This window comes from Dreissena polymorpha, chromosome 8 (genome assembly GCF_020536995.1).
Source record: "Dreissena polymorpha isolate Duluth1 chromosome 8, UMN_Dpol_1.0, whole genome shotgun sequence".
NCBI lineage: Eukaryota > Metazoa > Mollusca > Bivalvia > Myida > Dreissenidae > Dreissena > Dreissena polymorpha.
This window is the reverse complement of record NC_068362.1, coordinates 87193015-87337193: the sequence shown is the minus strand read 5'-3', so window position 1 is coordinate 87337193 and position 144179 is coordinate 87193015. Positions and strand designations below refer to the sequence as shown.

General features: G+C 36.8%; 3 protein-coding genes, 2 long non-coding RNA genes and 1 pseudogene across 56 annotated transcripts in view; all 6 read right to left on the bottom strand.

The window, feature by feature from the left end:
- The window catches only part of LOC127842449 (uncharacterized), a 3075-nt gene extending 20 nt beyond the window's left edge, over positions 1-3055 (bottom strand). The window contains exons 1-3 of the mRNA XM_052371956.1: positions 2630-3055; positions 1320-2337; positions 1-786 (exon numbers count right to left, since the gene is read on the bottom strand). The exon at positions 1-786 is cut by the window's left edge and continues 20 nt beyond it. Coding sequence (XP_052227916.1) covers positions 434-786; positions 1320-2208 — 1242 coding nt within the window. The 5' untranslated portion in view covers positions 2209-2337; positions 2630-3055 and the 3' untranslated portion in view covers positions 1-433. The remainder of the gene's footprint in view (positions 787-1319; positions 2338-2629) is intronic.
- Positions 3056-6107: 3052 nt separating this feature from the next.
- Positions 6108-17709, bottom strand: LOC127842605 (uncharacterized). The gene is made up of 2 exons (XM_052372195.1): positions 17644-17709; positions 6108-7166 (listed from the first exon to the last, which is right to left on the bottom strand). Exons 1-2 carry the CDS (start codon positions 17651-17653, stop codon positions 6241-6243), a joined length of 936 nt encoding a protein of 311 aa, XP_052228155.1. The 5' UTR covers positions 17654-17709; the 3' UTR covers positions 6108-6240.
- A 19133-nt stretch (positions 17710-36842) lies between these two features.
- Positions 36843-59389, bottom strand: LOC127841550 (uncharacterized). Of its 47 annotated transcripts, XR_008031092.1 has the most exons (13): positions 59337-59389; positions 58491-58552; positions 55917-55978; positions 53817-53878; positions 52090-52140; positions 51245-51306; positions 48672-48733; positions 46813-46994; positions 46098-46159; positions 43996-44057; positions 42269-42319; positions 40070-40608; positions 36843-37493 (listed from the first exon to the last, which is right to left on the bottom strand). It is a non-coding gene; the product is annotated as an uncharacterized LOC127841550 (long non-coding RNA). The 47 variants fall into 47 exon arrangements; XR_008031068.1 differs by lacking the exons at positions 36843-37493; positions 40070-40608 and adding an exon at positions 56753-56814 and having other exon boundaries at positions 41569-42319; XR_008031070.1 differs by lacking the exons at positions 36843-37493; positions 40070-40608 and adding an exon at positions 49519-49569 and having other exon boundaries at positions 41569-42319; positions 52079-52140.
- Positions 59390-71384: 11995 nt separating this feature from the next.
- Positions 71385-129289, bottom strand: LOC127841238 (solute carrier family 23 member 1-like). 6 transcript variants are annotated; one of them, XM_052369899.1, is made up of 13 exons: positions 129152-129289; positions 107934-108119; positions 98519-98676; positions 97906-98030; positions 97519-97631; positions 90861-91042; positions 87764-87884; positions 87214-87370; positions 86727-86980; positions 78103-78244; positions 77042-77173; positions 75355-75450; positions 71385-73615 (listed from the first exon to the last, which is right to left on the bottom strand). In XM_052369899.1, exons 1-13 carry the CDS (start codon positions 129164-129166, stop codon positions 73389-73391), a joined length of 1908 nt encoding a protein of 635 aa, XP_052225859.1. In that variant the 5' UTR covers positions 129167-129289; the 3' UTR covers positions 71385-73388. The 6 variants fall into 6 exon arrangements, with proteins under 6 accessions (XP_052225859.1, XP_052225858.1, XP_052225860.1 ...); XM_052369898.1 differs by lacking the exon at positions 129152-129289 and adding an exon at positions 121706-121843; XM_052369900.1 differs by lacking the exon at positions 129152-129289 and adding an exon at positions 114259-114382.
- Positions 80071-80212, bottom strand: LOC127843312 (5.8S ribosomal RNA; annotated as a pseudogene).
- A 12232-nt stretch (positions 129290-141521) lies between the features above and the next one.
- The window catches only part of LOC127841241 (uncharacterized), a 41381-nt gene continuing 38723 nt past the window's right edge, over positions 141522-144179 (bottom strand). The window contains exons 2-3 of the long non-coding RNA XR_008030809.1: positions 142802-143037; positions 141522-142142 (exon numbers count right to left, since the gene is read on the bottom strand). This is a non-coding gene — a long non-coding RNA (uncharacterized LOC127841241). The remainder of the gene's footprint in view (positions 142143-142801; positions 143038-144179) is intronic.

Genomic DNA, 144179 nt, shown 5'->3' with positions numbered 1-144179 from the left:
AACAACAGTCTCATAGGCATTTCATTTCAAAACATAAACGATAAAAATGAACAATGTACATGTACACATGTTTACATGAACGATCTAGGGCATGACAAAACATTGATTATATACAATTAAAAAGGAAAAATAATTATCCGCAATATATGGTAGTATGTATTAAATTGTATGGCAACACACTATATAATCCTTCAAGAATTCTGCATTGACATATAACACTAAATGCTAGATCCATGCTCTCAAAGTTCATTATAAATGTACCTTTTCAAACATATTCATGATTGACATTAGTAGGCAAGATAATACATCATCCAGGTGAATTACATGATGAAACATAACACTGAATACAAGTTTGGTGTTGCCGATAATTCATGTAAAGTGCACGTTCCAAAATGTTTGTATTGTAACTTGCGAAAAAAAAACACAAACACACCTATTTTACTCTCAACACAAGGATGTTGTTGCCCGACGATTGTCCCACAATGAGGGATGCTGTGCTCTTATTGTAGCAGACTGACATTGGGTTATTAACTCCATCACTCGTTATAGCAAGAGTTGCCAGCTTCTTCTTCCCTTCACTATCGAGCTGTAGGATAGTGTCTGATCCATATCCACATACCAGCACCTGTCCCAGCGCTGTCACATGTATACCACAGGGTTCTTTCAGGGTTGGGTCTGTAAAGCTGTGGAGAACTGTGCCATCTGTGGCCAGGGTGTGGCCCTCGTGATCGGGAAGGTTAGTGACAAATATCTTGTCACCTGAAGGACTCACTGCACACTTAAATACTGTAAAAGAGAGTAGGATTATTGAAGTTAGTTCTTAACAGAATCATACTGTTAGTAAAGACACTCTTACATCTATTCATCCCAGCTATTTGTTGTAATTAATAAAGTAAGTTTTTTCTTACAATGAATCATGTATTCGTGGATGATTATATTATGCTGAAACCCCATGGAATGAACAGCACTAACATACTCTAAATAGGTACATTGACTCACTGATACAGTCAGTGCTTTCTGACATGATTATTATTATTGAATTATATAAAAATACAAAAGTCACGTACAGTAAAGAAAAAGACAAGAAAACACTTTAGCAAAGGAAGGACTTTAATATTGAAGGAAGGACTTTAATATTGAAGAGTTTTCATTTACACATAGTGAAATTAATATGTCAATTATTTGCAAACATGTCTAGAACTGGCAAAGGTAATATACACATGACTTTTTTGTAGATATGTATATATAAAGCGTAATGCTATTTTATAATTTCTTATAATAATTTCAAATGCTACCAAAATATTCCCATCAAATTTTACCTGTGTACCAGCCTGTACCTTCATACACGGTTTTCAGCAGGCCATCACTCATTGAATTCTTGCAAAGTACAGTGCCAAAAGTAAGATACAGGTCTTGCAGATTATAAGCAATACCATTACATCCATGTTCAAGCCGTAAGTTTCTGGTCTTAATCAGCCGCCCACCGTTCACGTGCACGGACCCATACTGGACCTCATGTGTGTCATCCTGATCCACAATTACAGCTACTTCTCTTGGTGTGATTTGACAGATATCCCGTGGAGCAGCACTTAAATCACAATGATCCACCACCTGGTATTGATGATTGAGTAGCTTAAGTCGTTTATTAGAAACATCGGCGATAAGGATCTTATTATCAGATAGAACACAAATTGCATTGATATAGCAGCTCTTTGAATCACTTTGTATGCTCACATCATAGTACTCTGAAATCCCTTGTACAGTGAATACCGTGTCTGGGTCTTCTAGCATTGATAATTTATTGATACTAAGTACAATCCTCCCGAGACCTGACAATTTTGACAAGTTCTGTTGAACATCACTGTCAGCCAGGAATGTCAGTGAACTTTCTACTTGAACTGAATTCTTCTTCAGATAAGTATCAGACAGCTTTATATTTACCAGACATTTATTACTTGCAATAAATGTGAGTTCTGCTTTACCCTTATCAACTATGTTATGTGTTGAGCTACTGAGTCGTTTTAGTTCATTTTTAAGCTTGCTACAATTGTCCGCATCAGTCATGACAGATGTTTTCAGACTGGTCAACTTATCATCTAGCTCTTTCATGGTGTTTTTTTTAATCTTGTATAGAATTGTATTCATTTTATTGCGTGTGTCATGTATTTCATGTAATTGATTGTAGTATGAATCCTGCAAAGACTGCATATTTGTATCCCAATAATTCTTAAGTTTTTCGAGGTCTTCAAGAATAGTTTGGATCTTTCTTGCTAGTAGCTGCACGTCTTGGGGAGGTCCTTTGACTGACTCGGATATTAATGTAATTTTAGCACTTGTCTAAAACGAAAATAATATTAAAATATTTGTATGTGGTTTAAAACTTTAAATTGCTATAATGCATGTCTGCTATATCCAAGTAATAATAGTGTCTTCAATTTAATACTGATTTCTAGTTTGAACAGTTACATTATTATTTTTTGTAATCATAATGCTTTAATACACATTTCATGTTTTTCACATACAAAAATAACTTGAAATTAATTTATCTGAATAATGCTTTAATGAATAGTCTCTTTACGAAAACAAACTTTTTTAACAGCAAATATATGTCTGAATTACAAATATGTACCTGTGATTGAAGAAAGCACAAGTCGTGCAGCAAAGCTGATTGTGGTCAGAACAAAACAATTCCAGACGTTTGTCTTCATGAAGGTCACATTTCTGAAGGAAATCCTCCACTTCCTTAGACAATGGCCACTTACGTGTGTCTCCCCTTCCGTATATCACATGTTTTCCAAACAACGCACCATGCCGATTAATACAGTTTGAACAGTAACGTTTCTGACAGTTTCTGACAGTTTTCGCAGTAAACGTCGGCCCGCTGGTCAATTGTGTGCTCTAAACAAGAGGAACAATAAAAGTCTATAAATGAATCAGAACCACAAGCCATAGTTGACTTAGAATACGTAGCCATCTTGATTACCTTAGTATAAATATTATAGAAATATATATGCCTTAAATTACACCCCTTCAACTGGTGTCGTAAATCAACTAATATATCACTTTGGATTGTACTGTTTACAGATAAAAAGTTGAGCTATCAGTACTTGACTTCATGTAACTCTTGCTCACGAGTGATGTCACCTTTCACTTCTGTGGACTTTAATCGATGGTAAGGCGTATTAATATACATTTAGTGTGTTACCACTAATATTTCCAAAATATAAAGATTATGTAGGTCGACACGACGCGGATGAAAAAAGTGTTATTTGAATAAGCGGAAATATCATAAATTTCTAATAAGTCATGTGAGGGCACATTATGATGTGTTCTCACGTTGTAAAATTCATGTTTACGAACACTATTATGTAGTTTAATATACGTGCACTTCATAACAAACATATAATGCGGTGGGTAAGTGATTATTACATGGAAAAGGAACAAAACAAAACTTAAATCTTTGGTTTTAATTTAATAACTTAAAAAGCGTAAATTTTCTACCTTTATTTTAAAGTAATAATATACGACGAATATCCTTTAAAAAAAGGTATTTCTTCTTTTATCTGACACATCAAAGGAACATTATCTTTTTAACGATCGTGTCATGTTATCCAACATTACATCTTCACTTAAAGCGATATTGGTTGTGTTTTTCTTGTGTTATAACGACCTTACATGAAAAGAAGAAAGAACAACAATTCAAAAGGCGTACATAAATAATGAGGATGGCAATGCGCGTAAAATAGCAGGTGCCCTCTTATAATTCAATTTGACATCCCACCCTCACTTCACCAATCTCAGAGGAGTAATCACGTGATAGTCAAGATGGCGACGTTTTTGTTTAAATGCCGCTCACTTTCCAGTGTCTTTATCAGTAAGACAATTATTAGCATTTATTTTGTTTTATATTCGCTTTATATCTCGACTTTACTGGCTACAGAATTTCTTATTGGGATCACAACATAACAGCTCCCGCTAAGAAAATTCGTAGAGAGTAACGTCGCCATATTGACTATCACGTGGTTACCCCTTCTAAATCTATTGAGTTACTTTATTCTCAGATTCTTTTCTTGTGCTGCAACTATTGGCATGAAAACGGTATACTAGTGATTCTCGTTTTGTATTAAATTTAATCGCAAATATGAACATCGTGTTAAAACCTGTTTTGATAAATATATAAACACTAAAACAGTTAATAAAACAACATAATTATACCATGTCTCTTAATGTCAAAAGGTTAAATTAACACCGAGGCGTTTTTTTTTTTTAATTTTTATAATCATATTTGTGACATTTTTAAAGACATTCTAATCATTTTTTTTTCAATTGTAAAACAGAGTCCTATTTAAACACTAAAAGTGCAAGAGTTTTTAGTTGCATTAGCAATTTGAAATACATGTGGTTGTCTGCTTTTTGACATCGGAAGCGTAATTTTTTGCACATCAGTGTCACCGCAGCATTTCAATAAAATGCAATAAAGTGTAGGTGATACGTAACTGCTGCCTGATGTTAATAAACACGGAACAAGTTTAAATGGAAATTGACTAATTTACAACTGCTGCTTTTATTTTACGCCATATAAAAGTCAAAATCCCCAATTTAAATGTAATTAATGTTTTTTTAATTTTATGTACCGGTACATATTAAAATGGTAAGTATGATCAAAATTTATATGTTTGCATTAAACAATTTATGGCTAGATAACAGTAATACAATGTACTGCAATATATTATTACAATTTTGGTAATGTGTTTTGCATCTTTTATTTCATAGTACATAATCAAATAGTATTATATCTAAGTAAACCACCGTAGATGCACAAACATACTTAGTTACGCAATTGACTCACGTATTATATACTTTTATATGAAACGGGTGTTTATTTTCTCATAATACCATTGTATCGTCAAATCGTACGATCCTTGTTGTGAAAACGATTATATTAGCATAGCCTCGATCTGGGACAACTGAAAATTAATGCATATGCGTTTAATGTCGTACCAGATTATCGCACAGGCTTATCAGGGACGTCACTTCCCGCGATTATGTTTTTTTTGTTTCAAGTAAGTCTCTTTTTAGCGAAAATCCAGTTTAGGCGGAAAGTGTCGTCCCAGATAAGCCTCTGCGGACTACACAGTCTAATCTGGGACGAGGCTTTACGCACATCCAATTAGCACCGTTTTCCCAGAATGAAGCTCAAATATGTAAATATTTATTCCTACACATGTGGAATACACACGGACAACTATTGAACAGACAAAACACTAACTGTGGCTTTCTTTTTGCTCATAAGCCATGCACAAACTCCCCATTATGTTGCATCTACGATGTACATGATTTTGGTTCTTCAACCGGTCACTATTAACAGCAGATAACTCGTAGGCCACATGGTTGTGGGTATGCTTGTGTGGTTATCGCCGGTTTAAACTTAAAATTAATACTAACATTATATTCTTATATTTTAATTTGCGATTTACTATGTTCCAAGTTATTGACAATCAAATTATTAATAAAAGAGTTTGAATTCTTTAAACATCGCACATTTAATTTATTTCTACATTGAATAAACGCTGTATAGGTACCAGTATTCTATATGCAAACTTGTGAAACATGCATATACGTATAATGAGTTCACATCTTATATTTTGTAGTTGACATTGTTCAAAGAGCCAATGCATATATAATGAGCCACGTTTTTGGCTTAATGCCTGTGCGTAAAGTGACGTCCCAGATTAACACGTGTGGAGCGTACAGGCTTTTTTGGAACGGCACATTGAGCACGTGAATTATGCTTTGTTTTCACAGAGCGAAGCTAATAATATTATGATATTCTGATTTTTTTCCTCAATATTTTACATAGCATTTGGTATGCATGACTTTGTTGATTCATAGTTGCAGATATTAACTTAGCGATAATTTTCGTTAATGCATTTTTTTCCTATCGAATTAAGTAAATTTTGATGTGCCCTAACAAAATTGTAATGACCAGGGGACTTAACTTAGGTACACTCCCCTAACTTCAGTTCAGGAGTTATCTCTTGTCTATATCGTCCATTTTACAATATTGCAAAATAAACTCTATTGATTTAAATGTCAAGCATATTCAATACAATGCTTATATATTTATTATCATTATAAGGGTGAACAGTTAATATATGTTTGGATATTGTTTTGTGAAAATAGGCGAATCACCGGCTGCATTGTTTCTCGTCGCCCACGTACATATGTACGTCATAAACGTCAGACATACTGTTTTACGTAATCCGCTGCAAAATATATGGCTACAGAAAGGAACGCCAGACCAACAACAGAACCGATGACGTAGAACGCAGTTGACAACTTCCCATAATTCATAGCGCGAGTGACGTTTCCCTTCTTAAACTGAATGTCTGAACGTTGCATGAAATGCACGGCCGGCAAACAACACAGGAAAAAGAAAAATAGAAAGCACGGGCACTGCAGCGTGCTATGAAATCTCTGATTTATTTTGTTATGCGGGTTCGGTACGATGGCGCACTTTTTGATCGGTGAACCGGATGTTGACGAAAACAGGAAGTGAAAAGGGTAGGGCTCGGTCTGTTTTTCTGACGGGTTAGTAAGGTCCAGCTCAATATCCGGTCCTGGTTCACTGGCGGCGTAACCGGAGTTCCGTCTGTCGGCTTCAACATTTTCGGCGTCTTTCTTTGCGCCCATGAGCGGACTGGGCGGGCAGCTAATCGACTTCGTTGTCCGGATACTCTGAAACTGTTCCCATTCCTCACCCATTTCAAACTTACACTGACGAGTGGAAATATCCTTCGCCCGGATTTCCAATATAGGACGACTCTGGCTTCCGCCGACAGTGTATATAGAGGTGGGGGTGAAGGGAGACGTCGGGGGTGACGCCGCACTATCCTCCTCGTTATGTACATGAATGTTATCGTATTCATTTCTGGAAAGTTTCATTAAACCCACAAGTTTCCGTTTTAACACTATTTCGTTGTTTTCATTTTCATTCTCGTCGACTTCGGACTTTCTGTCTGACGTATGCCCATGCGCCTCCGCTTCTTCCGGAATGTCGACAGTGATGTCATTGTTCGGCAAGCGGATTTCATTATGTCTTGAGACCGTCACTTTCAGAGAGAGTTCACTCGGCTTATCAGCAGAGAGGCGGCTAGGTACCTCACCTAAAACACATATTCTAAAATTACGGAAAATTGCCTTTTGGTCACAGACATTATGTTAACTTGAATCTAACATAATGTCCTCCTAACCCAACTTCACCCGACTGAATTGTAACTGAACAAAATATATTGTTTAGTTTTCCCAACCTAATGTCAACTAAAAACATATCAATGTCTTTCAACAAAAGGCAATGTTGAATTGATTATATACAAAGAACAAGACAAAACCGTGTTACAAGGAACTTGTTCACATATTTGGAAAAGGACAATGTTTAATACAAAAAAAGTTTAGATTCAAAAATATTTATTTCTACCTGTTTTTCATCATGTTATATATAGTTTTATTTTTTTCCAAATGGGTATATTATAGTTATGTGAGGGTGTATATTTCGTTGTGTTATTTTTGTGTTATTTTTTCAATACTAAGCAAACCTATGAACAAGACCTTTGAAAAACCCCATAAACAACTCAATCGTCCTGCAAAACTCAGCCTTAGGGCATATCTAAACAGTCTTTCTCCAGATATGCCCCACCCCCCTGCATCTGTAACATCTGACGAGGAGTCATAATGTAAGCTTATAAATCAACGTATCAGTTTTTCGAAGTACATCCGCGCATGAGGCTTTATTATGAGAGCGCCCAGAGTGCGTTAATAGACTAACGAAAGTTGTACGAATTAGAGCTGCAATTAACAGCCATGAAGTTGTTATTGAAAGATTGCCAATGTTGTTGTGGTCTTGAGCTGTTGGTGTTGGCAATCCGGAATACCGGGAGGTTACTCCTCTTATCCGGTATGGTGACCACAAACAAAACATAGATGCTTTTGGGCACAGGAATTAGCCTCGGGTCGCCTACTAGAGACGCGCGTGTACACAAACCTTACATCCACTAATCAAACCACGACACCTTGTGGGACTTCACCCTTTCAGGGCTGAAACCAAATTGTGAAGGCCTTTGCAAACAGTTTGGATCCAGATGAGACGCCACAGAACGTGGCGTCTCATCAGGATCCAAACTGTTTGCTATTCTAATAGTATTATTTGGAAAAAAAATCAAAGAAAATGCTAATTTGAGAAATTCAGCAGACGACATTTTAGCAGACGACAAATTTCCCAGCATTCAAAGGGTTAATAGCTGACATGGAAGCTCGTGACCAGACTGCGCAATTGCTAAGGCCGATCTGGTGCTTTGCTTGCGGCACATAGGATAATGCCTATTATAGTAATTGTTAAGCAGAAATGTCAAAGTCGCCCTCGTCGTTAAATTATGTACACATAATATATGAAAATAAATATATGTACAATTGTAAATTAAATCTTAATACAAAATAAAAATGTTAAAAGAAAATGGCTTTATGAAATTTCCTTTAGATTTATGAACCTTATTAATCAAATATTAATTATATTATGCATGTATACGCAAACGATGTCTGGTGCTTTTTTATTGGAAATATAAGAAAAAATGTATACAGTCTCATTACGTTTATTTTTGGTTTAAATGATAATCTTATGATATTCTTTATAAAGATGGTATATATATCGATTCCATTATTTTGACGACCACGTTGCTAATAATGCTGATGATAGCGATTGTGATGAAGATACATAGGAGGAAAAGGGGAGGACGGAGGGGGGAGAAGGTAGAGAAAGGGGTTAGCATCAAGACGATGTACAACTCCAATCAAATTGTATGTCATCGCTGACAACAATCATAACACGCATAATTGTGATCAGTATTCAAGTCAGGAGGACACCAAAGTGCTTTCAGAGGGTAACAAACTTTGGTGTTTAAAACCATTGTGCGAAACGCACTTAAGTGGGATTATTACCGAATGATTAATGGGCTTTGTCGGACCGTATTTGGTACAAAAACGAATATGGTACAAGTTTGTACCATATTCGGCCGAATATGGTACAACTGTCTAATTGTACCATATACGTATCTGCAGTTTTGGGGTAAAATGCCTGACCGAATATGGTACAAACTTGTACCATATTCGGATGAAAAATGTACCACATTCGTTCCGAATATGATACACACTCATCATCGTAATCATCATCATCATCATCATCGTTATCTCATCATCATCATCATCATCATCATCATCATCGTTATCTCATCATCATCATCATCATCATCATCATCATCATCATCATCATCATCATCATCATCATCATCATCATCACATCAATTATCAACACCCCAATGATCATCATCGTTGTTATCTTTACCAACACCACCATCATCATCACCATCAAAACCAACATCATCATATCCATTATCATGATCGTAATGGTGATCACAAAAGTTTTTTTTGTGATGATAATGACAGCGATGTTTTCGGTCGATAATGAGGATGTTGTGATGATGATGACGACGATGAGAATATCATCATCATCATCGGCCAATAAACATCGCCATCATCATCATCACAAATATTTTGTTATCATCATCATCATTATCATCATCGTCGGCCGATAAACATCGCCGTCATCATCATCTAAAAACTTATCATCATCATTATAACCATCATCATCGTCCGATAAACATCGCTGTCATCATCATCCCAAAACGTTTGTTATCATCATCATCATCATCATTATCATCATCATCATCATCATCACCACAATCATCAAACCCCAATCATCATAACCACTGTCATCATCATCACCACCACCATCATCATCACAATTTTTTTACCATCATCATCATCACAAATGTTTTGTCATCATCATCATCACATATTCATTTTACATTTTGTATTTTATAATTTGTTTCATTCAAGAGATTCAACAAACTTGTACTTTTTTCATTTATTGGTATACTGACAGGATTTTTCAAAGTAATATTGAAGAACATAGAACAGCATTTAAATTTTAATCCAACTGTAGCATTTTGACAAGACATAATATACATATATACATTCATTTTAGTAGCAGCCAAAATATCCCAAATGTGCTTCGTAAAAAGTTACCAGTAAATGAGCAAATGACAACAAATTTCCGGTAGAAGAACATAATCATCAATCACAAAAATAACATAACAGGTTTCCAAACACCGATATACATGTATATTTCACCTGTAATGTCTGTACATGACATCTATGATATCATACCAACCGATTCCACTAACACGCAAACGCAGCCATGCGTTTGCCCATTTTGGCCCCTTGATGATTTCTTTTATTGCCGAAATAAGACCGCTGTTTCTGCCCGCTCTTGTTAATAGGAAACGAACGCTAACAGGATTTCTGTTACTAGTATCTAGTCCAATATCCGGCCGAATGTAAATTCTAGGTGTTTGCAAACTCATTGACCTTATTAAATCTCTAAAGGGTTTGCCGACCTTCGCCAACACAAACTGGATTGACGGGTTTGATTGTATGCAGAACTTAAAAATTTCAACTTGAATGTGAAGTGGTAACATCAGAAATGGAAAAGTCGTTCGCTTCTGTGCCCTCCTATTGTTTATCATATCTTGAAGCTCTTTCAGGGCTGAACACACAGAGACGTCACCGTTGTCGCCAGAGTCACCGTTGTCGCCGGAGTCACCGTTGTCGCCAGACGCAGCGTTGTCGCCGGAGTCACCGTTGTCGCCGGAGTCACCGTTGTCGCTGGAGTCACCGTTGTCGCCGGAGTCACCGTTGTCGCAAGAGTCACCGTTGTCGCCAGACGCAGCGTTGTCGCCAGATGCAGTGTTGTCGCCAGACGCAGCGTTGTCGCCGGAGTCACCGTTGTCGCCAGACGCAGCGTTGTCGCCGGAGTCACCGTTGTCGCCGGAGTCACCGTTGTCGCTGGAGTCACCGTTGTCGCCGGAGTCACCGTTGTCGCAAGAGTCACCGTTGTCGCCAGACGCAGCGTTGTCGCCAGATGCAGTGTTGTCGCCAGACGCAGCGGTGTCGCCGGAGTCACCGTTGTCGCCAGAGTCACCGTTGTCGCCAGACGCAGCGTTGTCGCCTGACGCAGCGTTGTCGCCAGACGCAGCGCTGTCGCCAGAGTCACCGTTGTCATACGACTGTTCTAAGCGTGATATTATGTCCTTGTACACGCGTTGATTGATACGGATACTAACGTAATGCATGCCAAATCCTTCTGGGAAATACCCCAATGCAATTGTTCCAACATCACCATCGAACTTTCCATCTGCTGACACAATTGATGAGTGTTCTAGTCCTCGGGTAGAAACTACCAGGCACTGCAAATTATATTCTCTCATAAGTGCAATGAGCGTGAGGTTGTCGCCGTATGTCCCATTCTTAGACATATTCTTAACGTATTCATCAAATGTTTCATCATAGACAAAAGTTTCATAGAAATATCTGTTTTCTACAATGTGATGGACTGCTTCCTTACGTAAAGCATCTACGTCTTTGTATATACCAATTTTACCAAGTTGATGCGATATAGCAGCAAATTGACAATTTCCATCCGGATTTGGGTCCATGGCAATATTCACCCCATCCAACAACTGCAGATTTTCATGGTGTGTTAAAACATGATAGTACTTAGTTCTGTGATTTTGTTTCTCTGAGCGGTTCTGTTTTAATGAATGTTTTTTAATTTTTCGTTGTTTCTCTAACGCAACAGTTAGGCTAGTCATGTTTTCGACCCCAACCGATTTGCTTACGAATCCAAGTTCGGGTTTGTTCGGTACTTGAAATGACACGATATAAACACCATTTCGTTTTACTTTTTCTACCTTGCCTTCGATAACATATCTTTTGGTTGGCACCCTGGATTTTCGAAAGGGATAGCGAATTAATACTGTCTCTCCTACTTTGTACTTGCTTGGGGAAGTTGCGTTTTTCAACAGCGACCTGTAAGCCTTTTTATTTGCTCGCCGTATGGTTTTCTTTATTTCACGAGAATTATGACGTTCTTTGGTAAAAACATGACTTCTTCCGTAGTAGGCTTCAAAGGGCGTGAGACCCCCAAGAACTCGTTTGAAACTTGTGTTTATGGCATAGGCTAAATCTTGAAGCCCTTCGACCCAGTTAAATCCACGTTTACTTTTTGTTGCAAATAGAATCTTGGCCTTTATAACACTGTTTGACCTTTCACACTTGCCCTGTGATTGAGGATGATACGGCCTACTATTGATCATTTTGATGTTGTACTTGTTCAACAAAAGTTTCATACTAGGGCCTTTAAATTCCAGTCCGTTGTCACATTGGATGATGTCAGGGGCAAGGTTAACCATCAACACGTCCTCTAATGCCTTTGCAACTTCACGCGAACTCTTCGTTTTCAGGGGTTTTGGCATAACGTACCTAGAATAAACGTCCACGACTTGTAGAATATAACTGTATGTGGACCCCTTGTAGCTAACACTTTGATTTTTCATGTTAATTATGTCAATCTGCCATCTTTTGCCTGGTTCCTCTTCTGTAATTGTCTTTGGCTTTGGCTTGTTTGTAAATCTCGGATACTTCTCATGGTAATACTTGCTATTGTACAGTATTTCAAGGATAGCTTGTTCCGAGAACCCCGTGTAATTTACTTTCAGTTTGTTGTAAATAACCCTTGCTCCACATCCTTTGTTTTCCATGAACATCTTCTCAACAAATCTAGGAAGATCTTCTTTCACAAGGACTTGCTTTCCGCCACACAATAAAGAACCCCGGTCACCAAGCTCGAAGTCCTTACGTTTTCTAATCATGGCCAAACAATTATTCTCTTCAGGTGTCCGTTTCTTCACAGGGACATCGAACGATCCGTTTAAACATCTGACAATAATGTCGTACTTCGACCTGGGCAAGCACCCTAATTGCTTCCTTTTTCTCCTAATTGCTTCCTTCATCTGAAATAATATAATAAGTTATTATACATTTATACTTCATTAGTTAATAGAGCTTGTATTGAACACCGCGTGTCGAAAACGAATGTCTCACGACATGAGCTGAGCTAAAATCACTCGTCTGATAGCTCCGCTAAAATTTACAATCCGAACTTCCGGGCAATATGCGCAATGAAAGTAGCAAGTACTTCATGTAAAGTTTCATTGAAATCCAACCGAATTCAAATTCAGGGGAAAAATAGCGGGCAAACTTATGGCGGTCAACGGACAAACGGTCTGTAGAAACCAATGCTACGTGGATGGAAGGGATATAAAGAAGGGGCCCTGGGGGCCTAGGTCGCTCACCAGAAGTCACGACTAGGCAGGGTTCGAAGGTCAAAGACCTATAAACTCCATAAAATTTAAAATGTTCAAATCTACAGATTACAGGAGCTCGATCTGATTTTGGTGGAAAATACACTTTCGAAAAAATGACTGTAGCTTAAATATTTTAGCAGTTTAGGAGTTACGCACACGGAAGGAATGCCACGGACAATTGGATAGACGGACGGACAACTGCAAATGCACTCTGAGGGGGGGGGGGGCATAAAACATAAAAATCAATGCATGTTAAAACATCAATGCATATTAAGACAACTGAAAATTAAAATTATGTACAGTACTTACTGTCAAGAATTCTTTTGAAGTTTGAAGAAAGTTTGGATTTCAATTCTTTCTAGTCGAAAATCACAACTTTTCTTGCCGACCGCCAAGTCAAATATGGTTACTGACTTCTGAGTAAGACTCGTGTGCAAAATTCCCGCCTTTTTAAAGCGGCACGTTATCAAAGAAAAAATCGGAAACTTCAAAGCTTTGTCGGCTTCTCAGCAATATGACGTCGGAACGACAAATCAACTTTACAAAGTAATGTTTAGGAATACAGTCACACCTGTCTAAAGCAGCCAGTCAAACATCCTTATTTTTGGAGAGATATATTCATTTAAAAGAGCTCAAAATCTCTTAAATCGGATTTTGGTGAAAATACACTTTGGAAAAAAAAAGTTTTAAAAATTTGAAAATTGCTATTAATGATCTCCACGAAAGTATCTGGCCCGCCCGGGAATCGAACCCAGGCCGCTTGCGTGCCAATCTGACGCGCAACCGACTGAGCTAGCCGGCGAAACAGTTATGCAACCAGCAAAATCCATGTAAAGTGTGGTTAGGTTAGCTGTTTCTGTTACTGCTAGTTACGACGACGACGACGACGACGACGACGACGACGATGATGATGATGATGATGATGATGATGATGATACTTTTGTCACTTCCAATATTAGGTTAATACAATGTATTTGAGTTTGAAAAAAAGTTTACACATCGGCAGACTATTTCATTTATTAATGAAATACATAATTTATGTACCATATACGTAGGCCATTTTCATTTTTATGAGTTTTTTTGGTATGTACCAAATACGTTTTGGCGAGCATAGAAAAACTTATTCCAACCGAATATGGTACAATGTTTGTACCATATTCGGTCGAAAATTGTACCATCTTCGGTCCGAGTATGGTACATTTGTACCATATTCGGCCGAATATGGTACAAATGTACCATATTCGTTTTTGTACCAAATACGGTCCGACAGGGCTTTATACGCTAATTAATTGTTGTTGTCTTTATGACAATAAACACTCTAGGAACGTAGTATCGTGGGAACAAGCTGTGACCTACTGATGCTGACTCGGAGCATCAAAACCACATCCTAGATTAACCTATTTATGCCTATTGGACTCTCCCATCCTTCTAAATTGGATCAATTTATTTCCAAAATTAGGGATGTCTAGTATATTTATTTCTATTTTTAGAATATTTCTTGCAGAAATTCCTTTAAGCAAACAGCACAGACCCTGATGAGACGCCGCATGGGTCTACGCTGTTTGCGAAGGCCTTTTTTTCTAGACGCTAAGAATAAATGGGTTAATACCAACATACACCATTATGATTAATTAAAATGATACTCGTGCTGCAAGTATCAGCAATGACGGTAATGAAGATTAGTTTGATGCTATGCAGATAATGATGACAAAGCCGATGACGATGATAATGACAACTATGATGATGATGATGATGATGATGATGACGATGATGATGATGATGATGATGATGATGATGAGAATTTATTATTACTATGTCAATACTAAAGAAAACGATGATGCTGATGCTCTGTGATGGCGGCGAAGATGATTATGGTTATAATATTTATTATTAATAGTAGTATAAATTGGTTAATTATTAAAAAGCGACGATATCAATAGTCAATAATATTTAGCCTTGGATACCGCTCATTGATAACGAATACAAGTGCGAAGGTGAAGGATACGATACTAGTGATGGTATAGATGTATATGAAAGTCCCCAACACGACGGATTATAAATGATAAAGGATAATATATCAATTTAACGCAAAGGGTCACCAAACGTAAATGTTCAACTGTATGTGTCTGCTGAAATCGCAGTAGACCTTTGGATTGACGTTGACCTTTGCAGCAGAAAATATGATTGTACGTCAAAGGAAGCACACATATGTGCACGCTCAAGAACAAATAATAAATCAGCGACAAATAGGAGTAGGATGACATTTAAGTATTTCACGACATGTTAACGATATGATTATTGTTAAATTGGTGCTATTTTATTAACAACGAATGCATACGTCTTTCAAATTAATTACGTTGGCTGCGCTGTCTACCATGACGACGTTAATTTATTAATGATGGAGTGTCCAGACTGTGACGTCAAATCTTTGTCTTGATTTATTATACGACATTTGCGCCGAAGGGTGTACTGTTGAAAATGCGTTATATTTTCATGAGCATCATTGCATTACAATTTCGTTAATAATCTTAACCTCATTAATCATCTCATATTAACACAAACCCTAACATGCAATAACCATTTGAGGTTTAATCAAAATAACGATGCCGGTAAGTACAACATTCCCGATCAGTTACACACCACAAACATCGAGAGACAAAATAACTTTCTTTACAATAATACCAATCATTGGTTTAGTGGTGAGGATACTGACAATAATGATGAGCCTTGTTCTGGGAAAATAGGCTTAAAACATGTGCGTTAAGTGTCTTTCGATCCGGGACGACACTTTCCTCTTTTATGGAATTTTTTGTTTAAAGGAAATATTTCAAACGGGAATCTAAATCAGGCGGAAAGTGTCGTCTCTGCTTAACCTGTGTGAACTGTACAGACTGATCCCGTCGAGACTTTACTAACATTCATTAAGTCCAGTTTTCCTGCGACGAGGCTCATGGTGATACCAGTAATGCTGATGGCGAACGATGAAATATTTATGGTTTGAATGATTACATTTTGATGATGAAATATTGGTATTGGTGATAAAGAAGATGACGATGACGGCAGTAGCGTTTACTTCATCAATCGCTTTGATGATTGTGATGATGTTTTTGGCCGTAATGATTTTTATTAACCTAGTTATGAGGATAGTGAGGACGTTGGTGATCATGACGACGATCATGACGATGATAATAATGATGATGATGGTAGTGATGATGGTTGTGGTGATTAATGTTAGATTAATGATGGTGATATTGAAGATGATGCTGGTGATGGTGATTATGGTTATGATAATAACGATGATATTCACGGTGATGATGGTGGTGGTGATTATGGTTATGATAATAATGATGATATTCACGGTGATGATGGTGGTGGTGATTATGGTTATGATAATAATGATTATATTCACGGTGATGATGGTGGTGGTGATTATGGTTATGATAATAATGATGATATTCACGGTGATGATGGTGGTGGTGATTATGGTTTTGATAATGATGATGATATTGAAGATGATGATGCTGGTGGTGGTGATTATGGTTATGATAATGATGATGGTATTGACGATGATGCTGGTGGTGGTGATTATGGTTATGATAATGATGATGATATTCACGATGATGATGGTGGGGGTGATTATGGTTATGATAATAATGATGATATTGAAGATGATGCTGGTGGTGGTGATTATGGTTATGATAATAATGATGATGGTATTGACGATGATGCTGGTGGTGGTGATTATGGTTATGATAATAATGATGATATTCACGGTGATGATGGTGGTTGTGATTATGGTTATGATAATAATGATGATATTCACGGTGATGATGGTGGTGGTGATTATGGTTATGATAATAATGATGATATTCACGGTGATGATGGTGGTGGTGATTATGGTTTTGATAATGATGATGATATTGAAGAAGATGATGATGGTGGTGGTGATTATGGTTATGATAATGATGATGGTATTGGCGATGGTGCTGGTGGTGGTGATTATGGTTATGATAATGATGATGATATTCACGATGATGATGGTGGTAGTGGTGGTGGTTATGGAAATTATTATGACATTGTCGATGATCATGATAGTTATGCTTGTTTAGATAAAATGACTTTGGTTATCCTGATGATTTATAATAGGATATGTTTAGATACATATGGTATTTGAAACTCCAATCATACCATAATAATTATAAAAAACAAACAAACGAATATACAAATATAATAGTCAACCCCTGTAAACATAATTTTATGGTTAATCACATAAAATTTTGCAATAAGTCTAAATTAAAATTAATAATGAAGAAACAAATAGTCATACCTTGAAACATAATTTCCTTTAAAAGCTAAACCTTCACTGCTGTTCGCGTTAACATGCAGCCACACAACACAATTGGTTGGTGTATTTACCATGCACTATGATAGATTACACACCTACAAACCGTGTCCTCATTCGGTCGGAGGTTTTCCAATTATTTTACGTCAACGTTTAAGGTATGAAACTCGCGTTAGCAATCTTGTTTATTTCGTTTAACCGTTGTTCATCGTTTGAAACTAACGTCACACCTGGCTGGCGTTCTTACCACGTTATTGCGGTGACATAGCGCTGAACGCATTGGGTTCGCCGTAAAAACAGAACATACCATAATAGTTTATTTGGACTTAAGCATAAAGGGCAAATCGCCATTAGCGTACATATGCTTGAACATTAAAACATGGGTTTAAAGTAAACACAAAACAGTCATCGTTTCGAAGAAAGATGAATTAATATAGATGGAGTAAACATGTTTTTGTTCGAATGTCACATGGTGAGGTCAATTCAAAATTACCACAAAATGTCAAGTGTCATTTGCAATAATTATTACATTTTTCAGTTTTTGTTTTCTTTGTGAACAATATTGTTTGTTTTACCGCATATGTATTACATGTATAGCAACTTGAAACATTTTCAACTTAACATGGCTAGTTTTTAACAGTATGTTGTTTGAGGTACATGCATTGGGTGGTTCGTATTAAATTCAACATATTTGAACCTATAACCACAACACATGGTAAAAGCGCCATCCATGTGAGACGATGGATTATGACGAGGTCCAAACGGAATAAACGTCTGGGTCGACGATCTTACAGCCACTACATTAGATATTTAAAAACGGATAGACTCTGTTCTGCGTTCGTACGGGGTCCTGTCTAAGATTGTCACGTGACGAAGAAGCAAAATAGTGCGAACTTCAAGGTCGCAGTTGTGTTGTAGTAGACACGCCAAAAACGTAGTGCTGACGCTTCACGTAACCGCTGTGACCGATTGTGTTGACTTCTAATATATGAGCCTCGCTTTATTAAAAGGGGTTTAATGCATGTCCGTAAAGTGTCCTCGCACAGGCTAATCATGGACGATACTTTCCACCTAAACTAGATTTTTGCTCAGAAGAGACATACTCTAAACGAAAAATATCATAAAAGCGGAAAGCGTCGTCCCTGAATAGCCTGTTCGAACCGCACTGGCTAATTTGGGACGACTTTTTACGCACATGCATTTAATCCCGTTTTCACAGAGCAAGGCCTATATTGTGAGCCCCTCACACCAACGTAACAGCAGACGGGTTTTGGAACATAACAATTCGCAAACAAGAGAGTTCGAATATACCAAAACCCGGAACATTAACATTCAGTAACAATCTCATGAACTATTACACATTTATGCAGAATCTTGAAACAAATATTGAGTGTAGGGTGTACGGCAATCTCGTATATGTTTGGTTCCCTACTGTCCTGGTGATGCTCGACGCAGTGTCGAGGACTGTGTGGTTTTACCTCCAGAACAAAGGTATTTTAGGGCTAAACACATTTTACTCAGTAGCTATGGCACACCTTATTGAGTAGCTAGATACCGTGTTGAACGTCTGAAAAATGACATGTCAATTAACACAAATAATGTCCAGGGGTTAATAAACCTTTTGCTTGATATGGAGAAATGTCAAATTACATTTGCTCATTGTCTAATTGGGTTATATATCTGACCTACATATGTAGCATTACTAACAATAGCACCGTGCGTTTAATCACTTAAAGAATACTCTTCCATTCCTATTCAGAAATCATAACTGTGCACTACTTTGTTTATGACTACATTCATGCAATACATTTATAAATAAACGTGCATAATAAAACAAAAACAAATAACTGCTACATTGTTATTTCATTGTAAGAACATGTTCGAGCTATTTTTTTTTTGGTAAATTTCCATTTCAAATTTTAATCAACGTATGTTTCATTTTTCTTACAAAACGCACTGTTTGCATAGCTTCGTTCAGTCGGGTTGGTGGGGCTATGATCCGTGTTGTTGTCCGCAATTCTATGGCAGAATGTGTTGTATGTTATTCCTGAAATGGATTGTTCAAATATTTGACATAATTTAACCTACTTCTTATTACCAACGTTATCTTTGTAGTGGTCTCAGTTCAAAAGTAGATTACTGTAAGAAGTAAATAAGAATTGCACGCAAGTATGCAGAGCTTTTTATGTCCGTTCCGAATATTATTCCTACCCGACTTTTACACAAATATTGATGCATATTCAGGGATGTCTAACAAAACTTGTCTTTTCATTAAACCATAGTAATTTCCATATGTTGAGGAAAGCGACAAAATGCCAGTGTTTGTAGGCTTACTAAATAATGAGATTTCCTTTCTTTTAAAAGTAAAAAAATTCCCATTATTTAAATTTACTTTTCTCTTTCCGTGTATCATTTTGAGCAATCTGCTTGGACAAATTAAATTGTCGTATATATTTTTGATCGTTAATCATTGTAAGTGAACACATGCTCGTACCGCATGAGCAGACTTTTTAGAACACACGCATCCCCTCAGACGGAACCAACTTCTGGTCCAAATTAATCCGATCAAAATATATTTTGTGTCTATTATTGTGACTAGTTGAACTATTTAAGACACGACATGCGATCCTGTGAAGCCTTTGGGAACTTAGCACCATAATTCAACATACTTGTGTAGCATGTATATCAATAAGATATATGCATTAATCTTTCAACAAAGCAGTTTGTTCAGCTACATAATACTTAAAAACAGATTACGAGACCATTTTGTCACTTACTGGAATGTCAGTGTCACATTATCAAGTGCGCTGATTTTGTGTAAGTAACTAAGGACTGCCGGTGTCAGATGATATAGTGCACTGATTTTTTCTAAGGAACTAAGAAATGCCAGTGTCGCATTATTAAGTGCAATGATTTTTTTTGTAAGAAACTAAATAAAGATCATCGTACATTGATATTGTTGAAAATAAAAAGCAGAGTAGTATGCCTGCTAAATTACTTTCGTGCGTTTGTCGCCTCACAAATTATCCTTAAAAACGGGAAGGCACAACGCTATTGTGTGCTATGCCACAAAAAATGACACCGAGGATGAATATAACTTTGTTCTTAAATGCCCTTATAACCCTGACGGTAAGAATACAATAATTCAGAAGTAGTATAGATCACGTTTCTATATGTACACGTTTATCGAACTTCTAAATAATTCAACTCTCACGAAAACATGTTTATTTTCTTGCCATTTAATTGAATTTTCTGAAAAATGATGTATGTTCTGTATTTACTTCAAACTCATGTTGTAATTGCATTCATGCTGATGTCAAAATAAACTATTCCGTTCAGAATATTTAGCAACCAGGAACACATATTAATTTATTTTATTTTCATTACTATTGACTGTGTTTAAGTTTAACATTTTTATTTTTTTTGACACTGACTTGTATTATATTTTACTTCATGGAGTCGAACTGTAATACTGACAATTATTTTGTACATTTTGATAAGTCATGAGCCAGTAGGGTAAGTTTGGATCAAATCTATGTGTTGAAGGCCAAATAAGATTATTTTATATGAATTATTGGACGTTTTATTTGTTTAATTCACAAATTGTATTTTTAATATACCCAAAAACTTTTTAGTATGTAACGACCATTTGATTTGTTACTAAAATGATAGCAAATATCAATCATTCTAAAATGTATATAAAAATATACGTTATTTTCAACAGTGGTTGCGCTTATTTGCTCGATTTTGTCCATTATGGCACATTTTTGTTATTGTTACTCAAACGTAAACATAGTTGTATTGTTAAAGACCCAATAAAATATACACCACCGGTGACCCTGATTTTTTTAAAATATAGTTATATCAGCTAAAGATGGCTCTCGCAAACTACCTAAAATGACATAATTCCATGTAATGAAAACTGCCATCTCAAATGTTGTTGTGTTAATTAATAATAAAAATGTTACGCTGGAATTGTCTTACAGTGTATGCCTTGTTTTATAATGAAGCGCCTTTTTTTCCAAGGCTGAGTGAAAATTTACATTAAATCGACTGGGATTTAAAGAGCTTAGTTTGGTAATAGACATCAAACAGTGTTTCCCATGTAAACAAATCTGCATTTAAATTAATGATGAAGAAATTCCGGTTTGTGACTCTTACATTTTCTACTGTAAACATTATTTTTACCATTCTTGATCGTTGAGTTCGTTGTTTCAAACCTTTGAAATATATTACGTGGCTTCCTTCATATTCTTAAACACATTCTAAATAACAAGGACTGTGCCTTATTCAATGATGAAAAAGGGACAACTATACTCCCTTGCTGTACATATTAGGTAGCTTTTATAGAGAAGTGGATGAGATATGTCCTAGATCCGGGAGGTCCCGATATGTATTCCTTTGAGACCTTCGATGTTTTGGCTGGGTTGCACTAGTTCTGAAAATAAGACATTCAAATACAAGATTGAAAGTCGAAACCTACCCATTTTATAGCAATTGAATCACATGAACCACTGACCACTGAGTCCTGGAGTAAAACGTCTACCGCCTAGACCACTCGGCCATCCTTCCTGATACAGTGTCAGTGATATTTTATTCTTTATATAAACAATCCTCGTAGTTTCACAAAATTTAACGACAACAACAGAACTCTCCAAATGATTTATTCGTTTCGCGTTGCAACGCTTTATAATTTTCAGGTTTTTAAATCGTAAAAAGATACATATTATGGTTATTTTAGAGCATGGTTAATTTTCTGTATTACTGTTTCCTCACAAATATCGTAACTAAAACGAAAATTTGCGAATCTGAAACAACTTTTTTCAATTTTGTCAATTTACGCAAACGAGAAAAGGCCCCTTTAATATAGAGATCTGGAATTTTGTGACCTTATTAAATATAGAAAACTGGATTGTGCGACCTTCTTTAATATAAAGAACTGTAATTGTGCGACTTTCTTTTATATAAAGAACTGTAAGTGTTTGACTAACTTTAATATAGAGAACTGGAATAGCGTGACATACTTTAATATAGAGTACTGGCATGGTGTGACCTACTTTAATATATAGAACTGGAATCACGTGACCTAATTTCGGTAAAGAAGTGGACGTATAAAACTAATAGAAAAAAACTTACAACGTTGTAGTGGCAATGAAATAAAATGAAATGCTTTGGTTTTAAATGGGAGTATGTTTCGAGGAAAGCCCCACATTTATATCACAACTCACTAAAAAACATAAAATGTTCAAACGTTAACACTATAATTAATAGAGAACGTATAGTCAAAGTGATGTATTTTACTCTTTTTTTTGCAAATCGTAATTCGACGCGCATGTCGACAGCATGTATTCCAATCTGTCTTTTGAGATAGGTGCGTATACTTGTCACCCAGGGCGTTTATGGACTAGAAAAATATGTTTATAGCTGTACGAACAATTCAATGTCAGACACGTGCTGACGGGTCAACGAAACCCGGCGAAAAAAATGGTGAGGTCTTGTGAATTATCATTCATTTCTGAGCCACAAAATTTGACACCAAACTAAAAATCAAAGCGCTAATAGCGAAGAAAGACGATTGGCTACCGGAAAACTAAAAATCAAGGCATTTTGTGATTACTTTTTTCATAATATAAATATAAATACACATGTATTAGGTAACCTGTTTGCAATATGCACTATATTTCGGCAAAAATAAATATAATATGCACACTACAAAAAGTGTGGGATTTAAGCTAATTAAATGCGTAGATCCAGGTAAATATTATTCGTCTGCGTATTAAAACAGATGTAGAATAAATTGAATACATGTATATCATTTTATTAAGTCTTCATGGAGATCTCACATGGATGTGGTTTATACATAGTGACCGCATACTGTCAAATGTAGATAAATAGTTGCGGCAATGATTTGATTGTTCTGTTTTTGTTTTCTTTGTTAATTGTTTTATTTTATTTTACATACATGTGACATTTTCCCTCTTTTCAATCATTTTAAACAAAACATTGTTAGAATTATTAATCCGTGTTTTGTTGGCGGTATGAAGTAGTTCGAGAAAACATATCTGTCACTTTATACAGCACATACATTGAATACTCAATAATCGTTTAAGAAGATGAAACGTGGCTGATTGTGTTAAGGTATCAATCAAGTTGAATACTTGCTCACTCTAGCTAATGTGTTTGTTTAAATAGTTAGCAATTAGATAATTAAATCAATCATCATCATTCCTAAAGTACTGTAAACGTCCTCTTAAACATTTGCCTTACATGTAACAAATTTCACATAAAGTGATTGATGGTTTGAATATAACCCAAAGCGCTACAAAAATCTTAAATGGAGTAGCTTCTCGTATTTTAAAATACAATTACTTTTGAAACTTTATTGTTTTCAATTGTGAAAAATTTGCAATATGAAATGGAATTAAATAGTATGATTTGCCGGGAAAGAAGCCTTAGTTAATTGGAAGCCAAGTATAATACGTACCTGATGGACCATCAGGATTGAGATATGTATGTATGTATGTTTTATTTTAAATATACGTTAGTATATCACGTCCTTTCTTTATTGAAATAAAAGCGTAACAACCGGTTTATGATGGTTTTCATTCCAATTGATGCATATACAAATCGATATTTCTAGTATTTTAATTCATTGTTGTTATTTCGGATGTTTCGATATGACATAAAATTTATTTCAAGAATTTGTCTGAACGTTTATTCTTATTATGGTTATTGACAGGAACTACGGAATACCGTTAGTGCCATCGTGGTTACACATTAAAATCCAGAGGGCGACAATGCGATAGTGCGATAGTACGATGGCGACAATGCGATAGTACGATGGCAACAATGCGATAGTACGATGTCAACAATCCGACAACGCGATAGTACGATGGCGACAGTGCGATAGTACGATGGCGACAATGCGCATTGTCGCCATCATACTATCGCGTTGTCATACTGTCGTTATTGTATAATCGAATTGTCGCCATCGTACTATCGCTCTGTCGCCATCGTATTGTCGCACTGTCGTCATCGTATTATCGCACTATCGCAGTGTCGCATTGTAGCCATCGTACTATCACACTGTCGCCATCGTATTGTCGCACTGTCGTCATCGTATTATCGCATTGTCGCACTGTCACCATCGTATTATCGCATTGTCGCCATCGTTTTATCGCACTGTCGCCATCGTATTGTCGCACTGTCGCCGTCCACTATCGCATTGTCGCCATCGTACTATGGCGTTGTCGCAATCGTACTATCGCATTGCCCCCATCGTACTATCGCGTTGTCGCCATCGTACTATCGCATTGTCGCCATCGTACTATCGCACTATCACATTGTCGCACTCTGGATTTTAATGTGTAACCACGATGGTCCTAACGGTATTCCGTACAGGAACACATGATACTTACTTGTTTTATTTTCGGTTTTGAAATACTGTATGAAACAGGCCGCTATTATACATAGAAGCTAATTGGAAAAATTTTAAACAGTCGTGTATATTAAGGGTGATACTATGTGACTGCTTTTTGGTGTCCTGTATGTTTTCACGTAATCAATATTTTACAACGACAATCTTCAATCTTTGTTGAAGTATAGAACGATGACGTTTTAATAATTCCTTAAATACATAAGTTTGGTCTGTTTTGTCATTAATGTACCAAGTTTTGTTCTGTGTAATATTAGTTTCCTTACACTATTTTGGTTTCCAAATAATGTTGCTGTGAGCAGGTCTGCACTTGACAGTAAATCATCTAACAGCTTATTGCCAGTCGTTATCACTTGACTTTCATTAACCCTGGTTAAAGCACTGGACTTTCGTCATCCATGGTTAATGCACTATACTTTTGATAACCCTGGTTAATTCTTATACTCAGAAATGGCATAAAAGTTGTCAAAATGTCCAAATTATTAGCTATAATGAAATAAAAACTCTCATTTCTTGCATACTCAATAGTTCTTGAAAACACACACGAAGAACACTACTGCGTGAAAAATATACATTTTTAAGCATCCACGAAAAAATGAAATTATGCATTCTTTCACTCTTGATCAGCAGACGATTCATTCAATAAATCAATCTATCTTACGGAGGAGTCCGGAGATAGCCGATGTATCACAAATTGCATTCTTTGTCGGACTGTTAGTAAGGCGCCAATTACGGAATATTATCAACTTTTCATCCGATTTATTTATTGAACAACCTCATTTTCTTGCTTGTTCACATGCATTGCGAGTTTATTAATTTAGCGGGGCTTATAAGCGTTTTGCTTCGCATTTGGTTGTCCTTTTCTTAAAAACGAAACGTCTTCTCCAATCAGGAAAAACGTGAACTCATGATCGTAGTACACAAAGGTCATGAGTCGTTTTAAAATATTGTTTGACAATAGTTGACCACAAAATTCATTAGTGAAACACATGAATGTCTTTTTTTTTCTTTTTCATAGATAATGATGAATCCACATAACTCACATGAATGTTGCTTTATTTTTTGAAATCAAAATGTTAATTAATGTAATAATAATTACCCTTTATTTATATTAATACTTGACTTCTATCAAATAAACATAAAGTAAATCATTAAGTTTTTTTTTCAACTGTCTCCTGTGGTCAGATGCTAAACTGCAAAATAAAACGCAAAACCTTATTGTGTTGAGACAACCGCTGTTAATTCACAAATAATTGCTCTTGCTATTGAAAACCCACCCGAAATCAGATTTCAAAGCGATTTATTGTCATACATTAACAATACTGATATAACAAATTTACTATGGTCAATATTCGATTCAACGTCCATCCTTGTGAATCGTATTGTCGCCTAAACGCTTACTATCGAGATATATACAAATCGTGGTGTATTATTAATTGCCCGAGTCTTTCATTAAAGCGTTTAGGGATACAGTGAATTTTTGAAGAGATATTTCATAGCTTTTGTATTATGTGTAAAGCTTGGATGATTGGTTGACACAATGACATACTCATTGTTGACGATGCTGCGAAGCAGCTCTTCTAAGTTATCATACCATGAAAAAAATCTTCACAATGGCGACCTATGTAAAAGACCGAGCCAGTCCGATTGAGATAGCTCGATTTTTTCTAATCGGCATACCTCGCTGATCATCATTGATAAAGGTATAGGAAGCTCAGCTATAAATAGGACAGCATATTCTGGGGAAAATATTTAAAAATAGTTTGAAAACGTTAATTTTTAATCAGTTATATTTAATACATTATATGTTTATAGATCAATGAAACAACTATGCATTTTCTGTATTGAATTTGACATTTGTCGTGATTCAGTAAATCAATTGCGAATTAAAACGTGTATAATTAACTTTCAACGCGATCATGGGTGTAAAGAAAACGAATTATTTCGAACCTGTCATCTGTAAACGTTTTAGCGACTATGGTATATAAACAGCATAATAGCCAAATGGCATCTGTGAAACTCGCTCTTGTGCGTGCTTCCTCGTTTTGCATATTTAATAAACTTTTCAAACAGAAATTACAGAGCCACATCAGTGCACATACTATATTTGATAATTCATTCGTTTGTTGGATATTGTTTGCTGTTTTAAACACATATAAGGTCATATCGCGGAAATTTAGTTAACCTTACCATGTGTTCATGGCGAACTCACGTATTCAAGTGTTCTTACGACTATGTGCTAATACCTTCTTTCGGGAATCATCATGAAATTATTAAAGTACTTAACGAACAAACATGCCTAAGCTTATTGAATTAGAGAAGAGAACATGGGCATGTGAAATCACGTCCGTTCACATAGCATCATTGACTTCGGAAAGGAAACAACGAAATATAAAGTTTGGTATGATATACATGTGAAATTAAAGAGCATGGTGTAATTAAAGAGCATGTCAAGTTTTGAATTTATATGCTGAAACGTAATGTTATAACCCAAACGTTTAACTGTAACAGAACGTTTTTTTAAGACAAGTGGTACAGAAAATACACGTCGAATATCTTTTTAAAGATATTTCTTGATATATTTGATCGAGAATGTAACCCGCCTCCCAGTTTCGCTGAATGGATCAAGTTCCCCACGGGAACTACTTCCCCGTACCCCTAATTTATTTTTCGTGCCCTACATTTTTCGTACCAAAATTTTTTTCCTACCCAAATTTTTGCTCGTACCCAAAATATGTTTCGTATCCATTTTTTTTCCTGCCCATTTTTTTTTCGTAACCAAATCTTTTTTCGTACCCAATTGTTTTGGCATAATTTTTGTACCCAAAATTTTCGTACCCATTTTTTTTCCTAACCAAAATTTTCGAACCCACATACACAATTGTGGTGATGTAGATAAAGCTATATAGATGCTTTTTTATATCAATCCTCTTAAAAAGCATCGTCACGCCAGTAAAATCCGTACTTTGATTAATAAAAAGCGACAATAAAAGGGTTAATTGTGAACACTAATTTTGTTCTGCTAAGGGGCAATGTCCGCTTTTGACGACTCGTCTTTACTCACTTCACATGGTGTTCGTCAACAACAGCTACTCATCATGAGCGGTGGTCTTCGAGTTTTAATAACACTTTAAAGAGACTTTTTCACAGTTTTTTTTGTCATAAATAATTATTAAAAAAAATCAAAACGTTATGTTTGAAAAACGATATTTAAACTCCTGAATAAGAAACATGTTTTAAATTAATTTCATCATTGTATTCGGTAAAATAATGAAGCGTTTGTAAAGTTTTTCATCGATTATTTGTGAATTACGAATAGCTTTACAAGTGCGTTTGTACTTCGCTGATAAGATATTTAAGCAAGCGTGGAACAGTAGCAGCCCACTATCTTTTGCCTCTCGATGACCCGGGTTAGAAACCCGCAGAAAAAAATAATTTGTTTTCGACTTTGTATTTGCTGTAGTAATAAGCTGAGATACATGTACATATGTAAGTAAACACTATATATACATGTATTTTAGTAAACATATGCCATGACATGTTAAAAAATAATGCAAACTTTGAACAGGTCCTTTAAAAAAGATTTGCTTTGTAATCATCATCAGTCAACATTTGTTGTTAACGCACATTTGTCTCATGATTGTTCACAACGTAGTCTTACTATGCCCTAGTAAATGCATACACAGTTGCGCGCGCAAACTGTAATATCAAAACCGACTTGACGTAGATAAATTGCTAGAAATTTAGCACTGTAACCTTTTTAAGTGACAGTGCAATGTGTGCTTCTATCGTCAAGCATCATCAACAACAGTAACACTTATTTAGCAATAAAGCTTATATAATAAGCTCATAGCCTGCATTATATATGCATTTTATAATGTATAAGAATGATAGACGAGGTTGGACGATATATACTTGCATCTAATATCGCAACTGCACATCTTATATTTACTTATCAAATTACAAGACATACGATTAGAAGAATTTGCAGTTGGGGGAGGAATATATTGATTGTAAGATGATCATTGGTTGTATCGTCATAACCAATGCGAAAGTGTGGATTATGGTTAATTTTACAACTGTATACAGTTAACATCACGATAACTCATTAATAACCGGTCAAAGATAGAAATTACGAATCTAGATGCTTTCTTAAGTTATTTATTCGCTTCGTAAATTCATTTCGCAGCACTTATCATTTCAGTGTTACGTTCGCTGGACATAAATCTTGCAAATTTATTAATTGTAAGCCATCTGCAAAAGTGCGGTTAAAAAAAATTTCGTTGATGTGCATATATTGGCCATACTGGTAGAACATATTATTAATTGCGTTCAGGGTGCAAAATTTACATAATTTACTTTATCTTAGGATCCCGTTAATAACGCCCGGGACCAAGGATTCCGAGAAGGCAGAGTAGGGCCCGCGACTTTTAGGGCCCCATAAGACCGTGACGAAATAAAGTTTGTTTGTTTACTCAGCTTATGCTAATGCCTTGACACAGCAAATTATTGTATATTATCGTTATATTTCGATTAAAAGGGTTTGTCGTTGTCTTACCAAGTGGCAATAATTAAGTATTTGCTAATTGTTGACATCATTAAAACGAACATAAGACGCAACAGCTTCCAGAAAACCTATTTGATTATGCGACCGTAATCGTGTGTATTGACTGCAACGAGTAGCACTACATAAGTGCATATAAGCCACGTCATGCGCAAATGGTTTTTATGTCATATGCGGCCAGTGTGGTCAGCAGCTGCCCTTACCACTTATGCTAACAAGACCTGTCCGCTAGTGAGACTACGAAACATTTCGTGACATATAGTGGACAGGTTGGCTGAAGACTTAGCTGCTCAAATGTGCAGGCTGATGTGTTGCTTCGCTGGCCTGCCCTATAAAGAGGCTCAGATGTAAACTTGGGCAGCTGCATACGTTTATATGTTACTTCGGAATGTGTGACACTCATTGCGATTGTTTGAGTAACGCATATGTTGGCATTCTAAGCATATTAAGTTTTAAGACGATGTATAGTCTTTTACTTTAGCGGTTGTATGACACTCGTTGCATATGGGAGGTATGGAACGCCTCAGCTGTCTCGCCTATATACTTTTATTTTCGTTGTCTGCATGTCTATGGTCGTTACGTGGGATTCGAATATCGTTAGGTACAAGCAACAAGTTGTAGAGTGAAATCTGCATTGTGTTATATATAGTTCATCTATCGTTCTGTACAAACAAAATTCCGTCTTGTAAAGTTCGCATTTTGTTTGGTGCAATTATCATTGTATTATGTTCAGAATTAACTTTGCTCTGTACAAAAAACTTTTTGTTGTGTGCAAATTACACATCGTTATGTGCTTTAGATAATGCGTTATGTATGTATGACGAGTTTTGCTGTGTAATATACAAATCGTTATGTACATATTTCAATTGGTTTTATCCGATTTTATTGTTGTTCTCCACAAAGCGCACTTTGTTCTGTGCAATACACACTCCGTTATGTAGTTACACTGTAGTGTTTAGTACGTTATCAAAACCGCTCTCTATGAAAAACTGTTTGTTCGTTGAAAAGTAAAATTCGTTCTGTAAATTCGGCAATTCGCTTTGTAAATCTTAAAGTTGTTCTGTGTTTACAAATGTTCATTATGTGCTTATGGCATTTCGCTATGAACAAGTGTTTTTCGAGTAAGTGAAAAATTGTTCTGTATATTAGACTGATCGTTTTGTGCATTTTACCGTTGTTCTTTATAGACTATGTTGTTCTATGTGTGCAACTTTGTAACGTATCCTTATCGCATTTCATTGTGTACAATCCTTACCGTTATCTCGAAATGACTACACGTTCTGCGAACACAACCGACTGTTCTGCAAATACTGTAACGTGTTCTGTACATACCCATTATTTACCTGTATTTGTACATAACCTTCAACCAAAATATTAGAAATGGAGGCAATGGAACGTGTTTTAAGAAGCGTTAACTTGGATGCACATTTTTTGAAATTCAGGAGCGAAAAAAATAACCCCTGACATTATTTGTAAACTGACAAGGAAAGACTTTGTTAATCTTGGAATTAATAGCAATGCAGATATGATGAGATTACGTGTTGAATGTATCCCATTTGGAAAAAAGAACAAGGTGTTTAAGTTCGAAATAACAAAGGATATGATTCATACATTGTTGGAATCGGGCTTTACTGTGCAAGATATGGCTAAAATGTTGGATGTATCAGAGAGAACAGTGTTTCGCCGAATGAGTCAGTTCAACATATATGTGCACAGTTTTACTGATATTGACAACCAAACGCTAGACAAGCATGTCAGAGAGCTTATTACCGAGTATCCTCGCTTCGGAGAGAAAATGATAGGACAGATACTTCGTGTGAGAGGAATACTCGTACATTTCTCTTACTTTCATTTACGTTATTTCCAAATATACTTACTATACTTATGTTACCTCTATGCCCCTCTGTGCATGTTGGAAAGCAGTCTATGACCAGGAAGTCTTATATTGATTCCGAGGAAATTATATACGTGTGCAGCTATAATGTAACTGAATAACGGATACCCATCAAGTACCCAAAGCTCTGCCCATACTTTCCAGGCCCATAGGAATAGTGAGTGCACCTAGCCCATAAATGTACTATCATAGATTTTAGAATTGATGTTAATTTGAGTTGATATGTTCATAGATTTATGTTTCTATTTTACCTTTTTGGAACGCGTGAAACATTGTCAGAGCACACCAGAGCCATCTAGGAATAGACATTTTCTTGAGTGACCCACCCCCTAGAAAGACTGTGCCCCTTCAATTACATTGTCCTTCCTACGGGCCTTCTTTCTACTAAAAAGCTATGTCTAGTAAATATGGGCCATTCCATGAGATAATCGGATAAAGTGACATCTGAGTAAAGTGCATTTGTTTGGAATTGTGTTTGATCAGGTCATATACAAAAACATTCTAGTAATAATACGTCGATCACTCTTTCTATTTCCTACATTCACGTACTCTCACCATAGTAGGCCCACTTCACACAATTGTTTTCAAGCTACTGACTGCTTTCCCATATGAAACCTACCCAATGCAGCCCGCGGTATATACTTATTCTAGACACGCATCAATAGCTCAGTCACTTTTGAGTTTCTTTGCATAGGGTTTTACATCGTGTCTCCATTATTTCAGTTATATTGAGCTACCCGGCTCATTAGTGACTAGATTGATAATCTGGATAGAAATATCGAACTTCCGCAAGTCAGCCGGAAGAATTCTTCTCACAAAAATCCGAAATGGTCGCAAGCGGGCATTGCCTTGTGATTTCAAATCAAGTACTTTAATAACTAGTGCACGGAGGCCTCAGGATCAGTCGGTAGTGTCTGAGTCTAAATACATGGGTTGGATGTTCGAAATACGACTTGGCCGGCCAACATTCTCTCTGACGTTTACTGACGGGATTTATTCGTCTAACACCACTAAACTTCTGTATTCACGTGGAAAAAGCAGTCAGTGGCTTGGAAATAATATTTTGCATTACTGGTAATGAAATACAAGGGTCATTGGTAGGGGTAATTGTCGCCGTGATATAACCGATAGAATCTCCACAAAGGCGTAACCCCAAATCCCCTTTCAATATTAATATCCGTGTGTTGCTATTCATGATCCATCATCATTCAGTTTTGCTTGGAAAAATTTGCAAAGACCGTAGTCAATGCACATAGTATTTAGATGATTGCTTGTCGGTATTATCTAGCTGAAAAAATGCATATATACCCTGTGCAAAAAATATTTTCGATTATGGATTCTTGGATATTTCTGCATATAGTTCAGTCATTTTAGAATATGCATAAGCAAACGAAGCATACAATATGTCACCATGTATTAATACTAGATATATAGTGTTATTCCACTATTAATATATAAAGCAGGCGATAAAGGAAAAAATACAGTCCGAAAAGATCCAGTTGCGATCATGACAATTTCAAATTGAACCAGTCATAATTGTCATTGGAAATGCCGACATGCGTGATTGACTTTGGTGAATGTGTTGATGAGGTCAGCAGTATCATATTTCAAATTCGTAAAGTTCATACTGCTTGATCGACTAAGATCCAAAATAGTGAGTTGCCTTCCCTGGAAACAGACTACTGAACCATGTCTCTTATAAAGAGACAATTTAACATCTTTTTTGCAAAAGACAATTTCAAGATAGAGTCGGCTTTCCTATTGTATTGATTTATTTTACAATCATAAGACAGATTATTTATACTGTATTGCCTTGGTGATTAGAAAGCTACCCATTGTTAATGATAGGTGGACAAGAAAATGTTAAAATGTCTCTTACTAACAAGACTATTTTGCACTCCGTACAGGTAAAGAGGTCCCAATTAAGAGAACGACTGCACATTGTCGATAAAGAAGGGATTCAAGAGAGACGCCACAGACGTTTGCACAGAAGAATCTACAACGTGGAGGCCCCAAATTATGTATGGCACATTGATAGTAATCACAAGCTAATTCAATGGAGATTCATTATTTCTGGTGGTGTTGATGGCTTCAGTCGTTTTGTTGTTTTTCTTAAATGTATCGATAACAACAAGTCCAAAACAGTATACGGCTGCTTCAAGGAAGCTGTAGCAAAATATTGGATTCCAAAGAAAGTTCGAACAGATCAAGGAATGGAAAATCTTGATATTGCCAGATATATGCTGGATAACGGATATGGAATGATAACAGGCAAAAGCGTTCATAACCAGCGTGTTGAGAGAATGTGGAGGGATGTGTACGAAGGTGTTCTGTCTTACTTCCATGACCTTTTCTTTTATATGGAAGAGGAAAGTATTCTAGATCCTCTGGATGAGCGCCACATATACGCACTGCATTTTGTTTTCCTTTCGAACATAAACCATAAACTTGACACGTGGAATGAGGCGTGGGCAAACCACAGATTGCGAACTGTTCGTTCTACTCCTAAACGTTTGTTTTTAGCAGGAGCAATAAACGTAAATACAGACCGTCCTTCTCAAACAGCAGACGAAGCAGATACCGTAAATGCTAACCAGCTAATACATGTGTCCAGGCCGATATTTCAGCAATCAACATATATTGTTTCTCAACAGTGTCAGCAGGAGTTGGAACATTTAGATACAGATTTTGAAATTTCTCGATCCGGAGTCCAGATTTTCATTCAAGCTGTACACATTATATTAAGACATGACAGTTTTCCAAACTAATAGTGTAGAAATAAATGTATGACACTGTTCTTTTTCATGATTGTAAAACTCAGAATGGTTATTTCGCCAATTGCATTTGTAAACCGTGTATCAAGCACAATGAGGTGTTAATATAGCTAACCAATAATTCCTCAAAATACTCTTATGGTCCAAACAGATCACTGTGTCACTGTAATACTTCACTAAGTGATTGAAAAGTAAACAGCATTTAACTGAGTGTTGCACTGATCTATTAATATACCATTAGCGAAAGGCAGTCGATGGAATTAAGGCTGATGCCGCCTTTATGGTAAATGATCATTGATTATAAAAGTGTACACACACACATCAATGCCAAATTAAAGCACTGATAATACTATGAGAAGGTGATGTTTGAAGTTATTACGGACTCGGTGATGTTTTTGACAAGACTTGTATAATTTGACGGTTCAGATAAAAAAAAAAACGGAGTATAGGAACATTTTCTCATCATAAGCAAATGCTAATTTCCTATCATTTGCTCGATACTGCAAATAAACATATTTATGGTTCAAACACAGATGCTGTCACATTATAATTATTTAGAAATACAGAGATGGCCCCATGTGATAAAACATACACGATTGCTGATGTATGTTGGCTATGTTTGTTCTTACGCACCCGAACCTTTGGTTCTGGCGGCATATTAAAATCGCACCGTCCGTTAGTTAGTTAGTCCGTCCATCCGGTTTAGTTTCCGCTCAATAAGTCAAGCAATTGACATCAGAATGTGCAAGGCAATAGCATCTAGGTCAAGTTCGATTGTCGGCCAAATTGACCAAGACACTCCAAAGTTACGGCCCTTGAATCATCGTAAAATTTGGTTTTTTCATGTTTCCGCTCAATAACTCGAGCAAATGTCATAGGATCTTCGCCACACTTCATGAAAATGTAAAAGGCAATAACACCTAGTTCAAGTTCGATAATCGGCCAAGTTGACCCAGACACTCCTGAGTTACGGCCCTTAAATCATCGTAAAATTAGGTTTGTTCTCGTTTCCGCTCAATGACTCAAGCAATTATCATCGGATCTTCATCAAATTTTCTTTAAAATGTGTAAGGCAATAAAATCTAGGTTAAGTTCGATAATCAGCCAAATGTACCTTGAATCATCAAAGAATTGCGTTTCCGCTCAATTACTCAAGTAATTGTCATCGGATCGTCACCAAACTTCATGAAATAAGATCTACGTCGAGTTACAAAATTCCGCCAAATTGACTCAGACACTCCTGAATTACGGCCCTTGAATCAACGAAAAAAAAATGTCTTTCTAGTTTAAAAAATAAACTAAATAACTCAAGCAATTGTCATCGGATCTTCACCAATCTTCATGAAAAGCCGTTAAGCCATAAAATCTAGGTCAAGTTCGATAACCAGTTAAATTGACCTGGGCACTTCAGAGTTACGGACCTTAATTTATAGTAAAATTTGCCAAATATATAAGCCATTTGTAATGGTACTGATATCATACATAAGTGACAAATATCCTGTTTTCACCTAATGTTTTCATCAAAGCATCTTCCTATTATCAGAGCATCTTCGGGGACATGTCTTATCCTTCGGAGACAGCTCTTGTTTCAGTTTATGTTTCCTTCATAAAAACAATGATACCCTAGTTTTGTAACGGATTGGATTAACTCGTAGATATTAAGGGGAACTTGATTCTATGACATATTTCAGTTTGTTTGAATGTTGTAGTATGGCTTTCTTACAATTGTTCACTTATTCCTTCTCAACATTTCACCTACTCACGATTCCTCCGTTGCAAACGTATACTTCAATTCGAATACATGCCTTATCAAAGGACACTCTATCGTAAACTGGTAAAAGTCGGAATCCTTCCTCGATTCATTCCCGTTTTTTTAAATAAATAGCCCACGTGTTGCATATCTAATAGAAAACGATTGATGAAATGCAAATAATAGAATAAACAAATCTATATATTCAAAAAAGAATTTGTAACATTAAACAGTTTGTAACTAAATGTCAATTACAATCAATCTTTGATAGTGTGTGCATGCAAAAATGAGCATGTTCAAACGCTTGTCCTAAAGAAATATATAGAAGGATTATTATCGAAATTTGAAAACTTTGTATAAACTGGGTTTTTTAAAGATAAGAAATCTCTATTTCACTGCAATGTTGTGAATTTCCGTCTGCAGTGCCCTAAAGTGCTTTAAATATATAATTTTCGAAGTTTGCGCTTTGGTTCCTGCAGAGTCATATATGCGTCTTGCAGCAGACGGTATTTGAAAAGCTTATGAGATAATGAGACATTGTTCATAATCGCGGATTTCTCATTTCATAACATTTTCAACTGCTAATTATTTAAAAAACAACCCATCTGTTTTAACGTCTTGTGTTGCAAATTCGTAACAGGTACGAGTGACTTAAGTTTATTGAGCACCCCTGCCTACACGTGTTTTAAAATTATTTTACAGAAAGAATAAACAAAAAGAAAGCATTTTGATAAGCATGCAACTTTTAACTCAATCTAAAACACTACACACGCAAATCTCTCAACAGTCAGGTCAGTGTAATATTATGGTAAGTGCTTTTAAATTAATAAGTACTTACCGTCGTATTGCACTGAATTACTATTGAACAAATATGCAATTAGACATATGTAGATTAATCAAATAGGAACTTGAATAATTGACAAGAGAACAAACAAAACATGGAAACAGAGAACCATATCTCGTTATTCTTCTGAAGAGTATCTTACACTGCAAATACAAAATGAATGTAAAAATGCCAATTTGTTGAAGTGCATAGTCACTCATGCTTTAAATAATTAAATGTGAAAACATATACTGAATAAACTATGGTTGTCTGGATTTACACCGTTGCTGTATTATCTCAAGTAGTTCTTATCCCCTGTCTCACACATTTGATCAAATTTATTGCAGTCCAAGTAGTCATTTGAGAAGGCATAATCATACAGATTGAACAGCTCGGTGTCATTTGGAATAGCCGCAGTCTCGGGGGGAATGGTCAAATTTAAGCGGTTGATACATGTATTGGCGGATGGCAAAAATGATTGGTTTTCTGAAAAATTGGATGGATGGCTTCAACGAAAATCCGAACACAGGCTCTTCTTCTGTTCCATTAACAAATTTCAGCACCTTTCCAAGAGTAACTGGCTGCCTACGTCCACCTAGAAAAATAAACGACACTTTAATTTTCCGGATGAAACACGATCAAACAGAACACGGTGTATTTTTTTAAGCCTTCTCCGAGCTCGGTTATTTACTCTTTAAGTATTTTAATTTGTGAAAACTGTTCCCCTTCCGAATTTGGTTTTCTTTTAACTCAACAACGGCCAATGGTCCGTAAAGTCACTTTAATTTTTATTATGCGTGACTGTTTCACGTGAAAATTCCAGTTCATTCACGGACCACTGGTTGTTGTTTAGCTATATAGTCATCTACTTTTCTTTCCCAGCAGACGTTGTTTGAATACAATGCGACAGAAGAAAAAATCTGCTGGCGCTCTTTATTATGATATTATATCAATAAACATTTGCAGCAAGTTTCACTAGATCTCATAAAATGTAGGCCCTAACTAGTGATGAACAAGTTTTCCTTTGTCACACACATTTAAGTAACATTTAGTCTGGTATAACGGTATATCACCATTTGCATTATAAATAGTATAAAACTTCCGCTATAACATGCGTGATCTGGTATTCTATCGGAGATTTTCATTTCGCAATATGGTACTGGGATATTTGTATCATGCGATGGGGAATTCATTTCTGTGCATTTTGGTGTAACATACTTGATGTTTTTGTAAAACGCTGCAGTTATACGGGCAGAAAACCATATCACAACACGAAAATCGTAAATTTGACCCTTCGTTCTTAGTGCAAATTAACGACGTCATTTGAATAAATCTCATCCTACAAAGTTAAAGGAGTGTTTACATATCGACGATAGAAAATTGTATTTCTTTGAACATGGTTTAAGGCAGCGCACCTCTAATGGGCACATATCCAAATATAATTTAATTAATTATTTTCCCAATCAGCATCATTTTACTGAACTACATGCAAATTTGTAGGTAGGCTTTCCATGCTTTTTAAAAAAAATATACCGATTTTTTCAAACCACCCTCACGCTCGGCTTTTGTCCAGTTTATTTTCACCCCTGGGGTATTTACAAGTTCCATAATTCATTCAGATTTCCAAATATAGGCATGCAGTTGGTGTGTACAGATGCAGTAAAGGTGTTTAAAGTTTAAACAAGATGAAATAAGTATTCTTTTACAGACATTTATTTTTTATAACTTTTTATCTATGGAATAGCGCCATGAAATGTAAATGATTTCAGCCAAGTAAAAATTGGGTCGGTTAAAAACAAAGTGTCATAAAATTCAAAATAGTATCATTTAAGTTATATTTAAAACTAATTTTTTATAGAAGCACTATATACAGCAAACATACCAAGAAATAGACGGATTTACCGTTTACTTTTTGAAATAAAAATGAAAATGCAACATGCATCATTCGAATTTTCAGCAGTAAATTACCCAATTTAGCCATAACGTTGTTTTAATTTTAAAAATTGAAGGATGTTCTTACAATTTTCAACATATTTGACAATAAACATAGCTCATATGCTATATTAAATCAAATTACGTTAGAAAAGAAATAAAACGCGTTGCAAAAAGTATGCGATGTCGGCAGGATTCGAACCTGCGCGGGAAGATCCCAAAAGACTTCCAGTCCATCGCCTTAACCACTCGACCAATGCAACTTCACAACAGTTCAACCTTAAATTAGATATCCATAAATAAACAGGTAAAAATGCTCGTCGATCTTTGAAGAAATCGTGAAATCCTATTTTTCAGATGATAATTGGATCAAAGTCAATATTTATAGTGAAAATAATGTATTCTAAATGAATTAGGTAAACACATATCAAAATTCAAAGTTTGAAAAAAATAAAATGCATCTCTCGGAAATAACCGATCATTTAAGATCTGCAATGATCGTAAAATAAATCGCGGGAAATCATTAGAGGTGCGCTACCTTAAATGCAATATCTCTAGAACCAGTTGTCCGAATTCAATAACATTTTCACCAGATTAACAGAAATTTCGATGCGCACACACTGATACTACGTGCTTATACAAAATCAAATGCGCGAGTTATGATATTTTGGTCCAAACGCAAATTTTCATGATATTTCCATGTTATATGAACAATTGTACAGATAACCAAAATATTTGTATATCATTTTGTAGGCGCTATTTTGCCGAACATTTTGATATATGTGGTTGGAAATGTATTTTCTATTTCTTCGTGATACCAGTATTATACTCGCAAAACATAGTCGAAACAAGCAAATCGAGGTTGTCGCTTTAACACGGCAAAACACATCGAGCTAATGTCAAACCTACGTCATATTAACAATTTAATTTTCAAAATTCTTAGGATCCTGAATTGTTGAAGGTCATGATGAAAAATAAATGGACCGGGGGATTCCGACGGTTTTTTTCTCTGTTTCGTTCAATGTTTAAAAATCTCTTAGCATTAATTCCACATTAAAAACTGACCATTATGATTTTTAATATATAGATTATCTAAACATAATATTATGACAAATGTCATCTTATTTGAATTGTTTAAGTCCTGTGAGGATATAGATCTACATGATACATCGGCTCGATAAACCTCAACATGTTTTCAGTCATGTACCCTTTAGAAGGTCGAAATAATGTGTCACTAACCTTCGCCACTTTCCTTTAATTTTTCCTTTAATCGAACTCGATCTCCTATTGTATTGACGCCTAAGGCGGACAGTTCTTCATCAGTCAACTTTTTGGCTTCTTCTAATGATATTTTATTGGCCCTGATATTGTGCCACAAATACCCGAGGCCAACTTCTTCAAGTGCAGCCTCCATTGCTGCGCGCTTTAAGACTAGACGGGTCAATTGGGAATCCTCGACTCAACTTCTTCAAGTGCAGCCTCCATTGCTGCGCGCTTTAAGACTAGACGGGTCAATTGGGAATCCTCGACTCAACTTCTTCAAGTGCAGCCTCCATTGCTGCGCGCTTTAAGACTAGACGGGTCAATCGGGAATCCTCGACTAATTCCATATTTCCCGCCAATTTAACCACAGAACGGAGTGTAGTTTGCACATAACCAAGCTAAGAGCAGTCATAACGACCTGGTTTTCAGACAGAACGGTGATTCCAATAATGCGCAGAACGAAGTGCGAACATCAGAAGACGATTTGTAATATCGACAGAACGCTTTATTAAATGCTGAAAACGAAAGTACTAATTGCATAAAACAAAGTGGTAGTTTTATAGAAGTATAAGTGCGTACAACCAATTTAAATCTGTACAGAACTAGTTGTATAATGCACAGTACAACACGTAATACGTACATAACAAATTTGCAGAAGTACAAAACAACAAGCTCTTTGCAAAGAATAACATGTTTTGTGTACATAACACAATAAGCTTTATACGGAATAGACTAATAAACACACAAAACAACATGCACAATATACAGGACGGTATTGTTTTTGTACAGAACAGTTTTTGATACGGACAAAATACAATGCGTTGGTCACTAGACAACTTGCTGTTTAGACACAACGATATTGAACTGTACATAACGGTTTTACATATGCAGACAACGGAAATTATAACATAAAGACAACTACATAACGGAGTGTGTATTGCACAGAACAAAGTGCGCTTTGTAGAGAACAACAAAAAATCGGATAAAACCAATTGAAATATGTACATAACGATTTGTATATTGCACAGCAAAACTCGTCATACACACATAACGCATTAACTAAAGCACATAACGATGTGTAATTTGCACACAACAAAAAGTTTTTTGTACAGAGCAAAGTTAATTCTGAACATAATACAATGATAATTGCACCAAACAAAATGCGAACTTTACAAGACGGAATTTTGTTTGTACAGAACGATAGATGAATTATATATAACACAATGCAGATTTCACTCTACAACTTGTTGCTTGTACCTAACGATATTCGAATCCCACGTAACGACCATAGACATGCAGACAACGAAAATAAAAGTATATAGGCGAGACAGATGAGGCGTTCCATAGAAGGGAATATCCTTCAGTCCATGCATAATGTTAAATGACATTCTCATTTTAACTACTAGCATTATGCTTTCTTATATATGGTAGTTGCATTTTGCCTAGTTACATTTGCGATGCAAACACTTTATCTCATTGTCACATGTTCATAAGTTTATAATTACTTCATATATATCTTTACTTCGTGTGTGTTATTGACAACTGCAGTTAAACTTTTGGAATTTGTATGAATGCTTATTATAACGGCGTTCTTTGTTTAAATGTGTGCATTTGGATATGTTGCTACTGAATTTAACAAGCTGTTAATATCTTTGGAGACATATATTACTTCTTAAGTCGATTGCTAGTGCGTCTCTGATTTAGAATTAGTCTTCGGTTTTGCATACACCGCCATTATAAATAGTTCACAATGCGAAAATGGGAACCAGTACTAAAAAAACCTAATTCCAGCGTAAATTACCACTGCCGTTAGATCACTATAAACATCAAAATCAAAATCTCCGGTATCAACCGTGATACATCGACTCTCTGGAATCCTACGTAAAAAAACGGTGATAGGGTTAAACACTTACCCGTCTACATAACGCCTATTGTTTTGGTTACAATATACCAAAAGATTTCCTACACAAATTCAATGTAAAAGCAATAACTTCAACAAAAAATAAAGTCAAACTTTTGCGCATAGAGACCCCCATAACCATACCTTTTCTTAAAGAGCATTCCGAGCCGCAATGATTTAGACAATAAAAAAGGGGGGTCATGCGTTTTGCAAGAAAGAACTCGATGCGAATCAGCGGTCACTGTTTTACAGCCATCAATTTACCGGGTTCGTACCAGTGGATGAGGGTTTCCCGCCATCTGTCAAAGTCTCATGTAGTCTTTAACCTTCAAGCAAATGAGTGAATTTCTGTTAAACATCAATGTTTTCCCTACCACATGCACAAAGAAACATTCTAAAATAAAGTCATGGCAAGTGCCCACACACAAAATTGTGTCTTCTTATAAATGATGTTTTGGTTTTTAAAGAGTATAGCATTGCACTCCCAAAATATTTAGTATATTGTAACCTAAAGGAAAAATATGTTCTGAATAAAATGTGTTTTTCTTGCATATTATTATCTTCCTATTCATATTGCACCAATATATTAAGTTTGGCTGGATTATCTCTCCATTTGGCCATTTTAGATCACATTTTCACATGCGGGTGTTTTTGGTCCGAAGAAGGCGATTTAAGGCCTGTTAAAGCTTAAACGTCCCTTTAAGATTTAAAGCTGTTGTGTTCAATATCTGCAACAAAATACCAAAACAAACCATAAGGACAGGCACGTGGGGCTTATGCGGGGTGGGGAAAGAATGAACTTGTTAGATATTTTCACTCCAAGCAATTTTGATAATGTCTTTTTTGTGTGTGTGTTTTTTTAAATACCCCCAAAAATGTCAATTTCAAAGCAAAAAAATCCAATTTCATCCAAGACAAACAACCAATAAGCAAAAATGAGAGACCAAAGATACTTTGAAGTGTAGAAATCAATAAGCTTCCTATAACTTGTTGTTTCACACTTATAAAAGTGTGAAATCTTGAAAGCGCCTTGTTGCTCAGCGCCCATTTATTTACCATTCGCCAATGATATATTCTAGCATAAAATGCCATGGGTGCCTTTAAACTGCAGCAGATGGTCATAATGAACTGACAGCTGTCATTCAGAGGTTCAAGAGAATACAAAATTTCATATTTTGGGCACAAAAAAAGTACTTTTGACTATTTTTATGGTGGCAATCTGGACAAAATGGGCGTTTATAACTGAGGGAAAGACAAAAATGCTCATTTTGGGGGTTTAGACTGAAAGGAAAGGTTAAAATGAACAAGAAACATATATGTTGGAGAGCATTATAAGCTTAGAAATGAAGTTCTATGAAGTAACAGGGGCAGAAAGGCAGCTCAGATCAATGCAGGCTTCCTGAAAGAGGTTTCTAGTACATCTTCTGGGGACACAGCTTCCCACAGAATTCTCAACACAACACATATCATTGATCCATGTCACCTTTATATGCAAAGACAAGCAAATAAGGTCAATACTTCCCTTAAATCACTGAATGAGAGAAGCATGTACCAAATAAAAAACTAAACTGGTTGCTGAAAGTGCCACATTTTGTCAAAAAAGATCCCTCTAAGGTAAAAGATGAAGGGGACACTTGCTACAACAATCCTATGTTTAAGTCGGACGCCACATCCTTTCAAGCCGGGACCATGACTGTAAGCATATTGTGAGAAAACAATACCAAACACAAGCTAATTGTAGGTTTACAAGTAGCATATCAACTCAGATGCACTGCATACATGCCTAGGAACAAGGATAAACCTGTAAGTGCCAACTTCTGCTGCCAACAAAGCACAAGCTTTACGTGTCAGGACGCGGAACTATCCATACAAACTGCACGGGGAATTGCATGACGGCAAGTGTTTGAGTGACCACAAACCTGATTATGACAGTATTTAACACCTTAAGCATCATAAATATGCTTATTTGCTTGTGTACACGATAATAATTTAGTATTATTACCTGTTTTGCCTTCAACAACCCTTATCCAGTGGCCCTCGGCTTAGTCGCAGACATTCCTTTACCTGAAAAAGTCAAAATTCCCAATAAAAAATAGATAAAAAAATGGCAAAAAACATGCTTTTAAGAATTTTTAGTGTATTTCTATGAATAATATGAAGTAATAAACCTTGTTATGTTCATGATTGTACTAGAAATGAAGGCTGCCTCAATAAAGTGTCTGCTGCACTGTCCAAACTGTAAAAATGTCCGCCATTCCATGTCGGTGAAATGGGGCTCTGTTTGAATGTTCATGCTTTATGCACAAGCTATTGTTGCGTTACTGGATCACGGAGTCCCTGGCGTTGAATTCTGACTTCATGTAGCACACTAACGCTACACGGTCAACCAATATGCCTTTGAATTCAAGTCGGAAAGCAATTTAGCCCTTATTTGGGTATATCAAGGAGGGGGGTCAACTTGAAAAACAACTATTCCAGGTCAAATTATCTGAATTCATGCATTTAAGGCACTTATTTTCTTCTCTTTTGTTAAGAAATGACCAAAAATCAGCTTTCCCAGTCATATTTTGCACTTGCAGATGATATTTCATTTTTACCTGAAGCTAGTTTATAAAGGAAAAATATGTTCTGAATAAAATGTGTTTTTCTTGCATATTATTATCTTCCTATTCATATTGCACCAATATATTAAGTTTGGCTGGATTATCTCTCCATTTGGCCATTTTAGATCACATTTTCACATGCGGGTGTTTTTGGTCCGAAGAAGGCGATTTAAGGCCTGTTAAAGCTTAAACGTCCCTTTAAGATTTAAAGCTGTTGTGTTCAATATCTGCAACAAAATACCAAAACAAACCATAAGGACAGGCACGTGGGGCTTATGCGGGGTGGGGAAAGAATGAACTTGTTAGATATTTTCACTCCAAGCAATTTTGATAATGTCTTTTTTGTGTGTGTGTTTTTTTAAATACCCCCAAAAATGTCAATTTCAAAGCAAAAAAATCCAATTTCATCCAAGACAAACAACCAATAAGCAAAAATGAGAGACCAAAGATACTTTGAAGTGTAGAAATCAATAAGCTTCCTATAACTTGTTGTTTCACACTTATAAAAGTGTGAAATCTTGAAAGCGCCTTGTTGCTCAGCGCCCATTTATTTACCATTCGCCAATGATATATTCTAGCATAAAATGCCATGGGTGCCTTTAAACTGCAGCAGATGGTCATAATGAACTGACAGCTGTCATTCAGAGGTTCAAGAGAATACAAAATTTCATATTTTGGGCACAAAATAAGTACTTTTGACTATTTTTATGGTGGCAATCTGGACAAAATGGGCGTTTATAACTGAGGGAAAGACAAAAATGCTCATTTTGGGGGTTTAGACTGAAAGGAAAGGTTAAAATGAACAAGAAACATATATGTTGGAGAGCATTATAAGCTTAGAAATGAAGTTCTATGAAGTAACAGGGGCAGAAAGGCAGCTCAGATCAATGCAGGCTTCCTGAAAGAGGTTTCTAGTACATCTTCTGGGGACACAGCTTCCCACAGAATTCTCAACACAACACATATCATTGATCCATGTCACCTTTATATGCAAAGACAAGCAAATAAGGTCAATACTTCCCTTAAATCACTGAATGAGAGAAGCATGTACCAAATAAAAAACTAAACTGGTTGCTGAAAGTGCCACATTTTGTCAAAAAAGATCCCTCTAAGGTAAAAGATGAAGGGGACACTTGCTACAACAATCCTATGTTTAAGTCGGACGCCACATCCTTTCAAGCCGGGACCATGACTGTAAGCATATTGTGAGAAAACAATACCAAACACAAGCTAATTGTAGGTTTACAAGTAGCATATCAACTCAGATGCACTGCATACATGCCTAGGAACAAGGATAAACCTGTAAGTGCCAACTTCTGCTGCCAACAAAGCACAAGCTTTACGTGTCAGGACGCGGAACTATTCATACAAACTGCACGGGGAATTGCATGACGGCAAGTGTTTGAGTGACCACAAACCTGATTATGACAGTATTTAACACCTTAAGCATCATAAATATGCTTATTTGCTTGTGTACACGATAATAATTTAGTATTATTACCTGTTTTGCCTTCAACAACCCTTATCCAGTGGCCCTCGGCTTAGTCGCAGACATTCCTTTACCTGAAAAAGTCAAAATTCCCAATAAAAAATAGATAAAAAAATGGCAAAAAACATGCTTTTAAGAATTTTTAGTGTATTTCTATGAATAATATGAAGTAATAAACCTTGTTATGTTCATGATTGTACTAGAAATGAAGGCTGCCTCAATAAAGTGTCTGCTGCACTGTCCAAACTGTAAAAATGTCCGCCATTCCATGTCGGTGAAATGGGGCTCTGTTTGAATGTTCATGCTTTATGCACAAGCTATTGTTGCGTTACTGGATCACGGAGTCCCTGGCGTTGAATTCTGACTTCATGTAGCACACTAACGCTACACGGTCAACCAATATGCCTTTGAATTCAAGTCGGAAAGCAATTTAGCCCTTATTTGGGTATATCAAGGAGGGGGGTCAACTTGAAAAACAACTATTCCAGGTCAAATTATCTGAATTCATGCATTTAAGGCACTTATTTTCTTCTCTTTTGTTAAGAAATGACCAAAAATCAGCTTTCCCAGTCATATTTTGCACTTGCAGATGATATTTCATTTTTACCTGAAGCTAGTTTAGGTTACAATATACCAAAAGATTTCCTACACAAATTCAATGTAAAAGCAATAACTTCAACAAAAAATAAAGTCAAACTTTTGCGCATAGAGACCCCCATAACCATACCTTTTCTTAAAGAGCATTCCGAGCCGCAATGATTTAGACAATAAAAAAGGGGGGTCATGCGTTTTGCAAGAAAGAACTCGATGCGAATCAGCGGTCACTGTTTTACAGCCATCAATTTACCGGGTTCGTACCAGTGGATGAGGGTTTCCCGCCATCTGTCAAAGTCTCATGTAGTCTTTAACCTTCAAGCAAATGAGTGAATTTCTGTTAAACATCAATGTTTTCCCTACCACATGCACAAAGAAACATTCTAAAATAAAGTCATGGCAAGTGCCCACACACAAAATTGTGTCTTCTTATAAATGATGTTTTGGTTTTTAAAGAGTATAGCATTGCACTCCCAAAATATTTAGTATATTGTAACCTAAAGGAAAAATATGTTCTGAATAAAATGTGTTTTTCTTGCATATTATTATCTTCCTATTCATATTGCACCAATATATTAAGTTTGGCTGGATTATCTCTCCATTTGGCCATTTTAGATCACATTTTCACATGCGGGTGTTTTTGGTCCGAAGAAGGCGATTTAAGGCCTGTTAAAGCTTAAACGTCCCTTTAAGATTTAAAGCTGTTGTGTTCAATATCTGCAACAAAATACCAAAACAAACCATAAGGACAGGCACGTGGGGCTTATGCGGGGTGGGGAAAGAATGAACTTGTTAGATATTTTCACTCCAAGCAATTTTGATAATGTCTTTTTTGTGTGTGTGTTTTTTTAAATACCCCCAAAAATGTCAATTTCAAAGCAAAAAAAATCCAATTTCATCCAAGACAAACAACCAATAAGCAAAAATGAGAGACCAAAGATACTTTGAAGTGTAGAAATCAATAAGCTTCCTATAACTTGTTGTTTCACACTTATAAAAGTGTGAAATCTTGAAAGCGCCTTGTTGCTCAGCGCCCATTTATTTACCATTCGCCAATGATATATTCTAGCATAAAATGCCATGGGTGCCTTTAAACTGCAGCAGATGGTCATAATGAACTGACAGCTGTCATTCAGAGGTTCAAGAGAATACAAAATTTCATATTTTGGGCACAAAATAAGTACTTTTGACTATTTTTATGGTGGCAATCTGGACAAAATGGGCGTTTATAACTGAGGGAAAGACAAAAATGCTCATTTTGGGGGTTTAGACTGAAAGGAAAGGTTAAAATGAACAAGAAACATATATGTTGGAGAGCATTATAAGCTTAGAAATGAAGTTCTATGAAGTAACAGGGGCAGAAAGGCAGCTCAGATCAATGCAGGCTTCCTGAAAGAGGTTTCTAGTACATCTTCTGGGGACACAGCTTCCCACAGAATTCTCAACACAACACATATCATTGATCCATGTCACCTTTATATGCAAAGACAAGCAAATAAGGTCAATACTTCCCTTAAATCACTGAATGAGAGAAGCATGTACCAAATAAAAAACTAAACTGGTTGCTGAAAGTGCCACATTTTGTCAAAAAAGATCCCTCTAAGGTAAAAGATGAAGGGGACACTTGCTACAACAATCCTATGTTTAAGTCGGACGCCACATCCTTTCAAGCCGGGACCATGACTGTAAGCATATTGTGAGAAAACAATACCAAACACAAGCTAATTGTAGGTTTACAAGTAGCATATCAACTCAGATGCACTGCATACATGCCTAGGAACAAGGATAAACCTGTAAGTGCCAACTTCTGCTGCCAACAAAGCACAAGCTTTACGTGTCAGGACGCGGAACTATCCATACAAACTGCACGGGGAATTGCATGACGGCAAGTGTTTGAGTGACCACAAACCTGATTATGACAGTATTTAACACCTTAAGCATCATAAATATGCTTATTTGCTTGTGTACACGATAATAATTTAGTATTATTACCTGTTTTGCCTTCAACAACCCTTATCCAGTGGCCCTCGGCTTAGTCGCAGACATTCCTTTACCTGAAAAAGTCAAAATTCCCAATAAAAAATAGATAAAAAAATGGCAAAAAAACATGCTTTTAAGAATTTTTAGTGTATTTCTATGAATAATATGAAGTAATAAACCTTGTTATGTTCATGATTGTACTAGAAATGAAGGCTGCCTCAATAAAGTGTCTGCTGCACTGTCCAAACTGTAAAAATGTCCGCCATTCCATGTCGGTGAAATGGGGCTCTGTTTGAATGTTCATGCTTTATGCACAAGCTATTGTTGCGTTACTGGATCACGGAGTCCCTGGCGTTGAATTCTGACTTCATGTAGCACACTAACGCTACACGGTCAACCAATATGCCTTTGAATTCAAGTCGGAAAGCAATTTAGCCCTTATTTGGGTATATCAAGGAGGGGGGTCAACTTGAAAAACAACTATTCCAGGTCAAATTATCTGAATTCATGCATTTAAGGCACTTATTTTCTTCTCTTTTGTTAAGAAATGACCAAAAATCAGCTTTCCCAGTCATATTTTGCACTTGCAGATGATATTTCATTTTTACCTGAAGCTAGTTTAGGTTACAATATACCAAAAGATTTCCTACACAAATTCAATGTAAAAGCAATAACTTCAACAAAAAATAAAGTCAAACTTTTGCGCATAGAGACCCCCATAACCATACCTTTTCTTAAAGAGCATTCCGAGCCGCAATGATTTAGACAATTAAAAAGGGGGGTCATGCGTTTTGCAAGAAAGAACTCGATGCGAATCAGCGGTCACTGTTTTACAGCCATCAATTTACCGGGTTCGTACCAGTGGATGAGGGTTTCCCGCCATCTGTCAAAGTCTCATGTAGTCTTTAACCTTCAAGCAAATGAGTGAATTTCTGTTAAACATCAATGTTTTCCCTACCACATGCACAAAGAAACATTCTAAAATAAAGTCATGGCAAGTGCCCACACACAAAATTGTGTCTTCTTATAAATGATGTTTTGGTTTTTAAAGAGTATAGCATTGCACTCCCAAAATATTTAGTATATTGTAACCTAAAGGAAAAATATGTTCTGAATAAAATGTGTTTTTCTTGCATATTATTATCTTCCTATTCATATTGCACCAATATATTAAGTTTGGCTGGATTATCTCTCCATTTGGCCATTTTAGATCACATTTTCACATGCGGGTGTTTTTGGTCCGAAGAAGGCGATTTAAGGCCTGTTAAAGCTTAAACGTCCCTTTAAGATTTAAAGCTGTTGTGTTCAATATCTGCAACAAAATACCAAACAAACCATAAGGACAGGCACGTGGGGCTTATGCGGGGTGGGGAAAGAATGAACTTGTTAGATATTTTCACTCCAAGCAATTTTGATAATGTCTTTTTTGTGTGTGTGTTTTTTTAAATACCCCCAAAAATGTCAATTTCAAAGCAAAAAAATCCAATTTCATCCAAGACAAACAACCAATAAGCAAAAATGAGAGACCAAAGATACTTTGAAGTGTAGAAATCAATAAGCTTCCTATAACTTGTTGTTTCACACTTATAAAAGTGTGAAATCTTGAAAGCGCCTTGTTGCTCAGCGCCCATTTATTTACCATTCGCCAATGATATATTCTAGCATAAAATGCCATGGGTGCCTTTAAACTGCAGCAGATGGTCATAATGAACTGACAGCTGTCATTCAGAGGTTCAAGAGAATACAAAATTTCATATTTTGGGCACAAAATAAGTACTTTTGACTATTTTTATGGTGGCAATCTGGACAAAATGGGCGTTTATAACTGAGGGAAAGACAAAAATGCTCATTTTGGGGGTTTAGACTGAAAGGAAAGGTTAAAATGAACAAGAAACATATATGTTGGAGAGCATTATAAGCTTAGAAATGAAGTTCTATGAAGTAACAGGGGCAGAAAGGCAGCTCAGATCAATGCAGGCTTCCTGAAAGAGGTTTCTAGTACATCTTCTGGGGACACAGCTTCCCACAGAATTCTCAACACAACACATATCATTGATCCATGTCACCTTTATATGCAAAGACAAGCAAATAAGGTCAATACTTCCCTTAAATCACTGAATGAGAGAAGCATGTACCAAATAAAAAACTAAACTGGTTGCTGAAAGTGCCACATTTTGTCAAAAAAGATCCCTCTAAGGTAAAAGATGAAGGGGACACTTGCTACAACAATCCTATGTTTAAGTCGGACGCCACATCCTTTCAAGCCGGGACCATGACTGTAAGCATATTGTGAGAAAACAATACCAAACACAAGCTAATTGTAGGTTTACAAGTAGCATATCAACTCAGATGCACTGCATACATGCCTAGGAACAAGGATAAACCTGTAAGTGCCAACTTCTGCTGCCAACAAAGCACAAGCTTTACGTGTCAGGACGCGGAACTATCCATACAAACTGCACGGGGAATTGCATGACGGCAAGTGTTTGAGTGACCACAAACCTGATTATGACAGTATTTAACACCTTAAGCATCATAAATATGCTTATTTGCTTGTGTACACGATAATAATTTAGTATTATTACCTGTTTTGCCTTCAACAACCCTTATCCAGTGGCCCTCGGCTTAGTCGCAGACATTCCTTTACCTGAAAAAGTCAAAATTCCCAATAAAAATAGATAAAAAAATGGCAAAAAACATGCTTTTAAGAATTTTTAGTGTATTTCTATGAATAATATGAAGTAATAAACCTTGTTATGTTCATGATTGTACTAGAAATGAAGGCTGCCTCAATAAAGTGTCTGCTGCACTGTCCAAACTGTAAAAATGTCCGCCATTCCATGTCGGTGAAATGGGGCTCTGTTTGAATGTTCATGCTTTATGCACAAGCTATTGTTGCGTTACTGGATCACGGAGTCCCTGGCGTTGAATTCTGACTTCATGTAGCACACTAACGCTACACGGTCAACCAATATGCCTTTGAATTCAAGTCGGAAAGCAATTTAGCCCTTATTTGGGTATATCAAGGAGGGGGGTCAACTTGAAAAACAACTATTCCAGGTCAAATTATCTGAATTCATGCATTTAAGGCACTTATTTTCTTCTCTTTTGTTAAGAAATGACCAAAAATCAGCTTTCCCAGTCATATTTTGCACTTGCAGATGATATTTCATTTTTACCTGAAGCTAGTTTAGGTTACAATATACCAAAAGATTTCCTACACAAATTCAATGTAAAAGCAATAACTTCAACAAAAAATAAAGTCAAACTTTTGCGCATAGAGACCCCCATAACCATACCTTTTCTTAAAGAGCATTCCGAGCCGCAATGATTTAGACAATAAAAAAGGGGGGTCATGCGTTTTGCAAGAAAGAACTCGATGCGAATCAGCGGTCACTGTTTTACAGCCATCAATTTACCGGGTTCGTACCAGTGGATGAGGGTTTCCCGCCATCTGTCAAAGTCTCATGTAGTCTTTAACCTTCAAGCAAATGAGTGAATTTCTGTTAAACATCAATGTTTTCCCTACCACATGCACAAAGAAACATTCTAAAATAAAGTCATGGCAAGTGCCCACACACAAAATTGTGTCTTCTTATAAATGATGTTTTGGTTTTTAAAGAGTATAGCATTGCACTCCCAAAATATTTAGTATATTGTAACCTAAAGGAAAAATATGTTCTGAATAAAATGTGTTTTTCTTGCATATTATTATCTTCCTATTCATATTGCACCAATATATTAAGTTTGGCTGGATTATCTCTCCATTTGGCCATTTTAGATCACATTTTCACATGCGGGTGTTTTTGGTCCGAAGAAGGCGATTTAAGGCCTGTTAAAGCTTAAACGTCCCTTTAAGATTTAAAGCTGTTGTGTTCAATATCTGCAACAAAATACCAAAACAAACCATAAGGACAGGCACGTGGGGCTTATGCGGGGTGGGGAAAGAATGAACTTGTTAGATATTTTCACTCCAAGCAATTTTGATAATGTCTTTTTTGTGTGTGTGTTTTTTTAAATACCCCCAAAAATGTCAATTTCAAAGCAAAAAAATCCAATTTCATCCAAGACAAACAACCAATAAGCAAAAATGAGAGACCAAAGATACTTTGAAGTGTAGAAATCAATAAGCTTCCTATAACTTGTTGTTTCACACTTATAAAAGTGTGAAATCTTGAAAGCGCCTTGTTGCTCAGCGCCCATTTATTTACCATTCGCCAATGATATATTCTAGCATAAAATGCCATGGGTGCCTTTAAACTGCAGCAGATGGTCATAATGAACTGACAGCTGTCATTCAGAGGTTCAAGAGAATACAAAATTTCATATTTTGGGCACAAAATAAGTACTTTTGACTATTTTTATGGTGGCAATCTGGACAAAATGGGCGTTTATAACTGAGGGAAAGACAAAAATGCTCATTTTGGGGGTTTAGACTGAAAGGAAAGGTTAAAATGAACAAGAAACATATATGTTGGAGAGCATTATAAGCTTAGAAATGAAGTTCTATGAAGTAACAGGGGCAGAAAGGCAGCTCAGATCAATGCAGGCTTCCTGAAAGAGGTTTCTAGTACATCTTCTGGGGACACAGCTTCCCACAGAATTCTCAACACAACACATATCATTGATCCATGTCACCTTTATATGCAAAGACAAGCAAATAAGGTCAATACTTCCCTTAAATCACTGAATGAGAGAAGCATGTACCAAATAAAAAACTAAACTGGTTGCTGAAAGTGCCACATTTTGTCAAAAAAGATCCCTCTAAGGTAAAAGATGAAGGGGACACTTGCTACAACAATCCTATGTTTAAGTCGGACGCCACATCCTTTCAAGCCGGGACCATGACTGTAAGCATATTGTGAGAAAACAATACCAAACACAAGCTAATTGTAGGTTTACAAGTAGCATATCAACTCAGATGCACTGCATACATGCCTAGGAACAAGGATAAACCTGTAAGTGCCAACTTCTGCTGCCAACAAAGCACAAGCTTTACGTGTCAGGACGCGGAACTATCCATACAAACTGCACGGGGAATTGCATGACGGCAAGTGTTTGAGTGACCACAAACCTGATTATGACAGTATTTAACACCTTAAGCATCATAAATATGCTTATTTGCTTGTGTACACGATAATAATTTAGTATTATTACCTGTTTTGCCTTCAACAACCCTTATCCAGTGGCCCTCGGCTTAGTCGCAGACATTCCTTTACCTGAAAAAGTCAAAATTCCCAATAAAAAATAGATAAAAAAATGGCAAAAAACATGCTTTTAAGAATTTTTAGTGTATTTCTATGAATAATATGAAGTAATAAACCTTGTTATGTTCATGATTGTACTAGAAATGAAGGCTGCCTCAATAAAGTGTCTGCTGCACTGTCCAAACTGTAAAAATGTCCGCCATTCCATGTCGGTGAAATGGGGCTCTGTTTGAATGTTCATGCTTTATGCACAAGCTATTGTTGCGTTACTGGATCACGGAGTCCCTGGCGTTGAATTCTGACTTCATGTAGCACACTAACGCTACACGGTCAACCAATATGCCTTTGAATTCAAGTCGGAAAGCAATTTAGCCCTTATTTGGGTATATCAAGGAGGGGGGTCAACTTGAAAAACAACTATTCCAGGTCAAATTATCTGAATTCATGCATTTAAGGCACTTATTTTCTTCTCTTTTGTTAAGAAATGACCAAAAATCAGCTTTCCCAGTCATATTTTGCACTTGCAGATGATATTTCATTTTTACCTGAAGCTAGTTTAAAGGAAAAATATGTTCTGAATAAAATGTGTTTTTCTTGCATATTATTATCTTCCTATTCATATTGCACCAATATATTAAGTTTGGCTGGATTATCTCTCCATTTGGCCATTTTAGATCACATTTTCACATGCGGGTGTTTTTGGTCCGAAGAAGGCGATTTAAGGCCTGTTAAAGCTTAAACGTCCCTTTAAGATTTAAAGCTGTTGTGTTCAATATCTGCAACAAAATACCAAAACAAACCATAAGGACAGGCACGTGGGGCTTATGCGGGGTGGGGAAAGAATGAACTTGTTAGATATTTTCACTCCAAGCAATTTTGATAATGTCTTTTTTGTGTGTGTGTTTTTTTAAATACCCCCAAAAATGTCAATTTCAAAGCAAAAAAATCCAATTTCATCCAAGACAAACAACCAATAAGCAAAAATGAGAGACCAAAGATACTTTGAAGTGTAGAAATCAATAAGCTTCCTATAACTTGTTGTTTCACACTTATAAAAGTGTGAAATCTTGAAAGCGCCTTGTTGCTCAGCGCCCATTTATTTACCATTCGCCAATGATATATTCTAGCATAAAATGCCATGGGTGCCTTTAAACTGCAGCAGATGGTCATAATGAACTGACAGCTGTCATTCAGAGGTTCAAGAGAATACAAAATTTCATATTTTGGGCACAAAATAAGTACTTTTGACTATTTTTATGGTGGCAATCTGGACAAAATGGGCGTTTATAACTGAGGGAAAGACAAAAATGCTCATTTTGGGGGTTTAGACTGAAAGGAAAGGTTAAAATGAACAAGAAACATATATGTTGGAGAGCATTATAAGCTTAGAAATGAAGTTCTATGAAGTAACAGGGGCAGAAAGGCAGCTCAGATCAATGCAGGCTTCCTGAAAGAGGTTTCTAGTACATCTTCTGGGGACACAGCTTCCCACAGAATTCTCAACACAACACATATCATTGATCCATGTCACCTTTATATGCAAAGACAAGCAAATAAGGTCAATACTTCCCTTAAATCACTGAATGAGAGAAGCATGTACCAAATAAAAAACTAAACTGGTTGCTGAAAGTGCCACATTTTGTCAAAAAAGATCCCTCTAAGGTAAAAGATGAAGGGGACACTTGCTACAACAATCCTATGTTTAAGTCGGACGCCACATCCTTTCAAGCCGGGACCATGACTGTAAGCATATTGTGAGAAAACAATACCAAACACAAGCTAATTGTAGGTTTACAAGTAGCATATCAACTCAGATGCACTGCATACATGCCTAGGAACAAGGATAAACCTGTAAGTGCCAACTTCTGCTGCCAACAAAGCACAAGCTTTACGTGTCAGGACGCGGAACTATCCATACAAACTGCACGGGGAATTGCATGACGGCAAGTGTTTGAGTGACCACAAACCTGATTATGACAGTATTTAACACCTTAAGCATCATAAATATGCTTATTTGCTTGTGTACACGATAATAATTTAGTATTATTACCTGTTTTGCCTTCAACAACCCTTATCCAGTGGCCCTCGGCTTAGTCGCAGACATTCCTTTACCTGAAAAAGTCAAAATTCCCAATAAAAAATAGATAAAAAAATGGCAAAAAACATGCTTTTAAGAATTTTTAGTGTATTTCTATGAATAATATGAAGTAATAAACCTTGTTATGTTCATGATTGTACTAGAAATGAAGGCTGCCTCAATAAAGTGTCTGCTGCACTGTCCAAACTGTAAAAATGTCCGCCATTCCATGTCGGTGAAATGGGGCTCTGTTTGAATGTTCATGCTTTATGCACAAGCTATTGTTGCGTTACTGGATCACGGAGTCCCTGGCGTTGAATTCTGACTTCATGTAGCACACTAACGCTACACGGTCAACCAATATGCCTTTGAATTCAAGTCGGAAAGCAATTTAGCCCTTATTTGGGTATATCAAGGAGGGGGGGTCAACTTGAAAAACAACTATTCCAGGTCAAATTATCTGAATTCATGCATTTAAGGCACTTATTTTCTTCTCTTTTGTTAAGAAATGACCAAAAATCAGCTTTCCCAGTCATATTTTGCACTTGCAGATGATATTTCATTTTTACCTGAAGCTAGTTTAGGTTACAATATACCAAAAGATTTCCTACACAAATTCAATGTAAAAGCAATAACTTCAACAAAAAATAAAGTCAAACTTTTGCGCATAGAGACCCCCATAACCATACCTTTTCTTAAAGAGCATTCCGAGCCGCAATGATTTAGACAATAAAAAAGGGGGGTCATGCGTTTTGCAAGAAAGAACTCGATGCGAATCAGCGGTCACTGTTTTACAGCCATCAATTTACCGGGTTCGTACCAGTGGATGAGGGTTTCCCGCCATCTGTCAAAGTCTCATGTAGTCTTTAACCTTCAAGCAAATGAGTGAATTTCTGTTAAACATCAATGTTTTCCCTACCACATGCACAAAGAAACATTCTAAAATAAAGTCATGGCAAGTGCCCACACACAAAATTGTGTCTTCTTATAAATGATGTTTTGGTTTTTAAAGAGTATAGCATTGCACTCCCAAAATATTTAGTATATTGTAACCTAAAGGAAAAATATGTTCTGAATAAAATGTGTTTTTCTTGCATATTATTATCTTCCTATTCATATTGCACCAATATATTAAGTTTGGCTGGATTATCTCTCCATTTGGCCATTTTAGATCACATTTTCACATGCGGGTGTTTTTGGTCCGAAGAAGGCGATTTAAGGCCTGTTAAAGCTTAAACGTCCCTTTAAGATTTAAAGCTGTTGTGTTCAATATCTGCAACAAAATACCAAAACAAACCATAAGGACAGGCACGTGGGGCTTATGCGGGGTGGGGAAAGAATGAACTTGTTAGATATTTTCACTCCAAGCAATTTTGATAATGTCTTTTTTGTGTGTGTGTTTTTTTAAATACCCCCAAAAATGTCAATTTCAAAGCAAAAAAATCCAATTTCATCCAAGACAAACAACCAATAAGCAAAAATGAGAGACCAAAGATACTTTGAAGTGTAGAAATCAATAAGCTTCCTATAACTTGTTGTTTCACACTTATAAAAGTGTGAAATCTTGAAAGCGCCTTGTTGCTCAGCGCCCATTTATTTACCATTCGCCAATGATATATTCTAGCATAAAATGCCATGGGTGCCTTTAAACTGCAGCAGATGGTCATAATGAACTGACAGCTGTCATTCAGAGGTTCAAGAGAATACAAAATTTCATATTTTGGGCACAAAATAAGTACTTTTGACTATTTTTATGGTGGCAATCTGGACAAAATGGGCGTTTATAACTGAGGGAAAGACAAAAATGCTCATTTTGGGGGTTTAGACTGAAAGGAAAGGTTAAAATGAACAAGAAACATATATGTTGGAGAGCATTATAAGCTTAGAAATGAAGTTCTATGAAGTAACAGGGGCAGAAAGGCAGCTCAGATCAATGCAGGCTTCCTGAAAGAGGTTTCTAGTACATCTTCTGGGGACACAGCTTCCCACAGAATTCTCAACACAACACATATCATTGATCCATGTCACCTTTATATGCAAAGACAAGCAAATAAGGTCAATACTTCCCTTAAATCACTGAATGAGAGAAGCATGTACCAAATAAAAAACTAAACTGGTTGCTGAAAGTGCCACATTTTGTCAAAAAAGATCCCTCTAAGGTAAAAGATGAAGGGGACACTTGCTACAACAATCCTATGTTTAAGTCGGACGCCACATCCTTTCAAGCCGGGACCATGACTGTAAGCATATTGTGAGAAAACAATACCAAACACAAGCTAATTGTAGGTTTACAAGTAGCATATCAACTCAGATGCACTGCATACATGCCTAGGAACAAGGATAAACCTGTAAGTGCCAACTTCTGCTGCCAACAAAGCACAAGCTTTACGTGTCAGGACGCGGAACTATCCATACAAACTGCACGGGGAATTGCATGACGGCAAGTGTTTGAGTGACCACAAACCTGATTATGACAGTATTTAACACCTTAAGCATCATAAATATGCTTATTTGCTTGTGTACACGATAATAATTTAGTATTATTACCTGTTTTGCCTTCAACAACCCTTATCCAGTGGCCCTCGGCTTAGTCGCAGACATTCCTTTACCTGAAAAAGTCAAAATTCCCAATAAAAAATAGATAAAAAAATGGCAAAAAACATGCTTTTAAGAATTTTTAGTGTATTTCTATGAATAATATGAAGTAATAAACCTTGTTATGTTCATGATTGTACTAGAAATGAAGGCTGCCTCAATAAAGTGTCTGCTGCACTGTCCAAACTGTAAAAATGTCCGCCATTCCATGTCGGTGAAATGGGGCTCTGTTTGAATGTTCATGCTTTATGCACAAGCTATTGTTGCGTTACTGGATCACGGAGTCCCTGGCGTTGAATTCTGACTTCATGTAGCACACTAACGCTACACGGTCAACCAATATGCCTTTGAATTCAAGTCGGAAAGCAATTTAGCCCTTATTTGGGTATATCAAGGAGGGGGGTCAACTTGAAAAACAACTATTCCAGGTCAAATTATCTGAATTCATGCATTTAAGGCACTTATTTTCTTCTCTTTTGTTAAGAAATGACCAAAAATCAGCTTTCCCAGTCATATTTTGCACTTGCAGATGATATTTCATTTTTACCTGAAGCTAGTTTAGGTTACAATATACCAAAAGATTTCCTACACAAATTCAATGTAAAAGCAATAACTTCAACAAAAAATAAAGTCAAACTTTTGCGCATAGAGACCCCCATAACCATACCTTTTCTTAAAGAGCATTCCGAGCCGCAATGATTTAGACAATAAAAAAGGGGGGTCATGCGTTTTGCAAGAAAGAACTCGATGCGAATCAGCGGTCACTGTTTTACAGCCATCAATTTACCGGGTTCGTACCAGTGGATGAGGGTTTCCCGCCATCTGTCAAAGTCTCATGTAGTCTTTAACCTTCAAGCAAATGAGTGAATTTCTATTGTTTTCTCACAATATGCTTACAGTCATGGTCCCGGCTTGAAAGGATGTGGCGTCCGACTTAAACATAGGATTGTTGTAGCAAGTGTCCCCTTCATCTTTTACCTTAGAGGGATCTTTTTTGACAAAATGTGGCACTTTCAGCAACCAGTTTAGTTTTTTATTTGGTACATGCTTCTCTCATTCAGTGATTTAAGGGAAGTATTGACCTTATTTGCTTGTCTTTGCATATAAAGGTGACATGGATCAATGATATGTGTTGTGTTGAGAATTCTGTGGGAAGCTGTGTCCCCAGAAGATGTACTAGAAACCTCTTTCAGGAAGCCTGCATTGATCTGAGCTGCCTTTCTGCCCCTGTTACTTCATAGAACTTCATTTCTAAGCTTATAATGCTCTCCAACATATATGTTTCTTGTTCATTTTAACCTTTCCTTTCAGTCTAAACCCCCAAAATGAGCATTTTTGTCTTTCCCTCAGTTATAAACGCCCATTTTGTCCAGATTGCCACCATAAAAATAGTCAAAAGTACTTATTTTGTGCCCAAAATATGAAATTTTGTATTCTCTTGAACCTCTGAATGACAGCTGTCAGTTCATTATGACCATCTGCTGCAGTTTAAAGGCACCCATGGCAATCTGGACAAAATGGGCGTTTATAACTGAGGGAAAGACAAAAATGCTCATTTTGGGGGTTTAGACTGAAAGGAAAGGTTAAAATGAACAAGAAACATATATGTTGGAGAGCATTATAAGCTTAGAAATGAAGTTCTATGAAGTAACAGGGGCAGAAAGGCAGCTCAGATCAATGCAGGCTTCCTGAAAGAGGTTTCTAGTACATCTTCTGGGGACACAGCTTCCCACAGAATTCTCAACACAACACATATCATTGATCCATGTCACCTTTATATGCAAAGACAAGCAAATAAGGTCAATACTTCCCTTAAATCACTGAATGAGAGAAGCATGTACCAAATAAAAAACTAAACTGGTTGCTGAAAGTGCCACATTTTGTCAAAAAAGATCCCTCTAAGGTAAAAGATGAAGGGGACACTTGCTACAACAATCCTATGTTTAAGTCGGACGCCACATCCTTTCAAGCCGGGACCATGACTGTAAGCATATTGTGAGAAAACAATAGAAATTCACTCATTTGCTTGAAGGTTAAAGACTACATGAGACTTTGACAGATGGCGGGAAACCCTCATCCACTGGTACGAACCCGGTAAATTGATGGCTGTAAAACAGTGACCGCTGATTCGCATCGAGTTCTTTCTTGCAAAACGCATGACCCCCCTTTTTTATTGTCTAAATCATTGCGGCTCGGAATGCTCTTTAAGAAAAGGTATGGTTATGGGGGTCTCTATGCGCAAAAGTTTGACTTTATTTTTTGTTGAAGTTATTGCTTTTACATTGAATTTGTGTAGGAAATCTTTTGGTATATTGTAACCTAAACTAGCTTCAGGTAAAAATGAAATATCATCTGCAAGTGCAAAATATGACTGGGAAAGCTGATTTTTGGTCATTTCTTAACAAAAGAGAAGAAAATAAGTGCCTTAAATGCATGAATTCAGATAATTTGACCTGGAATAGTTGTTTTTCAAGTTGACCCCCCTCCTTGATATACCCAAATAAGGGCTAAATTGCTTTCCGACTTGAATTCAAAGGCATATTGGTTGACCGTGTAGCGTTAGTGTGCTACAACTTTAAGCGAAAATAAATGCAGCCTTTTGTACATAGAGACCCCCATAACCATACCTTTTCTTAAAGGCCATTCTAAGAGGAATCGATTAATGCAATAAAAAAGATATGTCATGTTCAAACGAAGACATTAACTTCTTAATTTCTACACCGATTCACTTCCAATTGATACTGAATATCTCTCATGACAATACGGTCGATCTCAACTATGCATGCCCCCCCCCCCCATTACCAACGCTGGGGTGCCCCCTGGGTCAAACATGCGGCGTGGGGATACGCGTCGGCCTCTGTCGCGCCATTTCTAGTTGTTGTTGAATTCAATATGAATTGCTATGAATGGAATAGTGAGAACTGTCTGTGCTTCTTGAGTATGGTATTATTTATCATAAATACAAGTTTAATTTATCATCTAGTGTGAATAGCATTTTCATGAAATGCCAATTGTGTTGTTGTTTTTGAAAGATAATTGCATCTTGTTGTAAATAATGAATACATCTTTTTTTTTTAACAATTATGAGATTTTCAATAAATAGCAAACCACTATTTCGCCATTGGATATATTTCTAAATTTAACGGGCATTGCTTTAACATTTAAGTCTGGCTCTGGGAAAATTGGACTCAATGCATGTGCTCAAAATGTTTTCTCAGATTAGCCTGTACCGTCAGCACAGGCTTATCAGGGACAACACTTTCCGCCAGAGACTTTTTTTTATCGAAAAATTCCATTTAGCGAAAATTCCATCACTGATTTGCTCTGATTAACACTTGACAACCATGCATTAAGACCCATTTTCCCAGACCGAGGCTCAATTATGTTGTTGTTGTGTGTCTTGTTATGACTGTGGATGAAGCCATCCATCATGAAATAGCGTGTCAAACTAATCTAAATTCTAAATAACCTTTTTTTACAATTTTATTAGAAAATATATGTATTACATGGCATACTGGTTAAATAAATATTAGGATGAAACACACATTACATAAACATCATCAGAAAACAAAATGATCCCTCCGGTCCTGTTGCTAATGTATCCCACACATACTGCTTATGACAAGACATATGTAGCTTTACCATGATCATACATTTGTTTTCAAACTGGCGCGATATAAGTTAAAAACCTACATATACATGTGAGATTGCAGTACTGTCTGGTTATATGTAAATGCCTGGATGCACAATAAATAAACTGATTGTTAACTGTCAGTATGTTTGCCAAACTTTTTTTACACATGTTAACTTCTTTCATGTAAAAGAAGTAATATATGGAAAACATTTTTGGTAGCAAATTATATTGTTGCTAGTGTTCACCTTTTACTTATAAAAGACATAGAATAAGTGCGGAAAAGCACATAATCTCATTAAATGCTAGAATTCAGGGTCCTGTCTTAACAAAGATCTTATGACACTTTTTGGTTATGACTGAATATTCAGCTTACAATAAATAGGCATTTAGAATCTGTATGATCCTAAAAGAAAGGGGATGTGAATATTGAAAGGAAATAAATACAATTGACCCGTGCTCGGGGAAAATGGGGTTTAATGCATGTTCCTAAAGTGTCGTCGCAAATTAACTTGTACGGTCCGCACAGGCTAATCAGGGAAGACACTTTCTGGTTTTATGAGATTTTTCGTTTAAAGAAAGTATTTTAAAAAAAAATCCAGTCTAGGCCGAAAGTGTTGTCCCAGATAATAATGTGAAGACAACATAAGCTAATCTGGGACGACACTTCACACACATGCATAAAGCCTTATTTTTTCTAAATCTTAAGAAAATACCACTTCAGATATTGGATACAGAGCAGCCAAATTCTTAGCACTAAAACACAAAGCACACTCTATTATCATTATCAGAACATTTAGACTGGTCTCTGAAGGTTTTTCTTGAGCTGCTTGTAGCTCCAGTTAATCTGATTCACCTCTGTGCTGGTGTCTCTCCCGGGTCTCATCTAGCTCCTTCAACAGGTGGTCATTAGTTGTAACCAGGAACCTGCATTTACAGTAGGGAAGTGAATGCAAAACATTTGTCTTGTTAAGGTTGAAATCATTTAATATTTAGCTTGACTTAGGCAAGAGCGTAGGCCTTATTAAGAAACATGAAGTACCTGGTATATGCAATACTATAACTGATAACTTATTATAGTTATTGGCCTTGGATTTAAGGGCAAAAAACTGTTTAATTCTATAACTGATACCATCAGAGTTACCGGTATAACCTTTGCAGTTTGAATCTGACTCAACTCGATACACATGTTTATTTGTATACAGTACTTATAAGTGCCGTGTTGTGGAATCTGATTTTCTATATTGCAGCAATGGACGGGTACACTTGGGAATTAATTTTTTTAATTCGAAATTGTTTGAAATATCCAAAACTATGGAACTCAAACCATTAGCCTTTTTAGAGTTAACTGCTAAAAGCATTTTTTCCTCATCATTAATTATGTAGCAGGTTTCCAGAACAAATTGAAAGTACAGGAAGGTCTTGTAAACAATAATTAGAAAGTATTCAATAATAAATGACTTCTTAAAGTTTACACAGTAAAATAAGATGTATATGCATGGATATTATGAAACAATAGACATCTTTACATTAAAAAAGAATTAGTGTGGTATAAACTGTAGTTCCAAAATATCTAGCACAGGCCAGGGCCTCTTTAGTGATGCCTACCTTATTACTCCTGGACATAATAGTCAAGTGCTGGCACTGCAACAGTTACTGTATTTGCATGTCCATGCCTCCTTCTTTTACTGTCGGGAGAGAAAATTGCCTTTGCAGCACTAGTGCTTCTGACCGAGGTTACTGATGCAGGTGCTGGTATTGTGTACTCCTGTCACTTGTGTTGACATTCAACAATTCTGCTGCCTGCCTTAAAAGAGCAGCTGCTCTTTGCTGTTAGCTCATATCTGAAAATGTATTCATGTGAATTATTTTTTATTTATAAAAACAAGTCACCAGTATGTAGAATAATGATAGATTCGAGAGATTCGAGAGATAATAACTGTAACGTAGTCAGATATTTCACTTGCTGATCTAAGTTTCTAAACTTTTTTCACATAAATATGATCTTATCTGCTTTGATCATCTGAGTACCATCTTTACGGGAAATCTTCACTATTGTCCTACATATACTAACATCTGTATGTGTTTGTTTGTATGGTCTTTATGCCCGTGTATTTAACTAACATTAAGGCAAACATTCACTTAATTATGCTTCCTGGGTTTCACCAGTACTAGGCTAGGGCTCTGCAGTCTCGCCAGAGGAAACTCCTATGGAAAAAATCAGCACCGCATATGAGAATCGAACCCAGGACCCCTGAGTTACAAACCGTAAACATCAACTGAGTCACTTAGCTACACATTTTAGATGCAAAGAAAAACAAGATCGATCTGCCATTTAAGCGTATAAAAGAAAAATATTCATTAAATGTGTCTGTTTGAAGACACCTGTTAGGTAACTGTTCAACCCGTACTGTGGTCAACTCAAACCCATTTTGGTCAATTTATACCCGTTTTTTGGTCAACTGGTACCTCTCCAAAGTCATCGCTTACCCAATATACAGAAATAGGTGTAAGATGGTCAACATATATTGATAATAGTATTAAACAGTATGAGAAATATAGTCATTTGAAATGAAAAAGAGAAACCATTTAATTCAAAAATACATAATTATTTTTGTTCGTTAATGAGGTAACTGTGCATACTTATTTTCTCACGTTGCTTTCCATTTTAATTTGCTCTATATATGAATTTCCATGCCGTATTGGGGATAAACTAGTAAAAAAACAATTAAAATGAATAATTTGAATAAGATACAATTTTACCAACCTAGGTACGATTTGATTAGATAAAGACAGTGTTACGAAGATATGCGATGAAAATAGTATGAAATTAATAGTTAAATTCAAACATGCCAACAGTTATACGTTTTGATCATCGTAACCCACCTTCGTTACAATGATACTATATGTGACGTTTGACAAGTAATTGAAAACAATATTACGTCCATTAACTTCAAATAGACATTAATCACAAACCAAATGCCAACTCAACTTTCGAAATGAGGATTACTTGTAATCGTATGCAATTTACCTAATAAAACAGTACAATAAACAAGTAAACTTTACCTGAATAAGTATGGAAGGGAATATCCGCCAGTAGATGCATGCTTTTCAATGACATTCTTATTTTAATACAGAACATGCATGCTGTTAAATGACATTCTTATTTTAATACAGAACATTCATGCTGTTAGATGACATTCTTATTTTAATACAGAACATGCATGCTGTTAAATGACATTCTTATTTTAATACAGAACATGCATGGTGTTAAATGACATTCTTATTTTAATACAGAACATGCATGCTGTTAAATGACAATCTTATTTTAATACAGAACATTCATGCTGTTAACTGACATTCTAATTTTAACTACTGGCATATGCTTTCTGATACATAGCAGTTGCATTTTGCCTAGTTACATTTGCTGAGCAAACATTTCATGTCCGCCAGTCCATTCATGTTGCTATATGACAATTGCATATTACTTAACGATAGCTTCATGGTGACATATTACAATTGCATTTTGGTATATGACAAATACTTTGTGGATTCGTTACCAACATACTGTTTGTAAATTCCGACTTTACACTAGTAATTACACTAGCAATTACACTAGAAATTACACTAGCAATTCAACAAGACGTAAGCAATATGAATTAAGCATGTTGCAGGGCATAACGCAACATGAAGTTAATCAAATGCGATATGACAATTTGTAATAAGTAATTCATATAATGCGGAGAACCAGAAATATCGGTATCAGTAAACTCCAAGTTAATGTTTACTATTAAACCACTAGCTACTTGTGTCGAAAAAGCCCTGTCTCTGCGAGTGAGTAAAACGGCAGAAGCAGGCTAGATGCGCACTTTGGAATCGTCAATGGATATTTTGTTGACTTTACCCAGTTAAATAATTTTTAAGATTTGCTCGTCATATTCATTTTTCATAAATCTCCGCCCCCCCCCCTACCGTAAGAACAATACTTCCTTAAAATTGAAAAAAAATCATTAAAATTAAATAACCAGATTGCAGCTATATTTCGAAATTTGTCCAATCGTTCGTGCATCTAGTTAGATTTGTTGTTTTTTTTACATTATTTTAGAATTTACGCAACTGTCAAAGGTTTCTTTATTTTGAAAATTTATATTTTATGATATTGTTAAATGTTAAGTAATTATAAGCCTGTTTTATTGAAATGCGTATAACCGTTAACAAACGGACTGATATATTATTTTTTGGAAATGCATCTATGCAACGCAGAACACAGGGAATGTCTATGAAAGTCTTTCACGCATGTAGCTTTTTTATGTAACATCCTTTTAACAGTTCGAAGCATTTTGTTTGAAGTGCCATCCGTCAGGGGATAATGTATTGAGAACCGTTTTTAAAGTGCAAAATTTGACGATATGCTAAAAAATAACTCAGAAAATCAAAATAAACCGATTCAAAACAAACAAAAAACCATCGCCGTTCAGTGTCTTCGATAATGTTTATCTTAGCAGTTTTGATGCTCATATAAGCAACTGGGTGTAGTTTTTTTCTATAGAACACACGATGGCCACTTTTTTGTTTTTGAAAGTCGATGTACCAGCATAACTAATACTAATTGTCCACCAGAGTGTATTTTTTCCCGCCCTTTTGCAATCAGTGCACAAAGTGCTCAAAGCGTTCAACCCTTGTTGAAGTGTTGAATCACTTTGTCAGGACAGATTTGAGTATCGCGAGACTATCAAGCTAGAGTGGTATATATATATATATATATATATATATATATATATATATATATATATATATATATATATATATATATATATATATATATATATATATATAAATATTCTCGCACAATCGCCATAAGCATGGAAATACATCGAACGCACAAAACACAACCACCGCTCACTCGTGCACGCACCTATAAACCCGACAATACACGCGTTATAATATTCTTTACAATAAACTTTTCTAAACGAATACATCTATTTTCGGTATGTACTATCAGCAAAACAAGCTCGGACGCCAATATAATTGTTTCGACAAAAGTAGTCTACACGCCGGAAATTATCGTACACCTGCCAGAGTTGTCTCCCTGTTTAATAATTTGCGCTAGAACGTCAAATTTATTATTGGTTCCATGTAATAATAAAATAACACTGTACATTCATAGTAAGATCATCGAAGCAGCAGCAATTTAAAATGTACTTAGGCAAGCGCAGAAGTAAATAGCAGTAGTATAAATTAACATTTCAATATTGCAAAGCTGAACGCAAATTCCATTGCACCAAAAACAAATTGTATTCATGAAGGGACTGAACAAAAGCCTTAAGGCGCATGAACATTGAATTGTTTCTACAGAAAATGCAAGAAACAAACATTCAATTGTAATGTAACATAATTAAAATGCAAGTTGTGACATGTCAAAGTGAAATTGTCAATAAGCAATAACAGTTGTCATTTAGAAATTTGAAATTGTCATTTAGCAATAAGCATGTACTGGCGGATAAACCCTTCCATATGCATAAGATCTATGTGTTGTATGTGATATGTCAACTAGTTGAGGCCTAAAAAAGATAAGATGGGTTTTTTCTTTCTCTTAGCAACCAAATATTGCTTGCTATTAACATATTTTAAATTTGAATCAGCTTGCTGAATGTATGGTTTATTAAGATAGGTATAGGTGTTTATTTCTATCCAATACGCCATAGTAGGCACATGAGGACACCATAAATTCACAATAAAATTAACAACAACGTAGGCAAAGCAAAATGCAAAAATAAATAAATAATAAAGATAATTATACACACGCACGCCCATACGCATACACCCACACTCACACACGCGCACACGAAGACACCCACTCCCATACACACATGCCCACACTCACAAGTGAACTAAACATACATAAAACGTGCATGGACAACACAATAATCATGAAAACAAGCGGAGAAGCCCATTATGAGTGATAAATAATTATTATAAAAAAAATACATTGTACATTACAAAATAATATTATTCCCATAATTTCTGAAATGAGCTTAAAAGAGGCGATCAAGAAATAATTGCCGATCACAAGTAAACAAAACATACATAATTAGTACATAAACGGATGAGCCTTTAATAGAGGCGATCAAGATATAATTGCCGATCACTCAGAATGAGTATATTAACGCATCATAATTTTCTGTGTACATTGGATACATGAACAACGTAAGAAAGAACAGTATTATGAACACCAGCAAAACATAGAGAAGTTACTTTTCATATGAATATTTTAATTACCGGTAAAAAGGATAAGCAACTTAAACAAATCGTAATGAAATATGTCAAGCTATAAATGCATGGAAGCTTTAATTTAATGTTAAGTTATACAATTCGTAATGAAATATGTCAAGCTATACATGTATAGGAGCTTTAGTTTAATGTTAAGTTAAACAATTCGTAATGAAATATGTCAGGCTATACATGTATAGGAGAGTTAATTTAATGAATGACATTACTTATATAAAGGATTATGGTGTTAATTCTTAACTTTAAAACCAAGAAATGTAAAAGAAGCTAGTTTTCTTAATGTTAGTGCATTTTGTGAATTTATAAGTGCAATACATTTTTGCATGTTAGGTCGTAACCAATACTTTTTATCGATATATTTCTTTCTTAAGTCATTTAATAAAGAACATTCTAAAATAAAATGATATTCGTCATCAATTTTTTGACAATGTGTACATTTTCTTTCATTATAAGGAGTAGCAATGGGTTTATGCCAGCGGCCAGATTCAAGTATTAAACGATGAGATGATACTCTGAGTTAAGAAAGAGCAATGCGATGGTTTTCATTTGAGATGCTTGTAAGGTACATTTTTAAATCATTGTTTATGTTAAGATGCCTGTAGAACAAGGCTCGACTAGATTCCGTTAATCGTGAATTCATATCTTGATAAAAACAATCCTTAATTCTTTGTTTGAATAATGTCAAGAAAACTTCTTTTTGTCCTACCCCTTGGTGTATCCATACTTCTAAACACCCTAAACTTCACAACAGTTGATGCAACGAACTAACCCAATTTTTTTTAGACGGTGTTAATTCAAAGTCATGTTTCATTATGTTATATATAAGTTTAATATACTTATTTTCTTTGCTTTCTATTATTTTAAACCAGTATTTAACTATAAAGATAAAGTCTTATAAAATATATGCATAAAATATGTGTTTAATATTTATTTGTATACTTTGTTTAATAAACAATTGAGTTATGCAAACACTACTTTCTTTTTACCCCCGCCCTCCTCAATTATCGCGGTACTATATTCTTGTTTACTGGCCCCGCTGTGGTAATGGGGCAGTTGGAATTTTTAGCGATGGCCACAGATACACCAGAAACATTCGGCTGTCAGATTCTCTTAGTGGTTGGTACACGCGCTCCTCGCCAAGGCGAATCGGGTTCAATGCCCGTTCCCCGTAGCGCAGCACATCGGCTAGATGCTTAAAGACTAGAAAATAATTTTAAAATACATATGGCCTAGACAATTTAAACTTGTATGTACCTGTTATGCGTGGGGATGAGCCTGGGCTTGCGAACGTGCGTAAAGTTGATTTATGCAGTCAACAACTATTTAAAACAATGCTTTAATCGTTACAAAAACGCATTATTGCATGAGTAAGGCTTGAGAGAGACGTTGCCGATTGATAGACAGCATCCTTGGAAAGCAATGCGACGAGGCAATCTCTCACTATGAACCCAAAAGTGACGAGAACGTAAGGTTGGCCTGACCATACTTGGCGCCGCGACCCGGATGCAGATATTAGCAGATGGGCAAGAAGCAGCCGGACAGACTCGCCCAGAACTGAGACGCCATTCAGAAAGCTGGTCGGCGTCTCAGATGGGACTACCGGCGAAGATGATATGAGATGATGGCATATCATATTATACCATTATCCGTTCTGTATAGAAGAGTATCATTCACCCGTATTGTCTTTCATTATGATTCTGGTGAGGATATTTTTTATTGGCAAGGCAAAATCGACAATAAGGGCCTTTATTGCAGTCAATTTTGCGACCGTTTTACGGAAATAGACATATGTATTCGAAACCCGACTAAATGTTTAGTTTAAAGCTATGTATTTTACATCGAAGCCTAAGGCGTATTTGAAATGCTCTTGAGTCCGTTTCCTGGGACTAGAACCCGTACTTGCTGTCAATCGGTGATATCTTTAGAATGCTCTCACAGTGGGGATCGAACAAATGAACTCCCGGTCGCTAAGCGGACACCATATCCACTACGCAACGGCAAAATGTAAGCACATCGTGCAGACGATGGCGGGTCGGGTATTATTTATAATACACCAATCAGACGCAAACAATTAGCCGTATATCTGTGGGTCATTTTGTAGGCAGTTTCATTCAGATGTCCGAGCTTTGGAATTGTCTTTAAATCAGGTAAGCGCGTTCGGCTCCTTGTGCGCTTTCACCGTCCCAGCAGTAAGAACATGTGTGCATCGTTTATAAAAAAAATCTGGCTTCATCCATGTGCGTAATTTGCCGTCCAAACTAAGACTGTGCAGTCCGCGCAGGCTAATGAAGGACGATACTTTCCGCCTTAACGTAATTTTCGACATGAAGATACTTCCTTTAAACGAAAAAAACTTAATAAGCGGTGAGTGTCGTCCCAGATAAGCCTGTGCGTACTGCAAAGATTCATCTTTTACGACACTTTCCGCACATCATGCATAAAGCCCATCTTTCTAAGAGCGCGGCTTATATGTGGTGATACGTGTTGTGATCACCCGTAATGTATTATATTGATCAATATCATTATGTATATCTGGATATTCCTGTTACAATACGATTATGCTTGTTGCACACCATTAACATTGATAGAACACGCGCCACAAGTGGTCGTGGCAGATGTTAAACATGGTAATAAATGTAAACAGCGTAATGAATGCAAAAACACATATATAGAACATCATCGTGGTAATTCCTACATGCCTAGTTAGCTGTCGTGTAACATTCTTCAAAAAACATCCTCATCAATACCAAAATCTTTTTTTTTCACAATAATCAGCATTTTCCTAATCATAACCCCGTTATCCCCATAATCATCAACATCATCAGTAAAATTTGATCAAGTATTACCGTCATTGACATCATTTTATATACACCATCATTCATCATAAGGGCAATTTATGTAAATTAATAATTTAAACAACATATGAATAGAGCATATTATTTTATTTCCCAAGCATATTTTTGCTTGTATGCATAAATCGAATTAAAATTAAAACAAAATCGACACATATTTTACAGAATTACAAGAGCAAAGTGTAATATTCATATTTTTAAATTTCAATGGTAATAACATGTATAGTCAATAATTGAAATTTGTCAGAGATCCTGTCAACATAATATACATTGAAAGACACCTGATACATATTTACACACATATTCCTATACATAGTTCAGCGTAGAAGTACATGTATCACTGTTCTTAACAAGGGTTGTTTGTAAAGCATGCATGCCCCCCATATGGGCTGTCAGTTGTGTTAGCAGCCATTGTGTGAATCCGTTTTTTGTCACTGTGACCTTGACCTTTGATCTAGTGACCTGAAAATCAATATGGGTCATCTGCCAGTCATGAACAATGTACCTATGAAGTTTCATGATCCTAGGCCTAATTATTCTTGAGTTATCATCAGGAAACTATTTTACTGTTTCGAGTCACTGTGAACTTGACCTTTGACCTAGTGACATGAACATTGATAGGGGTCATCTGCCAGTCATGATCAATGTACCTTTGAAGTTTCATGATCCTAGCCGTAAGCATTCTTGAGTTATCATCCGGAAACCATTTTACTATTTCGAGTCACTGTGACCTTGACCTTTGACCTAGTGACCTGAAAATCAATAGAGGTCATCTGCCAGTCATGATCAATGTACCTATGAAGTTTCATGATCAAAGGCCTAAGCGTTCTTGAGTTATCATCCGGAAACCATCTGGTGGACGGACCGACCGACAGACAGACCGACGGACCGACCGACATGTGCAAAACAATATACCCCCTTTTCTTCGAAGGGGGGGGGGGCATAAAAACGAACTGAGATTTTAACCACATTTTTTATTAAACAATGAGATAATAACATTTCTTGTTTTGTAGAAAACTTAAACTGCTTTCCATAATGCCACATACCTCAACTTTACGTTTGGAATACACATTTAACCATACAATCACCAAAGCCCCGGTTGAAAATAAATATATATTATGTTCTATTGAAATCAATAGAAGTTTTTTTCAGACTTTCAACGCTCTATTTCAGACAAACCATATACGACCACACCGCCTAAAAAACAAATTACCGCCACGCTTAAAAAACAAACTAGTACAAAAATGTCATAACACATTGCAATGGATAAAAGAACATGAAATCCCATATCAAATTAAATAAAACATATCTGAACATCGTCTATGTACACACATCGTTACATGTCAATTCCACGAAAAAACAGCTCAAATGCTTCCTCAATGTCAGATCTCGTTTGTCAGTACTTCTTTTCAGCAGTGTCTATAGGTACATATATTTTAAAGAGCGTGGTTGATATCCCTTCTATCATCTATGTGCTGTTATATGTAGTAATTTATTTTAATAAAGATACAAAAAATACTTATAAACAACATGATCAAAATGTCTAAACCTGTTACCCGAAAAAGGTACGTTTTCAATACATAAAAAATCCAAAGTAGTTGAGAAAAAATAAAAAATATTTCAAATGTATCCCTAAGAGACAAAACGTTTTTTCACAGTTATTAAAATTGTTTCATTAAAAGAATTATGGTATTCTGGTATGTTTCGTATTATCAAACAATTAATTTGGTGTGAGATGTATATAGCATGGGGAAAACTTGGAATTCTTAACGAGTGCTTGGTTCCATACAGTGTTTTCTCACTATGTTTATGTGATGTGATGTAACGGTGGATTAATAATTTGATACACGTGTTCCCACCCAATACATTTAATAGACACCATCTTGTGTTTTCAATATTGGTTAGAGTATACTAGAGACAGTAAATATCAACCCCAAATAATCGTCACACTTAATGCAATTAATACTTCAGTAAACTGAAAACATACAATATGCAACCTTTTCTTGAGGCATATAAACCTACATATCTAGGCAATGCTATGGCAAATGCAATTATGGCAAAGCAGTATTCAAATCCACATCACAAAAATTCCGTTTGCTCGTGTTCGATTTTGTTATTCACTTTCAATGACGTCATGTCCGTTTCCGGTTCTGGAAGGAAAGGAATGAATTTCAGCCATCTTGATTTTCTCATCTCTGACGGCATCCATGGATTGTATAGTTCGTAGCCCTCGGAATACTTCTTGGTTATGCTGGCATCCGATTTAACACCGCTCCAAGCGAGAATGCCTCGCTCTTTTTTGGTCCCTGCGAAATCAATACGATAACAATCATTACCAAAATCGCACTGCCGTTCGCTTTCCTTCGGTTCATAAACATGCAGTTAAATTATTTAAACCCATAGGTAGAAAGTTGCAGTATAAGAATAAATGTCAATAAATAAGTATATTCAGTCGATATTTTTTTACATTCTTAAACAGCGAAGCAAACACTACTTTTGGTCAAGATAAGCTACTCTGAAATTGCATTCACAAGCTTTACCAAAAGTTATAAACAACCACTGAACATTAAGGGCCAGTATCATTAACATTCTCAATTCTTTAGCTCACCTCTGAAGATGATATCGCCACATTGGTGCAAAAAGGAACCATTTTTGCACCAATGGGGCGATATGCGAGTTTCCAAACAGCTGAGTGCTGAAAAATGTCGGTCAGCACATGAACAATCTCAAATCTCAGCTGCGCCAATATGCACACATTCCTTCTCAAAAATCAGGTTTGAGTCAGAATTAGAATTAAACAAGAGCTGTCATCATAGGATGTCTTATGCCCCCTATAAACGCTTGAAAGACGTTATGAGCTTTTTTCGAAACCTAAACGCGGACCCTAAGTTCATGGTCAATGTCACAGGGGTCAAAATTCGTGTGCGTATGGAAAGGCCTTGTCCATATACACATGCATGCCAAATATGAAATTGCTATCCGAAGCGACATAGAAGTTATGAGCATTTTTCGAAACCTAAACGCAAAGTGTGACGGACGGACGGACGGACGGACGGTCCGATCACTATATGCCCTCCTTCGGGGGCATAAAAAGAAAACAACTTTTATGAACACCATTTTCATTGAGCATGATGGTAAAACTTAATTTGAGGAAAACAAGAGATGTGTTTGTCAGAAACACAATACCCCCTATTGCGCCGCTTTGATACATGTTTTTTTACCTTTGACCTTAAATGATGACCTTGACCTTTCACCACTCAAAATGTGTAGCTCCATGAGATACACATGCATGCCAAATATCAAGTTGCTATGTGAAGGGACGTAGAAGTTGTGAACATTTTTCGAAACCTAAACGCGAAACCTAAACGCGAAACCTAAACGCAAAGTGTGACGGAAGGACAGACGGACGGACAGACGGACGGACGGTCCGATCACTATATGCCCTTCTTTGGGGGCATACAAGACTAAAAAATTAGTCGAATTATAACCAAACTATGTTTTTGATGATTCCTTGAAATACTTAGCAGTAAGTAACTACTTTGAATTAACCCTCGATGGGAACAGAATCGATGCGTCTTTCAATTTGAATAAAAATGTTCGTCGCCATTTATTCCGACTGTCGACGTAGTTTCTATGGGGCTCCTCAACAATCATTTGTGTCTCGCTTTTTTATACTGGGCATAAGGCACGGGCTTGAAATGTCACCCGTGATAAGCATGTGCAGTCCGCACTAACTAATTCGGGACACTTTCCGGCTTAACTGCGATTTCGAAAAAAACGATGCTTCCGTTGAGCGAAAATAACCATAAAAAAGAAAGAGTCATCCCTGATAAGCCCATTCGGACTGCACAATCTAATCTGAGACGACACTTAACGCACATGCATTAAGCCCAGTTTTCCCAGAACGAGGTTCACATTATCGATGCGTCTCTCTGTTCACATACAAATGCTCGCCATTTTTGTCTACTCCAGTTGTCTACCTTGTTTATATGGGACTCGTCACCTTGCCGTTTGTACACCTACCTGGTACAGTTTGTACACCTACCTGGTACAGTGTTGTCCAGAATAAAAGCACACAGCGCTCCAGCGAAGTTGGCATTACCGAAAAACATCTTCAGAAAGTTACTCAAAGCAACGTTATCTGAAAAAAAGACACGCTAAAATCTCATATTTTGGTTTTACAATTATTCATTGAAATAATTTGAGCATGATTTATGAATTACATGTGTACATTCATACAAAAGTTGATAAGAACACAACTTACTAAAAACTTTCATAAATTATTCTCCATAAATATTCATTGTGCATTTAACAATTTAGCTCGTAAAACCCGTTAAGCATTAGAAAACTGTTGGCGAATGATATAGCGTTTGTAGATTAAATTGTGCATAAAGTGATAACTTTAATAATAGAGTAGAAAAATAGTAAGACAGAGTGGGAATACAAAGAACGGTAACTGTAACATTTGAGTTATGCGTTGCAGTGGTGTACAATTATACATGGGTTTTATTGCGTTTGTTACAATCTATGTTTTTTATACGAATAAGAAAAAACATTTATTTCCATCAACAAATATTCTACTACATCTTTAGTATTAACAAGATGTGTTTGTGAAACACAATGTCCCCCATATGACGTTTGACCTTGAAGGATGACCTTGACCTTGACCCTTCACCATTCAAAATGTGCAGCTCCATGAGATACACATGCATGTCAAATATAAAATTGCTAGCTTTAATATTGCAGAAGTTACATTACATGAGCAATTTTGACCCATATATTTGACCTAGAAGGATGACCTTGACCTTTCACCACTCAAAATGTGCAGCTCCGTGAGATACACATGCATGCCAAATATCAAGTTGCTATCTTCAATATTGCAAAAGTATTCATAAAATAAGCGATTTGGGCCACATATATTTGACCTCTGACCTTGAAGGATGACCTTGACCGTGACCTTTCACCACTCAAAATGTGCAGCTTCATAAGTTACACATGCATGCCAAATATCAAGTTGCTATCTTACATATTGAAAAGTATTAATAAAATAAGCGATTTGGGCCACATATATTTGACCTCTGATCTTGAAGGATGACCTTGACCTTTCACCACTCAAAATGTGCAGCTCCATGAGATACACATGCATGCCAAATATCAAGTTGCTATCTTCAATATTGCAAAAGTATTCATAAAATGAGCGATTTTGGCCACATATATTTGACCTCTGACCTTGAAGGATGACCTTAACCTTTCGCCACTCAAAATGTGCAGCTCCATGAGATACACATGCATGCCAAATATCAAGTTGCTATATTCAATATAGCAAAAGTTATTGCAAAATGTTAAAGTTGGCACAAACCAACCAACAGACCAACCAACAGACCAACCAACAGACAGGGCAAAAACAATATGTCCCCCACTACTATAGTGGGGGACATAAAAAACGAATTGCACATGAAAATTTGGATTAGTAATAACATGAAGAGCACAAAATTCATTGCAAACAACAAATGAACAATTTATCAGCACTATTTTGTTGAATTATATATAGTTAACATAAATTTAAAGAACCGGAAGCGGATACAGTGTTACCATGTACTTGTCAGCCGGACAGGGTACACCAATTATAAGTGTTTTCTACCTGTGTATGCAAACTATTGGTGTTTCCTAACCTGTCATGTCAATGTTAGTGTTTCCACACCTGTCTGTTCTTATTATTAGTGTTTTCTCACCTGTTTTGATGATGTCCGGATTGGTCTCCACAAAGTGAGGGACCATAATGCCCACCGTCAGGGAAAGACCCAGAATCGCCAAATTGCGCGTGCTGTGCAAAGAAATCTCGGTGAGGTTCGAGAGTATTACACCTGAAACGAGATTATAGTTGACATAACTACGACGGTAACACAAAACACGTGTGCAGTCGAAGTTTTATTACAATACATATCATATTAATATCTGTTTTAGCTTTAAAACAGTTTTTAGTTTGAGAGGTAAACTGAATAGTGTCTTCGATTAATAAAGGTAACATTTAAATAATTCTCGGTCTGTGAAAACGTTTTGTATGTGTGTGTTTGCACAGTGCCACAGTGTCATCCCAGATTAGCTTTTGCAGTCCGCACATGCTTATCGGAAACAATGCTTTCCGCCTAAACTGGATTTTCGCTAAAAGAGACAGTGTCGTCCCTGATTTTATCGATTGCGGACTTAACAGGCAAACCTGGGAGGACACATGCACAAGGTCAGGCTTATGTTATCTGTTTTAGCATTACATATATAATTGGAATTATTAATTGACAATACATCACATTTATAAATGTAATAAAGGAAAAAGTATTCTTTGCACGAGAAAGAATATACGATCGTACAAAGCAATCACGTATTGTGGCAATCACATTTTTCCACATTTAAATATGATGAATGGGATCCAGCGAAGATTTCTGGAAAAAAGCTTACTTAGTTCTACAGCTGTTGCCACTGTTAAAAAATTAGCTTTAAGCTTACTATTTTTCATGTTGCAATAAAATTGCAATAAAAACGTGAATCACTTATGTTGAAAAAACATGAATTTAAATAAAATAAGTGCTTAAAATAATCAAAATATTTGAAATTTATTGTGTTACATGATTTTTTTAAATAAAGTTTCTTACTGATTAAATGAGGGCCTAAGAGCAGTTATCATGAACATTCGAAAAATCGGGACCACAGCGATGTATGTGAACTGTTTAGCAGCAGTCTGGAATAACTGGGCTAAAAGCATAGAAGGCTGAAATTCCTTCCTTTCCATCACTCCTACCTATGAAAACGGCGGTAATGGAGAGCAGGGCGCCACCTAGGACGGGTTCCGGGATCATGATGAACAGGGCCGAAAGCTTGCCTAGCAGCCCGATGGCCATGTAGATGACGCCTACCATGACGAACACCCAGCGGGAGGCGACCTAAGACCGGAAGTAGAGAGAGCAGAAACGTGTGAACAGAAGCGTCTTAGATGTTTAGAAATTTCCAATATAATTCATATCAGCAGCGCTCTGGAAGAACGGGGCTTAATACGTGTTAATAAAGTGCCGTCCCAGATTAGCCAGTGCAGACCGCACAGGCTAATCAGGGTGGACACTTTCCGCTTTAATTAAATGTTTGGTGAGCAGAAAGACTCTTCCAAACGAAAATCCAGTCTAAGCGGAAAGTATCGTCCCTGATTAGCCCGCGTCCCGTTTTCCAAGAGCGATGCCCACATATAAGATAATGGATATACGTGCGTGACTTCTTCACGGGAAAACGAAATACAAATTCCAACTTTTTGACGCAGATTGAGACGCAGGCCCCCGGAGCATATATTGCCATTGGGAAAATAACTTGGTCATACGTTTACGTCGTTATTTTCGTTTTCGGTCGATATCGCATTAACCCGTTAACGGATTTTCAAATAAGTCATGCATCGGTCACGCCGGCTCAAGGTCAAGCAGTTCTTCAAGGTCAAAAGGTTGAGCCTTTTTTCATGACCGATCCATACCTTGAACCACATTATTTAGGGAATTCGTGCGATGTACAGAATGCATGAGTCAGCGGCGCTGGCTTAAAATGTCACCACTTAAAGGTAAAGAGTTAAGTCTCGGCGAGGGATAATGTGGTCCCTTCATCTGCCTTGTTATAATAAGATTAGTGCTGTTGTTTTTGCTGCAACAATCATACGTCGATTCATTGGTAACACATAACGTTCGACGGATTATTGTTGTTTCACCATCATCTAAGCTAATTAACAAGGTAAGAACATCATAATTAAGTAACGGCTGTTACTTAGACATGTCTAGACAGTGTGGCTAAATATCATGGTGCAAACCACCCAATAGCAACTGCTATATGGGAAAGAGGGATTTAAAGCAAATTACACGTATAAAGTATTTAAACCAAGTTCTAGAGAAAACTTCCCTTAATGATATGCGGTCCGCACAGGCTTATCAAGGACAACACCTTCCCACTTTTATGGATTTTTTTTTGTTTAAAGGGAGTATTTTTTAACGAAAATCTAGTGTACGCGGAAAATTTCGCCCGAAAGTAGCCTGTGCGGACTTTACATGCTAAACTGGGACGACACTTTACGCACATGCATTAAGCATCGTTTTCCCACAACGCGGCTGATTTAAAGCACATTACCCTATGAAGTATGCGTTATTTCGTTAAGATACAGTCGCTTGGTTTATCGTATATATATGTAAAATACCTGCAACGTTTCTCGACTTCGTTTCACAAAACAAAGCATGTAAGCGCGAAAAATGTATTACAATCATATACTTTCAATGCTGCGGACATTATGTATTTTAAACAAAATATCACATACTACACAATATTTTACGTTCGTGTGACATTCGCGAATGTTTACGCAGATAGTTTCAACGACATATCTTTAGTCACTTTAGTGAGCTACCACTGGTTATCGAAAAAATGATTTTCGCAACGCATCATTGGTCGTTTTTAAAATGAATGCAAACTGGTTTAAGGGGAGGTAACTTTTCCGAGACGGTTAATTGCAACAGGGTCCGGTTTAATGAGAGCGACCATGGTCGGGCGACTATGGTTGAACCAGCGAATAATCGTCGTGCGACGATAACCGGGTTTATTTGAGAGCGACGATCGTCAGTCGACCGCGAGTTGTTCGACCTATTGTCGAGCGACCGCCGTCCACCCCTCACACCACGACTGCTCGTCGCTTGACGCTTTGTCGGCACCCAAAACCCGTGCAAAATTCACGCGGATAAGTACGTTTAGCCGACCCTCGGACAGGCGAGGCCCCGGAAAATAGCCGGGGCCGCAATGTGCGTTCAAGATGACGATGTTCAGTGTGTCCTGCAATTCACATTAATTCACGCAGCTGGTTGCGCTATTCATCGACGCACGAGCCGAGTATAGTTGTTTTTGTCTGCACATTGACGGGTCGACTCGCGGTCGCCGTGAGGTAACCGACGGCCAGCGCTTCGACGCCGTGCAGGGCGAGCGAAGACTTGCGTTCTAGGGAGACTAGTACTGGTTCCAGTCGAGACCGATTGTTTCGTAAACAACGACGGGCGGCAGCGACTCTGCGTCGCCGCTCTTTGAACCTTGCGGGACAACCGAGCGAGCGTTCCCGCTCGCTTCGGTGTTGCGAACCCGCCCCCACAGGTACCCCACAGTCCGGACGCTTAGGCGGATTCCGCATCCGTTCGCATTTCGCCCTGGCGTTTCCAGCTTGTCAGACACGCCGCCGCCATCAACGTGGGCTAGTAGTGCGGGCGGTAACCAGTACCTCGGCCGCACGCTCGGCTTTGTCGGCTTTGCCGCAGCGCACGGCCCCGACGACCTGGACCGCATGCGACTTGCCGGTGGTTGTAAGATTTGCGAAGCGCTTCGACTTTTTGAGATAGTCTTGGTAATGATCCATCCGAAGGTTCACCTACGGATACCATGTTACGACTTTTACAACCTCTTGCCGGTCAACTTGCGCATCTTCTCGGCGCACCTAGAGCAGACCGCGAAGCCGGCCCAATGGTCTAATCTGGAGAACTCATTGACTGTAGCGATCGGTAGTAGCGACGGGCGGTGTGTACAAAGGGCAGGAACGTAATCAGTGCGAGCTGATGACTCGCGCTTACTAGGAATTCCTCGTTCATGGGGCACAATTGCAAGCCCCAATACCTAGCACGAATGGGGTTCAACGGATTTCCCGGCCCTCTCTGGCCAGGCAAGACGCACGCTCATCCATTCAGTGTAGCGCATGTGCGGCCCCAAACATTTTCGGGGATCACAGACCTGTTATTGCCAAACGCCACTCGTCCCTCTAAGACGTTCGAGGGGCGCACCAGAGAACGCCCGAGCTATATAGCAGGCAATAGTCTAACTAAGAAGGGCCATGCACCACCACCCACCGAACCAAGAAAGAGCTCTCAATCTGTCAATCCTCGCAGGATCCGGGCCGGGTGAGGTTTCCTGTGTTGAGTCAAATTAAGCCACAGGTTCCACTCCTGGTGGTGCCATTCCGTCAATTCCTTTAAGTTTCAGTTTTGCAACCATACACCCCCACGGAACCCAGAAACTTCAGTTTCCCGGGATCTGCCCGCGGGGTCAATTAAGCAACCACCGCGGATCGACAGTTGGCATCGTTTATGGTCAAAACTACAACGGTATCTGATCGTCTTCGAACCTCTGACTGTCGTTCTTGATTAATGAAAACATGCTTGGCAAATGCTTTCGCTGTCGTTCGTCTTGCGACGGTCGTAGAATTTCAACTCTAGCGCCGCAATACGGATTCCCTCGTCAGTCCCTATTAGGGACGGGAACGAATACTGGAAATGATATTTGAATATTCGTTTGTCATTATTCGAATATATTCGAATATTCGATTTTTAAACCTTATATTAAAATGTCCGAACCTATGACCGTCCGGAGCAAATTACTATTCCTGATTGCCACAAATGCCACTATAAATCGTATCTTATGTGCAGCTTTGAAAAGTTGTATAGAATAATATTTATTTGTTTAAGATCATTGATTATTATGCTCTTCTTTTTAAATAAATACTGTTTAGGAAGATGTAAGATATTTCAGGAAAACACATTACCGTAATTATAATTTATTACAATACTTGTAATTGATTTGGATTACTTTCCATCGATCATATGTATGCATTTGATTTCGTTATTGTTTTTGGAATTAAAAACCACGGCGATTTAATTGGGACAAATTAGAGAAAATAAATTCTGATTAGATAATCATTGATTTGATATTTGGATAACGGAAATAAAACATACATGCCAGATCTCGACGGGACCGAGATTTGGGCGATTGTCATGGCATCCCGATATAAGAGAAGTTGTGCCGATATTCGTTTAAACCTTCCATAAGTTCACAAAAAATCGCTATTTAAGCTATATAAGGTACAGTAAGCTAAATTAATAAAACAATAAGTAGACTTATCAACTATGCAAGAATTCAATAAAATAAATCTTAACTGAAATATAATTTAAGTGATGGTACGTATATTAATTCGGTAACTTGAAACGAATGTAGTTATCATTTTAAGTCCCCAATATTAAATGCTCAATGGCATTAACATTAAATACATATTAGCTTCTAAAATACAAACTGCAGTTTATTTAATGTTAAATGCAAGTGCTTTCGTTCCAAAGAATTATTTTATGTGTATTTTACTCATTTCATATTTCAAATATAGAATCTATCTTGCAAAACGCAGTGTTGCAAAACGCACACTTTTATGGCTTAAAACTTTAAACAGGCGGAATTCGATAATAAATTTCGTGAAATTATGTAAAAAGCATGTTTAAGTTTCGTTTTATTGCTGCAAAGCCTGCACTGCAATTGCATAAAAACTGTATTTACCCGGGTTTCGATAATAAATCTTGTGACAACATATATTAAACATGATGTGTTCGTTTCGTCTTATTGCTACGTTGCACCATACTTCGGTCCACATGAATTGAATCCGTGTCGCTAAAGTAAATTTACCAAAATAGTTATATCGTCACGATAAATTAATGAGTTTTGCGTTTTAATGAGTAAACATCATATCTAGACAAATCCTTTTAAAGCCCCATTAACACTCAAAATCAACGAATATTTCGTAAATTATTTCGTAAAATAAAGTGTACCTATAAAAAATCAGTGTTACTTATAATTGCCAAAATTTCAACGAGAGATGTGGTCTGGAAACATTGTATCTTGTTAAATCTATGTTACCAGACCACATCTAGCGTTCAAATTTTGGCTATTGCTTTAAGGAACACTGATATTTTATGGGTTAACTTTATGTTATGAAATAGTTTACGAAATATTCGTTGATTTTGAGTATTAATGGGGCTTTAAATAATGTCTTGTACCAAGTTTCTGACTACAACGAGCATGGTGTCCATTACGTATTAGGTAACGAGTGATCGCTTTTATATGCTTATATTTTATGAAGATTTTCTTTCAATAAGTTCTTAAAAACGTCCACCTCTCGGTCACTAAAAGTCTAAGCCCGTTGTTCGCTTATTTCTTTTGTGCCAGAGTCAAAGGCTATATTGGACAATGTTCGTCTGACAAATTGCGCGAAAACGACGTTATTTTCAGGATTGCGTTGTTGGTAGTTTTACAGAGTTAAGTTAACAAATGTCAATGGTTAGGTTATAACGGAGTAACCATCGTTGATACAAAAACGAATATATGGCGGTAACATATCCATGTAAATAGCTGCGCTAATCAAGTAACTACAGCTAATATTAACCACTGTTTATACACTTGACCGCTGAGGTTAAAAAACCTGTAAAAACACAAAATGTTTAACAATAAACGTTAATGTATCACATAAATTTACTTTCATATTTGACTGATTTTCAGAAAATAATTTTCACATATTGCATAACTCTGAATTGAGAATGAATTGACGATTGGTCCCTCTCCTCATACCCTCCCGTTTGCCAATTTTCGTCTCGTTCATTGAGGGCAGCTGTTATCAAAGCAATGACTTATAGTGGAAACAAAAACTGTAACTCGATCCGCCTTAAGTACGACATTAACATAATATTTTAAGAGAAAAATAAAGTTTAAACTATTTGTTATGTTCGTTTATTTTATGAATCAATTGTATATTTGTGACTATAATCCAAATTTGTATGAGTACATCTGTGACAGTTAACTCAAAATTCGAGTTTTAATTAAACCAGTAAAAGAAATAGTATGTAATTTACATTTTTCTTATTATTGCTATAAATACGTCAATTTGTAACATGATAATTAAAAAATTGTATTGTATTATCATAAAATATCCCTTGCATGTACATGTAAACATGAAAAAATATATTGTAAACGTTCAATATACAGTATAATTGTCACATCAAAACTTAACCAGTTACGGGACAAAATTACCATTTACGGGACACAAGATATAATAGGCAATTATTTAATAAACATTATTAAATCTTTCATGTTTCTTTATCTTTTTTTTCATATAATGTGTTTAAATACAAAAAATATCAAATATAATCCAGATATAAATATGAAAATCACATGAAAACGTAATAAAAAAACCTGCGTTATTTTTCTATTTTGGAAACTACGTTCAAGACAATGGTCGATCTTATATTCTGACGTCATATATTACTCAAATATGACGTTATTTATCCGAAAATATTGTATTGACTGGAAATAATGGGTAAAAGACATTTTTGCTATGTTTCGTGACTCGTAACTAGTGGCTCGTAAATGGTTTACAGATACGATCAAATCGTAAAAATGACGAAACAAATCATCTCATTGTAATAAAAGTTATATTTTCAGTTAAATATAACCCTCTTTTAAGTCCTTAACATAATTATTCCTAGTAGTAATACTAGTACGTGTATTTGTTCTTAAATTATATTACTGTCTCGTAAATGTTTTTTCAATTATAACGCTATTTGTTTAGATATTTGACATTTAATTTTGAAGTAAAGTACACAACTAAACTGGTAAAGAATAATTTTAGCTTAAGTATATAATAAAATGTTTTTAATTAAGACATTTAAACAACATATTTTTACAATCTCATATATTTTAATGCAATTTAAAACAATGACTCGAAACTGGTTGCACTTTTGAAGACATCCGTACATTTAATTTTTTCCCCAAAAAATATTCACTTCTGTCAAAAATCTATTTCTTATCAAGTAAAGACAACTAATTTACATATGTTAAACAGCAATCAACTTTTAAAAACTGACATTTATTTTTTAAAGAAGTACATATAATGAACACATTTTTTGGCAAAGACATGCTTATTATGTCAACGTATGATATCGAGACGGTTTTTATGTAAAGTTTTAATTGCAAATAACCATTCATGTCATCTATTTTCTTTTCTGGTCATTTACTTCCGTCTAAAAATGCATAGCAATTCATATAAATATTGTATTATATGCTGCATTAAAACCCGAAGACATCAATTGTCGCGCGTACTTTTTTTGGAAATGTCTTTGCATAAAAATAGAACATTTGAATATGCATTTTGGATTCGAATATTCGGCCTATTTTCGAATATTCGAATATTCGGTCCCATCCCTTGTCCCTATCAATCATTACCTCGCGCTCCTCGGGTTGCCGACCGATTCGCCACTGACTCTAGGCGGCCCACGTTCGCTAGCCCGTACATGGCACGCGGCATCGACCCGCTGCGAGCAGCATGGCCAAAGTCGAAAGCATCCGGACGGCGAGTCCACCTCGGAGGGCTGTACGTTCTGCACGCGGCGCGAGCCACGCACAGATACCTTCCCTCCGGACTCCCGACCGCCACCAAACCGGTCGTGGCCTTCCGCTAGCCGGGGAAAGTGCACCCTGCCTGCGTGTGCCGGTGCGCCAGCCAGGTCCGAGACGAATCTCGGCCGGGGCACAGCCCCGCCTGTCGGGCTGAATTCCCCGCGCGGACTCTGCGGATCAACCAGTTTGACTCTATGCGGTTTCACGTACTCTTGATTTCTGTTTTCAAAGTTCTGTTCAACTTTCCCTCACGGTACTTGTCCGCTATATGACACGTGCAAGTTTTGAGCTTTAGATGGAGTTTACCACCCGCTTAGGGCTGCATTCCCAAGCAACCGACTCCGAGGCGGCTCGAAAGCGCCCCGACCGAGTCCCGCCATGGGCCTAACACCCGCTCTGGGCAAGGCAACGATCAAGAGGACTCAAAGACCGGTCGTGGACGCCAATCGACCGCCTAAACACCACATTTCCCTCGGCCCGTTTGAGCCGGGGATTCGGTTCCGGGATCTTCCCGCTGCACTCGCCGTTACTGAGGGAATGCTCGTAGGTTTCTTTTTCTCCGCTTACTGATATGCTTAGGTTCAGCGGGTAATCTCGCCTGATCCGAGGTCGGTAAGCTAAGGTGTTCGTGGCCAGGCAGCCGGCGCGAAGGTCGCCATTCAGCTGCGCGAGACAAGAGACCCATTTCTACTCCTAAAAACAGCGACTACCACGACCGCAGTCGACTGACCACACCGTCGTGCGACTACAGTCGCGGCAACTTGTTCCTTGAACGCGGCGAGTGGTCAGTTGGCGGCCGACGAGCGTCGGTCGACCACAGAGTCGCGCGACTACACTCGTTTTTTTTAGTTTTTCATTTAACCGGACCCTTGTCTCCAGAACGCCATATCGTTTTGAAAATATGCAAGGCAAAATACCATAAACAATTAAGGTCGTCGTAGCGAGTGGATATGGTGTCCGCATAGCGACCGGGAGGTCATGGGTTCAATCCCAACTGTGGGAACGTTCTTGAGAGTTTCCTCCAAGGAGCTAGTTCTACCACAGAAATGGACTAGTTTTAATAAGCTTTAGTCTTTCGATGCTATCGAGTTCAAATAAAAAGGTTTAAACTACATGTTAATTAAATAAACAAACATTGAATCATGGAACAGCCGTGAGAATCACCTTTGTTAGCCCCATCGCCCCTATATTTCCGGCGTAAGTGGTGGTGGCGTGACCGCACCCAACGGCGCCCGAGAGGAGCGTGCATACTCCCTCTACCGCCAGACCGCGGTTGACGGCGTGGCGCGGCGGCGGGGGCACGTGACACGCACGTGCACACGCGAAATAGTCGCCCACGGAATCGAGGATTGAGAGCACGGTAGCGAGGAGGCAGCCCACCAGAGCGTTCGAGCTAAATCCAATGGCGCCAAACTGACCTGAAGAAAAGCATTTAGAACGCTACTGAGTTTATCAGAACGCTTTTTTTTCACAACGGTGACTATTTTTAACGTTAGATAAGCCTTTGGTTCCATTTAGAACAAGTGTCACTGTAAATGATGTGTATATTAAAATATATGCTTAAGAGCGTTGCATTTGCATTACACTTCCATATCGCCATATCTCTTTAAGCTATAAATACTAGAGAAACAAATGCTTGACCAAAGCCTACCAGGGTAAGGGAATGTCAACCAGTCCGATTTCTCCATGGCCTCGATTCGTGCGTCCGTTCGCGTCCGGAAGTGGGGGTTGCAGGGGTCGTTAGGGACCACGTTATACGCCGTGAAGAACGCACACACCACCGTGCCCACGATCATACCAATCAAAATCTGAAGGGAGAAAAGAGCTGATATAGTTGAAACATTCATTCACAAAGAAATGTTATTGTTGGCCTTTAATTGTAGGCAAACTGTGTCAGGATTTTGAAAAACAGGGTTTAATGCATGAGCGTAATGTGTCTTTTTTCTAAATTAACCCTTTAAAGGAAGTCGCTCCTTAACTAAAAGCCGGTGTAGAGGAAAAGTGTTGCCCTTTATTAACCTGTGCAGACTTTACATGTTAATCTGGGATGCCACTGTACGAACACGCATTAAGCAAAGTTTTCACAGAACGAGACTAGAATATATTGTTTGTACTGGTAAACGCCATTGACTTGAAGTTGAAAACATGACTAGATTTCACGACTATTCTTTGAAGTTCATACCACGCCATCCTCTACTCACGGAAAATACTTGGTGAAGCGGGTACCAGACGATATGGAAGCCCTTGGCGCGGGACCAGCTTGGAATAGGGGTCTTTTTCCGGCCCAGGTACAGCGATAGAAATAAGGTCACACTGGCCGTACTGGAAAACAGATTGGTGAACCATTGTGATGACGGTACGATATGACGTCATTGTGACGTCATTATGATACTAGTCGTCGACAGACGGGAAAATGTGCTTGATGGAATATGTATACGCTGATAAGCACAATTCGGATTTCAAATGGATAATTACTTAAACGTATCATAATAAAGACAAGTGATTGCCAATTTTTACAAATTTAGAAAAGACCTTTCGAAACAAATATACATGTAATAGATGTTGTTGAAATAGCGGTGCACAAATGTACATATTAACGATACTGTGTATTATCAAGATGAAAAAGGCTCATTGAGTCTCTTTCATTTAAAAAGCATCGGTGGGTTTCGAATGGCGAATATCCTTCCCGAGCACGCATCGAATGCATCATCCCAAAATTAATACAAAACGCTTCATTAAAGAACCTGAGAGCAGGACCGTATATGCATTTAATGCAATAAATTTCAAACCGTCTATTGCATACGCAATAAATGTTATTTATTGCAGACACTTAAGTTATCATCGGTTAATAACGTGCGCTAATATCTGTGATTTAAATAGTTTAACGCAACACTATGTATCAACATATACATTCATTGAATATGATTCAGTTTACCTTAAATGGGTAATATTTATATGAAAAGTAGTAAGAAAACTTTTATTCGAGTATTTCAAATTCTCAAAAAACTCATTCTCAAATACTGAGTCAGCTCGTAGTGAAGCCTTTAAATGAATCGAAGTAAAGTCCCCCCCCCCCCACCTTAAAGAAACATTTGAAAACAAGGGCTGTTTGTAAAACATGCATGCCCCCCATATGGGCTGTCGGTTGTAGTGGCAGCCATTGCGTGAATACGTTTCTTGTCACTGTGACCTTGACTTTTGACCTAGTGACCTGAAAATCAATAGGGGTCATTTGCCAGTCATGATCACGGTACCTATGAAGTTTCATGATCCTAGGCGTAAGCGTTCTTGAGTTATCATCCGGAAACCATTTTTCTAAGTTGAGTCACCTTGACCTTGACCTTTGACCTAGTGACCTGAAAATCAATAGGGGTCATCTGCGAGTCATGATCAATGTACCTATGAAGTTTCATGATCCTAGGCATAAGCGTTCTTGACTTATCATCCGGAAACCATTTTACTATTTTGAGTCACCGTGACCTTGACCTTTGACCTAGTGACCTGAAAATCATTAGGGGTCATCTGCGAGTAATGATCAATGCACCTATGAAGTTTCATGATCCTAACCCAAGCGTTCTTGAGTTATCATCCGGAAACCATTTAACTATTTCGGATCACCGTGACCTTGACCTTTGACCTAGTGACCTGAAAATCAATAGGGATCATCTGCGAGTCATGATCAATGTACCTATGAAGTTACATGATCCTAGGCATAAGCGTTCTTGAGTTATCATCCGGAAACCATTTTACTATTTCGGGTCACCGTGACCTTGACCTTTGACCTAGTGACCTGAAAATCAAAAGGGGTGATCTGCGAGTCACGATCAATGTACCTATGAAGTTTCATGATCCTAGGCCTAAGCGTTCTTGAGTTATCATCCGGAAACCATCTGGTGGACGGACGGACGGACATACGGACGGACTGACATGTGCAAAGCAATATACCCCTTCTTCTTCGGAAGGGGGCATAAACATTATTAAAACAAGAGCTGTCAGATGACAGCGCGCTCGACTGTTCGAGTGCTTGGCAGTATAACGTAAGCCATCATGGGGAAATTGTTCATATTCAATAGTTTATTAGACGATCTTTCAAAAATAAAAAAAAGGAAAACATTTTTTTTTAATTTTTTTTTTGGGGGGGTAGGGGGTGAGAGGGGGGTAGGGGGTGAGAGGGGGTATAATGTGGGGTGGGGTAATTAATAAGATGATGTTTAAAAAAAATAATATTTTTTGGGGGGGGGGCGGGGGGGTATGGGGGGGGGGAGTGAGAGGGGGATATAATGTGGGGTGTGGTAATTTATAAGATGATGTTTACATTTTTTTTTATTTTTCTTGGTGGGGGTGGAGGGGGAGGGTGGGTGTGGGTGAGACGGGGGTATAATGTGGGGTGTGGTAATTTATTAGATGATGGTTAAAAAACATTTATTTTTTTTTGGGGGGGGGGCGGGTGAAGTTGGGGGGGGGGGAGGGATTCTGGCAGGGACGTGGGGTATTGTTTGGGTGGAATCTTTGCTGTATTCAGGGAAGTGTTGTTTTGTCAAAGTAATAATAAAATGTGATCATAAATAAAGAAGTTATGGCAATTTAAGCAAAATGTCAAAATGCTTGATACAGTGGTCTGCTCTTGTTTATAGGTTGGAGTCATGTAGGCAAACAAGTATGCAACATATAAAAGCAATATGTCAAAGGATATAGAAAATATTTGGAGTAGTACGCATACTTTAACATAGATTTATCAATAATATGCATATTCTAAGTATAATAGGGGCAATAATTATGACAAAATGCTTGATAGAGTTGTCTGGTCTTGTTTATAGGTTGGGTGATGTTGGTAAACAAGTATGCAAAATATAAAAGCAATATGTCAAGGGACAATGAAAATAAATGGGGTAGTACGAAAACTTTAACATTTGCTGCATATTCTAAATGGAAAAGAGGGCATTATTAGGACAAAATGCTTGATAGTGTTATTTGCTCTTGTTTATAGGTTGGGTCATGTTGGTAAACAAGTATGCAAAATATGAAAGCATTATGTGAAGGGAGAAAGAAAATATTTGGGGTAGTACGAAAACTTAAACATTTGCACACAGACGCTAACGCTAACGCAGACGCCGGTGTGAGTAGGATAGCTCCACTATATATATTTCATATATAATAGTCGAGCTAAAAACATCGAAAACTACGTAAACTGTGACTCGAACGCCAGTATTTACACGACATGGACGATAAAGTGTACTCGTACTTGAGTACTCTCAAAACTCGTACGTCAGACGACATACTACGATGACCCGTACTCACATGACAGCGACGATCCAGTTGACGAAGACGAACTTCGCGGTGGCCTTGATCATGTAGAGCCCGATCAGCAGGACGGCAGGTATGATGGTCATGGGCCCTACGAACCGCAGCATGACCCCTACGAGCCCCGTGAACCCTACGAACGTGTGCAGGGCACCGGCAACCATTAAGGAGCCTTGGAGCTGTAACATGCAAGTGGGTATGCAACTTCCGGTTGTCAATTGCCTTACACACCTAGACTAGCGGTTGGTAGCAAGCATTCTCAACTGAAACTATTGCTGGAGAATCATGTTTGCAGTAACCAACGCAACATACTGTAAATTCATTACTATTGGTGGACATATAAATAATAAGAATTACATGTACATGTATATGTATGCTTTGTTTGCTTGATATTACATTTCATATCAACGAAAATGAACACTTTTTTTATTTTGTTATTTTTTTTGCGACCCCAATAAAAAGTTGAGGGTCGGCGCCGATTCGGGAGACACGGTCGGGAGACCCGAAACGGACATATTTTTTATTTTTTTGGCCTCAAGGGGTTCGTGTCAAGGTTAATACCGGCTCAAGATGAGGTTTGCAAAGTCAACCTTTCTTCGCAAGCATTTTTGGCTGTACGCAAGATGTAATATTCGACTTGAGAGTAATGCATTTGTCAAATTATTCTTTGGATTTTGAGAATGCTCTGTTCATCAGATGACGTTTCAAAGTCACGTAGCTGTAACAGATGTTAATCCAAAAGCAGAGAGCGTAAACAGAATTTTGGCGATTAAAAGAAACTAACACAATATAATTATGAACGAAGTTTGCTTAAATGAAATGTTTGTTTGAATGAATATTCAATGTGTTACCTGATTATATAGTTTTCACGCAATATAAATGCGTAACTATCGAACAAATAGAACACCAGACCACATTCTTGGACTCACAGACACACAACACGCGAAGTGACAAATATAAAGTGATAAATATGGCAGCAAGAATAAGAAACAACAAATGGGAAGTCGAAACTTAACGTGATGGAAGAAATGATGCAATATTGGTAAACATGTACATGTATTATTTCTCAGACGTCAACAAATAACGGAAATAAGCTTCCATAGGGGATAGAATGCTTGACAACAGACCCGACAAAAAATAGTTGCTGAATTATTGGAATAACGCACTTATTTACCCATATCGGATGCTTATGAGTGTTTGACATTCTAATTTTATATTTCGGAGACAGTGATTCAACCATTTTGCAATCGGAATAACAAACATATACAGCAAAACATTTCTCTAATACAATTTAAAACAAGTCGTGAAAAAACATTCAATATGCACGACGTTTTGGATTTTAACCCATGTATGCCTAGCGTCTAGAAACGAGAGCGCCGATGGCGTTGAAAGCATAGTTGCAAGATACAGGGAAGTTGCTGCTGAAGTAAATGTTTAGGTCAAAATATACTAAATAGTTTCCTTATATGTTTCAATGTAAAAGCGACAAATTTGAGCGAAAATAAATACAACATTTTGCACATAGAGACACTATAACCAAACCTTTTTTTGACGGGCATTCTTAGCTGAATCGATTTTAGCAATAAAAAAGATATGTCATGTTCAAACCAAAAAAAAATTCGACTCAAATCAAAATCGACTGTTTTTGCACCTTCTTTTTTCGGCCGTTTTCTAGTGGATTGTTACCTTTTGCAGTACCATTTTTTACTTTAATCTCTAACTTTATCCTATTTCAGGTATTTAATAGTAACACCTATGCTTACCCTATCAATATCTCCAAACGATAAAACCAGAACAACAGTCTAAAGTGTAAAACATGCCTTCGAGGAAAATATGATGATTTGTTTAGAGAGTACATGACTTCACGACTCGATTATTCATTACTCGATTATTTAGTTTATTGTAACCTTAACAATTTCTGACATCACGAGTTGCCTCCCTTGTTGGTTCATGCTACCAAAATGTTCTATTTTTAGAAACGGGAATTCCAAATCGTGACGAATGTGAATGGTTACAAAATGACATAACTATGAAAATAAATACGTAGAATTACATTATTTCACGCATATCAGTATGGAACCATCCGTTTTCTTTTCCGACTTGATACATTTACGGCATTCCATTTAATATTTTACAGACACAGCACTCGTCCAGAATTTGCGCGAATCCATTAAATTCAAAGACCAATGAAATTATTCATATCCTTAAACCAGGGCCTAATGAATTTGACCTCTCCCAGAACAGTAAACAAATGAAATAGAAAGTAGGTGTGAGACCACAATCAATCAGAACAGAATTGTTTTACGAACGAAATTTGTTTTAGTTTCTTAGAAGGTTTTTTCACGTAAAACGGTCTTAGAAAAATTACTAAAAACGGTGTCAGCAATATTCTTGGAAGAAAACGTTAGAAAAACGTTTCTAAATAAAAAATGTTAGAATTACCATATACAATATTAAAACGATATTTATTCTGATTTTTGATCAGGTAAGGCTTCATAATGGTCAACCGTTCCAGGTCGGTTTTCGAAATGTAGCTCTAACATAAGCATAGTTGCGTAACCGCAACTATGCTAAAAAGGCATTGGCAAACAGCGTAGACCCAGATGATACGCCACATGATGCGGCGTCTCATCAGGGTCTGCGCTGTTTGCTTAAAGGTATTTCTGTAAGAAATAGTTTAAATATATAAAACCGTATACTAGACATCCCTTATTTTCTAAATAAATTGATCCAATTTAGAAGGAATGGAGAGTCGACTAGGCATAAATGGGTTAACTGCCATAAGCACAGCCATTGAGTGTTTTTTATCCATTAGAAAACACCGCAGTTCGTCTATATTACAATCTTTAAACTTGAGTATTATTCATGTTCATCGAAATAAGCATGTTGTATACAACATCAGAATATGATCATAGCTAATCATGATTTGCATGTCTTCAATTTCCACCCTTTTTCCACCCTTTTTCGGCGTAAGCTGTATTAAGCCAGCTTTTCACCCTGACTTGACCTTTGTAAGTATCCAATAATATGCAAACAAAATTTCCCGCGGCTAGGTACGAATGAATACACTTCATTTATTCCATTGGCTGATTTGAGTATAACACCAGAACATTGGAAACATATCCGCGTCTTTGTAACACTGTTTTACTGCATGAAACAATTTTATCTCTAATGAAAAGGCTCAATAGATAGAACAGTTTTACAATCAATTTTCGACATAAATACAGTTTGTGCGTTCACCTTTTATTTTCAGAGAATTACCAGCGCAAAAGCGTTTATACTAAAGGCTATATTCTCATATTTAGTACTTACTTGCATTGCATTTCAACCCGCGAAAGTCAGAGTTTATATACAGTTCATCACCGGAGTCCGCAGAAGGGGTTGCGACCTTTTCATTGAAGGACAAAATTGGAATCTATGCTATTTTTAGATGGTCGCTTTAGCGACCGTCTAATGTGCTTGATGTAAAATTCAGGTCGATACGGCGTGGGTATGATTAGCCCAATTCCCGCTTACACTACGCGCGAAGAAAGAGTTGTATAATTTATGCAAGAGGTTTGAGTTCTCCCATTATGTTTATTCACAAATGGAAACATTATATTAATATCGTGTTAAATGCAATAGTTTCGAATGGTGTTTTATAGAAAAGAATAAAAAAAACAATGATCGTATTGCACGTGTCGCGGAGGAGATTGTTTATGAATGATTAAAATAGTCCACTTTCTGCTGCGTCTGCGTGACGTAGTATTTTCGCTCATCTCATTCATAAATCTGAGGCTGGCGATAAACAAAGGGGAGTCCGGGTGAGAATTACGCACTAGTATAAGGTTACGCTTGTTTATATTCACAGGTCTCAATTAATAACACGTTGACCACGAGTTCAACAATTATTACAGGGATACGATAGACAACATAAAAATGATTCATTATCGCTGAAACTGTTAAAAAACATTTAAATATAACAAGAATATTCTCTAAAAAATGTAGTCTTGCTGTTTTGAAATAAGGTTTGGAATTTTGGTTTCTAAATAACTTGATTAAAAACTCTTGCGCAGTCAGGCCATAGGCGACGCTGTTCGCTTTAAAATCACTCAATATGTTATGTTTCTCCTTACCAGAAGGAGGGATAGCTGAGTGGGCTATTTATATGATGGGCGCATATGGAATAAGACCCATTTTCGCATGACGAGGGTCATTACAAATCTCATTGCGAATTGAAAATCCCACATTTAAAAACAATGCTTTTTTATTCAAAATTGAATTCAAAATAGCAAACGTGTTAACAATGGCAGCCTATCGACGCATTAAGGAATGATTTCCAGACGTGCTGACCAAGTACGGCAAACATTGTGGTATGATAATTAAACGATTTTCTCTTATCGTGACACTATACTATTTCGCTAATGATTGTTTTCTCATCTTGGAGGCGAAATTGAAATTCTGCGAGATGGATTGTAACGCGTAATTGTAACAGGGCCACAATTTGTGTCGTTTGAGCATACAGAGAGTAGTCCGGAATTCCTTACACTGAACAGTGCTACATCCTTTGAATTGAGCACATACGCAGTGATGTAGCAAAAATTCAGAGGTTGTATCTCGAATCAGCTTATTAAATATTCGAAAATATTCATGCGTGTCTGTTGGCGTTATGTAAAAGTCACTAAGATGAAAACTGAAACAGCTTCGCCTAAAAGCGCATTAGTGCTCTATACCTATGTTTATGTTAGCGTTGTTGACACCGTGTGAACTGCTCGGGTAACAAATAAAGCATAAACAGCAATGTTTATATACTTTTATTCCTCCATATACAAGATACGAAGATTATTGTATATTTTGAATTTGTATTTGGTGTCAAAAATCAAAAGTTTTGTACACGGAACTTTCATTATGAATTTATATTCTTGGTGAGATAGTCATTTGATATTAGAAAAAATATTCCTTTAATATGATGGTGACTGCAAATTTTCTTTATATTAAGTTCTCATTACCATTTTCATCATACTTTCTTTGCTTTCAGAACTTCCAAAAAAGCATGCTGTTTTTATTTTGTCTTAGTTATTTCTATGAAATAATAAGGATGATAAAAAGTGCACACAAAACTCGACCCGTGCGCTATGACACACACTTTTTAAAGTTGAATGGCGTGTGTTCATTTCAAACTTGCGATTGATTTTGAAAAATAAATTGCGTGTTAAATTATGCAATAGCGAACATCTTCAGTGCCATCAGCGCTTTGATTGTCTGATGGAGTAAATAGTTCGTTTAGTCGCTTTATCAATATTTTAGGCACAGCTGTTGCCTTGGTCGAGTACAGTTGGCGTAAACAAGCCGTCGTTTCAGCAGCAGAATTGTTACCTAACTTTAATGCATTGCATTCCAATCCGCAAGGTATCAAGGTCAGTTTGCGGTCAGTTGCAGAAATCTTTATATAAACGCCGTCTCGTAAACTTTGTGCACTTGAAGTCTGTTTTGATCAGAAAGATACTAAATAAAGATATTCGGCAATATTATTGTGGTATGCCAATCATCGATTTTTAATATGTTTTCAACATTTGCATGATAAGGACCAATTTTGATAAAATTAATTAGAAATATTTATCCATTTTGACCAGTTTATTAAGCATGAGCACAATAATTCACTATACTATAATTATGCAATTAAATAAGATTCGAGTATTGCCGGCTGACCTATATGCACTCGTTTATTTTCATGTTTCTTGTGTTTTTCTATTCTGTAAATATAGACATCTGAGTAAAAATATCACATAAGCAAAATAAGCCACGAAATCTGGCGCAACACCCCGTAATTGATTTGCTTGTGATGTAGCTAAGAACTGCGCAGAAAAAAGGCATCCGCTACTTTTTATCTCATAGAGATAACTTTTGATCGTTCATAAACATCGACCACAATCAACGCCGTATATCTTTTTTAAAGATATTTCTTGTTTTAGAATACTATCGCCTTTGCTTATTTCCCCAATTTAAACATTGTGTGCAGACTTCCGAATTACGCAGTCATAGACATCTGTCTCGACTATCAGACATTTATTAGAAACTAAGCGCTATTTTTGGACATGCCATGCCGTAAGTAGTTTGCATCAATCCGCTCATGCGCACAGACGTTGAGAGATATTTGACAGGATGTTTACAAGAAAGCTTGCGATGGTGACATTCATCTTGCAATGTAAGAGTCGTATGGACATACAGGAAATCGGACATGGGATTAGACGGGAAAGCGAACAATTTTTTCTCGAACTGCTTTTGGAAGAAAACATCGCGTGATCTATGAGGTGGCTTTTTTAAGAACACACGTCAAAAGGATTCTCTGATACTATTACCCATTCTACGATACAGCGGATCCAAAGATATGCTATGATATCAATAAATTCAAGTGTAAGACAAGGTCTGGACGAAGAAAATCAATAACATAAAATATAAAAACATAATTGATCTTTAATGAAGACGTTTAACGGCTTGGTTTTTATATAAAGGGTAGTGTTGAAATTATCCACATTGAAAAGCAGTACCAGTAAAGTTTTTGGAAAATAAACATTCATTTAAAATAAGTGTAACTGGTTCATAAAACAAACCCTGTCAAAATTACTATTGTTTCGTGTTTTGTTCAATTGTTTCTTTATAAAAAAAATATTCTTACCGACGTAATCGCATTTATCGATCGCTCGTAATCCGATATTGACGTATTATTAAACAGTGACGTCATCAGCGTAGTTGCGTTGGAGACCCTGTCGAAGACACTCACGTTCATCACTAAAACAAAAGAAGAAAGTGTATCAACCATGGGACTATTGACAGATATGTATTAGCAAAAGGTACCTGGTTATAAGTAATTGCAATATCATACTGTTCACCGACCTGGTTTACCAAAATATACATAGTAATAAGTACATGTAATTGCATTATCATACTATTCACAGACTTGTTTTCCTAAAGATACCTGGTAATTGGAAATTGCACTAGATCCAATGACATACAAGACAATCAATGATTTAAATCACAAACCTACGAATCATTTATTACAAACCTGCCTGATTGGCCGAATGTACGCATGCGCGTTTAGTATCAGTAGCGCAGAATGTAGAGTCTACTGCCCCCAACATTAGTAAAGGGGAGAGGTATTCTATCGCGGCCCCTTGAAACAGGGGCAATCTACAAAAAGAAGTCAATCATATTTAAAATATTCGAGATTTATAATCTGCAAGACATTTGCTGTTAACAAAGGCATCTATGATGTTAAACAGAATATTAAGTCATCACATGCTACCGCCACAAAATCATGGTACGATTAAAAATATTGTGCTTGTAAGTATTGCTCTTCAGTAATTATTTAATGATTTAAAAATGTCCAAAATTAGACCGATTGACAAGTTGCCCGGAGATAACGGGGTTTAATACATTTGCGTAAAGTGTCGTCCCAGATAAGCCTGTGCAGTCCGCACATTCTAATCAGGGACCAGACTTTCCGTTTAAACTGGATTTTTTCTTCGAAGAGAATTGCTTTACCCGAAGAATACCATTGAAGCGGAAAGTGGACTGCACAGGCTAATCTGGAATGACACTTAACGAAACAGAATTAAGCCCAGTTTTTACAAAACCAGGGTCAAATACGTATTATTGAACAAAGACAACGTGCAAACCTTGAGCCGATGGTAACCATTAACAACGTGGTAAAGCCCGTCATGAAGAGGGTGGAGCTTAGAAGACGCGCCTTTAGGGCGCTGTCATTGGACGCGCAGACAACTTCCGCCACCAGCAGGGACACGACCAGCTGGTGCGCGATAGAGATCACAGCTTGCTGAAAAGACCAGGCGAAGAGTAATTAATAAATTCTGAAATGTCAGGGATAGCGACGGGATACTTTTGATAAAATACTAATTGAGAATCAAAATCAATGGAAGATTTAACGTCATCTTAAAATTAACGTAGTGCTTATTTCCTATCAATAATGCCCGGTAAAAGTCTATTTGTTTACATTTCCAATTAAAAGTCTATTTGTTTACATTTCGCTCGTAAACCGATTGTTGTCAATGAATGTCACAGTCTTCGGAGCTTTCCGTATTTGCGCGTAGGTAATTAAAAAAACTTAATTCTGGAAAGCGGACGAGCCAACATGTAAAGAAAGAACGCCAGACAAGGCTGGTAGTTTTTTTCCCGAGGTTTTACACACAACAAGAGGGCCAAGATGGCCCTAGTTCGCTCACCTGAGAGAAGTCGGTTCATTCAATCTTAACCTAATGTCAAAGATGACCTAGATATTGACCAGACAAACATCCTGGTCAAGTTTCATCATTATTGAACCAAAACTCTGGCGTAGGGAGTGTTTTTGTTTTTGTAAGATTTGAAATGGTGACCTATATGTTGAGTTGACCCCCCAAACATCAAACTTTGCTTACAAGGATTTTGTATAATATAATGAAAATTTGGACAATCTAAGGGCAATAATTATGGCATTAATTATGTGATTTTGCTCATTATCAAACTTGACTGAGATCTTTCAGCAACTTTGATAAATAATGCTTGAGAAATGTGAATGCTAGAGTGTTTACAAACCAAATGTGGAAGGACGGACAGCGGACAAAGACCAATCCTAAAACCTAACTTTAGCAATCAGGTGAGCTAAAAAGTGTGTTTCACCGATCTGAGCCATTTTCCAACTTTTCCGAGAAATCGATAAAACCAATGTATTGACTAAGTTTCACGATGATTAGGGAAAAAAATGTGACTTCTATAGTGTTCGATCACAAGGTTTCTCTCTATATAGTCACATAAGGAAAACTGCCCAACCCCCCTGGCAGCCATGTTTATTGACCCATCGGGACCATTTGCAAACTCATCTGAGATATATATATAACACAAATCTATTCACCAAGTTCATGATGATAGGGCAAAAAATGTGACTTCTAGAGTGTTCACAAGCTTTTTTTTACTATATATAAAAATAAGAAAACTGCCCCCATCCCGGCAGCCATGTTATTCAACTTACCGGAACCATTTTCCAACTTAACTCTCGTATCAAGGAAACAAATGTTCTGAGCAAATTTCATGAAAATTGGGCCAAAAATGTGACTTCTATAGTGTTCACATGTTTTCACTATAAACATATAGAGAAAAATGCCCCGCCCACTGGCGGCCATGTTTTTTCACCGATCTGGACCATTTTCGAACTTGTCCAACATATCAATAAAACCAATGTTTTGACCAACTTTCATGATGATTGGGCAAAAATTGTGACTTCCAGAGTGTTTACAAGCTTTCTCTATAGCCAAATAAGGAAAACTGCCCCGCCCACTGGCGACCATGTTTTTCAACGGATCGGAACCACTTTTGAACTCAACCAAGATATCATTAAGACAAACATTTTGACAAAGTGACATGAAGATTGTGCATGAAATGTGACTTCTACAGTGTTTAAAAGGTTTTTCTTTTTTTGACCTAGTGACCTAGTTTTTGACCCGGCACAACCCAGTTTCGAACTCGGCCGAGATTTCATTGGGCCAAAGCTTCTGGTCAAGTTTCATGAAGATGGGACAAAAAATGTGGCCTCTAGAGTTTTTACGAGCAAATGTTAACGGACGGACGGACGGACATACGACGGACAAAACCCGGTCACAAAAGCTAACCTGAGCAATCAGGTGAGCTAAAAAAAAATTGTAATACACATTATTACATCGCTCCAGTTGTGGGCCAAAATCAGATAAACAACAGATACATTTGTTGCGGCCTTAACGGTGTTTAAAGACAGGACCAAGGGCATTTTAATAAAATCATTGTTCATCAATCAATTACACAGTGAATTAATGATTCTGTGAAAATCACAAATGGTCAGATGTGGGTCAGAGTAAGGTTGGAGGAGTTTAATGACACTTTCCGCACTTATGACATCTTTCGTTTAAGTCTCTTCTAAACGAAAATCCAGTTTAGGCATAAATTGTTCTCCCTGATCGGCCCCTGCGGACTGCACAGGCTAACCTGGGACGAAACTTTGAGCACATGCATTAGGCCCTGTTTTCCTAGAACGTGGCTCAACTATTAAATAGTGTAATTGTTTTTAATACGGCGTACTTATGAATGGCGGTTCACGTGCTCATTATTGTCAAAGCCAGTTTATAGTTTAAAGCACTTTTGTTTTGTTGTTGTTTTTATAGAAAACTTAAAATATATAATTCTAGAAACGCGATGAACAGTGTATGCTAGCTTCTAACAACGTCTGTAATTTAAAACGATCAAGAGCATAAGTAATGTTTCTTAACGTGCAACTTGTAATTCATTTTACATTTCAGTAAATTCTCTTGCAATCCAACTGATCATTTTAATGTGAAAACCGCTAATAAAACCGAAAGATGAAGGATATTACTCTTCGCTGTACCTGTTGTAAATACATGTAAGTGTAATCTTTAGAACAAATCTCTAGAACGGCAGCTTAATCGTTCATTTATTCGCAATAGAATGCATTTTTTGTATATGACCATAAAATAATGTGACCCTATATAAGTCACGTGTTTCGATGTATTTAGAACACGTGATTGGATTATATAAACATACAAATTTATGTAAGTCTATAAGTGCAAGGAATTAGTATTTTTCATTAGATTCCTTTTCGAACAATTAGACGAGAAAACGTGGGTCTAAATATAGCTTTTCTCACTTCGTTTCATAACCAGAGTTTTCTAATGTTATTCATTTAACCAACCAATCGCACTAAGTGGTCTGTAAAAAGTAGTTATCTCATGCTGTTTTATGTAACGTCGTGAATACGCGTCATTTTGAACTTCCGTTTTATTATCGTTGCATGTGCTTTTTAAAGTGATATTATGGGCATCTAACAGTATCTGTTCTGTGTATATGTGTCTATCGCAACCCTGGTTTATTTTTGGTGTTTTCACTTCATATACACTTATATTTGTTAATGCAGCATCAACATACTAAAACAATATCCAGGAAATAGAAAAATAATGCATTTGAATATCACCCGTACTTTCGTTTTGACAACTGACAACAGAAATGATTTGATGTACGATTCGAGTCTAAATGTAGTTTTTATGCAGATTCGTTCATACGACACAAAGACACAATTTTGTTTTACGGATCATTTCGGCTTAGAGGACTGGGTGAGTCATATAAAATATCGAATATAATATATACTTTTTATAAACAACTGGTAGCAAGATCAGTTGTAGATAATTGGTCAGTTACCACATTATAACTTACTCTCTTGACCTGTTAATTCTTTTCAGCTCAATTCAACAGTCAAAAATGCCCATATTATCACTTTAACGGAACACGGAAATAAAAGCAGTTAAAGTTATAATAGTTACTTAACACGAACGATAAAAGACTAAAATATTTAGACAAGGGAACCAATTGCAAATAATAAAAATTATGACCAATGAGACCGCGATTTCTTTTCGTAGGTATATATTTTGTTCAAAGCGGCGTTACTTTAACTCTTTTATACCGGATCTGACGCTGTGCAAACGCGCAGAACACAGACCAGTCCTACGTGTGACGGAAGGCTAAAACACCAAACATCTGTATTGTCCTAAGTAACGGTTCAAACCAAACAAGGGCTGTTTGTAAAACATGCATGCCCCCCATATGGGCTGTCCGTTGTATTGGCAGCCATTGTGTAAATACGATTTTTGTCACTGTGACCTTGACCTTTGACCTAGTGACCTGAAAATCATTAGGGGTCATCTGCGGGTCACGATCAATGTACCTATGAAGTGTCATGATCCTAGGCAAAAGCGTTCTTGAGTTATTATCCGAAAATCATTTTACTATTTCGGGTCACTGTGACCTTGACCTTTGACCTTGTGACCTCAAAATCAATAGGGGTAATCTGCAAGTCATGATCAATCTACCTATGAAGTTTCATGATCCTAGGCGTATGCGTTCTTGAGTTTTCATCCGAAAACCATTTTACTATTTCGGGTCACCGTGACCTTGACCTTTGACCTAGTGACCTCAAAATCAATAGGGGTCATCTGCGAGTCATGATCAATCTACCCATGAAGTTTCATGATCCTAGGCGTATGCGTTCTTGAGTTATCATCCGGAAACCATTTTACTATTTCGAATCACCGTGACCTTGACCTTTGACATAGTGACCTCAAAATCAATAGGGGTCATCTGCAAGTCATGATCAATCTACCCATAAAGTTTCATGATCCTAGGCGTATGCGTTCTTGAGTTATCATTCAAAAACCATTTTACTATTTCTGGTCACCGTGACCTTGACCTTTGACCTAGTGACCTCAAAATCAATAGGGGTCATCTGCGAGTCATGATCAATGTACCTATGAAGTTTCATGATCCTAGGCCCAAGCGTTCTTCAGTTATCGTCTGACAACCACCTGGTGGACGGACCGACCGACAGACCGACCGACAGACCGACATGAGCAAAGCAATATACCCCCTCTTCTTCGAAGGGGGGCATACAAATGCATGCTTCAATAACAGTAAGGGAATCAATCATTCCGCTGGGTTTGACAGAGGATTCGACTAATCCAATTACTGTCGTAGTCTTGTGGCCAACATAAATGTGTTTATTAACGTATATTTTTTCAAAGGTCAGACGTGTCCATAATGTTCGTGTCCGTTGGCGATGACGTCGTGTTCGGAAAGCGTTTCGGCTAGTATTGGGTACTTGCGGCAAAGTCCGAAAGTAATACTTTAAACATTAATCATTAAGTATTACTTATAAACATTGTTTTTATTACTTAGTTCAATGCTAGTTTCACGTTCATTTACATGAAGCTTTAATCCAATTCCGATAAACCATCAACCCCACGTGACCCACATGGCAATACATGTGACTTCTAGAATGTTGACCTAGTTTTTGACCCCATTCGCCCCAGTTTCGAACTCGGCTGAGTTATCACTGGGACAAGTGTTCTGACCACGTTTAATAAGGATTGGAAAATGAAAGTGTCAGCCAGTGTGTTCACAGTTTTTACTTAATTTGACACAGTGACAGAGTTTAAAACCACATTTAAACTAGTGTCAAACTAAGCAGAGATTTCATGGTAAAAAATGTTATGAACTAGTTGCACGAAGATTTGGCACTTAGAGGGACCTTTTCACGTTTTGGTAAATTGACACAATTAAAAACGTGTTTCGGATTCGCAAATTTCGTTGTAGTTAAGATATTTGTGAGGAACATTTACCAAGCTCTTAAATATCCATTATATGCATCTTTTGACGATTTAAAAACCTGAAAATTTATAACGCGAAACGAGTGAATAATTTGGAGAGTTCTGTTGTCGTTATTATTTTGTGATACTACGAGGATTGCATATATAAAGCATAAAATACATCACACACTACATGAGCACGGATGGTCGAGTGGTCTAAGCGACAGACTTTGACTCCAGGGGTCAGTGGTTCGAGTCCAGTTGAGGGTTACTTTTTTCTTTCTTTAATATAATTCTTGTTTTTTACTGGAGCGATTATCAATATAAAGCATTTAATGACAAACTTCAATACATACCAAAATGTGTGAAAAGGTCCCTTTAAGGTTCATGTAGAGGCTTCATTTTGAAAAATGTGGGACCCCTAGCATTGAACTCAAATTTGACTAAAGGAAGAGTGCAACATTGAAAATGTATACATATATGCTTTAAAGGATGTTTTTCCTTCAAACTGCTACCAATTTTGTACATCAACGTATCATAACATCCACAAAATCAATCAAAATACAAAGCGATTTTAATACTAAAATAAACATTATTTTCAAAAATCTGAATCATGTTTATTCCACGTATTTCGGTGGAAAAGTATATAACTAGTGAATAATATCGACATTGACGAGGGCAAGTTACGCTTAAATAGTAAAAAAGTTTACATATCTAGAAATATCAAAACTCGAACACATGTCATTTCATCACCATGGGGCAGCCATTTTTAAATTAATAAAATAGAAAGAAACATGCTAAAAACTCACTCATCGCCTAATTGACATTCCAAACGGTTGACGATGACAAATGCATTGGATTGTAATCTTTCCGTTGATGTTTGCAAACTGCACGATCAGACCTCATAAACACTCAAAAGAATAACTATGTAAGAAGCATTTCACCAATGTTTACAATCGTTGTCGAATCACACGACATATATTATTGCGCATAAAATAGTACGCGTACAGACTGATAGAAAGATCGATACGTAACTCTGTTCAATTCATCACGGTATTCTATTCTATAGATAATATATAATAATACATCGCTTTAACAATCTAAAAGTAGAAATAATTCTTTTAAAAGGAGTTTTAAATAACGAAAGTGAAAACAACGGAAGTTGGATGGATATTCTGTAAGATGCACTTCGGCTCCAGAAAAACAATACAAATAAACTAAAAAAGACGTGTGGGGGACAATTTTCAGCTGGATAATATTTGTAATAAGGTAAGTGATGATATCTCTACGTGGTCATTTCTATTATTTAGTGCGATCTCTTGCTGATTAATATTAAAAGTTGTTTAACTAGTTGCCACCCAACTGTCAAAATAAGTATTGTGTTTTCTCAGGTGTGTGTATACACATACCCGTTTTTCTCACCACTGCACGTGGTTTCGACCGATTTGTTTTGCACGTTTTTCTACGGATCACAGCGATGGCCACGCTTTCAAAATCGGTAGAAGGAATAGAAATATAAAATCAATCGTTTTGCCAATTTCTTTTTATTCCTTTACAATTTTATATATCGCCTGCAATCTATTTCAATTTGAGATGGTTTAAAATTTGCAATTTGGTTGAGAGGTAAATGGCACAATTGTTAATCCTTTGAAATAGAATTGTGACTCTTATTATCCACCATACCTGGATTTTTAAAAAGTAGTTACGTTTTAGTTATTTTTAGAACTTTGTTTAGGATATTTATCCAAAAAAGGCAGTTGAATAAAAACTCATTTGTTGTTTTATGACAATAATTTTCTGCGAAATGTTGCTAACTTGACCTTGTATATGTATATAGCTTTGTATTTATTCAACTTAAGGTAGTGCATATCCTTCCTAATTTTAGATTGAGATTTTGTAAATTAGTGTAAAAATATATTGGTTTTAAACCAAAATATGAATAAAGCACACAAATATTGACTGTCAAAAATGTGTTTATGTTATTCTATCCGTCTTTAGCTTTAAAATGATATATAATTTGACCATATTGTACCACTTTCAATGAAGAAAAACCAAAGCGAAGTTTTAATGAATTTTATCCCCCCCCCCCCCCCCCATGAACCTTAAAGGGGCCTTTTCACAGATTTTGGCATTTTTTAACTTATTCATTAAATGCTTTATAACGATAAATGTAAACATTGGATCGTAAAAGCTCCAGTAAAAAATCAAGAATAAAATTTAAAAAAGGAAAAGAACATTGCCCGGACCAGGTTTCGTACCAGTGACCCCTGGAGTCCTGCCAGAGTCCTGAAGTAAAAACGCTTTAGCCTACTGAGCTATTTCGCCGAGTACACATAGTTGAAGTATTTTATACCTTAAATAAGCAATCTTCGTAGTTTCACAAAATTTAACGACAAAAACAGAACTCTCCAAATTATTCAATCGTTTCGCGTTGCAACGCTTTATAATTTTTAGGTTTTAAAATCGTCAAAAAATGCATATAATGGCTATATTAGACCATGGTAAATGTTCAGCATTACTGTTTCCTCACAAATATCATAACTAAAACGAAAATTTGCGAATCTGAAACAACTTTTTTCAATTTTGTAAATTTACCAAAGCGTGAAAAGATCCCTTTAATGTGACCTCTCGAATATACACAAAGTAGATGTTGACGACGCAGAATGGACAAATGCCGATCACAAAAGCTCACAATGAGCACGTTATGCACAACATAGCTAATTAATCAGAAGTGAAAATATACTATACCTTAAATTAATAATGTATGTACATTACGATTACCATCAATCTTGGCCTTCCTGATTTCCCCCTAATACGTGTACATTACACGCATTCCAAAACAATACGACATAATTTATAGCTACATATTTCACAGCTATGTTTTCTCAGATAGATAAATTCAATTAAAGCGGGTATATACGATTTTTATATGTGCTGAATTGTAAAATATTGATACAAATATGTTATAATAACACACAATATGCAAGAAAAATGATACATTTAAGACGAATTTCATAAAATACAGCAAATACAAATTAGCGCCCCGAGCCGATTGTGACGAAGATAATTCGTAATTATTTTCCTACAATAACCGATGCATTCGTCTTTTTAGTAAGTGTTCGTGTGTCGTATGAATCGATATCGCTGCAGGAATTTCAAATGAACCGTTAAACTAAATTTAGATTCACATCGTACATGCATGATATTCATGCTGGCGAATTCGGCTGTACAGCCTTTTTCGATTTCAGAATTAAATATCTGGCTTATTAAGCATTTTTCGACACATGTTCTTCTTAACTTTTATTTTAGTTTATATTAAAATATATGTATAATAAGTTTTTACACATTTTATATTAATAAATAAATATTTGACAAGATCGTATATACCCGCTTTAAAATGGCAAACTTTCACTGTTTTACATGTTTGTTATTTATCCCAAACAGAAACAGGTAATCGTTTGTTCCATATATTCTAAATTGCATGCACACGGTCTATGTGCTTACGTAACTTTTTTGTGTGCATTTTTAATCAAATTTTGCGAAAATGGGGCGATTAAAATGTATTTGCCACGCAGCGTGCGTCATTGGCACGCAGCGTGAGTAATTTGCACGTGCCATACAAAATAACGTCGCCATGGCGTACTTAGTATGAGCCTCGTTCCCGCAAAACGGGGCTTTAATGCATGTGCGCAAAACGCCTTAATATATTAGCTCGTGCGGATTGCGTAGGCTTATCTCGGACGACACTATACGCACATGCATGAAACCCTGAACGAGGCTCGTTTGGTGCCCGGCCCAGCTGTTCGGTCAATGGTTTATACCTTAATACCAATGGAAAACAAGCAAACTTAGTTATGGATGTGGTGCCCGACAATCGATTCTGTAAGTAGTTAAGTAAATTAAGTAAGTGGATATGTACCTGAAAACCAAAGAAGAAAATCAGGTGAGCTGGCGGTCGATCACTGATCTTATAAATGAGAGGACACTCGGAGCCGACTCCGGGTTCGTCTTCCGCTTTTGACCGCACCGGATGGTGTTTCGAGTCGACGCATCCGTTTTCGCGCGTATGCAATTTTTCGTCCTCCATTGAGATCACCTCTATTTCCTGTAAAGAGAGAAGTCGTTATATATATGAAGACACGGCGACATACTCACAGTAAAGTTACATACATTTATACGAGTAGTTGTGCTTACTAATAATTGGTGGCCGGTTGATGCACCGGTTGGTACGCGTGCTTTTCGCCTAGGCGACTCAGGTTCAATCCCCGTTACGACAAACATGTTTAGCTAGTAGTCGCCATACCGGAAAAGTGGGACTGCCTTCAAGTGCTTTGCCCCCCCCCCCCCTACACGCACACACACAGTAAAGACTATAGTAAGTAGATTGGGTAAGAGTGTTTGGGTCGTATTCCAGAAGTATCTTAGTTTAATTGTATTCTTATCCTTAAATTTGGAAATTTTCTTAAAGCGGGTATATACGATTTTTATATGTGCTGAATTGTAAAATATTGATACAAATATGTTATAATAACACACAATATGCAAGAAAAATGATACATTTAAGACGAATTTTATAAAATACAGCAAATACAAATTAGCGCCCCGAGCCGATTGTGACGAAGATAATTCGTAATTATTTTCCTACAATAACCGATGCATTCGTCTTTTTAGTAAGTGTTCGTGTGTCGTATGAATCGATATCGCTGCAGGAATTTCAAATGAACCGTTAAACTAAATTTAATTCACATCGTACATGCATGATATTCATGCTGGCGAATTCGGCTGTACAGCCTTTTTCGATTTCAGAATTAAATATCTGGCTTATTTAGCATTTTTCGACACATGTTCTTCTTAACTTTTATTTTAGTTTATATTAAAATATATGTATAATAAGTTTTTACACATTTTATATTAATAAATAAATATTTGACAAGATCGTATATACCCGCTTTAAGTGTTTCGTTTCCTATTGCAATAGTTTGGCATCATGAATTACATTAAAAATAATAATAACATCATTATGCCATTGTTATTTTAGGGATACAAACAAACGTGTGATTCTTTATCTAGTAAAGAAGTACAAAACATTTTAATTTTGAACTTAAGTGAAATTATTTAAGAAATAACTTAAGTTGTTTCAGGAATACCACCCCTGGAACACACTCCGGGTAAAAACATAATGCAGCCTCAGGCGTTGACTGACCTCAACGCACATACCATCACTCAAGCAGGTCGATAACTACAGTGTTTACTTTATGTTGTTAACAATAGCGTTCACGTGATGTCAATAACAACAGCGTGCATATGACGTCGATAACTACAGCGTTCACGTGACTTCGATAAATAAAGTATTCACGTGACGTCGATACCTACAACGTTCATGAGACGTTGATAGCTACCGCGTTAATGTGACGTCGATAACTATCAAACTCAATGTGACGTCGATAACAACAGCTCCCATTTGACGGCGATAACTACAGCGTTCACGTGACACCGATAACTACGATTGTTATGTGACATTGATAACCACAGCGTTCAGGTAAAGTCGATAACTAAAGCGTTCACATGACGTGGATAACTATCAAAGTAATCACAGTAAATGTGACGTCGATAACTGCAGCGTTCACAAAACGTTGATAACTACAGCGGTCAAACGACGTCGAAAACTACAGCGTTCATGTGACGTTGATACCTACAGCGTTCATATGACGCTTCTAAATGACAAACGGAATAGGTGATATACGGATGTCCACAATTTTTGAGGAAAAAACAAAATCTGATCTGTTAAGGTACAAATATAAGGCTATCTTCAAAAACCCATATTGAATACGTACTGTTAGATACAACCAATACAATTTAACTAAAAGTATGAATGAAGTTAACAATTACATCGATGCTCCGTTTGACAGGAAAACGAACTTGTGCTATATAACATCCGAACATGTCAAACTGAATTACACCATCCTTTTCGAATATCAGGAAATACGGTGAATGACATCATATAACATCTTTACATCAATTTAAAGTGTACCCAAGATATACATGAATGATGTTAAACAAAACCTCGTTTTTATATACTGCATATTGTAATTGTAATATTAAACTTCGCTTCGCTTTAAACGTATACTAATAAGAGTAACGTTAAAGAAATTTGAACGTTAACTACAAACCGTATCCATTTGTAAAGCGCTTTCATCACATCCAGAATAAATAATACCACCATATTAAATGAACAGACACTGGTTCAGTAAATGTCATTATCATAAGAAAAAAATATTTAATAATCCATTTATTTCAATTTTTGAGTGTATCACTTTATAATCTACTGTTAAAAATGTTATCCGGAAATTAGGTTAAGTTGAATTGCCATGGTATTTGTGTGTTCAATACAATCGCATATTATCAAAACGTTATCTCCCCACTGATGTTCCATTTATGTGCTTTCCTTTTCTGACCGAATTAAGAACAAACTGTCAATGTTTGAACAGAGGTGAAAATTTATGGCTTCAAGATTTAGTACAGGTCACAAGGTCGCGTGCGATATAGTATAAATTCTTTCGTTAAATCCCATGGCAAAATTTATATGAATTTTCTTTTTTCCCATGAATTTATTCGTGTGCTTGTTCCTTATATTCATCGTGTGTTCAAATACAGTTATTATTTTTAAACAACACACATAACAGAGGATAGTAAGTTAAACGAATAAACTAGAATTTGAAAAGACAAACACAGTAAATTCTTATCAGTACCACAAACTAATTTCTAGAGTAGAAAAGTTCTAAGTCTTTTATCATCCACCATTGACTTTATCATGATACACATCTTAAATATTGCACTTTTATCGTTAAACGACTGAACACACAAAATGCACGAGAGAGGTGTATCGTTGGAAAACTGGCATGAATACTCTACCATCCGCACTTACTACTTTCCGCCTTTATGTTTTGTTTCATGGAAGCCGTCACTGGACCATACGGCACACTCACGACACAGTGGGCGATAAGTAAAGAAGCGTGTTCAAAGATCGACGATTTGAACATATTCCGGCTTAGTGTCACTAAGTCCAATCAAATAAACGCCGAAAGACTGCGGTTTGCCATAAATTCAGTTTTTAAGGTTGAAAACTGGTTCAAATACAAACATTAGAACATGCCGAATGATTGAGCGTTTAAAGCGTTAGTCTTTTTATCGAGATGACTAAGATTCGAAGCCCGACGATAGATTGTTTGCTTATTAGTGTACTTAAAATATATGCTTCAATTAAAAGACGTCTAATGGGACACCTTAAAATACCATAACCGGTAAACAAGTCCCCTAAAGCCCGGGTTTACCTCGTCCATTGTATTATATAATTAAAAGACGTCTAATGGCAAACCTTAATATATCATAACCGGTGAACAAGTCCCCTCAAGCCCGGGTTTATCTCGTGCATTGTATTATATAATTAAAAGGCGTCTAATGGGAAACCTTAGAATACCATAACCGGTGAACAAGTACATTTAAGCCCGGGTTTACCTCGTGCATTGTATAATATCAAGATGGTGTACGAGTTTCACTCGAGTATCGGTTCACACAGAACAGGGTCATTTCAAAGGTTATATGAAAGAAAAGGCTCACCAATGTTTCCCCAAGGTCCGTGTAAGTTACTTTCTGCAAATTCATTTGATCATCATCATCATCATAATCATCATCATCATCATCATCATCATCATCATCATCATCATCATCATCATCATCATTATCATAATCACCACCGTCATCATCATCAAGTTATTGCATATAAAATAGCAGTAAAAGCAACAAAATAACCCACTCGCATTAACTTTCATTCTTAGTGGAGCGAAATAATATGGAACGCCAAAACTGCCTTTTGTTGAACAAGACTGATATGTTGGATTAAGTTGACATTCTGTTGGGTTAAGTTTACATTATGTTGGATTCATTTGACATTATGCTGGGTTAAGGCGACATTACGTTGGGCTAAGTTGGCATTATGTTGGGTTCATTTGAGATTATGATAGGTTAAAGCGGGTATATACGATCTTGTCAAATATTTATTTATTAATATAAAATGTGTAAAAACTTATTATACATATATTTTAATATAAACTAAAATAAAAGTTAAGAAGAACATGTGTCGAAAAATGCTAAATAAGCCAGATATTTAATTCTGAAATCAAAAAAGGCTGTACAGCCGAATTCGCCAGCATGAATATCATGCATGTACGATGTGAATCTAAATTTAGTTTAACGGTTCATTTGAAATTCCTGCAGCGATATCGATTCATACGACACACGAACACTTACTTAAAAGACGAATGCATCGGTTATTGTAGGAAAATAATTACGAATTATCTTCGTCACAATCGGCTCGGGGCGCTAATTTGTATTTGCTGTATTTTATGAAATTCGTCTTAAATGTATCATTTTTCTTGCATATTGTGTGTTATTATAACATATTTGTATCAATATTTTACAATTCAGCACATATAAAAATCGTATATACCCGCTTTAACGTGACATTGTGCTTGGTTAATTTGACATTATGTTGGGTTAAGGTGGCATTATGTTGTGCTAAGTTGGCATTATGTTGGGTTAAATTATGTTGGGTTTAGTTGGCATTATGTTCGGTTAAGTTGACATTATGTTGGGTTAAGTTGGCATTATATTCGATTAAGTTGACATTATGTTCGGTTAAGTTGACATTATGTTGGGATCAGTTGATATTATGTTAGGTTCAGTTAACATTATGTTGGGTTAAGTTTACACCATGTTCTGTTAAGTTGCCATCATGTTCGGTCGTCATTACGTTATGTTCGGTTCATTTGGATCTCCTCGATACAGTAGTCTTGGATGGCGGATCGACTCACACGTGCGCTAATAGAGATATGGCTTTCTGATCTAATTGCAAATTTCTGCAATGAAAAAAATGACGTCGAAACAGTATCAAAACTAAAGGCCCAGTCTAAATATGATGCCGGTGGAGCCCCGGTGCGTGATGCGGATCTACCGGGAAGAACCGGGGCTCTACTGGGATGAACCGGGGCTCCGCCGGGGACGACCGGGATGATCCGGGGACGACCGAGAACAACCGGGGCTCCACCGGAAAAGTATTCACATGTTTAATACCTCCGGGATGAACCGAGAATCACCGAGAAGGACCGGCAATAACCGGCGCGGCACCAGCAACAATCGGGGCGGCACCGGGAACAACCGGAACGGCACCGTAGCTCCACCGGGGCCAATACAGACCCCGACAGAGCTACGGCAACGCACCGGTTGTCGCCGGTATTGGCCCGGTGGAGCCCCAGTGAATGCCGGCAGAGTCCCAGTAAAGCTACGGTACATCGGTATACCGTCGCTCTGACGGGACGCCACCGGCATTCACCGTGGCTCCGACTGGGCATTAACGGCGAAGACCGGGAATAAACCGGTGCGTTGCCGTAGCTCTGCCGGGGTCTGATGCCGGTATAGCACCGGTGAGTGCCGGTGGAGTAACGGTATACCGAGGCTCTGTCGGGACGCTGCCGTCTTTCACCGGGGCTCCACTTGGGCATTACCGGCAAAAACCGGGGCTCTGCCGGGGCTTCACCGGGATAGCCCGTAGCTAGTCCGGGGTTGACCGGGACTCTGCCGGATTGTTGACCGGCTTCAACAAGGGCGGCACCGGGAAATGGTGTGACCGCGTTATAAAAAAATCTACGATTCTTTCGCGTAAACTCTCAGTACGAACGATTAACTTTATGCTGCAAACGTTGTCAAAGCGATTTTGTACAAATAATTTTACACAAAAATCATTCAGTTAGAGCAAAAAATAAGTTAAAGGTGAAAAAATAAGTTTGAATTTAGAAAAAAAAACTTATTATATGCGTCCAGAACTAAAACCTCTTTAGCTTAATGACCATGTGCACTTTATGCTATATTTATGTCTGTCGTTTACCTGTACATACATGAATACTTATCTATCAAATATCAGTATAACAAATGCACGATATTTATTATCTAAATAAAAAATCAGCTTCATATGTCGACGAAATATTCATGAGGTCCAGGTTTAATAAAGCAACTATAAAACTGTATTTTAATGAGTCAGTACCATGTGTGTGCTTTTTTTTATATCATATGATATTTTGTGAGTCTGTTATATACCATGATACACACAGTGTAAAACACTTATACTAGATCTCTGAATTAATTACTCTTTTATTTCACATGAAACAAAAACGAGAAAACTCGAAACTTACGTATTTTCGCTTCATTTTAGAACATATCCTATATCCATAAAATGAATATAACCCAATTCGTAAATTTGTAAACAAAATGAGCGCACGTTCGCTACTTATTCTTGTCACGTTCTGCAGTTTAAAGGTTGACTGTGTAGTGGATACATTTTGACCTGTTATATCAACGACTTTCACATTTTACACAAAGAGGCAACCATGCACGTCTGTAAACGTTCCAAAGCAGATTAATAAAAGTAATATTACAATTAACTCGGTTTAACGTGTGTTTTCTTGTAATATAACTATTATTGAAAAATACAACTTTCTTATTAGTTTATGTATTGCAGTTTGTTTTATGCTTTAATGTGGTTTATAGAGAAATATCAGTGAAATAAAACTTATATTTCACTGTTTCAAACTGTTTTACTGTGAAATAACGTAATTTTTTGACGAAATGACGTCATAATACCAGCAAAGTTAATCAGTTAAACTCTTTTACAATGTAAATAAACGGTGAAAACAAGCATAAAATAAAAAAATGTATTCAGTAGAAAGTCGATTTAAATTCACTCGTGATCATAGAAAAAATATATTTTCTAAAATCACTCGTGAAAAAAAAATCGATATTCCACCGAATCCAACAAATAACCTCTATATAATACAAACAATCTTACTTGAAAGTCAACATCTTTTTTGTTTAATATGAGCCTCGACCCAGGAAAACGGGGCTTAATGCATGAGCGTAAAGTCCAAGTGGCTGTACAGTCCGCACAGCTCATCATGATGAACACTTACGGTTTTAATTTTACTGTTAGATGAAGAGGTCTGTTCTTAGCGAAATTCCAGTTAAGGCGGAAAGTAGCCTGTGCGGACTAAACAGGCGAATCTATGATGACACTTTACGCATATACATTAAACACCCTTTTCGCAGACTGTCGCTCAATACTTAATTTTCTATTTCGTATTCCCGCCAGGTTTTAAAGTTTACACATACATTCAGAGCAAGAAAAACACTATTCGCATACTGACAGGTGTACGGTATAATTGCACAATTCAATATCTAACTTAACTCCGTTCTCTGCGTGCATGTTCATACGTTACGTTAACGTCTCCGATTCCAAAGGAAACTTTGCAACAATCGGTTTACTTACTATATATAAAATGTAACAATTCTTAAACACACACAAATTCACATTGTGTTTGTAATAAAAAAAAGTTAAATATACATCAAGTAACAGTGTGTTTTTTCATTCAAAATCGGGCGCGGTAATCGGTCCCATTCCCAATAGAAAAAAGTATGGATTTTCCCAAAATGGAGCTCAAAACTCCCAATGGAAGGTTTCCAAAAAAAAATAACAAATTGTCAAGTCCCATCCATATTAGTTCGACTTAATAAATATGATACTGTAAACATTTGTATTCTCAATTTTCGAAGTAAAAGTACAATATTATGATGAAATAAATATAGCCAAATACTACGTCGTGGAAGGTGATCGATACAATCACGTTCATGTGCTCGTTGCGAGTACCAAATTCACGCGCTTTAGGTTTTTCTAAGTCTTTAGTCTCAAACGTGTCTCAATATTAATAAAGTATTATTTACAAATAAAACATAAGTATCGACCTTTAAAACGCATTCCAATCCGTATATTGTAAGATGCATAACAACCATTAGATAATTGACCCTCTTGATGTATTCGGTTAGATAACAAAGATTTGGGTTCGGAGGTTAAAGGGGCCTTTACACGCTTTTGTAAATTGACAAAATTTAAAAAAGTTGTTTCAGATTCACACATTTTCGTTTTAGTTATGATATATGTGAGGAAAAAGTACTACTGAACATTTACCATGCTCTTAAATATCCATTATAATGTATCTTTTGACGATTTGAAAACCTGAAAATTATAAAGAAACGATTGAATAATTTGCAAAGTTCTGTTGTTGTCGTTATATTTTGTGAAACTACGAGGATTGCTTAAATATAAGGTAAACAAGGGCTGTTTGTAAAACATGCATGCCCCCCATATGGGCTGTCAGTTGTAGTGGCAGCCATTGTGTGAATACGTTTCTTGGCACTGTGACCTAGACCTTTGACCTAGTGACCTGAAAATCAATAGGGGTCATCTGTGAGTCATGATCAATGTACCTATGAAGTTTCATGATCCTAGGCATAAGCGTTCTTGAGTTATATACCGGAAACCATTTTACTATTTCGGGACACCGTGACCTTGACCTTTGACCAAGTGACCTGAAAATCAATAGGGGTCATCTGTGAGTCATGATCAATGTACCTATGAAGTTTCATGATCCTAGGCACAAGCGTTCTTGAGTTATCATCCGGAAACAATGTTTTACTATTTCGGGTCAGTCACCGTGACCTTGACCTTTGACCTAGTGAACTGAAAATCAATAGGGGTCATCTGCGAGTCATGATCAATGTACCTATGAAGTTTCATGATCCTAGGCATAAGCGTTCTTAAGTTATCATCCGGAAACCATTTTACTATTTCGGGTCACCGTGACCTTGACCTTTGACCTAGCGACCTGAAAATCAATAGGGGTCATCTTCGAGTCATGATCAATGTACCAATGAAGTTTCATGATCCTAGGCATAAGCGTTCTTGAGTTATCATCCGGAAACCATTTTACTATTTCGGGTCACCGTGACCATGACCTTTGACCTAGTGACCTCAAAATCAATAGGGGTCGTCTGCGAGTCATGATCAATGTACCTATGAAGTTTCATGATCCTAGGCCTAAGCGTTCTTGAGTTATCATCCGGAAACCATCTTGGGGACGGACGGACATACGGACAGACCGACATGTGCAAAACAATATACCCCTCTTCTTCGAAGGGGGGCATAAAAATACATCTCCTCATAGCATAAGCACGGATGGCCGAGTGGTCTAAGCGGAAGACGTTTTACTTCAGGACTCTAGGGGTCAGTGGTTCGAGCCCTGTTGCGGGTTACTTTTTTTAGTCTGTTTTAAATTGTATTCTCTTTTTTCACTGGAGATTTTTAGGTTCAATGTTTAAATTTACCAATATAACGCATTTTATGACAAACTTAAAAACATGCCAAAATCTGTGTATGTTCAACTTTTAGCAGTGATTGTGTTTGAGTTTCGACACAAGTAAAACTTAAGCAGTTATCATAAAAATGCATGCTGTGTAATTGAAAATACAATCAAAACGAGGCCAGTAACCCTAATTTTTTATTTCAAATTTTTACATGGTAAGTTTAAGTATTATGTGCAAGACGGTTTTCAAAAATATCTATGACTTGGAAAAAATTCACAAAACCTTCCGCATCACCCCTGATTGTAAAATACCTGGTATAAATATAAGAAGCATATTAAAATTGAATAAGAACGGGACCTAACCTGTGCTTGAAAACTTGAAAACAAATTCGTTAAAGGTGTGCACGTATTTAATACCGCAAATAATACAGAGAAAGATCTTTGCGTTAAATATATGCGCTGTCTTTTCAATCACACCTTTTCAATCAGACATGAAGCAAATTAATTTTTGTAATGGGGCCAAATTCGCGGGGACAATATCGCTCAAATAACAACGTAATTCAAAATCGACGAATACTCCATATTTTACAATATAAATATTGTGAATTCATAGTAAATTCGCTCGATATATCTCATAATTTACGCAAAATTTAAGTTCAAATGAAACGGAATCGGTAAAGTCCATTTTATCGGTGAAATCCATATTTTAATCCATGCTATTGGTATATCATTCTGAAAACTCTGACTTAATGGCTTGGGTTATATTTTTCTTCGACTTTTATAACCATAGTATCCGTCCCTTTAATTCAGTAGAATCGTACTTAGGGTGCAGGATGACATTACTTTTGTTCAACCTTTAAACTTTAATGGATTTAAACTCGACGGTAAGAGGTGCTTTATTTCAAATTACCTTTTTTTTAAACAAATTTTCTTAAGAATTTTAACAAGTGCATTTTATAACAATAAAAGACAGTTTTTTTTTGCTGCTTATGGCGATGTGAAATGCATCAGAATTTCTTTATTTAATAAGCATGTGTTCTTGTTCAACAATTTCATTTTAACTGCATTCATTGAACACGGTTATGTTTCACGCATGGTGAAATTTTGTTACCGATTTCAGACGTTTTCAAGGATTTATTCTTATACCTTAAGATATCTGCACAAACTTAAAAAAAACTGTCTTTTATGCACTATACATTTTTGCATATGTATTTCAATAACATGAGATATTTGCAAAAATAAAGTTCATAACGGTCGGTGTGATTACATTCTGTCCAGTCCGTGTGTATACCCCTGAAAACCCCGTTGATTCTGCGCCCTGGTACTTCAATGTCATTTTCCTCGTCACTAGCAAACGTCAAAATTCATAAAGGATCTTGCATGAGTGGTAGTTTTGTACTTGCCGAGTTTTTATCTTTATTTATATGACGAGTTTAATAAATTCAATACAAAATGACCACGAATCTAAGATTCTATTTATTTTATGCTTTCCGGTGGTTTATAGAGAAATATCAGTGAAATAAAAATGGTATTTCACTGTTTTAAACAGTGTAAAATAACAGTGAAAAATATCGAAATTTTACACTGTTTTACTGTGAAATGACGTCATGTTTTCGACGAAATGACGTCATTAATCCAGCGAAATTATCCAGTTAAACTCTTTTAGAATGTAAATTAACGGTGAAAAAAGCATCAAATAAAAAGAAAATTTGTTGGATTAGATATAATATCGATTTTAATTCACTCGTGATCATAAAAAATACATACTTTCACTAGTGGCTGCGCCAGTCGTGAAAATATTATTTTATATGATCACTCGTGAAATAAAATCGATATTCCATCAAAACCAACAAATAACCTCTATCATTTCGTAAATCAAAGTACTGGCAGTACTGGTGTGACGATGCTTTTGAAGAGGATGGATATAAAACATCAATTTAAGTTTATCTATATCACCACAATTGTGTTTGTTGATACGAACATTTGGGTACGATAAAAAATTTGGGATCGAAAATTTTGGGTACGAAAAAAAATTGGTACGAAAATAATTTGCGTACGAAACATTTTTGGTACGAAAAAAAGTTTAGGGGTACGGGGAAGTAGTACCCGTGGGTAACGTGACCCATTGAGCGAAACTGGGAGGCGGGTCACATTCTTGTTCATTAAGTATGGCAATACCTTCATGATGATTCTCGAAAGTAGGTATGAGCACATAGCCGGACCATGTGAGCTCAATCGTATGAGCACTTGACTATCCGAGTTCGCCCACGAACATATGGATAAGTTAACTAATAGCTAAATGACCTTATACATGTATATGCTGAAATCTAACGATCGAACGAAATATCAAACATGGTATGTACACTTAGGTGGTTGTGTAATTTCTGTTAGAATATCGTATTCAATATGTAAGTTTTAAATGATTGTGCCCGCACTTGAGTTTGTTGCCTTGTTTGAGTCTATACGCGCCTAGGCTGCACCCAGTGTGTGTATTTGTGTTTTTCAAAGTAATGAGTTATCTCCGCGCTGAGGCTGCATAATGTTGGGACCCGGAGTGTGTCCAGCAGTCCTACCTAATAAGATTAGATTGACGACAGTTGGGACGAATTTTGAATGATAGCTGCAATTTCCAGCTATTTGTTTTGTACTGAAATACTTTTAAATTTTTTATATGGTCAAATGCTGTATATACCCGCTTTAACGTGACATTGTGCTTGGTTAATTTAATGTTGGGTTAAGGTGGCATTATGTTGTGCTAAGTTGGCATTATGTTGGGTTAAGTTGACATTATGCTGGGTTTAAATTATGTTGGGTTAAGTTGGCATTATGTTCGGTTAAGTTGACATTATGTTGGGTTAAGTTGGCATTATATTCGATTAAGTTGACATTATGTTCGGTTAAGTTGACATTATGTTGGGATCAGTTGATATTATGTTAGGTTCAGTTAACATTATGTTGGGTTAAGTTTACACCATGTTCTGTTAAGTTGCCATCATGTTCGGTCGTCATTACGTTATGTTCGGTTCATTTGGATCTCCTCGATACAGTAGTCTTAAATGGCGGATCGACTCACACGTGCGCTAATAGAGATAGGGCTTTCTGATCTAATTGCAAATTTCTGCAATGAAAAAAATGACGTCGAAACAGTATCAAAACTAAAGGCCCAGTCTAAATATGATGCCGGTGGAGCCCCGGTGCGTGATGCGGATCTACCGGGAAGAACCGGGGCTCTACTGGGATGAACCGGGGCTCCGCCGGGGACGACCGGGATGATCCGGGGACGACCGAGAACAACCGGGGCTCCACCGGAAAAGTATTCACATGTTTAATACCTCCGGGATGAACCGAGAATCACCGAGAAGGACCGGCAATAACCGGCGCGGCACCAGCAACAATCGGGGCGGCACCGGGAACAACCGGAACGGCACCGTAGCTCCACCGGGGCCAATACAGACCCCGACAGAGCTACGGCAACGCACCGGTTGTCGCCGGTATTGGCCCGGTGGAGCCCCAGTGAATGCCGGCAGAGTCCCAGTAAAGCTACGGTACATCGGTATACCGTCGCTCTGACGGGACGCCACCGGCATTCACCGTGGCTCCGACTGGGCATTAACGGCGAAGACCGGGAATAAACCGGTGCGTTGCCGTAGCTCTGCCGGGGTCTGATGCCGGTATAGCACCGGTGAGTGCCGGTGGAGTAACGGTATACCGAGGCTCTGTCGGGACGCTGCCGTCTTTCACCGGGGCTCCACTTGGGCATTACCGGCAAAAACCGGGGCTCTGCCGGGGCTTCACCGGGATAGCCCGTAGCTAGTCCGGGGTTGACCGGGACTCTGCCGGATTGTTGACCGGCTTCAACAAGGGCGGCACCGGGAAATGGTGTGACCGCGTTATAAAAAAATCTACGATTATTTCGCGTAAACTCTCAGTACGAACGATTAACTTTATGCTGCAAACGTTGTCAAAGCGATTTTGTACAAATAATTTTACACAAAAATCATTCAGTTAGAGCAAAAAATAAGTTAAAGGTGAAAAAATAAGTTTGAATTTAGAAAAAAAAACTTATTATATGCGTCCAGAACTAAAACCTCTTTAGCTTAATGACCATGTGCACTTTATGCTATATTTATGTCTGTCGTTTACCTGTACATACATGAATACTTATCTATCAAATATCAGTATAACAAATGCACGATATTTATTATCTAAATAAAAAATCAGCTTCATATGTCGACGAAATATTCATGAGGTCCAGGTTTAATAAAGCAACTATAAAACTGTATTTTAATGAGTCAGTATCATGTGTGTGCTTTTTTTTATATCATATGATATTTTGTGAGTCTGTTATATACCATGATACACACAGTGTAAAACACTTATACTAGATCTCTGAATTAATTACTCTTTTATTTCACATGAAACAAAAACGAGAAAACTCGAAACTTACGTATTTTCGCTTCATTTTAGAACATATCCTTTACGTGTAAAATGAATATAACCCAATTCGTAAATTTGTAAACAAAATGAGCGCACGTTCGCTACTTATTCTTGTCACGTTCTGCAGTTTAAAGGTTGACTGTGTAGTGGATACATTTTGACCTGTTATATCAACGACTTTCACATTTTACACAAAGAGGCAACCATGCACGTCTGTAAACGTTCCAAAGCAGATTAATAAAAGTAATATTACAATTAACTCGGTTTAACGTGTGTTTTCTTGTAATATAACTATTATTGAAAAATACAACTTTCTTATTAGTTTATGTATTGCAGTTTGTTTTATGCTTTAATGTGGTTTATAGAGAAATATCAGTGAAATAAAACTTATATTTCACTGTTTCAAACTGTTTTACTGTGAAATAACGTAATTTTTTGACGAAATGACGTCATAATACCAGCAAAGTTAATCAGTTAAACTCTTTTACAATGTAAATAAACGGTGAAAAACAGCATAAAATAAAAAAATGTATTCAGAAGAAAGTCGATTTAAATTCACTCGTGATCATAGAAAAAATATATTTTCTAAAATCACTCGTGAAAAAAAAATCGATATTCCACCGAATCCAACAAATAACCTCTATATAATACAAACAATCTTACTTGAAAGTCAACATCTTTTTTGTTTAATATGAGCCTCGACCCAGGAAAACGGGGCTTAATGCATGAGCGTAAAGTCCAAGTGGCTGTACAGTCCGCACAGCTCATCATGATGAACACTTACGGTTTTAATTTTACTGTTAGATGAAGAGGTCTGTTCTTAGCGAAATCCCAGTTAAGGCGGAAAGTAGCCTGTGCGGACTAAACAGGCGAATCTATGATGACACTTTACGCATATACATTAAACACCCTTTTCGCAGACTGTCGCTCAATACTTGATTTTCTATTTCGTATTCCCGCCAGGTTTTAAAGTTTACACATACATTCAGAGCAAGAAAAACACTATTCGCATACTGACAGGTGTACGGTATAATTGCACAATTCAATATCTAACTAAACTCCGTTCTCTGCGTGCATGTTCATACGTTACGTTAACGTCTCCGATTCCAAAGGAAACTTTGCAACAATCGGTTTACTTACTATATATAAAATGTAACAATTCTTAAACACACACAAATTCACATTGTGTTTGTAATGAAAAAAAGTTAAATATACATCAAGTAACAGTGTGTTTTTTCATTCAAAATCGGGCGCGGTAATCGGTCCCATTCCCAATAGAAAAAAGTATGGATTTTCCCAAAATGGAGCTCAAAACTCCCAATGGAAGGTTTCCAAAAAAAAACAACAAATTGTCAAGTCCCATCCATATTAGTTCGACTTAATAAATATGATACTGTAAACATTTGTATTCTCAATTTTCGAAGTAAAAGTACAATATTATGATGAAATAAATATAGCCAAATACTACGTCGTGGAAGGTGATCGATACAATCACGTTCATGTGCTCGTTGCGAGTACCAAATTCACGCGTTTTAGGTTTTTCTAAGTCTTTAGTCTCAAACGTGTCTCAATATTAATAAAGTATTATTTACAAATAAAACATAAGTATCGACCTTTAAAACGCATTCCAATCCGTATATTGTAAGATGCATAACAACCATTAGATAATTGACCCTCTTGATGTATTCGGTTAGATAACAAAGATTTGGGTTCGGAGGTTAAAGGGGCCTTTACACGCTTTTGTAAATTGACAAAATTTAAAAAAGTTGTTTCAGATTCACACATTTTCGTTTTAGTTATGATATATGTGAGGAAAAAGTACTACTGAACATTTACCATGCTCTTAAATATCCATTATAATGTATCTTTTGACGATTTGAAAACCTGAAAATTATAAAGAAACGATTGAATAATTTGCAAAGTTCTGTTGTTGTCGTTATATTTTGTGAAACTACGAGGATTGCTTAAATATAAGGTAAACAAGGGCTGTTTGTAAAACATGCATGCCCCCCATATGGGCTGTCAGTTGTAGTGGCAGCCATTGTGTGAATACGTTTCTTGGCACTGTGACCTAGACCTTTGACCTAGTGACCTGAAAATAAATAGGGGTCATCTGTGAGTCATGATCAATGTACCTATGAAGTTTCATGATCCTAGGCATAAGCGTTCTTGAGTTATATACCGGAAACCATTTTACTATTTCGGGACACCGTGACCTTGACCTTTGACCTAGTGACCTGAAAATCAATAGGGGTCATCTGTGAGTCATGATCAATGTACCTATGAAGTTTCATGATCCTAGGCACAAGCGTTCTTGAGTTATCATCCGGAAACAATGTTTTACTATTTCGGGTCACCGTGACCTTGACCTTTGACCTAGTGAACTGAAAATCAATAGGGGTCATCTGCGAGTCATGATCAATGTACCTATGAAGTTTCATGATCCTAGGCATAAGCGTTCTTAAGTTATCATCCGGAAACCATTTTACTATTTCGGGTCACCGTGACCTTGACCTTTGACCTAGCGACCTGAAAATCAATAGGGGTCATCTTCGAGTCATGATCAATGTACCAATGAAGTTTCATGATCCTAGGCATAAGCGTTCTTGAGTTATCATCCGGAAACCATTTTACTATTTCGGGTCACCGTGACCATGACCTTTGACCTAGTGACCTCAAAATCAATAGGGGTCGTCTGCGAGTCATGATCAATGTACCTATGAAGTTTCATGATCCTAGGCCTAAGCGTTCTTGAGTTATCATCCGGAAACCATCTTGGGGACGGACGGACATACGGACAGACCGACATGTGCAAAACAATATACCCCTCTTCTTCGAAGGGGGGCATAAAAATACATCTCCTCATAGCATAAGCACGGATGGCAGAGTGGTCTAAGCGGAAGACGTTTTACTTCAGGACTCTAGGGGTCAGTGGTTCGAGCCCTGTTGCGGGTTACTTTTTTTTAGTCTGTTTTAAATTGTATTCTCTTTTTTCACTGGAGATTTTTAGGTTCAATGTTTAAATTTACCAATATAACGCATTTTATGACAAACTTAAAAACATGCCAAAATCTGTGTAGGTTCAACTTTTAGCAGTGATTGTGTTTGAGTTTCGACACAAGTAAAACTTAAGCAGTTATCATAAAAATGCATGCTGTGTAATTGAAAATACAATCAAAACGAGGCCAGTAACCCTAATTTTTTATTTCAAATTTTTACATGGTAAGTTTAAGTATTATGTGCAAGACGGTTTTCAAAAATATCTATGACTTGGAAAAAATTCACAAAACCTTCCGCATCACCCCTGATTGTAAAATACCTGGTATAAATATAAGAAGCATATTAAAATTGAATAAGAACGGGACCTAACCTGTGCTTGAAAACTTGAAAACAAATTCGTTAAAGGTGTGCACGTATTTAATACCGCAAATAATACAGAGAAAGATCTTTGCGTTAAATATATGCGCTGTCTTTTCAATCACACCTTTTCAATCAGACATGAAGCAAATTAATTTTTGTAATGGGGCCAAATTCGCGGGGACAATATCGCTCAAATAACAACGTAATTCAAAATCGACGAATACTCCATATTTTACAATATAAATATTGTGAATTCATAGTAAATTCGCTCGATATATCTCATAATTTACGCAAAATTTAAGTTCAAATGAAACGGAATCGGTAAAGTCCATTTTATCGGTGAAATCCATATTTTAATCCATGCTATTGGTATATCATTCTGAAAACTCTGACTTAATGGCTTGGGTTATATTTTTCTTCGACTTTTATAACCATAGTATCCGTCCCTTTAATTCAGTAGAATCGTACTTAGGGTGCAGGATGACATTACTTTTGTTCAACCTTTAAACTTTAATGGATTTAAACTCGACGGTAAGAGGTGCTTTATTTCAAATTACCTTTTTTTTAAACAAATTTTCTTAAGAATTTTAACAAGTGCATTTTATAACAATAAAAGACAGTTTTTTTTTGCTGCTTATGGCGATGTGAAATGCATCAGAATTTCTTTATTTAATAAGCATGTGTTCTTGTTCAACAATTTCATTTTAACTGCATTCATTGAACACGGTTATGTTTCACGCATGGTGAAATTTTGTTACCGATTTCAGACGTTTTCAAGGATTTATTCTTATACCTTAAGATATCTGCACAAACTTAAAAAAAAACTGTCTTTTATGCACTATACATTTTTGCATATGTATTTCAATAACATGAGATATTTGCAAAAATAAAGTTCATAACGGTCGGTGTGATTACATTCTGTCCAGTCCGTGTGTATACCCCTGAAAACCCCGTTGATTCTGCGCCCTGGTACTTCAATGTCATTTTCCTCGTCACTAGCAAACGTCAAAATTCATAAAGGATCTTGCATGAGTGGTAGTTTTGTACTTGCCGAGTTTTTATCTTTATTTATATGACGAGTTTAATAAATTCAATACAAAATGACCACGAATCTAAGATTCTATTTATTTTATGCTTTCCGGTGGTTTATAGAGAAATATCAGTGAAATAAAAATGGTATTTCACTGTTTTAAACAGTGTAAAATAACAGTGAAAAATATCGAAATTTTACACTGTTTTACTGTGAAATGACGTCATGTTTTCGACGAAATGACGTCATTAATCCAGCGAAATTATCCAGTTAAACTCTTTTAGAATGTAAATTAACGGTGAAAAAAGCATCAAATAAAAAGAAAATTTGTTGGATTAGATATAATATCGATTTTAATTCACTCGTGATCATAAAAAATACATACTTTCACTAGTGGCTGCGCCAGTCGTGAAAATATTATTTTATATGATCACTCGTGAAATAAAATCGATATTCCATCAAAACCAACAAATATCCTCTATCATTTCGTAAATCAAAGTACTGGCAGTACTGGTGTGACGATGCTTTTGAAGAGGATGGATATAAAACATCAATTTAAGTTTATCTATATCACCACAATTGTGTTTGTTGATACGAACATTTGGGTACGATAAAAAATTTGGGATCGAAAATTTTGGGTACGAAAAAAAATTGGTACGAAAATAATTTGCGTACGAAACATTTTTGGTACGAAAAAAAGTTTAGGGGTACGGGGAAGTAGTACCCGTGGGTAACGTGACCCATTGAGCGAAACTGGGAGGCGGGTCACATTCTTGTTCATTAAGTATGGCAATACCTTCATGATGATTCTCGAAAGTAGGTATGAGCACATAGCCGGACCATGTGAGCTCAATCGTATGAGCACTTGACTATCCGAGTTCGCCCACGAACATATGGATAAGTTAACTAATAGCTAAATGACCTTATACATGTATATGCTGAAATCTAACGATCGAACGAAATATCAAACATGGTATGTACACTTAGGTGGTTGTGTAATTTCTGTTAGAATATCGTATTCAATATGTAAGTTTTAAATGATTGTGCCCGCACTTGAGTTTGTTGCCTTGTTTGAGTCTATACGCGCCTAGGCTGCACCCAGTGTGTGTATTTGTGTTTTTTCAAAGTAATGAGTTATCTCCGCGCTGAGGCTGCATAATGTTGGGACCCGGAGTGTGTCCAGCAGTCCTACCTAATAAGATTAGATTGACGACAGTTGGGACGAATTTTGAATGATAGCTGCAATTTCCAGCTATTTGTTTTGTACTGAAATACTTTTAAATTTTTTATATGGTCAAATGCTGTATATACCCGCTTTAACGTGACATTGTGCTTGGTTAATTTAATGTTGGGTTAAGGTGGCATTATGTTGTGCTAAGTTGGCATTATGTTGGGTTAAGTTGACATTATGCTGGGTTTAAATTATGTTGGGTTAAGTTGGCATTATGTTCGGTTAAGTTGACATTATGTTGGGTTAAGTTGGCATTATATTCGATTAAGTTGACATTATGTTCGGTTAAGTTGACATTATGTTGGGATCAGTTGATATTATGTTAGGTTCAGTTAACATTATGTTGGGTTAAGTTTACACCATGTTCTGTTAAGTTGCCATCATGTTCGGTCGTCATTACGTTATGTTCGGTTCATTTGGATCTCCTCGATACAGTAGTCTTAAATGGCGGATCGACTCACACGTGCGCTAATAGAGATAGGGCTTTCTGATCTAATTGCAAATTTCTGCAATGAAAAAAATGACGTCGAAACAGTATCAAAACTAAAGGCCCAGTCTAAATATGATGCCGGTGGAGCCCCGGTGCGTGATGCGGATCTACCGGGAAGAACCGGGGCTCTACTGGGATGAACCGGGGCTCCGCCGGGGACGACCGGGATGATCCGGGGACGACCGAGAACAACCGGGGCTCCACCGGAAAAGTATTCACATGTTTAATACCTCCGGGATGAACCGAGAATCACCGAGAAGGACCGGCAATAACCGGCGCGGCACCAGCAACAATCGGGGCGGCACCGGGAACAACCGGAACGGCACCGTAGCTCCACCGGGGCCAATACAGACCCCGACAGAGCTACGGCAACGCACCGGTTGTCGCCGGTATTGGCCCGGTGGAGCCCCAGTGAATGCCGGCAGAGTCCCAGTAAAGCTACGGTACATCGGTATACCGTCGCTCTGACGGGACGCCACCGGCATTCACCGTGGCTCCGACTGGGCATTAACGGCGAAGACCGGGAATAAACCGGTGCGTTGCCGTAGCTCTGCCGGGGTCTGATGCCGGTATAGCACCGGTGAGTGCCGGTGGAGTAACGGTATACCGAGGCTCTGTCGGGACGCTGCCGTCTTTCACCGGGGCTCCACTTGGGCATTACCGGCAAAAACCGGGGCTCTGCCGGGGCTTCACCGGGATAGCCCGTAGCTAGTCCGGGGTTGACCGGGACTCTGCCGGATTGTTGACCGGCTTCAACAAGGGCGGCACCGGGAAATGGTGTGACCGCGTTATAAAAAAATCTACGATTCTTTCGCGTAAACTCTCAGTACGAACGATTAACTTTATGCTGCAAACGTTGTCAAAGCGATTTTGTACAAATAATTTTACACAAAAATCATTCAGTTAGAGCAAAAAATAAGTTAAAGGTGAAAAAATAAGTTTGAATTTAGAAAAAAAAACTTATTATATGCGTCCAGAACTAAAACCTCTTTAGCTTAATGACCATGTGCACTTTATGCTATATTTATGTCTGTCGTTTACCTGTACATACATGAATACTTATCTATCAAATATCAGTATAACAAATGCACGATATTTATTATCTAAATAAAAAATCAGCTTCATATGTCGACGAAATATTCATGAGGTCCAGGTTTAATAAAGCAACTATAAAACTGTATTTTAATGAGTCAGTACCATGTGTGTGCTTTTTTTTATATCATATGATATTTTGTGAGTCTGTTATATACCATGATACACACAGTGTAAAACACTTATACTAGATCTCTGAATTAATTACTCTTTTATTTCACATGAAACAAAAACGAGAAAACTCGAAACTTACGTATTTTCGCTTCATTTTAGAACATATCCTTTACGTGTAAAATGAATATAACCCAATTCGTAAATTTGTAAACAAAATGAGCGCACGTTCGCTACTTATTCTTGTCACGTTCTGCAGTTTAAAGGTTGACTGTGTAGTGGATACATTTTGACCTGTTATATCAACGACTTTCACATTTTACACAAAGAGGCAACCATGCACGTCTGTAAACGTTCCAAAGCAGATTAATAAAAGTAATATTACAATTAACTCGGTTTAACGTGTGTTTTCTTGTAATATAACTATTATTGAAAAATACAACTTTCTTATTAGTTTATGTATTGCAGTTTGTTTTATGCTTTAATGTGGTTTATAGAGAAATATCAGTGAAATAAAACTTATATTTCACTGTTTCAAACTGTTTTACTGTGAAATAACGTAATTTTTTGACGAAATGACGTCATAATACCAGCAAAGTTAATCAGTTAAACTCTTTTACAATGTAAATAAACGGTGAAAAACAGCATAAAATAAAAAAATGTATTCAGAAGAAAGTCGATTTAAATTCACTCGTGATCATAGAAAAAATATATTTTCTAAAATCACTCGTGAAAAAAAAATCGATATTCCACCGAATCCAACAAATAACCTCTATATAATACAAACAATCTTACTTGAAAGTCAACATCTTTTTTGTTTAATATGAGCCTCGACCCAGGAAAACGGGGCTTAATGCATGAGCGTAAAGTCCAAGTGGCTGTACAGTCCGCACAGCTCATCATGATGAACACTTACGGTTTTAATTTTACTGTTAGATGAAGAGGTCTGTTCTTAGCGAAATTCCAGTTAAGGCGGAAAGTAGCCTGTGCGGACTAAACAGGCGAATCTATGATGACACTTTACGCATATACATTAAACACCCTTTTCGCAGACTGTCGCTCAATACTTGATTTTCTATTTCGTATTCCCGCCAGGTTTTAAAGTTTACACATACATTCAGAGCAAGAAAAACACTATTCGCATACTGACAGGTGTACGGTATAATTGCACAATTCAATATCTAACTTAACTCCGTTCTCTGCGTGCATGTTCATACGTTACGTTAACGTCTCCGATTCCAAAGGAAACTTTGCAACAATCGGTTTACTTACTATATATAAAATGTAACAATTCTTAAACACACACAAATTCACATTGTGTTTGTAATGAAAAAAAGTTAAATATACATCAAGTAACAGTGTGTTTTTTCATTCAAAATCGGGCGCGGTAATCGGTCCCATTCCCAATAGAAAAAAGTATGGATTTTCCCAAAATGGAGCTCAAAACTCCCAATGGAAGGTTTCCAAAAAAAAACAACAAATTGTCAAGTCCCATCCATATTAGTTCGACTTAATAAATATGATACTGTAAACATTTGTATTCTCAATTTTCGAAGTAAAAGTACAATATTATGATGAAATAAATATAGCCAAATACTACGTCGTGGAAGGTGATCGATACAATCACGTTCATGTGCTCGTTGCGAGTACCAAATTCACGCGTTTTAGGTTTTTCTAAGTCTTTAGTCTCAAACGTGTCTCAATATTAATAAAGTATTATTTACAAATAAAACATAAGTATCGACCTTTAAAACGCATTCCAATCCGTATATTGTAAGATGCATAACAACCATTAGATAATTGACCCTCTTGATGTATTCGGTTAGATAACAAAGATTTGAGTTCGGAGGTTAAAGGGGCCTTTACACGCTTTTGTAAATTGACAAAATTTAAAAAAGTTGTTTCAGATTCACACATTTTCGTTTTAGTTATGATATATGTGAGGAAAAAGTACTACTGAACATTTACCATGCTCTTAAATATCCATTATAATGTATCTTTTGACGATTTGAAAACCTGAAAATTATAAAGAAACGATTGAATAATTTGCAAAGTTCTGTTGTTGTCGTTATATTTTGTGAAACTACGAGGATTGCTTAAATATAAGGTAAACAAGGGCTGTTTGTAAAACATGCATGCCCCCCATATGGGCTGTCAGTTGTAGTGGCAGCCATTGTGTGAATACGTTTCTTGGCACTGTGACCTAGACCTTTGACCTAGTGACCTGAAAATAAATAGGGGTCATCTGTGAGTCATGATCAATGTACCTATGAAGTTTCATGATCCTAGGCATAAGCGTTCTTGAGTTATATACCGGAAACCATTTTACTATTTCGGGACACCGTGACCTTGACCTTTGACCTAGTGACCTGAAAATCAATAGGGGTCATCTGTGAGTCATGATCAATGTACCTATGAAGTTTCATGATCCTAGGCACAAGCGTTCTTGAGTTATCATCCGGAAACAATGTTTTACTATTTCGGGTCACCGTGACCTTGACCTTTGACCTAGTGAACTGAAAATCAATAGGGGTCATCTGCGAGTCATGATCAATGTACCTATGAAGTTTCATGATCCTAGGCATAAGCGTTCTTAAGTTATCATCCGGAAACCATTTTACTATTTCGGGTCACCGTGACCTTGACCTTTGACCTAGCGACCTGAAAATCAATAGGGGTCATCTTCGAGTCATGATCAATGTACCAATGAAGTTTCATGATCCTAGGCATAAGCGTTCTTGAGTTATCATCCGGAAACCATTTTACTATTTCGGGTCACCGTGACCATGACCTTTGACCTAGTGACCTCAAAATCAATAGGGGTCGTCTGCGAGTCATGATCAATGTACCTATGAAGTTTCATGATCCTAGGCCTAAGCGTTCTTGAGTTATCATCCGGAAACCATCTTGGGGACGGACGGACATACGGACATACGGACAGACCGACATGTGCAAAACAATATACCCCTCTTCTTCGAAGGGGGGCATAAAAATACATCTCCTCATAGCATAAGCACGGATGGCCGAGTGGTCTAAGCGGAAGACGTTTTACTTCAGGACTCTAGGGGTCAGTGGTTCGAGCCCTGTTGCGGGTTACTTTTTTTTAGTCTGTTTTAAATTGTATTCTCTTTTTTCACTGGAGATTTTTAGGTTCAATGTTTAAATTTACCAATATAACGCATTTTATGACAAACTTAAAAACATGCCAAAATCTGTGTAGGTTCAACTTTTAGCAGTGATTGTGTTTGAGTTTCGACACAAGTAAAACTTAAGCAGTTATCATAAAAATGCATGCTGTGTAATTGAAAATACAATCAAAACGAGGCCAGTAACCCTAATTTTTTATTTCAAATTTTACATGGTAAGTTTAAGTATTATGTGCAAGACGGTTTTCAAAAATATCTATGACTTGGAAAAAATTCACAAAACCTTCCGCATCACCCCTGATTGTAAAATACCTGGTATAAATATAAGAAGCATATTAAAATTGAATAAGAACGGGACCTAACCTGTGCTTGAAAACTTGAAAACAAATTCGTTAAAGGTGTGCACGTATTTAATACCGCAAATAATACAGAGAAAGATCTTTGCGTTAAATATATGCGCTGTCTTTTCAATCACACCTTTTCAATCAGACATGAAGCAAATTAATTTTTGTAATGGGGCCAAATTCGCGGGGACAATATCGCTCAAATAACAACGTAATTCAAAATCGACGAATACTCCATATTTTACAATATAAATATTGTGAATTCATAGTAAATTCGCTCGATATATCTCATAATTTACGCAAAATTTAAGTTCAAATGAAACGGAATCGGTAAAGTCCATTTTATCGGTGAAATCCATATTTTAATCCATGCTATTGGTATATCATTCTGAAAACTCTGACTTAATGGCTTGGGTTATATTTTTCTTCGACTTTTATAACCATAGTATCCGTCCCTTTAATTCAGTAGAATCGTACTTAGGGTGCAGGATGACATTACTTTTGTTCAACCTTTTAACTTTAATGGATTTAAACTCGACGGTAAGAGGTGCTTTATTTCAAATTACCTTTTTTTAAACAAATTTTCTTAAGAATTTTAACAAGTGCATTTTATAACAATAAAAGACAGTTTTTTTTGCTGCTTATGGCGATGTGAAATGCATCAGAATTTCTTTATTTAATAAGCATGTGTTCTTGTTCAACAATTTCATTTTAACTGCATTCATTGAACACGGTTATGTTTTACGCATGGTGAAATTTTGTTACCGATTTCAGACGTTTTCAAGGATTTATTCTTATACCTTAAGATATCTGCACAAACTTAAAAAAAACTGTCTTTTATGCACTATACATTTTTGCATATGTATTTCAATAACTTGAGATATTTGCAAAAATAAAGTTCATAACGGTCGGTGTGATTACATTCTGTCCAGTCCGTGTGTATACCCCTGAAAACCCCGTTGATTCTGCGCCCTGGTACTTCAATGTCATTTTCCTCGTCACTAGCAAACGTCAAAATTCATAAAGGATCTTGCATGAGTGGTAGTTTTGTACTTGCCGAGTTTTTATCTTTATTTAGATGACGAGTTTAATAAATTCAATACAAAATGACCACGAATCTAAGATTCTATTTATTTTATGCTTTCCGGTGGTTTATAGAGAAAAATCAGTGAAATAAAATGGTATTTCACTGTTTTAAACAGTGTAAAATAACAGTGAAAAATATCGAAATTTTACACTGTTTTTACTGTGAAATGACGTCATGTTTTCGACGAAATGACGTCATTAATCCAGCGAAATTATCCAGTTAAACTCTTTTAGAATGTAAATTAACGGTGAAAAAAGCATCAAATAAAAAGAAAATTTGTTGGATTAGATATAATATCGATTTTAATTCACTCGTGATCATAAAAAATACATATTTTCACTAGTGGCTGCGCCAGTCGTGAAAATATTATTTTATATGATCACTCGTGAAATAAAATCGATATTCCATCAAAACCAACAAATATCCTCTATCATTTCGTAAATCAAAGTACTGGCAGTACTGGTGTGACGATGCTTTTGAAGAGAATGGATATAAAACATCAATTTAAGTTTATCTATATCACCACAATTGTGTTTGTTGATACGAACATTTGGGTACGATAAAAAATTTGGGATCGAAAATTTTGGGTACGAAAAAAAATTGGTACGAAAATAATTTGCGTACGAAACATTTTTGGTACGAAAAAAAGTTTAGGGGTACGGGGAAGTAGTACCCGTGGGTAACGTGACCCATTGAGCGAAACTTGGAGGCGGGTCACATTCTTGTTCATTAAGTATGGCAATACCTTCATAATGATTCTCGAAAGTAGGTATGAGCACATAGCCGGACCATGTGAGCTCAATCGTATGAGCACTTGACTATCCGAGTTCGCCCACGAACATATGGATAAGTTAACTAATAGCTAAATGACCTCATACATGTATATGCTGAAATCTAACGATCGAACGAAATATCAAACATGGTATGTACACTTAGGTGGTTGTGTAATTTCTGTTAGAATATCGTATTCAATATGTAAGTTTTAAATGATTGTGCCCGCACTTGAGTTTGTTGCCTTGTTTGAGTCTATACGCGCCTAGGCTGCACCCAGTGTGTGTATTTGTGTTTTTCAAAGTAATGAGTTATCTCCGCGCTGAGGCTGCATAATGTTGGGACCCGGAGTGTGTCCAGCAGTCCTACCTAATAAGATTAGATTGACGACAGTTGGGACGAATTTTGAATGATAGCTGCAATTTCCAGCTATTTGTTTTGTACTGAAATACTTTTTAATTTTTTATATGGTCAAATGCTGCGGGGGGATGAGATTATCCGGAAAAAAAAAACACCTGTCCGGAATGGTGACCACAAAACAGACAAAATATAACATTGCGCCGGGAGCGGTATCGAACCGGTGTCGTAAAGGTGAAAATGCGAACGGCCTTTCCACTGCGCTAGCGGGACGGACAATTACGCAAAGAAATGTTGTTTTATCTATATATATCATAGCAGTGCAGCGTTTACAATTTGCAGGTTCGAAATTGTTCGCATTCTTTAGTTTTGTGATCACGTAAAAAGTTAATTTTACATGTTTTTATTCGCAATTTATTTACTAAATCGAGAACAAATATCAAACAAAATAGAGAAAATATATAGTTGTTTCATTGGTCAATAAAAATAAAATGGATGTAAAATTACTAATTTGAAATTAACGTTCTGATAAACTTATTAAATCTGTTTCCCCAGGATATGCTGTTCTATTAATATTTACCTTTATCAACACGAACGACAACTCTGCTAGGAGAATGTTATCAATGAAAATCAACGAGCAATCTCCTACGCAGTGGCGAATGCCAAGCGAAGTAACTGAAAAATCGAGTTATCTCAATCGGACTGGCTCGGTCTTTTACATAGGTCGCCATTGTAAAGATTTTTTTTACTGGTTATCAAACCTTAGACGCTGCTGTTCCAGCATCGTCAAAAATGACGTTATTTCACAGTTGTATAACTAGTGTAGTAACAACCGTGTAATAAACAAAATTAAGAATTACGTTATTTCACTCCTGGAGCGAAGGTCATGTTATAAAAATCTATATTGATATTCAATAGTAACTGTATATTATAAAAATCAGAACATTCTGTATACGTTACAAAACGAATATATAAGCTTACCTCATACAATTCCATTTCATAAATTACATAAATAAGTTGACAAAGACGGCCAACATCGTTTTAGATGTTTACCACCACCACAACGTTTCAGTTTTCAAATATTATCACGCGAGTTTTACGATGCGAATTGAACTGTAAATTATTAAAATTCAAACAACGCATGAAGAATTTTACATTAAACGCAGTCAACCGATGCAATCGATGCATGATGTATGCGTGAAATGAACAGTGTAGGTCGAGACGACCCGTCTATTGACCTAAACTGGCGTATACAAATCTTAATCCATGTATGCCTAGCGTCTAGAAAAAAGGCATTGGCAATTTCTGTAAGATATATTCTAAATGTAGAAATAAATATACTAGACATCCCTAATTTTGGAAATAAATTGGTCCAATTTAGAAGTATGGGAGAGTCCACTAGGCATAAATGGGTTAATAAAAGTAGAACACCAGTATCGTTCAGTACAGTCAGTAGTGTTCGTTTTATTTCAGCAATCTGTGATTCCTGGTCAATGTTTTTTAATGGCTGGTCTAGTCCGCGTAATGATCAGCGATAGCAGAAACGAAGTGAGATAGAAGTTAACACGCTTCGGTGTAAACATACTGGCTTAACAGCTAAAATCACCAGGGTTAATACTATTTTGAAGAAAATCAAACATGGTCTGTTGTTATTTAGAATGAGGACACAAATTAATCAAAATAAAAAATAGTATAGTTTTAGTTATAAAGTTTATTTAACCCATTTATGCCTAGCGTCTAGAAAAAAGGCCTTGGCAAACAGCGTAGACCCTGATGAGACGCCGCATAATACGGCGCCTCATCTGGGTCTGCGCTGTTTGCTCTAATGAATTTCTTTAAAAATACTCTAAATATAGAAAACAATGTACTAGACATCCCTAATTTTGGAAATATTTTGATCCATTTTAGAAGGATGGGAGAGTCCACTAGGCACAAATGGGTTAAGGTAAACAAGTTTCGTAAATCCTGAGAGAAGCATATGAGCAGTAGTAATTGTAGTTGCAGACTGGTAGTTGTCGTTATTTTTACTATTGCTACGAGTTACTTATGTAGAATGGCAAATGTTTTTTTGCCAATAATCCAAGGCCAATTTCTATAATAAGTTATCTTAATTTAATTGCATATACTTCATGTTTCTTAATAAGGCCTAAGCTCTTGCATAAGTCAAGCTAAATATTAAATGATGTCAACCTTAAAAAGACAAATGTTTTGCATTCACTTCCCTACAGTAAAATGCAGGTCCCTGGTTACAACTAATGACCACCTGTTGAAGGAGCTAGATGAGACCCGGGAGAGACACAATCACAGATGTGAATCAGATTAACTGGAGCTACAAGCAGCTCAAGAAAAACCCTTCAGAGACCAGTCTAAATTGCTCTGATAATGATACTAGAGTGTGCTTTGTGTTTTAGTGCTAAGAATTGGCTGCTCTGTATCCAATATCTGAAGTGGTATTTTATTAAGATTTAGAAAAAAAATAAGGATTTATGCATGTGGGTGAAGTGTCGTCCCAGATTAGCTTATGTTGTCCACACATGATTATCTGGGACAACACTTTCGGCCTCGACTGGACTTTAAAAAATACTTTCTTTAAACGAAAAATCTCATATAACCAGACAGTGTCTTCCCTGATTAGGTTGTGCGGACCGTACGAGTTAATCTGCGACGACACTTTAGGAGCATGCATTAACCCCGTTTTCCCAGAGCAAGGGTCAATTGTATTTTTATTTCCTTTCAATATTCACATCCCCTTTCTTTTAGGATCATACAGATTCTAAATGCCTATTTATTTTAAGCTAAATATTCAGTCATAACCAAGAAGTGTCATATGATCTTGGTTAAGACAGGACCCTGAATTCTAGCATTTAATGAGGTTATGTGCTTTTCCGCACTTATTCTATGTCTTTTATAAGTAAAAGGTGAACACTAGCAACAATATAATTTGCTACCAAAAATGTTTTCCATATATTACTTCTTTTACATGAAAGAAGTTAACATGAGTAAACAAAGTTTGGGCAAACAAACTGACAGGTAACAATCAGTTTATTTAGTGTGCATCCAGGCATTTACATATGACCAGACAGTACTGCAATCTCACATGTATATGTAGGTTTTTAACTTATATTGCACCAGTTTATAGATTGTTTTGAAAACAAATGTATGATCATGGTTAAGTTACATATGTCTAGTCATAAGCAGTATGTGTGGGATACATTAGCAACAGGACCGGAGGGATCATTTTGTTTTCAGATGATTGTTTATGTAATGTGTGTTTCATCCTAATATTTATTTAACCAATATGCCATGTAATACATATATTTTCTAATAAAATTGTAAAAAAAGGTTATTCAGTATTTATATTATTTTGACACGCTATTTCATGATGGATGGCTTCGTCGAAAGTCATTACAAGACACACAACAACAACATAATTGAGCCTCGGTCTGGGAAAATGGTCTTAATGCATGTGTGTCAAGTGTTAATCAGGGCAAATCAGTGATGAAATTTTCGCTAAATGGAATTTTTCGATAAAAAGTCTCTGTCGGAAAGTGTTGTCCCTGATAAGCCTGTGCTGACGGTACAGGCTAATCTGAGAAAAACATTTTGAGCGCATGCATTGGGTCCAATTTTCCCAGAGCCAGACTCAAATGTTAAAGCAATGCCCGTTAAATTAAGAAACATATCCAATGACCAAAATAGTGGTTTGCTATTTGTTGGAAATCTCATAATTGTTCAAATAAAAAAGATGTATTCATTATTTACAACAAGATGCATTTATCTTTCAAAAACAACAACAACAACAACACAATTGGCATTTCATGTAAAAGCTATTCACACTAATGGATAAATTAAACTGGTATTTATGATAAACCAATACCATACTAAAGAAGCACAGACAGTTCTCACTATTCCATTCATAGCAATTCCTATGAATTCAACAACAACTAGAAATGGCGCGGCAGAGGCCGACGCGTATCCCCACGCCGCATGTTTGACCCAGGGGGCACCCCAGCGTTGGTAATGGGGGGCCATGCCTAGTTGAGATTGACCGTATTGTCATGAGAGATATTCAGTATCAATTGGAAGTGAATCAGTGTAGAAATTAAGAAGTTAATGTCTTCGTTTGAACATGACATATCTTTTTTATTGCATAAATCGATTCCTCCTAGAATGGCCTTTAAGAAAAGGTATGGTTATGGGGGTCTCTATGTGCAAAATGTTGCATTTATTTTCGCTTAAAGTTGTTGCTTTTAGATTGATTTATAAAAGGAAACTATTTAGTATATTATGACCTACAAGCAAAACAATAGGCATTATGTAGACGGGTAGGTGTTTAACCCTATCACCGCTTTTTACGGAGGATTCCAGAGAGTCGATGTATCACGGTTGATACCGGAGATTTAGATTTTGATGTTTAGAGTGATCTCCCGGCAATAGTAATTTACGCTGCAATTTGCGCAATCTCTTGCACGACGGTTACATTACATTCACCTCTGTGTTGGGCTCAGAACGGACTATTGTTATGAAAGCGTCTCATTCATGTCATGATCATACCAAGCGTTCATCATTGAGGTTACAGTATACTAAACAATCTCTTGCACGACGGTAACATTGCATTCACTGCATTAAAGAAAACCATCTCATACCATGATATCTTATATCAGTCTTAATTCATTTTTATAAAATTGATATGGTTTTTTGTTGTTAAGAAACCAACATACATACACACGTCGAAGCAATTCCTAACGTCACTCAATAAACATTATGTTCAATTATTTACATATGTTAAGTGCGTGGAATGATTCCATCTGCGTAAATGGGCAATAAAATAGTTCCAAAGGGTTGCATTAAAACTCGCAAGTATTTGCACAATTTATCGTACATTTAAAAGTCATATTTCTTAATTTAATGCATGCGATCTTAAATATCATATCATTCGGTTTTTAGCTATTTTATAGACAAAATGGCGTGCTGAGCCTTTCGCAGAGTTGTATGTTAGAGCAAGGAACGACAACTCTGCGTGGAGATTGCAATTTGCGCTGGAATTAGGATTTTTATTACTGGTTCCCATTTTCGCATTGTGAACTATTTATAATGGCGGTGTATGCAAAACCGAAGACTAATTCTAAATCAGAGACGCACTAGCAATCGACTTAAAAAGATATATATGTCAAAAAAGATATTAAAATGGGAACGAGTACTAAAAAACCTAATTCCAGCGCAGATTGCAACGTAAATTACTATTGCCGGGAGATCACTCTAAACATAAAAATCAAAATCTCCCGTATCAACCGTGATACATCGACTCTCTGGAATCCTCCGTAAAAAGCGGTGATAGGGTTAAACACTTACCCGTCTACATAATGCCTATTGTTTTGCTTGGAGGTCATCATATACTAAATAGTTTCCCTTTATAATTCAATGTAACAGCAACAACTTTAAGCGAAAATAAATGCAGCATTTTGCACTTAGAGACCCCCATAACCATACCTTTTCTTAAAGGCCATTCTAAGAGGAATCGATTTATGCAATAAAAAAGATATGTCATGTTCAAACGAAGACATTAACTTCTTAATTTCTACACCGATTCACTTCCAGTTGATACTGAATATCTCTCATGACAATACGGTCAATCTCAACTATGCATGGCCCCCCATTACCAACGCTGGGGTGCCCCCTGGGTCAAACATGCGGCGTGGGGATACGCGTCGGCCTCTGCCGCGCCATTTCTAGTTGTTGTTGAATTCAATATGAATTGCTATGAATGGAATAATGAGAACTGTCTGTGCTTCTTTAGTATGGTATTGTTTATCATAAATACCAGTTTAATTTATCATCTAGTGTGAATAGCTTTTACATCAAATGCCAATTGTGTTGTTGTTGTTGTTGTTTTTGAAAGATAATTGCATCTTGTTGTAAATAATGAATAAATCTTTTTTATTTGAACAATTATAAGACTTTGAATGAAAAGCAAACCACTATTTAGTCATTGGATATATTTCTTAATTTAACGGGCATTGCGTTAACATTTGAGTCTGGCGCTGGGAAAATTGGACCCAATGCATGCGCTCAAAATGTTTTCTCAGATTAGCCTGTACCGTCAGCACAGGCTTATCAGGGACAGCACTTTCCGGCAGAGACTTTTATTATCGAAAAATTCCATTTAGCGAAAATTTCATCACTGATTTGCCCTGATTAACACTTGACAAACATGCATTAAGACCCATTTTCCCAGACCGAGGCTCAATTATGTTGTTGTTGTGTGTCTTGTAATGACTGTGGATGAAGTCATCCATCATGAAATAACGTGTCAAAATAATCTAAATACTGAATAACCTTTTTTACAATTTTATTAGAAAATATATGTATTACATGGCATACTGGTTAAATAAATATTAGGATGAAACACACATTACATAAACATCATCTGAAAACAAAATGATCCCTCCAGTCCTGTTGCTAATGTATCCCACACATACTGCTTATGACTAGACATATGTAACTTTGCCATTTTCATACATTTGTTTTCAAAACAATCTATAAACTGGTGCAATATAAGTTAAAAATCTACATATCCATGTGAGATTGCAGTACTGTCTGGTTATATGTAAATGCCTGGATTCACAATAAATCAACTGATTGTTACTTGTCAGTTTGTTTGCCAAACTCTTTTACACATGTGTACTTCTTTTATGTAAAAGAAGTAATATATGGAAAACATTTTTGGTAGCAAATTATATTGTTGCTAGTGTTCACCTTTTACTTATAAAAGACATAGAATAAGTGCGGAAACGCACATGACCTCATTAAATGCTAGAATTCAGGGTCCTGTCTTAACAAAGATCTTATAACACTTTTTGGTTATGACTGAATAAATAGGCATTTAGAATCTGTATGATCCTAAAAGAAAGGGGATGTGAATATTAAAAGGAAATAAATACAATTGACCTATACTCTGGGAAAATGGGGTTTAATGCATGTTCCTAAAGTGCCGTCACAGATTAACTTGTACGGTCCGCACAGGCTAATCAGGGAAGACACTTTCTGGTTTTATGAGATTTTTCGTTTAAAGAAAGTATTTAAAAAAATCCAGTCTAGGCCGAAAGTGTTGTCCCAGATAATAATGTGTGGACAACATAAGCTAATCTGGGACGACACTTCACCCACATGCATAAATCTTTATTTTTTTCTAAATCTTAATAAAATACCACTTCAGATATTGAATACAGAGCAGCCAAATTCTTAGCACTAAAACACAAAGCATATTCTATTATCATTATCAGAACATTTAGACTGGTCTCTGAAGGTTTTTCTTGAGCTGCTTGTAGCTCCAGTTAATCTGATTCACCTCTGTGCTGGTGTCTCTCCCGGGTCTCATCTAGCTCCTTCAACAGGTGGTCATTAGTTGTAACCAGGGACCTGCATTTACTGTAGGGAAGTGAATGCAAAACATTTGTCTTGTTAAGGTTGAAATCATTTAATATTTAGCTTGACTTAGGCAAGAGCGTAGGCCTTATTAAGAAACATGAAGTACCTGGTATATGCAATACTATAACTGATAACTTATTATAGTTATTGGCCTTGGATTTAAGGGCAAAACACGTTTTAATTCTATAACTGATACCATCAGAGTTACCGGTATAACCTTTGCAGTTTGAATCTGACTCAACTCGATACACATGTTGTATACGGTACTTATAAGTGTCGTGTTTTGGAATCTGATTTTCTATATTGCAGCAATGGACGGGTACACTTGGGAATTAATTTTTTTAATTCGAAATTGTTTGAAATATCCAAAACTATGGAACTCAAACCATAAACCTTTTGAGAGTTATATGCTAAAAGCATTTTTTCCTCATCATTAATTATGTAAGGGGTTTCCAGAACAAATTGAAAGTACAGGAAGGTCTTGTAAACAATAATTGGAAGTATTCAATAAGAAATGGCTTCTTACGTTTACACAGTAAAATAAGATGTATATGCATGAGTATTATGAAACAATAATCACATTAAAAAAGAATTAGTGTGGTATAAACTGTAGTTCCAAAATATCTAGCACAGGCCAGGGCCTCTTTAGTGATGCCTACCTTATTACTCCTGGGTATAATAGTCTAGTGCTGGCACTGCCACAGTTCCTGTATTTGCATGTCCATGCCTCCTTCTTTTACTGTCGGGAGCAAAAATTGTCTTTGCAGCACTAGTGCTTCTGACAGAGGTTATTGATGCAGGTGCTGGTATTGTGTACTCCTGTCACTTGTGTTGACATTCAACAATTCTGCTGCCTGCCTTAAAAGAGCAGCTGTTCTTTGCTGTTAGCTCATATCTGAAAATGTATTCATGTGAATTATTTTTTATTTATAAAAACAAGTCACCAGTATGTAGAATAATGATGGATTCGAGAGATTCGAGAGATAATAACTGTTACGTAGTCAGATATTACACTTGCTGATCTAAGTTTCTACGCTAGGAAATGCGCAAACTGTGGCGGCGGGCAAAGCGCGGCGTATAAGGGGTGTCCGATCTATCCCAAATACCAATCTACTATCAACAGCAAAAACTTAAAGGTTACCAATCAATACATCAATAACCTTCAAGCTATAAATAAGCGACCCAATCTTGCCCAAATAGCTAAACAGTTAGTTGGTAAATCTGAAACAGAAATTTTGTCCATACTTAAAAACAAATTCCCCGAAAATGAGGCGCAATATAATATTGAGCATACCACTCCTACTCCGCCCGAACAACCGGCATCAACATCAACCACAAATAATGTAGCAACAAAAAATTTTGAACATACATTCCGCCAACAGCAACAACAACAGCATAAGCTACCCTCCAGCTCACAAACTTCAGATCACCCTGAAAAAATGCTCAACCCTATACCATCACCGCAACAAACAAGGCAACAACAACAACCTAGGCAACCACGCCATCATCAGCAACGACACAGGATATCCGACCACCCCGCGTATTCTCCCTTCAATATACATAGAAACCGGCTATGCATGGCCCGTAACAGCTCGACCCCAATCATGCGCCATAGCCTCCACAAAGGACACGCGATTGCACCGCCGTTTCCGGTCTTCTTTCGCCACGCGTACGGAATATATTAAGTTAATTCAGTAGCCTTAAGCCCGTACGTGAGGTCAATTTAACACACCAAACCCCCAATGTCTGCGACAGTTCATACTCATAATATAAACAGGCTTACAATTATGTCGTGGAACGCCCGAGGGGTTACTCATAAGTCAAATGCAAAAATGTACGAGCTTCAAAATTATGTTAATAACAACGAAGTGCATGAAGTATGTCTCCAGGAAACGAACTACAAAAGTAATCACAGACAAGTTCATTTAAAAGGATATCAAGAACCTGTGAGAGGTGAACAAAGAGAAAAACTTATAGGCACTGAGGTAGCAATATATGTAAAATCGGGCATTTCCTATACTAAAATAAACATTGATC

Coding starts and splice junctions, on each gene's coding strand:
- LOC127841238 (XM_052369899.1), bottom strand. Junction 86,981..87,213: donor GTTGACATTCCCTTACCCTG/GTAGGCTTTGGT, acceptor GCTTTTCTTCAG/GTCAGTTTGGCGCCATTGGA. Junction 77,174..78,102: donor CATTACCGCCGTTTTCATAG/GTAGGAGTGATG, acceptor ATCTCGTTTCAG/GTGTAATACTCTCGAACCTC.